The sequence below is a fragment of the Anguilla anguilla genome, chromosome 1 (assembly GCF_013347855.1).
Source record: "Anguilla anguilla isolate fAngAng1 chromosome 1, fAngAng1.pri, whole genome shotgun sequence".
NCBI lineage: Eukaryota > Metazoa > Chordata > Actinopteri > Anguilliformes > Anguillidae > Anguilla > Anguilla anguilla.
Window position 1 is genome coordinate 80,990,050 of NC_049201.1, and position 144,179 is coordinate 81,134,228.

The 144,179-nt window shown below is 40.0% G+C and overlaps 2 protein-coding genes and 5 long non-coding RNA genes across 13 annotated transcripts in view; all 7 read left to right on the forward strand.

Annotated features, from left to right (window-relative positions):
* The first annotated feature begins 13,515 nt into the window (after positions 1-13,515).
* On the forward strand, positions 13,516-107,282 carry LOC118227101. Of its 6 annotated transcripts, none has more exons than XM_035417247.1 (9): positions 26,203-26,600; positions 27,652-28,092; positions 29,616-29,667; positions 97,825-98,019; positions 105,107-105,139; positions 105,489-105,539; positions 106,065-106,124; positions 106,560-106,668; positions 107,137-107,282. In XM_035417247.1, the coding sequence occupies exons 2-9, from the start codon at positions 28,015-28,017 to the stop codon at positions 107,249-107,251; spliced, it is 693 nt and encodes a 230-aa protein (XP_035273138.1). In that variant the 5' UTR covers positions 26,203-26,600; positions 27,652-28,014; the 3' UTR covers positions 107,252-107,282. The 6 variants fall into 6 exon arrangements, with proteins under 6 accessions (XP_035273157.1, XP_035273152.1, XP_035273165.1 ...); XM_035417237.1 differs by lacking the exons at positions 26,203-26,600; positions 27,652-28,092; positions 29,616-29,667; positions 97,825-98,019 and adding exons at positions 94,220-94,762; positions 95,346-95,786; positions 103,712-103,766; positions 104,227-104,421; XM_035417257.1 differs by lacking the exons at positions 26,203-26,600; positions 27,652-28,092; positions 29,616-29,667; positions 97,825-98,019; positions 106,065-106,124 and adding exons at positions 94,217-94,762; positions 95,346-95,786; positions 103,712-103,766; positions 104,227-104,421.
* Positions 31,260-32,436, forward strand: LOC118227315. Its single transcript, XR_004765239.1, has 2 exons — positions 31,260-31,918; positions 32,379-32,436. It is a non-coding gene; the product is annotated as an uncharacterized LOC118227315 (long non-coding RNA).
* On the forward strand, positions 33,305-81,468 carry LOC118227319. The gene is made up of 4 exons (XR_004765243.1): positions 33,305-34,570; positions 80,718-80,815; positions 80,920-80,982; positions 81,280-81,468. It is a non-coding gene; the product is annotated as an uncharacterized LOC118227319 (long non-coding RNA).
* LOC118227324 lies at positions 66,330-67,235 on the forward strand. Its single transcript, XR_004765248.1, has 4 exons — positions 66,330-66,370; positions 66,624-66,662; positions 66,916-66,954; positions 67,208-67,235. It is a non-coding gene; the product is annotated as an uncharacterized LOC118227324 (long non-coding RNA).
* LOC118227323 lies at positions 67,502-70,661 on the forward strand. The gene is made up of 5 exons (XR_004765247.1): positions 67,502-67,538; positions 67,792-67,830; positions 68,084-68,122; positions 68,304-68,438; positions 70,486-70,661. It is a non-coding gene; the product is annotated as an uncharacterized LOC118227323 (long non-coding RNA).
* A 24,086-nt stretch (positions 107,283-131,368) lies between the features above and the next one.
* LOC118227070 overlaps positions 131,369-144,179 on the forward strand; it is a 30,510-nt gene continuing 17,699 nt past the window's right edge. Inside the window, exons 1-3 of the mRNA XM_035417188.1 lie at positions 131,369-131,572; positions 133,795-133,846; positions 134,308-134,502. Of these exons, the coding sequence (XP_035273079.1) occupies positions 131,495-131,572; positions 133,795-133,846; positions 134,308-134,502 (325 nt within the window). The 5' untranslated portion in view covers positions 131,369-131,494. The remainder of the gene's footprint in view (positions 131,573-133,794; positions 133,847-134,307; positions 134,503-144,179) is intronic.
* LOC118227308 overlaps positions 143,171-144,179 on the forward strand; it is a 1,429-nt gene continuing 420 nt past the window's right edge. The window contains exons 1-3 of one of the 2 annotated variants that reach the window (XR_004765238.1): positions 143,171-143,702; positions 143,889-143,945; positions 144,033-144,070. This is a non-coding gene — a long non-coding RNA (uncharacterized LOC118227308). The other variant, XR_004765233.1, reaches the window with a different exon arrangement.

Sequence of the window (144,179 nt, forward strand, 5' to 3'; positions counted from 1 at the left end):
TCATACTCATATGAAAGCAAGCCATTGTATTTCCATGCACTTTAGCTACCTTGCCTTTTTAACTTGCTTCTCTTTTGCAGGTCAAATTCATGGGTGGCAATCATATCAAGAAGACAGCACATCATTCTGTCACGGGTTGTCGAGGGAATGGACCCAAATGCAGAGTAAAGAAAACCCCAAGAACTCCAAAACGGAGGGCACCATGAACAATCAGGCAACAGAGAGGGAAGGGGAAAAGAGACAACCAAGAACCAATAAGTGAACAATTGAAACCAATACTACAATTACACAGGGTACAAGCAGGACACAAAACAGAAGTGCCGCCATCTGGACAGACAAAACACAGAACCATGACACATTCATTCAAACAAATTTAATAAAAGCTACATTCTTTTATGTGTCCTGGGATGAATCACGTTTCTACTTGTTTTCGTTGAATATTAAGAAATGTTCAGGTTAAACAATATGGGGCACCAAAAGCAACATGGAATACAATTTTTTCTTTTTTTACCAACATTTTACCAAAATATCCCTTTATCTTCACATTTAAGGAATAAAAACACAGTTTGTGTGTTTTAAAAACTCCTTTGTTGTTTTAGGAGTATGTTTATGACCATATGGTTTTGCTGTAGATTAAGCAGGACGGAGTATAGCACAGTGGGTAAGGAACTGGGCTCGTAACCGAAAGGTTGCAGGTTCGATTCCTGGGTAAGGACACTGCCGTTGTACCCTTGAGCAAGGTACTCAAATTGCTTCAGTATATATCCAGCTGTATGAATGGATACAATGTAAAAATGCTATGTAAAAGTTGTGTAAGTCGCTCTGGATAAGAGCGTCTGCTAAATGCCTGTAATGTAATGTAATGTAAGCACCGTCCAATATGTTTGGAGACATTTGGACAAACATGAGCAGATAAGATGCTTCTGTACATTTCAAAATGTATTCTGCTGTGCAGCCAGCCATGACATCATCAATGAAGACAAGTGAGCCAGTACCTCTGGTGCCAATACATGCCCAAACCATAATGCCCTCATCACAATGTGTCACAGATGGTGGGGGGCTATGGATCTTGGGCGGTTCATTTTAGCCTCCAAACTTTGCTCTTGCCATCACCCTGATAGAAGTGTAACCTGGCCATCCTATTTTTGCAGCTAACGAGTGCCTTGCATCTTAAAGTGTAGCCGCTGTAGTTCTTGTTTGTGAAGTCTTTTGTGGACAGTAGTCCCTGATATATTCATGCCTGCTTTCAAAAGACTGTTCTGTGGGACAGGTGTTTGAGAGTTGAGAATGCTTCAGCCAAATGTAGTGCTCCCCAGTGCGCACTTTTTATCTTAATGATGTTCCAAACAGTTAATTTTGGCAAGGTCTGACGTATGTTTCTGACACTATGTTTTTCTTTCACATTTCCCAGCCTTATAATGGCTCCCTAGACTTTCATTGGCACAATTATGGTCCTCATGTTCACAAAGGCCAATAACAAAGGCAATAAAAAGCCAAGAATCAAGACTAGATAGAAAAAGCTTTCTTATACCTGCGCACAGTAAGCAATTGAATAGAAAACTTGACAAATCAGAAACACCTGTGAAGCCATTTGGCCGAAACATTATTGTGCCCTGAAATGGGGGTACTATGTATAAAAATGTATGGTCACATGACGGTCAGGCACAATGCCTTATGGTTCATATTAGAGCAACAAACAATTCTATATCTTCTACTTCTACATCCAGTTTAGTTGGAGAGCTGCGCAAAAGATTTAAACATTAGTTTTAACTAACATCAGATTAGATTTAAAGAAAAATTCCAAAACTTCAAAGCAATATTTTTTACATTATCGATATCTCTCACTAAATAAAAATTGGACATATTATAGAAAGTTGTGGAGGGTTCATCTGCCAGCGTAAGTTATATCCGCCATTGTAATAATAAACATTAAAGAAAATCCCACCGTTTGCTGGTAGGTGTCAGTTTGTTTCTCTCCAGTGTCAGGGTTGGTGTAGCACAGGTAGAGATAGTGTGCCTTCATGCTTGTGTTTCTGTGCAACACACTTTTAATCCCGTTGGTACCATCGCCTCCCAGGGTGATGTTAGTCTCTGTGCCTTCTGTCACATTCTGATGCTTCTCATTGGTCCAGAACACGGACGGCTTGGGAAGCCAGCCTGATGACTCGAAGGACAGAAATGTGGCCTCCGCTGAGATGAACCCCTGTTTTGAGGGCCTTGCTGGAGAGGATTTAAGAACAGAGCAAAAACACGAACCTGGTCTAAGTGTTGTTTAATAGTAGAGCAAGATGATTTAGCATTACGTTAGCATCACGATTCTCCAGAGTGATGTACAATTGTGCATTAACTAGGAAGCACTGCAACTTACAGGCCACAGATAGGCTGACTGAGCCTTCAGCATGAGGACTGTGACCTTCACTTCACACCTCACAGACACGGAGTCCTGCGTCTTGCAGGGTGAGATTCTGCAGCCTCAGAGTAGTGCCCCCCAGTGTAAGATTGTAATATAGGTCGGTGCGGTTGCTGTAGTCAGGGTCCTCTTTCTGTTTCTGTATCTGGCTGTTTTCAAAGGCGTAAATAATTCTGCGATGGCCACTTTCATTTCTCCACCAGTTCAGACAGATGCTCTCTGGTGCCACCATGTGCTCAAAAAAGAAGTTACAGGGAAAGACTGTTTCTTGCTGGTAAGGGCCAGTCACTTGTGGTTTGGGAGTAACAACACGAGGCTCTGCATTAAGAAAGTTAAAAATTAAATTAAAATAAGTTGTCACAAATCCTACCCAAGCAAGAAGATAGTTTTCTTGGTTTGGGCCATGTCCCTTAGTTCCAGTGAAGGCAAGCTTAATGCTATAGCATACAGTAACATTCTAGATGTGCTTTCTGTTTCAACAGGACAATGCCCCCGGTCACAAAGCAAGGTCCATGTGGAAATGGTTTTGTCGAGAACGGTGTGGAAAAACTTGACTGGCCTACACACAGCCCATCCAACACCTTGGGGATCAATTGGAAAGCCAGCTGCGAAGCCAGGCCTAACCGTGCAATCAGTGCCCATCCTCACTAATGCTCTTCTGGGTGAATGGAAGCAAATCCCTGCAGCAATGCTCCAACATTCAGTATAAAGCCTTCCCAGAAGAGGTTGTTATAGCAGCAAGGGGTGGACCAACTCCATTTTAATCCCCATAATTTTGAATGAGATGTTGTATGTCCTGGTGATCACATACGTTTGGTCATGTAGTGTATATACACAGGAGTAAATAATATTAGTTGCATCTGTCAGGGTTAGCAGGGTTGATGAACCGCCTTTATGGCTGCCTCCTGGCATGCTGACAGAAGCTAGGAAGCTAGTTTTAACTATCAAGTAACATTAGCAAATGAGCATGTCATTATTTTGATCCAGCAATTAAACATTTGCTTAACTTTTGATTCATTACTCAGCTGGTGATTGCAACATTAGCCACTTAGTACCAGTCCCAATTCTAGACTGCTCTGATTTGGGGGGCAACTTTTTTTTTTCTTTCAGTGCAAAGTGTGTGCCATACAGTTTATTGTTTTCATCCTTTATGTGTGTGTTATAGTGTGTTATAGTCTATACAATGTAGTCTGTGAGTATTGGGACAGTGACAAAACTTGTATTGTTTTTACTGTACTTCAGCACGCTGGATTTGAAATGGAGCAATTAAAGTGCAGACTGTCAGCTTTAATCAGGCTGTGTAGAAATTACAGCCTTTTTGATATGTAACCCCCCCTCCCCATTTTAAGGGACCATAAATAATTGGACTGTGAGGGGGGCAGCATGGTTGTGGTGCCGGCCGGCAATCACAGCTGTGGGCAGTTACGTGATTAGTGCTAACCTTTACATGTGCTGCCTGCAGTGAGCCTGGGGGACCTGACATGCACACAGGAAGTACAGAAGCCACAACAACAGCAATAGCAACAGCAACGACGGCAACGAACGGCAACAGTGACAGTGTTGTGGCTTGCTGACACGCAATGAACGTGTGCGTCGTACCCGTCCGTGCCTGTGTGGTTCTGTGGCCTTGTTACATGGACAAATTTAAATAATCTTCAATATCAATCAATCAATCAATCGATTTTATTTGTATAGCACTTTTAACAAAGGAGCTTTGTCACAAAGCAGCTTTACAGAGAACCGGCCCCCAAACAGTAAGCCTAGGGCAACAGTGGCAAGGAAAAACTTCCTGACTGATAGCAGGAAGAAACCTTGAGCAGAACCGGACTCAGAGGGGGAACCCATCTGCCGTGGGCTGGCACCGGTTTGTTATGGAAATGGCTTACATGAAAACAATAGAATATAATCTTTTTAAAAAAAACATTGTCGTATTAAGTGCTTGGTTTGCATACTTCAGGTTCCTGAAGTATGCAAACCACAGACCACAGATGCTCTGCAAGGTCTGTACTGCAGCGTCTTCAGTTCCTGTTTGTTTCAGGGCTTTCTGTCTTCATTCGTGTTTAAGCTAGTGAAAATCAGTTGGATTTATGTCAGCTAATTGACTTGGCCAGCTAAGAACATTCAGCTTTGTCCGGGAAGTAAATGGGTGGACGCCGTTAAATTTCAAAATGGCTCAGCAGGTTCTGAATTTCCATTCAGTTCAAAAGGTGTGCATCCTGCACAATGTTGCCTTGAGTAGCTAAACAAGTTGGAAACTTTATTTGATCCAAGCTGGCTAGCTAGCCAACTAGAAACATTAACATTATTTTATCGATTGTTTTATTGTTATTGAGATCAGAAATTCAGAGATGAGGTCAGAAGAATAGAGGTGGTGTGATGACGTGTGGTGAGAAGACATTAAAACTTGCTACTTCAGAAAGACCAAGTGCACCACTTGGTAAGTATTTCAATAAATTTCAGCTTTTCAAAGAAAAAAAAATCTTTTGTGCATATGGATGGCTGTCTCAACAGCTGGTTTGACTTTACAGCACATTGTGTGTCTTGGGGTAGTTGGAACTATAGTAGAAAAGGGAATACCCCGCATCCCTCCCCACATTTGCCAATTCTATTTGAAATTAGGCTTTTTCCAGATTGAGTTTTATAAATCGTGACCAATGCATTTCAATCTGTTTTCTATACACTTCCAGCTTAATAGCAGACAGAGTACATTTTAAATATGATTTGCATGTCTTTTTATTTATATTAAAAAAAGGGAACCCTTACATTTTACAATTAATAATTGTGAACTGTTTATATGCATTTTAACGGGTAAACACGTTATTTTGTACCTCCAGTACACTATATTAAATCCCGGTCATAACTTATACTCACGGCGAGTAGTTTCTGCAGCATTTGGGCAAAGGAGGGTGTTACACTGCTCATGGTGGTTTTATGCCTTGGTGGTAGTGTAGTTCACAGCGCTTTATTGCAGAGGGGGAATAGGTTTTAATGTTCTATGTAATTGTGATGTATTGGTAGTGGGGTAAGCATATTTTTTGTTGAAAGTGTGTTTGTGTATTTTCATGTTTTATAGGCGGGATAGCAAATTACACTTTTTATGATTTCTGTTTTGTTAATTGATTTTAATGATAAGAATGGTACGGACTGAGGATGGTTAACTTAATTCAGGCCTCCATTTGGATTAGTTCAAGTTGGGAAAGCTTGTGATTGAGTGAAGAGCTTATGCAATCATACCAAAGGAAACATTTGGGAAGTGATTACATGGTTTCTTTATTTTGCTTATTTAGTTTTGTAATTATTTTGTTTATTGTTTTTTTCTGCTCTTCAATAAAATAATTTTCACTGTTCACCCTATTTCTGTTGTCAGCCTCCTGCTTGACTGCTTGCCATCCTCATACAGACACTTTGATTCATGATGACTGGCTGTTGTAGATTAACTTGATTTTATTTTCCTTCATACAGAATGCCCACTATATTCAGGGAAGGTACTGGGACACAGGAGATTGATCTGGAAAAGAGGATCTGAAAGCAGCCACAGTTCTTATCAGGGGAGACTACAGCACCCAGGATCAGGAAGAATGGAGAGAACCAGAGGAGGAGAGAGCCAGCTGCTTCAGATCTGGAGCCATTTTCATAAAACATTTTGGGAAATATTTACAAGAGGACAGACCCGCCTGCTTCAAATCTGGAGCCGTCTTTGCACATACATTATGTACTTAAAAAAACATGGATCTGGACTACACAAGGAGAGATAATAACACCCAACCAAAAAATATGAAAAAAACTTAAAAAAAAACCATTTGTTATTTAAAAAGGACATACATACAACACTAATGCTACAGGAAATCTAATGGAGAGAAGGAAATATGAACTGTGGTCTAATTAAATCTACAGAAATTTTCCAATTAAACAGTAAAAGTATAATTATTATGCCAGTCCTCACACATATATAAAAATGAGTTTTTTAAAAGATACAGAGAAACTCTCATTTTACTCAGTATTATGTACCCAATGTTACAGTATATACGGCTCTTGTACTTTTCAAGAAGTAGGAAGTAAATCGGCTGGATTCACAGTTTCCGTAACAATGTAGAATGATGAAACACTTGCTGAGAGGAAGCGGACACGTACTCACAAGTGTAGGTGAGTTGTAGTTATTAAAAAGTTATATGTGTAGTTATTGTTTCTTTTTCACTTTAATAAGTGAGCTAGCAACAGCATCCACATCCTCTGTTGCAGTATTTTTTAAACTATGCATCAGTACCTGAAGTGGGTGGCAGAAGGGTTTGTGATGCATCTCGGTATGAGTCAGGAGGCTATGCTAGCATGTGTGTTTGATGGGTCCCTCAAACTACCATGTATCCCTAATGTGGGTCCCAATATTAATGACTTATTTCTCATTTGGGTCCCAATATTAAAAAGGGTCCAATATAAAATATTGGATCCAATATAAAAAGCTTAAGTTGGTATTTCATGTTCTGTATGTGGAAAGAATCGGAGGCCAACTCCATGAAGCAAATATGCTAATTGCTTTGTCTACTTTGAGTAGGCCTCTATTGTTTGTTTATGCCATTATTAATAAGATTCTTTCCATGGCAATTCATGTTTTAATGTAATTCCTTTTTCACTTCCATATGTGAGTGAACAACATTATCAACATCCTCGATTGCAGTGTATTTTAAACTACGCATCAGAACTAAGAACAGCTTTTTTGAGGATGGTGCCGGAATGAGTCAGCAGTCTGCTAGGCTATTGTAGCGTATGTGTTTGATGGGTCTCTAAAACTACTACACATTTCTAATCTCGGTTCCTAGATTGTAAGTTAATGTGATTCTTTATGATCATCGCTAAATATTTTATTAGAAACTCCAAATAAAGAACCCAAACTTTTTTTGTGTGTCCACTTTCAAGTATTTTGATTACACCAGGCTATGTATACATTGTGTGTGATAAGACAGCTTTTACATGTAATATAAATAAGAGCAAACATATTTTAAAAACTTAAACTTAATTGTAAGATGAACAAAACAAAATTAATGCCACAACATATGACTGTGCTGAGAGACAGCTTTGTGCTTTCACAAGACTAATTAAGTGTAAATTGCTTCTTGCAGAACAGGAATATGCTGGTTTGGTGCTGGTTGCCATTTTTTTTTCATCTCATCGGTAATGTTTGATTTTTATCTTTAAGCACAATTCAGAGTGACTGGAATTATATGGATACCACGTATGCACATTTGTCTGTTTCAGTCAGAAGAAATATTCACTTAAATATTCAATTAATTATAGGATTCAGACTAATAGAGAGTTGATGTTTGACTACACAAGATCAGGTGGCCCAGCAGTATGTCTCCCCTAAAGTAAAAATGAATCTTACGCCTATGCTATTGATTCTGTTATTTCCATTTAGACCATAACATCTGATATAATTGTGTTATACAGTCACCTCTAAAATGGCGGGCACCCTTGATAATAAAAAGGAACAAGAAAGGCTGTGTAAAATAATACAGGTTGCATGTGAACTGCATTTTATGCACAAAAACATGGGAGACAAAATTTTTCATTGAAATAAAATGGCTGAGAAAACATCTTTGTAACAATAATGTGTGTGTATGTGTTTGTGTGTACATTTTTTTGCTCTATTTCAGGAGCAACACTTGAGATCTGTAAAAAGCAATCGCTGTGTGATGCTCCTGAATGTTTCGAAATGAGGGGGTCACCAGAACCAGGTTGCACCTCCACCAGTCAAACACATCTCTGCAGAATTGACAGAAGCTGCATTGAGTATAATTGTGATACAGATTTAAGCTGCAAATGTAATGGACGTCCATTTAAACTGGCAGGTGAGATATCAATCTGATACCAGCCATGCTTTTCCATTCTGTTGGGCTTAGATGCTGTATCATTTCTGTTCTTTTTACTGGAACTCGTCTGTTAATGGATGCTGGTAATGAAAACATTTCTTAGTGGCAAATGTGCCTTTATTGTTCTTTCATTTTGGTTGGGATTCTATTAAAATGTGTCCTTAACTTTGTGGAACAATTTAAAGAAAGTTTATTTTTATTTATTTATTTGTTTGGCTAGTTCAGCAATCAAAAGAAACTTCCCAATAAGAGTTTATGAAGAAAAGGTATACATTCTTGCATTTAATTGGCAGTCATTGGCCATTAAGAACAACTGCTGATTGAATTCCAGCCTTTGTTTTTTTTTTCTCTTACAATGGTCAAAATTAGCTTCATATACAGCCCATATTCCCCATTGAAATGGCACATATTCCCAATATACCCAATATAATATCCTGTTTTTTGTCTTTTTTCCCAGACTTAACCAAATGCCCTGTAAAAGATGAAGAGAGTAAGTGAAGATATTATACGATCACCAAAATGATACACAGATCCACTGCACACATCCACACAATAGCATAAAATAATATGCAACACTTTTCCTATTATACTAATTCAAGGCAAAATATTTCAACAATTCATTTCTGTTTTATGTATAAAATAAATTACCAGAGTCATTTTCCTAATGCTGCATTTAAAACAAAAAACATTCTACAACTGGCACATTCCTTCACAACATATGAACAAAAGTTTAATTCATAACGTGGAACTGAAATGATGAAACACCTAGACCCACCAGGTCTATTTTGCCCTACAGTTGAAATGCCAAAGAACTTAACTGATTATAACTGTTGCAGGCATTTCCATGGAAAATGAGGTCCACGCTGAGGAAACCAAGGGCTATGAAGGTAATACATTCACATCTATACTTTACAAAGGGTGAACAATATTAAAAAGATGTGTGATTTGTTCTCACAACCTTTGTTCTGTATCAAAACTGCGGTGGGTATGCCAGTACGGAGGACTGGTACAAGAACCAGACAGTGCTTGTTAATTTTTCATAAACAGTGCTTAAATAAACAACAATCTTGACATTTTTCTGTAAACAGACAAATTTAATAGATTTACTTTTTTATCGCAGACTACGGGGGGTAGGGGGCAGTGGGAATTGTGCAGAAATCTGGTGCCAGAGTGATGCACTGGTTGCCTGCTTTGGAATATCAGGTGATGAACATTTAGTCAAGGGGAAGAGTCATGTGCAACAGAGCAAAGCAGTTGCTCTTATGCAGAGCAGCATACAGTAACCAAAAGTGCAGATCTTTTTGCTGGGAAAGGTCAACAGTATGTATGCCCACAATGTCTCTGCCACTGTATTCAACTGAAGTCCCCTGTGATTGAGTGCATAAATGTTTTTTTTTGTTTTTTGTCCAAAGTGTGTTTTGTGGTATCTGACTGAAATGCCCTTGGTTCAGATTCCAGCATGACCCCACTGCAGATTGCTTTTGCTGTTGTTGGAGCTGTTCTTGCTGCCCTTCTTGTTTTTGGTGCCATTACATACTACATCTTGAAGGCCTGTCGGAAGCAGGGGTAAGCAATTCCATTCCTGCAGGGCTGCTATCTATACAGGTTTTCATTATCACCAGTTACACTGGCCAAATGTATTCACTTGTGATTTGGGGGGGGGGGGGGGGGGGGTTGAGGGGCATGGATGTGAATGGTGTTTACATCATCTGATCCAGTCGTTCTCATCCTTTGTCCTGGGGACCCCCTGTGTATGCTGGTTTATGTTCCAACCACAAGTGCAATCCCAGAATTTTATCTTGTTCCTTTTTCTGAATTTATTTTCTTGTTTAGAGGGATTACTGTGTTTATCCTCTTAAACCACATCATATCTCAAATAGCTATGCATGCGATGTACCATGTTCACATTGTGCTTATTGTCCTGTATTGCAATCAGTTACATAAAAAGAAGTAGCGGTTTTCTTCACTGATCAAATTAAAAACTATTGAGTCAATACGCTCCTAATTAGGTCCTTAATTCGTTGATCAGGCACAGGGAGCCACAGCTGGGAGGGACAGACCCACAGAGACAGCCCCAGGCACAGGACCAAAACGAAATGGAGCTGGAAGACAGGAATGATGCCTCAGTAGAGCCCTCCCCTCGGTCCGTGGAGACACAGGGCCAGGATGCCAGTGATGGGGCTGCAGGCCGAGGGGCTGAGGATGGGGATGGGGAGGGGGGTGAGGATGAGGATGGGGGTGAGGATGGGGATGGGGGTGGAGAGGCGGGTGAGAAAGGGGGTGAGGATGGGGATGAGAATGGGGATGGGGATGGGGATGGGGGTACAGAGGGGGATGAGAAGGGGGGTGAGGATGGGGGTGAGAAGGGGGGTGAGGATGAGGATGGGGATTAGGATGGGAGTGGGGATGTCTTATTTTGTGTATAAATGTTAGAAAGTGGGGTTTGTTGTTTAATTTTTTGTTTAATAAATCACTCAAAACCAACAACCTTGGAGACCGTGGATGATTGCTGGAATGTGCGTCAAAGCACCTACTCCGGCACCTGTAGCGTATGGAAGAAAATAAAGTTCAAGAAGGTTTTAAGAACTCATCAAATTTAACAGATTTTAATTCTTTAACTGTAAATATATTTGACTTTCAACTGTGAAATTTTTTTTAATTTTTATTTATTCGCATTGAATTTTATAGTTTTGAATTCACATCTCAAAAAGTTAACCTCCCAACATTCCAATCTAAAAAAAACTAATGTTCCATTTTTCCAATGCCACAAATTCTGTTTGAAAGAGACCAATTCATAAAAATTAAATTCATAAAAACACGTACGGAACATCGGGGTACCTCAGGAAAAGAGGTAGAACGTGCTGTTTTAGTCCCACAGCAACAAAGTGAACAAAAAAATCCTGAGATTACTATCACTGTAATATGAATGAGAGACGACCCTTGAGCTGAACCTGTAGAAACAAATAAATAAAACAGATCAACAACATTCATTTTCCAACCATCAGCATCACTGAACCAGCACTCCTGTATAACTGCACATGCAGTATATCAACAAAGCTGATTCTTACAGACATTCTCACCTGAGCTCTTTGCTGCTATGTGGTAGATGTCAGTTTGTTTCTCTCCAGTGCCGGGGTTGGTGTAGCACAGGTGGAGACTGCGTGACTTCCAGCCCGATGCTGGCTCAAGGACAGTGCCGATGCTGCACAGTTCATCCTCTCCCTCGGTGATGTTAGCCTGACTGCGCTCAGTCACAGTCAAATCATTCTCATTGGTCCAGAAGGCGGACGGCTGGGGGAACCATCCAGAGGAGTTGAAGTGCAGACGTTTTCCTTCCAGGGACATACTGCCTAATTTAGAAGGCTTTGCTGGTGAGGATTAAGAACCAGAGAAAAATACAAGTCACATCCAAGCTGTATAAAGCAACAATGTCAGATTACTGGAAATACAGTCCATTAATTTCTTGCATTAGTTCATTTAGTATTTGTCAATTAATAAATTCGTTTTTCATATCTGGGCAGCTGCACCACTGCTCTTGAACAGTGTTTGAGGTAATCACACTGCGCAATATACTGTCCTAAACGGGGTATTATACATAGTTTTAGTTGACAACTAAAATGATGAAACACCAGTGAATGGATCATGACCGTAAACAGGACCATGTCTGTTGGTAGTGAAACAGCTGACCAGGATCATATGGAAAAGAATAAACATATTAACCCAGCAATGAATTGGACCGGTTGGTGTTGTTTGAAATAAGAGTAAACATATAGGCTGGGTGTGTCGTGTTTTTTCTGGTAAACTTTCATTTGCATTTCGATGCTTGGTGGTGCAGTCAGACAATTTGACTACAGACTACAGCACCCAGGATCAGGAAGAATGGAGAGAACCAGAGGAGAGAGGAGAGAGCCACCTGCTTTAGACCTGGAGCCATTTTTATTTAATATTTTGGGATGTATTTACAAGAAAAGAGATCCACCTGCTTCAGATATGGAGCCATTTTCATTCAATATTTTGGGATGCATTTACAAGAAAAGAGATCCACCTGCTTTAGATCTGGAGCCATTTTCATCAAACCTTTTGGGAGAATCTTACCGGAGGAGCGACCTGCCTGCTTTAAATCCAGGGTTGTTTTCATCAAAGATTGAAGGTTTCTTTATCCGTATCCAGAAATAAATGTATTTTTCCGGCAGGAGATGCAGCTTTCCTCAGGTACAATGAACAAAAGAGCAACACAAATACAGCAATACAACACAAAAGACATCACAAGACAAGGTAAGAAAATAGGTGTAAGTAATTTAAAAGCTAATAAAAACACATTATTGGGAGAAACTTACTAGAGGAGTAAGCCACCTGCTTCAAGCCTTTTTCACATAAAAGGTTGCAGATATGTGCTTAAAAAACATGGATCTGGGACTACACAAGAATATTCCAACAAGACCAAACCAACAAAATATAAAAATAAAAAAACATTTATTAAAAAAAAAGACATACAGACAACACTAATGCTACAGGAAATCTAATGGAGAGAAGGAAAGATGAATTTTGATCAAATGAAATCAAAATGTCCCACTTAAACAGTAAAAGTATAATTATTATGCCACTCCTCGCATATATATGAAATGTGTTTCCAGATGAAACAGAGAAATTCATATTTTTTGCACTTTTGCCATGTTGGAACTGAATGGGCTGGATTCACAGATTATGTATCACACGGAAGGATAACGCATGTGCACACATGGGTTGTCCTGTGCGGAAGTGCGGTCCTGTGCGGGAGGGTTGTGCGGAAGAAGGTCCGGGCATAAGGACACGTGAACGTGAGCGGCGCTAGTTCCACTTATTATGAAGCTATTTGTGTAGTTATTGTTTCTTTTTTCACTTCCATATTTGAGTGAACAACAGCATCGTCATCCTCTATTGCAGTGTTTTTTTAAACTGTGCATCAGGACCCAAAATGGGTGGCTGGAGTGTTTGAGGCCGGTCTCCTAACAAGTCGGCAGTCAGCTAGGCTACGTTAGCCTGTGTGTCTGATGGGTCCCTTAAACTACTACATATTTCTAATTCTGATCCCAATATTAGAGAAGTATTTATAATTTGGGTCCCAGTATTAGAGATGTATTTTTAATTTGGATCCCAATATTTAAAAGGTTGAGTTGGTATTTCATGTTCCGTACGTGGAAAGAATCAGAGATCTGACCGGGAGGCTAATATGCTAATTGCTTTGTCTCCTACGTTTAGGCCGCAACTTTTTGTTTATACAGTTATTGATAAGATTCTGTCCATGGCACTTCATTTTTTAATGTAATTCCTTTTTCACTTCCATGTTTGAGTGAACAACAGCATCGTCATCCTCTGTTGCAATGTTTTTTATGCATCGAAACTCAAATTAGCTGGCATTTTGGTTCCTAGATTGTACGTGCATGTAATTCTTTATGATCATAGCTAAATGTTTTATTAGCAACTCCAAATAAAGAACCAAACTTTTTTTTGTGTCCAGATTCAAGTATTTTGATTACACCAGGCTATGTATTCATTGTGTGTGATAAGATAGCTTGAGCTTTTACATGTAATATAAAAACACACATTTACAGAACTTATACTTAATTGTAAGATGAACAAAAGAAAATTAATGCCACAACATATGACTGTGCTGAAAGACAGCTTTGTACTTTCACAAGATTAATTAAGCGCAAATTTTCTCTTGCAGAAGAGGAAGATGCTTATTTCTTTCCTTCTCTTGCTGATTTTTTCTCAACACATCGGTAAGGTTTGATTTTTTCTTTAAGTGCAATTCAGAGTGACTAGAATTATACTGAAACCATATATTTGATATTTGTCCACTTCAGTCAAATTAAATATTTACTTCAATACTGAGTCCATTCTCTGACTCAGAGTAAAAGAGGCTTGATGTTTGACTACATGAGACAGGTAGTCCAGCGGTGTGTCTCCCCAAAAGTTAAAAAATGAATCTTATGCCTATGGAATTGATTCTGTTATTTCCATTTACACCATAACATCTGATTTAATTGTGTCATACAGTCACCTCCAAAACTGCAGGCACGCATGATAAAAGGGAGCAAAAAGGCTGTATAAAATAACACAGGCTGTACTCAACATGTTATGCTCAAAAACACAGGAAAGAACATATTTAATTCAAATAAAATTGTTGAGAAAACATTTTTTGGAACAATAATTTATTAATAAATAATGTGTGTGTGTGTGTGTGTGTGTGAACGTGTGTGAACTCTATTTCAGGTGCAGAAGCTGTGCACTGTATAAAGGAATTGCCTTGCAATGTGACTAAGTGCTTTAAAATTAGGGACTCAGAAAACATCTGCAGCTCCATCCAGCAATCAGGACACTGTAGTATCAGTGGAACCCGCATCAAGCTGAAATGTGAGGCACAATTACAATGCTTCTGCAATGAAGAACGTCTCTTTGAACTGGATGGTAAGATAGCCTACAAGTCTGATGCTGGCTGTTCGTAAGAATGGGCTGAGAAGACATTTGATTTGATTTCATTTCATTTCTATACTTGTTACTGAAACTCCTGTGTTAAGGACTGCTGGTAATGAAAACATTTCTTATTGGCAAATGTGTCTTTATTGTTTTATTTATTTTTTATTTTTGGTTGGGATTCAGTTAACTTCAATAAAATTCAATTAATTGTCCTTAACATTTTTTTTTTTAACAATCAAAAGAAACTTGCCATTTCTGAGTTTATGAAGAAAAGGTATAAATTATTTTTAATTGGCAGTTATTGGTCATTAAGAACAACTGTTCATTAAATCCCAGCCTTTGTTTGTTTTTTCTCTCACAATGACCAAAATTATCTGCATATACAGCCCAGATTCCCCTTAGAAATGGCACATATTCCCAATATTCTCAGTATAATGTCCTGTCTTTTTTCTCTTTCTCCCAGGGTTTCCTGAAATCCCTGTAAAAGATCAAAGTAGTAAGTGAAAGCAATTTACATTCACTAAAATGATACACACATCCTCGCAATAGCATAAGAATAATACATGTAACACATTTCCTATTCTGCAAATTTATGGCAAAATGTTTCAACACTTCATTTCTGTTTTGTGTATAAAACAAAATGCCACAGAGTCATTTTCATAATGTTGCATTTAAAATAAAATCCATTCTACAATTGGCACATTCCAACAGCAACATGAGAAAAAAAGTTCAATTCATGATGTGGCACTGAAAAAGAAGACACCTAGAACCACCAGGTCTATGTTGACCTACAGCTGAAATGCCAAAGAACTTAACTGATCATATTTTAACTGTTGCAGGCATTTCAATGGAAAATGAGGTCCATCCTGAGGAAACCAAGCTCTATGAAGGTAGTAATACATTCACATCTATACTTTACAAAGGGTGAACAATATTTAATAAAGATGTGTTATTTGTCCTCACAACCTTTGTGCTGTATCAAAACTGCGGTGGGTATGCCAGTACGGAGGACTGGTACAAGAACCAGACAGTGCTTGTTAATTTTTCATAAACAGTGCTATATATAACTGTAAACAGATGAATTTAATAGATTTGCTTTTTTATCGCAGACTACGGGGGGTAGGGGGCAGTGAGAATTGTGCAGAAATCTGGTGCCAGAGTGATGCACTGGTTGCCTGCTTTAGAATATCAGGTGATGAACATTTAGTCAAGTGGAAGAGTCATGTGCAACAGAGCAAAGCAGTTGCTCTTATGCAGAGCAGCATACAATAACCAAAAGTGCAGATCTTTTTGCTGGGAACGGTCAACAGTATGTATGCCCACAATGTCTCTGCCGCTGTACTCAACTGAAGTGAGACAGCAGCAGCTTCAATGTTTCACAGGTGACCTATCCACACCTGAAGTGCCAGAGAGGAACAACACCAACAGGACCGAGTCATCTGGTAAACCTTTGGATTTTTTGTGATTTTTTTGCATCAAGTCACCTGTTTGGTTTCTACCAGACAATAAATGCAAAAAAATTCCCTTGTTTTATTTCTGTGTTCAATTTTGGGATAAGTATTAATGACACATTATCTTTGTCTGTTAAAGATGAAATTTAAGTATAGCACAATCGGATGACCAGGCTTACAGTGTAAAAAAAACAATAAAATAAGCAACTGCAGCTCCCAATGCGGGAAAGATAGAGACCATCAGAGCTACTACCTACCCTGGTCTCAGTGAGGAGGTAGATTTTCCCCTTTTTTGTAAATGGTAGTTTTTTTTGTTAAAAAGCGCTATTAATTTGTCCCCTGTGATTGAGTGCATAAATGTTTTTTTTTGTTTTTTGTCCAAAGTGTGTTTTGTGGTATCTGACTAAAATGCCCTTGGTTCAGATTCCAGCGTTACCTCAGGGTGGTTTGTTCCTGTTGTTGTTGTTGCTGCTGTTGTTGGAACTGTTCTTGCTGCTCTTGGTGTTGGTGCCATTGCATACTGCGTCTGGAACGCCTGTCAAAAGCAAGGGTAAGCAATTCCATTCCTGCAGGACTGGTATCTATACAGGTTTTCACTATCACCAGTTACACTGGCCAAATGTATTAACTTCTGATTTGGGGGGGTTGGGGGGGGGGGGGGGGGGCGGGATGTGTGAATGCGAATGGTGTTTTCAATCTTTACCCTGTATATGCTTGTTTATGTTCCAACCTCAAATGCAATTACAGAATTTTATCCTGTTAATTTATCATTCTTAATTAGAGGCTTTTTATGTTTAGATGCGTTACTGTATTTATTCTCTTAAACCCAGGGGTGGACAGTAATGAAGTACATTTACTTGAGTACTGTACTTAAGTACATTTTTCGAGTATCTGTACTTTACTTGAGTATTTATTTTTTGGAAACTAATAACTTTTACTCCACTACATTTGAAAGATAAATATTGTACTCCACCACATTTCTATGAAGATTGTCGTTACTCGTTACTTTTAAGCATAGCTTTGAAGTCAGAAATTGAATCTTTTTCTTTTTTTTTTCTAAAATGCGATTGGCCACACGCTGTGTTCCTCACAGGAGACAAACCAATCACAGTAGCTGACATCTACTATGCTGTCGGTCAAGTTCAAAGTGCTTGCTTGTTGCACCAGTGATTGAACAGTTTAATTTGAACTTGGCAGCAGTAATGATGGCGACGGCAGAAGATAAAGACGATTCTTCGCCACCTTGGCCATATCTCAAGTCCATGTTTGAGATTTGTGAAATTCAAAAAGATTCATATTGTTTTAAATGTTTGCTCTGCTTACCGCATTCAAACACTCGCTGTCCAACCTGAAAAAGCACGTCGAGCAGGGGTTAAATTGGGGGTGTACGCGTCCACCCACCTTTGGTAAATAAATAAGTAATATTGACTGGCAGTTTTACAAATAACTATGACAATCCAGTCCATCTTTCGTATGCTCCAGTCTATGTACTCCCTCTAGCCAGTTACTCGCTCATCCAATCAAAAATCCGAAGAATAAAAACTCAGGAAGAACAGTCGTTTATATAGACAGGCACAGAAAGAAAATATCGTTGATTGTCTTGGTTGTTTGGAAGCGGATGCGGTAGGTAATTTCATTAACATGTAATTTCATCTATGCAACATTTTAAAGAGAGATTAATAAACAGCCCCCATGAACGCTGGATATTATTAACGGCAACTTTGATTGCTTGAGCAAAATCAACAGATTGCTGGTCAGCAGCTAAGATAGGATTGAATATTTCCCACATACCGTTTTATTCAGCGGCAACTGGTGAGCTGAATATTGGAGGGGCGCAAAACTTTCCTTTAAACTAATCATTGATCGCAACCTGTTTTCATTAGTAATTTTTCCTTTATTATCAAGCATGCCAATGAATGGACTAATCATGGCAAGTAGCCTAACATAGCGTCTTCATACCATGTTAGGGGGATTAAATCATAAATTCAATTTATCCGTTAAAAATCCGTTGTAATCACCAAGTAGTCTACACTTAACAAGCAAGATACACCAGCCATCTACCGTGTTAGCTTTCAGAATAATCAGCAAAAACAAAACCTGCACTTCAATTTTGTTTACAATCTACGCATTGCAGATATTTGCCATGAATTCGAGTGCGGAGAAAGAAGTTCATGTATCCACAAATAATGTTGATTAAAAATGTGCACAATTTCATACTGCAAATGAAAATAAATGTAGGCTATAAGGCCTAGGCTACTCGTTAAAAATGCCTATTTGGGGAGAGCTGGCTATATATGATAGTATTGCTATTGAGTAGCCTATTTTGTGGATTAATTGCATTGATACTCAAGGGGATGATTCTGCCTCTGCTTAGTGATTAAAACTGATTTTTCTAAATCGCATTTATCATTTAATCTCCCTAACACAATGCGAAGAAGCTGTGTGTCCCTTTCCAATTGCTTAGTCAGATCGTTTGCATGCTTGTTAATCACTGAAAATTAATTAAAACAGTTTGAGATCACTGATTAGTTTATAGGAAAGTTTTGCGCATCACCAATTTCCAGCTCATCAGTTGCCGCTGGTTATATTTCATTTCAATTCGACAGTTTAAGAAAGATGGATAAAGGAGGAAGAAAGGGAGGACAAAAGAGGAGGATGACCAATTTTATTTTCATGGGTAAAAAAATTCTCAGCATTAACGACACTCAATATACTTGAAATATTTTATGTAAAAGCTTCCATCAATAGTATAGGCCTACATTCTTTTTCAAACATTGTTTTCCTTAATTACAATTATGTGCACAATACATTAAAGATGGAACTATTTTGAGCTGAGACATTCATTGGTTGGTACCTTTTTTCACCCACCTCCCACAGGATCTCAGGGTCCACCCACCTCTCAAATCCCATTTTAACCCCTGATATCTGTAGGATATTCTAATTCTTCCAAAGTACTTTCTGACTCTTCTTCCAGAATCCATTGGAGGTAAAACCATGAATATTGGATATAGGAATATAGTAATATAGGAATTTGGCAGATGCTCATATCCAGAATGACTTGCGTATAATATATTTGGTGTAAATACGAACGGGCTGGTCTTCAGACTCATGACTCACTCGGTGCAAAGCACTGCTCAAGTGATTCTCATAAAGGACTCAAAACTCAAAAATATATTTAACATCAATTACGGTGTCATCACTGAAGTGCGATGCTTCCAAGTTCAAGTAAGTGCAGCTCAGAGAAAAGAAATAGAAGGAAATCATTCTTTGTCGGTTGATTTGCAAAACCTGGCATGGATATTAAAGCATTACCAGCTACAGAAAGACAGACACTGTCAAGAACTCTTTTGCTATAGCCTTCACTCCACACATCACAGGTGTATTTTCCTGAATCATGCAGCCCGAGATTTGATATCTTCAGAGATGCGTCCCACTTGTTGATATTACTATACAGTTCAGTCTGGTCGCTGTAGTCTGGATCCTCTTCCTGCTTCCTGATTGTTTTTGAAGAAATAAATGGGAGTGCTCTTGTCATGCCTCCACCAGTGCAGAATTATACTTTCTACTGGTGGCATGCTGTGATCAAAGTTGAAGTTACAGGTCAAAACAGTCTCTCCTTGGTAAGGGCCAGTGGTGATGGGCTTGGTAATAATTATATGAATACCTGTGATAAATGTAAAAGATTAGTAAGCATGACCTCAGACAAAATTAAGAATTTAACCAAGTCTTTAAAAAAAAACGAATAAAAATAAATTTTAAAAAACTAAAAAAAAAAAAAGAAATATGAGATTATTGCTGACTATTTTACCGCCTCTAGCTAAGTTTTCTTTTTTAATGTTTTACCTGTTTGTCTCTTGGCAAAAATATTTCACAAAAGAACATAAAATCTGAATTTGTTGGAGATGGGGGTGAGGGACTGTATTTAATATTGGTTTGGTAGGACGAGATGCTTCTGTTTACCTTAGGGGTGTCAATCAGAGCAAAAGAGGCGGGAACGTGAACTAGGGTTAAGGAAATTTGCTGAGGATTGGTGGAGAGGTGCAGGCAGGGGAACGGTTTGAAATTAGTGATGAATGGGCTGGGCCAGACTGAGACAATATCCTGGTCTGGCATTTAATATCTTGACTGGACCACTTACAATGTAAAAAAAGAAGATAAAAAAGAAAGATAAAACAGGTCTGAGTTTGTTGCAACAAATCTGTAACTATAGCTAATATAGGTAGTTTATCATATAGCCAATATAGGTAGGTAGTCTAGCCAGCCTGAAAGCTTGCTAGCCAACATTAGCGATATAAAACAGACTTGCAGCTAATGGCCAGATAATGAAGTAGCTATCTAACAGGTTAATACTAAAATGTTCTGCTAGTAGTTAACTAGATAACTTTACTAACTAATAGGGTGTACAATCATAAAAACATTGAATCATCATAATCATTGCATATTAGGTATTGAAAACATATCCAAGAAACCCTACCCGAAGGTTATTGCAGTTTTTCTTGCACTAAAAATTCTGAGATTAAGACAGTCAACAGAGAGTTGGGGTCAAAAGTGGTAAATTCAGGCAGGGGAAATGCCTCTAAAAAACACAGTAGTGGCTTGCATATTGCTATACTGAGTACAATATGAATTTCTTTGCAAAAAAAGAGTGCCAAACTGCTTAATCAAATATGTTTACCTATCATACTCATATGAAAGCAAGCCATTGTATTTCCATGCACTGTAGCTACCTTGCCTTTTTAACTTGCTTCTCTTTTGCAGGTCAAATTCATGGGTGGCAACCATATCAAGAAGACAGCACATCATTCTGTCACGGGTTGTCGAGGGAATGGACCCAAATGCAGAGTAAAGAAAACCCCAAGAACTCCAAAACGGAGGGCACCATGAACAATGAGGCCACAGAGAGGGAAGGGGAAAAGAGACAACCAAGAAGCAATAATTGAACAATTGAAACCAATACTACAATTACACAGGGTACAAGCAGGACACAAAACAGAAGTGCCGCCATCTGGACAGACAAAACACAGAACCATGACACATTCATTCAAACAAATTTAATAAAAGCTACATTCTTTTATGTGTCCTGGGATGAATCACGTTTCTACTTGTTTCCGTTGAATATTAAGAAATGTTCAGGTTAAACAATATGGGGCACCAAAAGCAACATGGAATACAATTTTTTCTTTTTTTTACCAACATTTTACCAAAATATCCCTTTATCTTCACATTTAAGGAATAAAAACACAGTTTGTGTGTTTTAAAAACTCCTTTGTTGTTTTAGGAGTATGTTTATGACCATATGGTTTTGCTGTAGATTAAGCAGGACGGAGTGTAGCACAGTGGGTAAGGAACTGGGCTCGCAACCGAAAGGTTGCAGGTTCGATTCCCGGGTAAGGACACTGCCGTTGTACCCTTGAGCAAGGTACTTAACCGAAATTGCTTCAGTATATATCCAGCTGTATGAATGGATACAATGTAAAATGCTATGTAAAAGTTGTGTAAGTCGCTCTGGATAAGAGCTTCTGCTAAATGCCTGTAATGTAATGTAATGTAAGCACCGTCCAATATGTTTGGAGACATTTGGACAAACAAATGCTCTCAACGAAGGCGGACGCTTTTTCCTCTGCTCCCTCCCTGCCCTTATCTGCCCCTGCTTGCTGCTCTCTTGTCTTGTGCTGTGTCTGTCTGAACTATCCGGAGCCTCTCTCTGCATTTCTCTCCGAAACCTAAAAGCATGGATCTGATCAACTGGTCTCTCAACGCAATTGATAGTATTTTCTCGACGAGAAGAACGGGTCAGGGAGAGCCCTCTTGCCCTGACGGAACGTTTGCAGCCGGATACACGATGGACTCCTGGAAAGAGTGGAGGGTCGTGTGCCTGTCGATCCTTTCCGTTGAGGATGTTGAAGACGTTTACTTGATTGGAATTATGATAACAGGCTTTCTGCTGTTTGGAGCTGGCAGCATCCTGATTTATCGCAAAATGCCAAAGGCGGTGGCAGCACTACTTGGGAAGCTGCCCGCCATTGAGGGAACGGGCAGGGCTGTCAACACTCAGACTCAAGCGATTTGCGAGCTCAATCGCAAACTGGATGCGATTGGATCGCAAATTCGCATGACGGATACCAACTTGGAGAAGTTGTCGGTTCGGCTCACTGAAATGGGCCACTAATTCGGATGATTGGAACAACGCTGAGAGAACCACAGGACTAAAGGTAGACGAAAAATGCAGAAGTCTGCCTGAACCCAAAACAATCCTTATCCTCATTGGCTCCCCCACATCGGCCTTGGAAGGCTGATATCTCTCCACTCTCCTGGATTGTTATGCAGACAGATGCTCGGCCCTGCCCCCACCTCCCTGCTCCTATGGAACTTTGTCTCTGGATCAGGACTCTTCGAGGTCGTCTCCACGGCAACGGCCGTGTCCTCGTCATCAGTATCAGACGGCAGAGACAATGTTGAGACTGTGGTGGAGATGAAGTCCATGGACTTACACACACACGCACATGAAGATAACACACACACCACCTCCTACTCAACGCCTTCTTGGCTCCCACCCCCCCTCCCTCCCCCGTTTGTAATGTTTTTATGATGTTGCTATGTGCTGAGGTTTTTCTTCGTTTCAATGAAACGAGTGCCCTCTCGTTTCATCGAAAGGACTGTTTTTTTCCTCCTCCTTCCTCCTGTTCTCTCATTTCTCATCTAATAAGTTGGCGCCGCAGATGGCTGCCTCGGTGTGTTGACCAAAGCAAATTCCTTGTATGTGTAAATGTACTTGGCAATAAAATACGATTCTGATTCTGATTCTGATTCAGATAAGATGCTTCTGTACATTTCAAAATGTATTCTGCTGTGCAGCCAGCCATGACATCATCAATGAAGACAAGTGAGCCAGTACCTCTGGCGCCATTTTAGCCTCCAAACTTTGTCTTGCCATCACCCTGATAGAAGTGTAACCTGGCCATCCTATTTTTGCAGCTAACGAGTGGCTTGCATCTTAAAGTGTAGCCGCTGTAGTTCTTGTTTGCGAAGTCTTTTGTGGACAGTAGTCACTGATATATTCATGCCTGCTTTCAAAAGACTGCTCCTGATCTGTGGGACAGGTGTTTGAGGGTTGAGAATGCTTCAGCCAAATGTAGAACTCGCCAGTGCGCACTTTTTATCTTAATGATGTTCCAAACAGTTAATTTTGGTAAGGTCTGACGTATGTTTCTGACACTATGTTTTTCTCTCACATTTCCCAGCCTTATAATGGCTCCCTAGACTTTCATTGGCACAATTCTAGTCCTCATGTTCACAAAGGCCAATAACAGAGTCCAAAGGCATTAAAAGGCCAAGAATCAAGACTAGATAGAAAAAGCTTTCTTATACCAGCGCACAGTAAGCAATTGAATAGAAAACTTGACAAATCAGAAACACCTGTGAAGCCATTTGGCCGAAACATTATTGTGCCCTGAAATTGGGGTACTATGTATAAAAATTGATGGTCACATGACGGTCAGGCGCAATGACTTATGGTTCATATTAGAGCAACGAACAATTCTATTTCTACATCCAGTTTAGTTGGAGAGCTGCGCAAAAGATTTAAACATTAGTTTTAACTAACATCAGATTAGATTTCAAGAAAAATTCCAAAACTTCAAAGCAATATTTTTTACATTATTGATAACTCTCACTAAATAAAAATTGGACATATTATAGAAAGTTGTGGAGGGTTCATCTGCCAGCGTAAGTTATATCCGCCATTGTAATAATAAACATTAAAGAAAATCCCACCGTTTGCTGGTAGGTGTCAGTTTGTTTCTCTCCAGTGTCAGGGTTGGTGTAGCACAGGTAGGGATAGTGTGCCTTCATGCTTGTGTTTCTGTGCAACACTCTTTTAATCCCGTAGGTACCATCGCCTCCCAGGGTGATGTTAGTCTCTGTGCCTTCTGTCACATTCTGATGCTTCTCATTGGTCCAGAACACGGACGGCTTGGGAAGCCAGCCTGATGACTCGAAGGACAGAAATGTGGCCTCCGCTGAGATGAACCCCTGTTTTGAGGGCCTTGCTGGAGAGGATTTAAGAACAGAGCAAAAACACTAGCCTGGTCTAAGTGTTGTTTAATAGTAGAGCAAGATGATTTAGCATTACGTTAGCATCACGATTCTCCAGAGTGTACAATTGTGCATTAGCCGCCAGTCATTAAGCATTTAGATTTTAAATTAGTTCATTTTTATCCATTTTACTGACTAGGAAGCACTGCAACTTACAGGCCACAGATAGGCTGACTGAGCCTTCAGCATGAGGACTGTGACCTTCACTTCACACCTCACAGACATAGAGTCCTGCGTCTTGCAGGGTGAGATTCTGCAGCCTCAGCGTAGCGCCCCCCAGTGTAAGATTGTAATATAGGTTGGGGCGGTTGATGTAGTCAGGGTCCTCTTTCTGTTTCTGTCTCTGGCTGTTTTCTAATTCTGCGATGGCCACTTTCATTTCTTCACCAGTTCAGACAGATGGTCTCTGGTGCCACCATGTGTTCAAAAAAGAAGTTACAGGGAAAGACTGTCTCTTGCTGGTAAGGGCCAGTCACTTGTGGTTTGGGAGTAACAATATGAGGCTCTGCATTAAGAAAGATAAAAATAAAATAAAATAAGTTGTCACAAATCCTACCCAAGCAAGAAGCTAGTTTTCTTGGTTTGGGCCATGTCCCTTCCAGTTCCAGTGAAGGCAAGCTTAATGCTATAGCATACAGTAACATTCTAGATGAATCTGTGCTTCCTATTTCAGCAGGACAATGCCCCCGGTCACAAAGCAAGGTCCATGTGGAAATGGTTTTGTCGAGAACGGTGTGGAAAAACTTGACTGGCCTGCACACAGCCCATCTAACACCTTGGGGATCAATTGGAAAGCCAGCTGCGAAGCCAGGCCTAACCGCGCAATCAGTGCCCATCCTCAATAATGCTCTTCTGGGTGAATGGAAGCAAATCCCTGCAGCAATGCTCCAACATTCAGTATAAAGCCTTCCCAGAAGAGGTTGTTATAGCAGCAAGGGGTGGACCAACTCCATTTTAATCCTCCAATTTAATGGGGGGTAACTTTTTTTTTTCTTTCAGTGCAAAGTGTGTGCCATACAGTTTACTGTTTTCATCCTTTATGTGTGTGTTATAGTGTGTTATAGTCTATACAATGTAGTCTGTGAGTATTTTGACAGTGACAAAACTTTTGTTGTTTTTACTGTACTTCAGCACGCTGGATTTGAAATGGAGCAATTAAAGTGCAGACTGTCAGCTTTAATCAGGCTGTGTAGAAATTACAGCCTTTTTGATATGTAACCCCCCCCATTTTAAGGGACCATAAATAATTGGACTGTGAGGGGGGCAGTGTGGTTGTGGTGCCGGCCGGCAGTCACAGCTGTGGGCAGTTACGTGATTAGTGCTAACCTTTACATGTGCTGCCTGCAGTGAGACTGGGGGACCTGACATGCACACAGGAAGTACAGGAGCCACAACAACAGCAACAGCAACAGCAACGACGGCAACGAACGGCAACAGTGACAGTGTTGTGGCTTGCTGACACGCAATGAACGTGTGCGTCGTACCCGTCCGTGCCTGTGTGGTTCTGTGGCCTTGTTACATGGACAAATTTAAATAATCTTCAATATCAATCAATCAATCAATCGATTTTATTTGTATAGCACTTTTAACAAAGGAGCTTTGTCACAAAGCAGCTTTACAGAGAACCGGCCCCCAAACAGTAAGCCTAGGGCAACAGTGGCAAGGAAAAACTTCCTGACTGATAGCAGGAAGAAACCTTGAGCAGAACCGGACTCAGAGGGGGAACCCATCTGCCGTGGGCTGGCACCGGTTTGTTATGGAAATGGCTTACATGAAAACAATAGAATATAATCTTTTTAAAAAAAACATTGTCGTATTAAGTGCTTGGTTTGCATACTTCAGGTTCCTGAAGTATGCAAACCACAGACCACAGATGCTCTGCAAGGTCTGTACTGCAGCGTCTTCAGTTCCTGTTTGTTTCAGGGCTTTCTGTCTTCATTCGTGTTTAAGCTAGTGAAAATCAGTTGGATTTATGTCAGCTAATTGACTTGGCCAGCTAAGAACATTCAGCTTTGTCCGGGAAGTAAATGGGTGGACGCCGTTAAATTTCAAAATGGCTCAGCAGGTTCTGAATTTCCATTCAGTTCAAAAGGTGTGCATCCTGCACAATGTTGCCTTGAGTAGCTAAACAAGTTGGAAACTTTATTTGATCCAAGCTGGCTAGCTAGCCAACTAGAAACATTAACATTATTTTATCGATTGTTTTATTGTTATTGAGATCAGAAATTCAGAGATGAGGTCAGAAGAATAGAGGTGGTGTGATGACGTGTGGTGAGAAGACATTAAAACTTGCTACTTCAGAAAGACCAAGTGCACCACTTGGTAAGTATTTCAATAAATTTCAGCTTTTCAAAGAAAAAAAAATCTTTTGTGCATATGGATGGCTGTCTCAACAGCTGGTTTGACTTTACAGCACATTGTGTGTCTTGGGGTAGTTGGAACTATAGTAGAAAAGGGAATACCCCGCATCCCTCCCCACATTTGCCAATTCTATTTGAAATTAGGCTTTTTCCAGATTGAGTTTTATAAATCGTGACCAATGCATTTCAATCTGTTTTCTATACACTTCCAGCTTAATAGCAGACAGAGTACATTTTAAATATGATTTGCATGTCTTTTTATTTATATTAAAAAAAGGGAACCCTTACATTTTACAATTAATAATTGAGAACTGTTTATATGCATTTTAACGGGTAAACACGTTATTTTGTACCTCCAGTACACTATATTAAATCCCGGTCATAACTTATACTCACGGCGAGTAGTTTCTGCAGCATTTGGGCAAAGGAGGGTGTTACACTGCTCATGGTGGTTTTATGCCTTGGTGGTAGTGTAGTTCACAGCGCTTTATTGCAGAGGGGGAATAGGTTTTAATGTTCTATGTAATTGTGATGTATTGGTAGAGGGGTAAGCATATTTTTTGTTGAAAGTGTGTTCGTGTATTTTCATGTTTTATAGGCGGGATAGCAAATTACACTTTTTATGATATGATTGATATGATATGATATGATTAATTGATGATGTTAATTGATTTTAATGATAAGAATGGTACAGACTGAGGAGGGTTAACTTAATTCAGGCCTCCATTTGGATTAGTTCAAGTTGGGAAAGCTTGTGATTGAGTGAAGAGCTTATGCAATCATACCAAAGGAAACATTTGGGAAGTGATTGCATGGTTTCTTTATTTTGCTTATTTAGTTTTGTAATTATTTTGTTTATTGTTTTTTTCTGCTCTTCAATAAAATAATTTTCACTGTTCACCCTATTTCTGTTGTCAGCCTCCTGATTGACTGCTTGCCATCCTCATACAGACACTTTGATTCATGATGACTGGCTGTTGTAGATTAACTTGATTTTATTTTCCTTCATACAGAATGCCCACTATATTCAGGGAAGGTATTGGGACACAGGAGATTGATCTGGAAAAGAGGATCTGAAAGCAGCCACAGTTCTTATCAGGGGAGACTACAGCACCCAGGATCAGGAAGAATGGAGAGAACCAGAGGAGGAGAGAGCCAGCTGCTTCAGATCTGGAGCCATTTTCATAAAACATTTTGGGCAATATTTAAAAGAGGACAGACCTGCCTGCTTCAAACCTGGAGCCGTTTTCATCAAACCTTTTGGGAGACATGTACAAGAGGAGAAACCCGCCTGCTTTAAATCCAGGGTTGTTTTTATCAAAGGTTCAAGGTTTCTTTATTCATATCCATGGATAAATGTATTTTTCAGGCAGGAGATGCAGCATTCCACAGGTACAGAGGACATCAGAGCAACACAATACAGCAATACAACACAAACGACATCACAGGACAAGGTAAGAAAATAGGTGTAAATCGTTTAAAAAATAATACAAACACATTATTGGGAGAAACTTACCAGAGGAGAAAGCCACCTGCTTTAAGCCTAGTGTAATTTTCACATGAAACTTTGCACATACATTATGTACTTAAAAAAACATGGATCTGGACTACACAAGAGAGATAATAACACCCAACCAAAAAATATGAAAAAAACTTTAAAAAAACCATTTGTTATTTAAAAAGGACATACATACAACACTAATGCTCCAGGAAATCTAATGAAGAGAAGGAAATATGAACTGTGGTCTAATTAAATCTACAGAAATTTTCCAATTAAACAGTAAAAGTATAATTATTATGCCAGTCCTCACACATATATAAAAATGAGTTTTTTAAAAGATACAGAGAAACTCTCATTTTACTCAGTATTATGTACCCAATGTTACAGTATATACGGCTCTTGTACTTTTCAAGAAGTAGGAAGTAAATCGGCTGGATTCACAGTTTCCGTAACAATGTAGAATGATGAAACACTTGCTGAGAGGAAGCGGACACGTACTCACAAGTGTAGGTGAGTTGTAGTTATTAAAAAGTTATATGTGTAGTTATTGTTTCTTTTTTCACTTTAATAAGTGAGCTAGCAACAGCATCCACATCCTCTGTTGCAGTATTTTTTAAACTATGCATCAGTACCTGAAGTGGGTGGCAGAAGGGTTTGTGATGCATCTCGGTATGAGTCAGGAGGCTATGCTAGCATGTGTGTTTGATGGGTCCCTCAAACTACCATGTATCCCTAATGTGGGTCCCAATATTAATGACTTATTTCTCATTTGGGTCCCAATATTAAAAAGGGTCCAATATAAAATATTGGATCCAATATAAAAAGCTTAAGTTGGTATTTCATGTTCTGTATGTGGAAAGAATCGGAGGCCAACTCCATGAAGCAAATATGCTAATTGCTTTGTCTACTTTGAGTAGGCCTCTATTGTTTGTTTATGCCATTATTAATAAGATTCTTTCCATGGCAATTCATGTTTTAATGTAATTCCTTTTTCACTTCCATATGTGAGTGAACAACATTATCAACATCCTCGATTGCAGTGTATTTTAAACTACGCATCAGAACTAAGAATAGCTTTTTTGAGGATGGTGCCGGAATGAGTCAGCAGTCTGCTAGGCTATTGTAGTGTTTGATGGGTCTCTAAAACTACTACACATTTCTAATCTCGGTTCCTAGATTGTAAGTTAATGTGATTCTTTATGATCATCGCTAAATATTTTATTAGAAACTCCAAATAAAGAACCCAAACTTTTTTTGTGTGTCCACTTTCAAGTATTTTGATTACACCAGGCTATGTATACATTGTGTGTGATAAGACAGCTTTTACATGTAATATAAATAAGAGCAAACATATTTTAAAAACTTAAACTTAATTGTAAGATGAACAAAACAAAATTAATGCCACAACATATGACTGTGCTGAGAGACAGCTTTGTGCTTTCACAAGACTAATTAAGTGTAAATTGCTTCTTGCAGAACAGGAATATGCTGGTTTGGTGCTGGTTGCCATTTTTTTTTCATCTCATCGGTAATGTTTGATTTTTATCTTTAAGCACAATTCAGAGTGATTAGAATTATATGGATACCACGTATGCACATTTGTCTGTTTCAGTCAGAAGAAATATTCACTTAAATATTCAATTAATTATAGGATTCAGACTAATAGAGAGTTGATGTTTGACTACACAAGATCAGGTGGCCCAGCAGTATGTCTCCCCCAAAGTAAAAATGAATCTTACGCCTATGCTATTGATTCTGTTATTTCCATTTAGACCATAACATCTGATATAATTGTGTTATACAGTCACCTCTAAAATGGCGGGCACCCTTGATAATAAAAAGGAACAAGAAAGGCTGTGTAAAATAATACAGGTTGCATGTGAACTGCATTTTATGCACAAAAACATGGGAGACAAAATCTTTCATTGAAATAAAATGGCTGAGAAAACATCTTTGTAACAATAATGTGTGTGTATGTGTTTGTGTGTACATTTTTTTGCTCTATTTCAGGAGCAACACCTGAGATCTGTAAAAAGCAATCGCTGTGTGATGCTCCTGAATGTTTCGAAATGAGGGGGTCACCAGAACCAGGTTGCACCTCCACCAGTCAAACACATCTCTGCAGAATTGACAGAAGCTGCATTGAGTATAATTGTGATGCCGATTTAAGCTGCAAATGTAACGGACGTCCATTTGAACTGGCAGGTGAGATATCAATCTGATACCAGCCATGCTTTTCCATTCTGTTGGGCTTAGATGCTGTATCATTTCTGTTCTTTTTACTGGAACTCGTCTGTTAATGGATGCTGGTAATGGAAACATTTCTTAGTGGCAAATGTGCCTTTATTGTTCTTTCATTTTGGTTGGGATTCTATTAAAATGTGTCCTTAACTTTGTGGAACAATTTAAAGAAAGTTTATTTTTATTTATGTATTTGTTTGGCTAGTTCAGCAATCAAAAGAAACTTCCCAATAAGAGTTTATGAAGAAAAGGTATACATTCTTGCATTTAATTGGCAGTCATTGGCCATTAAGAACAACTGCTGATTGAATTCCAGCCTTTGTTTTTTTTTTCTCTTACAATGGTCAAAATTAGCTTCATATACAGCCCATATTCCCCATTGAAATGGCACATATTCCCAATATACCCAATATAATATCCTGTTTTTTGTCTTTTTTCCCAGACTTAACCAAATGCCCTGTAAAAGATGAAGAGAGTAAGTGAAGATATTATACGATCACCAAAATGATACACAGATCCACTGCACACATCCACACAATAGCATAAAATAATATGCAACACTTTTCCTATTATACTAATTCAAGGCAAAATATTTCAACAATTCATTTCTGTTTTATGTATAAAATAAATTACCAGAGTCATTTTCCTAATGCTGCATTTAAAACAAAAAACATTCTACAACTGGCACATTCCTTCACAACATATGAACAAAAGTTTAATTCATAACGTGGAACTGAAATGATGAAACACCTAGACCCACCAGGTCTATTTTGCCCTACAGTTGAAATGCCAAAGAACTTAACTGATTATAACTGTTGCAGGCATTTCCATGGAAAATGAGGTCCATGCTGAGGAAACCAAGGGCTATGAAGGTAATACATTCACATCTATACTTTACAAAGGGTGAACAATATTAAAAAGATGTGTGATTTGTTCTCACAACCTTTGTTCTGTATCAAAACTGCGGTGGGTATGCCAGTACGGAGGACTGGTACAAGAACCAGACAGTGCTTGTTAATTTTTCATAAACAGTGCTTAAATAAACAACAATCTTGACATTTTTCTGTAAACAGACAAATTTAATAGATTTGCTTTTTTATTGCAGACTACAGGGGGTAGGGGGCAGTGGGAATTGTGCAGAAATCTGGTGCCAGAGTGATGCACTGGTTGCCTGCTTTGATATATCAGGTGATGAACATTTAGTCAAGGGGAAGAGTCATGTGCAACAGAGCAAAGCAGTTGCTCTTATGCAGAGCAGCATACAGTAACCAAAAGTGCAGATCTTTTTGCTGGGAAAGGTCAACAGTATGTATGCCCACAATGTCTCTGCCACTGTACTCAACTGAAGTCCCCTGTGATTGAGTGCATAAATGTTTTTTTTGTTTTTTGTCCAAAGTGTGTTTTGTGGTATCTGACTGAAATGCCCTTGGTTCAGATTCCAGCATAACCCCACTGCAGATTGCGTTTGCTGTTCTTGCTGCCCTTCTTGTTTTTGGTGCCATTACATACTACATTTTGAAGGCCTGTCGAAAGCAGGGGTAAGCAATTCCATTCCTGCAGGGCTGGTATCTATACAGGTTTTCATTATCACCAGTTACACTGGCCAAATGTATTCACTTGTGATTTGGGGGGGGGGGGGGGGGTTGAGGGGCATGGATGTGAATGGTGTTTACATCATCTGATCCAGTGGTTCTCATCCTTTGTCCTGGGGACCCCCTGTGTATGCTGGTTTATGTTCCAACCACAAGTGCAATCCCAGAATTTTATCTTGTTCCTTTTTCTGAATTTATTTTCGTGTTTAGAGGGATTACTGTGTTTATCCTCTTAAACCACATCATATCTCAAATAGCTATGCATGCGATGTACCATGTTCACATTGTGCTTATTGTCCTGTATTGCAATCAGTTACATAAAAAGAAGTAGCGGTTTTCTTCACTGATCAAATTAAAAACTATTGAGTCAATAGGCTCCTAATTAGGTCCTTAATTCGTTGATCAGGCACAGGGAGCCACAGCTGGGAGGGACAGACCCACAGAGACAGCCCCAGGCACAGGACCAAAACGAAATGGAGCTGGAAGACAGGAATGATGCCTCAGTAGAGCCCTCCCCTCGGTCCGTGGAGACACAGGGCCAGGATGCCAGTGATGGGGCTGCAGGCCGAGGGGCTGAGGATGGGGATGGGGAGGGGGGTGAGGATGAGGATGGGGGTGAGGATGGGGATGGGGGTGGAGAGGCGGGTGAGAAAGGGGGTGAGGATGGGGATGAGAATGGGGATGGGGATGGGGATGGGGGTACAGAGGGGGATGAGAAGGGGGGTGAGGATGGGGGTGAGAAGGGGGGTGAGGATGAGGATGGGGATTAGGATGGGAGTGGGGATGTCTTATTTGTGTATAAATGTTAGAAAGTGGGGTTTGTTGTTTAATTTTTTGTTTAATAAATCACTCAAAACCAACAACCTTGGAGACCGTGGATGATTGCTGGAATGTGCGTCAAAGCACCTACTCCGGCACCTGTAGCGTATGGAAGAAAATAAAGTTCAAGAAGGTTTTAAGAACTCATCAAATTTAACAGATTTTAATTCTTTAACTGTAAATATATTTGACTTTCAACTGTGAAATTTTTTTTAATTTTTATTTATTCGCATTGAATTTTATAGTTTTGAATTCACAACTCAAAAAGTTAACCTCCCAACATTCCAATCTAAAAAAAACTAATGTTCCATTTTTCCAATGCCACAAATTCTGTTTGAAAGAGACCAATTCATAAAAATTAAATTCATAAAAATTCAGTTTTAAAACACGTACGGAATATCTGGGTACCTCAGGAAAAGGGGTAGAACGTGCTGTTTTAGTCCCACAGCAACAAAGTGAAGAAAAAAATCCTGAGATTACTATCACTGTAATATGAATGAGAGACGACCCTTGAGCTGAACCTGTAGAAACAAATAAATAAAACAGATCAACAACATTCATTTTCCAACCATCAGCATCACTGAACCAGCACTCCTGTATAACTGCACATGCAGTATATCAACAAAGCTGATTCTTACAGACATTCTCACCTGAGCTCTTTGCTGCTATGTGGTAGATGTCAGTTTGTTTCTCTCCAGTGTCGGGGTTGGTGTAGCACAGGTGGAGACTGCCTGACTTCCAGCCCGATGCTGGCTCAAGGACAGTGCTGATGCTGTACAGTTCATCCTCTCCCTGGGTGATGTTAGCCTGACTGCGCTCAGTCACAGTCAAATCATTCTCATTGGTCCAGAAGGCGGATGGCTGGGGGACCATCCAGAGGAGTTGAAGTGCAGACATTTCCCTTTCAGGGAAATACTGCCTAATATGGAAGGCTTTGCTGGTGAGGATTAAGAACCAGATATACAAGTCACATCCAAGCTGTATAAAGCAACAATGTCAGATGACTGACAATACAGTCCATTCATTTCTTGTATTAGTTCATTTAGTATTTGTCAATGAATACATTTGTTTTTCATATCTGGGCAGCTGCACCACTGCTCTTGAACAGTGTTTGAGATAATTATACTGCACAATATACTGTCCTAAACGGGGTACTATACATAATTTTAGTTAGCAACTGATATGATGAAACACCAGTGAATGGATCATGACCGTAAACAGGACCGTGTCTGTTGGTAGTGAAACAGCTGACCAGGATCATATGGAAAAGAATAAACATATTAACCCAGCAATGAATTGCCTGGACCGGTTGGTGTTGTTTGAAATGAGAGTAAACATATAGGCTGGGTGTGTCGTGTTTTTTCTGGTTAAACTTTCATTTGCATTTTGATGCTTGGTGGTGCAGTCAGACAATTTGACTACAGACTACAGCACCCAGGATCAGGAAGAATGGAGAGAACCAGAGGAGTGAGGAGAGAGCCAGCTGCTTCAGATCTGGAGCCATTTTCATTCAATATTTTGGGATGTATTTACAAGAAAATAGATCCACATGCTTCAGATCTGTAGCCATTTTCATCAAACCTTTTGGGAGAATCTTACCGGAGGAGAGACCTGCCTGCTTTAAATCCAGGGTTGTTTTCATCAAAGATTCAAGGTTTCTTTATCTGTATCCAGAAATAAATTTATTTTTCCGGTGGGAGATGCAGCTTTCCACAGGTACAATGGACAACAGAGCAACACAAATACAGCAATACAACACAAAAGACATCACAAGACAAGGTAAGAAAATAGGTGTAAGTAATTTAAAAGCTAATAAAAACACATTATTGGGAGAAACTTACTAGAGGAGAAAGCCACCTGCTTCAAGCCTTTTTCACATAAAACGTTGCAGATATGTGCTTAAAAAATATGGATCTGGGACTACACAAGAATATTCCAACAAGACCAAACCAACAAAATATAAAAATAAAAAAACATTTATTTAAAAAAAAGACATACAGACAACACTAATGCTACAGGAAATCTAATGGAGAGAAGGAAAAATGAATTTTGATCAAAGGAAATCAAAATGTCCCACTTAAACAGTAAAAGTATAATTATTATGCCAGTCCTCAAATATAGCCTATATGAAAAGTGTTTTCCAGATGAAACAGAGAAATTCATATTTTTTGCACTTTTGCCATGTTGGAACTGAATTGGCTGGATTCACAGATTATGTATCACGCAGAAGGATAACGCATGTGCACGCAGAGGTTTGTGCGGAAGAAGGTCCGGGCATAAGGTCACGTGAAGGTGAGCGGCGCTAGTTCCACTTATTATAAAGCTATTTGTTTAGTTATTTCTTTTTTCACTTTCATATTTGAGTGAACAACAGCATCGTCATCCTCTATTGCAGTGTTTTTTAAACTACGCATCGGGACCCAAGTGAGTGGTGAGTCCCGTAACGAGTCGGCTGTCAGCTAGGCTATGTTAGCCTGTGTGTCTGATGGGTCCCTTAAACTACTACATATTTCTAATTCTGGTTCCAATATTAGAGAAGTATTCATAATTTGGACCCCAGTATTAGAGAAGTATTTTTAATTCGGATCCCGATGTTTAAAAGCTTAAGTTCGTATTTCATGTTCCGTGTGTGGAAAGATTCGGAGGCCTGACCAGGAGGCTAATATGCTAATTGCTTTGTCTCTTACGGTTAGGCCGCTACTGTTTGTTTATACAGTTATTGATAAGATTCTGTCCATGGCACTTCATTTTTTAATGTAATTCCTTTTTCACTTCCATATTTGAGTGAACAACAGCATCGTCATCCTCTGTTGCCATGTTTTTTACACATCGGAACTCAAATTAGCTGGCATTGGAGGATGGTGCTGGAAGGAGTCAACAGTCTGCTAGGCTATTGTAGCATATAGCCGCGTTTCCACCTCAGGAACTTTATCCTGGAACTAGGAACCTTTTGAGGAACTCAGTGCGTTTCCAAAATACCGGAACCTTAGGGGTGGGGCGCAAGCGGTGAAAATTTCTGATTGGTCGACTACTTGCAGTGTTATTTGTTTTATTTCAACCGCCATGTTTAAAAATCTGCAGCCGCAAACCAATTAATTTTCATAATAACTTGCATGTTATGCGGCACAGTAGCCTAGTTTTGGTTATAGCCTGCCAACGTCTTTGAATTGTAACGTGTGCTCTTCTGTTCTTTTCTTGCTTTAGTATTCGTTTTATAAAATTCTAAGCATTCGTGCTGGGACAGCATATTAAGTACCAAAACATTCAAACGGATTAATTCGGTTGGTGAATATTTTCTTCCGGACTTTCTTTGTTAGCCCGTTGTAATTGACTCAAAACGTTTGATACAGTTATGTGAGGTATGTGGTAGTTCTGCGTAATTCACATTGGTGATACAGTAAAAGCAAACTGGAAATCACCTTCCGCACTTTTTGTCAGGGTAAAATAACAGGTTAATTCTAGTAATCGTCCCTTTAGCTTTTTCAGACTGCAATAATTTTACTCTGACATTCTTCAATTCCACAAAAGACCAGGAAGACTATGGACTAATTTATGGTGCATGGCTCGCATCTGGAGGGCTCACTTTGCTGCTCGGCTAGCAGTAACTTCGAAGGAAAGCAAACGGTGGCTGTACCACTGCTAATTTAAATTTTCACGCAAGTACGAGTTTTCGTTCTATTCTTGTCATTTTGCGATTAGCCTATATGGAATTGACGATGAGAAAGTAATCAAACAGCAAATTGTTTACAACGTGTGCATGTTTTCTGCTGTTGTTGCCAGTTATATTGGAAATGTGAATGCATTCTGTCGCCTCGTTAAAACATAATGAATGTGTTTGAGAGAATATATAAAACAGTTAAAATCTGACTATTGGCCTGTTATATCCTATTTGTTGCATAACAACGGTCCAAGTTCAACTACCAACGACAGTTTTGCTTGACAACAGTAAAATATGCCCAAACGGCTGCAGAAGAATATTTCAATTCCAGGTGATTAAATCGATAAAAATCAATAAATACAAAAGTAACCGTATATAGTCATTGTTGGTAACCCGTTGTATATAAGTGGAATAAACCCTTCCGGGCTGTCCCGGTTATTAGAAAATAATGTAGGCTACTTCGGTGGTAGTATGGGGTTACAGAAGAAATCATAGGACAGATGGACCGACGACAACGTCACTTTTTCATACGTCAGTGGGCTAATTTGCCTAATTTTCGCGGGACTTTAGACCGCGGTGGAAACGCAGACAACAATGGGCTGAAGGAACCTTTTAGTTCTTGGAAAAGTAGTTTTGGTGGAAACGCGGCTCAAGTGTTTGATGGGTCCCTAAGACTACTACGTATTTCTAATTTTGGTTCCTAGATTGTATGTTCATGTAATTCTTTATGATCATAGCTAAATATTTTATTAGCAACTCCAAATAAAGAACCCAAACTTTTTTTGTGTCCAGTTTCAAGTACTTTGATTACACCAGGCTATGTATACATTGTGTGCAATAAGATAGCTTGAGCTTTTACATGTAATATAAAAACAAGCAGAGACATTTACAGAACGTATACTTAATTGTATGATGAACAAAAGAAAATTAATGCCACAACATACGACTGTGCTGAAAGACAGCTTTGTACTTTCACAAGATTAAGCGCAAATTTTCTCTTGCAGAAGAGGAAGATGCTGATTTATTGCCTTCTCTTGCTGATTTCTTCTCAGCACATCAGTAAGGTTTGATTTTTTCTTTAAGTAATATTCAGTGGCTGGAGTTATAATTGAAACCATATAAGAACATTTTCTCATTTCAGTCAGATGAAATGTTTTCAATTTTTAATCCGTTCTCTGATTCAAAGTAAAAGAGGCTTGATGTTTCACTACATGAGACCAGGTGGTCCAACGGTGTGTCTCCCCAAAAGTTAAAAAATGAATCTTACGCCTATGGAATTGATTCTGTTATTTCCATTTACACTATAACATCTGCTATAATTGTGTTATACAGTCACCTATAAAATGGCACCCTTGATAAAAGGGAGTGAATAAGCTGTACAAAATAAAACAGGCCGTGAGAAACCTTTATGCTCAGTAACATGAGAAAGAAAATCTTTCATTCAAATACAATGAGAACTTTTTTTTTCAATAATTTGTGTGTGTCTGTCTGCCTGTGCTTGTGTGTGTGTGTATGTGTGTGTGTGTCTGTCTGTCTGCCTGTGCTTGTGTGTGTGTGTGTCTGTCTGTCTGCCTGTGCTTGTGTGTGTGTGTGTGTGTCTGTCTGTCTGTTTGTCTGTGTCCTCTATTTTAGGTGCAGAAGCTGAGTACTGCACTAAGAAATTGCCATGCAATGCCACTACATGCTTTGAAATTAGGGGAAGAACAGACCCAGTTTGCTACTCCACCCAGCAAACAGAAACCTGCAGTATTAACGGAAACCACGTTAAGCTGAAGTCTGATGTACAACTACGATGTTCATGCATGAAAAATGTTTCATGCGAACTGGATTGTAAAGGTTAATACCAGCCATATTTCTCCATTCTTTTTTTTTTTTTTGGCGAGTTCAGCAATCACTAAAACATGCAAATTTGAGTTTATGAAGACGTAATTCTTGCATTTAATTCATTGGCAGCTAAGAACAAATGGTGGTTGCATCCCAGCCTTTGTTATTTCTCTAACAATGACTAAAATGAGCTTGAAATATAGTCCAGATTCCCCTTTTGAAATGGCACATATTACCCATTTTAACAAATTGCTATAACCCGGTATATTACATCTTTCCTTGTTTTATATAAGGGTAATGTTCTTTGTACACTCTCCCTGTTTAAATAAACTAAATAAATAAAATAAAAATGAATTTTAAATATTCCAAATATTATATCCTGGTTTATTCTTTTCCCCAGGTATTCCTGTATGCTTTCCAAAAGATCAAAACAGTAACAACACCAACATGGCAGAGTCATCTGGTAAACTTTTGGATTTTTTGTGATTTTTTTGCATCAAGTTACCTGTTTGGTTTCTACCAGACAATAAATGCAAAAAAATTCCCTTGTTTTATTTCTGTGTTCAATTTTGGGATAAGTATTAATGACACATTATCTTTGTCTGTTAAAGATGAAATTTAAGTATAGCACAATCGCATGACCAGGCTTACAGTGTAAAAAAAACAATAAAATAAGCAACTGCAGCTCCCAATGCAGGAAAGATAGAGACCATCAGAGCTACTACCTTCCCTGGTCTCAGTGAGGAGGTAGATTTTCCCCTTTTTTGTAAATGGTAGTTTTTTTGTTAATCAGCGCTATTAATTTGTCCCCTGTGATTGAGTGCATAAATGTTTTTTTTGTTTTTTGTCCAAAGTGTGTTTTGTGGTATCTGACTGAAATGCCCTTGGTTCAGATTCCAGCATGACCCCACTACAGATTGCTTTTGCTGTTGTTGGAGCTGTTCTTGCTGCCCTTCTTGTTTTTGGTGCCATTCCATACTACATCTTGAAGTTCATTCGAAAGCAGGGGTAAGCAATTCCATTCCTGCAGGGCTGGCCAGATTTTCACTATCACCAGTTACACTGGCCAAATATATTCACTTGTGATTTGGGGGGGGGAGGTCGAGGGGCATGGATGTGAATGGTGTTTACATCATCTGATCCAGTGGTTCTCAACCTTTGTCCTGAGGACCCCCTGTGGTTGCTGGTTTATGTTTCAACCACAAGTGCAATCCAATAATTTTATCCTGTTCCTTTTTCTGAATTTATTTTCGTGTTTAGAGGGATTACTGTGTTTGTCCTCTTAAACCACATCATATCTCAAGTAGCTATGCATGCCATGTACCATGTTCACATTGTGCTTATTGTGCTGTATTGCAATCAGTTACATAAAAAGAAGTAGCGGTTTTCTTCACTGATCAAATTAAAAACTATTGAGTCAATAGGCTCCTAATTAGGTCCTTAATTCGTTGATCAGGCACAGGGAGCCACAGCTGGGAGGGACAGACCCACAGAGACAGCCCCTGGCACAGGACCAAAACGAGATGGAGCTGGAAGACAGGAATGATGCCTCAGTAGAGCCCTCCCCTCGGTCCGTGGAGACACAGGGCCAGGATGCCAGTGATGGGGCTGCAGGCCGAGGGGCTGAGGATGCGGATGGGGAGGGGGGTGAGGATGAGGATGGGGATGAGGAGGGGGAGGGGGGTGAGGATGAGGATGGGGATGAGGAGGGGGATGGGGGTGGAGAGGCGGGTGAGAAAGGGGGTGAGGATGGGGATGGGGATGAGGAGGGGGATGGGGGTGGAGAGGCGGGTGAGAAAGGGGGTGAGGATGGGGATGGGGATGAGGAGGGGGATGGGGGTGGAGAGGCAGGTGAGAAAGGGGGTGAGGATGGGGATGAGAATGGGGATGGGGATGGGGGTGGGGAGGGGGATGAGAAGGGGGGTGAGGATGGGGATGAGAAGGGGGGTGAAGATGAGGATGGGGATTAGGATGGGAGTGGGGATGGGGAGGGGGGTGAGAATGGGGATGGGGGTGAGGATGTGGGTGATGATGGGGAGGAGTATGGGGGTGGGGGGGTGAGGATGGGGGTGGGGAGGGGTGTGAGGATGGGGATAAAGATGAGGATGGGGAGGGGGATGGGGGTGGGGAGGGGGAGGGGCATGGGGGTGAGGATGGGGGTAATGATGAGCATTGGGGTGAGGATGAGGATGGGGAGGGAGAGGGGTAGTGGCAGTGTAGGAGCCATTTTGCAGGATTTTTTTCTGGTTTGTAATTAGTCTAGTCAGATTTATGATTTATAAGTTTGTTAGGGCTTTTATTTTGATATTCCTGTTCTATTTTGTGTATAAATGTTAGAAAGTGGGGTTTGATCTGGAAAAGAGGGTCTGGGATTCAGACCTGGGACCTTCATGAGGAAGGGTTACTGTGCTACCTGCTGCCCTGCATCAGTAACGTTTGATTATGCGGGAGGACAACACATACTTTGACAAGTACGTGAATATTACGATTCCCGCTGAGTCCGGGATATATAAAAATAATATTTTCATTATTATTTTGATTTAATTATTTTTAATTATGTTTCACTCTGTTTCTCTTTCATGTGTGATTTGGTAATGGCATCAGTGAGTACAGCAACGTAGAAAAAGAGAGTAGGGCAGAGCAATGGTTGGTTTGTATGTAGTTATAGGCATAATATATTGGTATAGACATGTGTACTGGAAGCTAAAGAAAATATAAAATGTCCTGAGGAGTTTTAGCGACAACAGCAGCAAAAAAATGGTGTGTAATGCTCAGCTTTGCCATGCGAAGAACCATCGGCACGTGTTTGAGCTTTTCTCGCCATCATCTGAATTAAGGGACTTGAACACAAAAAAAACTTCATAGAAGGGGCACATTGTTGATAAAATTATGTTCTCAAATAAGAGTTTTTATTCTTTTACATCTTAAAATAAATTATACAATTTAAAATTTAAAAGAGTAAAAACTCTTATTTGAGAACATAATTTTATCAACAATGTGCCCCTTCTATGAAGTTTTTTTTGTGTTCAAGTCCCTTAATTCAGATGGTGGCGAGAGAAGCTCAAACACGTGGCGATGGTTCTTAGCATGGCAAAGCATAGCATTACACAGCATTTATTTTGCTCCTGTTGTCGCTAAAACTCCTCAGGACATTTTATATTTTCTTTAGCTTCCAGTACACCAAAACTACCTGGCTGATGACTGCTATGTCCCCATCTGGTGGTCATGGTTGGGACTACATAAATGGCCACCATCTAAAAAACTACAATCCCCTGGAGTCTGTGTGCAGGTCTGCACACCTGAGCATAGACATGCATATTTAACTAGACTGGCTGGCACGCCTTAAGCTTGTGATGTCCCGGAAGTAAGCCCGTACTGCACTTGTTGAGGGCAGAACATTGGAGCTCCCAATAAATTAATGGGGAATATTAGACTTTTGAAGTCAAAATAAAACAATTCAAAATTCTCGATGGTATTCATACGGTACGTTTCATATGGAAAGCGGATTGAAAAATATGCATTATGTAATAAAATATACACATTTTAATAAATATTATCCGAAGACTTCTGGACCAAAACAGCCATTGTTCCACAAACTGCAACAAATAATGAAATTCATGATCACAAAAATGGACCGATGAGGTTTATTTTGGTTGTTAAATCATCTTGGATGCATTTTTTTTTATGAAGAAACTTTTTGAGTTAACCTTTTTCCAATCCTTTGACTAAATTAAAACTATACTTCTTTGAAACCCTGGTTTTGTGTACTTCTTCACAGCATTTACACTACCCATGCCTGACACCCTGACAGCCAACCTCTCACGCACGCACACACATACTGTACACACATTCATACATACCGACACACACATACAGATGCACACAAATACAAATACAAACATATACACACACAAACTCATATTTTACATACACAAAATATTACATCAGAGATTATTTGCACTATTTAGGAATGGTTGAGACACTGTATTTGTAACAGTTTTTTGTGCCATTTTGTGCCGTAAAATGTGAAATGTGATAATACTCTGCACCAATAATAATCTGTCACCGGCACACAAACATCTCTCTCTAGCGATTATTGGTTCTCCACACTGGACTTTATCTATGAGAAGCAAACAGGCACCCTTGCGAGGAGCCATACTGTCATGTACGCTGTTCCTGTCAAATGGCTGAAGCGAAGTGTGAGCTTGGCTAGTATTTGGATGAGGGGCCTCCAGGGAAAACTAGAGGCTCATTTCCATTCCATTTCCATATTCTATGTGTCCTTGCCTGACCCGGAACTCGATCATGGCCCGCCATGTTTAAGGACATTAGAGTCCCTTAAGTGCTCGTTGAAGGAGCCAGCAGCAGGAGCTAAGAAGCTCCCAAAGGATGCTTGAGCAAGGGAACATGGGTGCATCCTTTGCGGAAGTTTCGGAAATGGGTGACGTATAAATGATTGACCTTTGGATCCACCTCCCCCTGTCTGCCACATCTGTAATTGAGGTGGCTTCAAACTGACACTTGTCTGAACAAGGACGATCCATTTGCCTATTACATGATTTCTCGATTCCTCTGTCCTTACACCCTTCCCTAAGTTGCTGCTGGAAGTGGTGTTGGTGGGCTAGTAGGGAGTCATCCTCTTTAAACCCCAGTGCAGTGATGGGGACACTGTGCTGTAGGAGACATCGTCTTTCGGATAAGACGTTAAACCAAGCTCCGGACTCACTGCGGTCATTAATGATCCCAAGACACTTATACCAAAGAATAGGGGATTCCCTGGTGTCCTGGCCACATTCTCAACCTGGCTTCTCCACCTGCCGCCTAATCAACCACAGTTTAGTTGGAAAAAAATATATAAAAATTGTTCTCCCTCTCTGTTCCCTTATCACTGTAAAAAAAAGTGCTTTGAATTTCAGGAAACAAGTTGTTACGGTTGCTACTCAAGCACCCACAAACATAACGAAGCCGACACCAAGGTTTCCCAAAAATAACCAAACTTTATTTTATCACACATACAAAACAACAAAATAGCTGCAAAACATAAGATAAAATCAAGACCCGGCCATGGTCGAGAGGAGAGGAGAAAAAGCCCCCTCCCTGAGAAGCTGATTACTCACAACATCAGGATACCTCGATGGAGAAGACAAACTTTTATTCCCCTCGCAAAGCACCCCCAGAAAGCTCCCGGATGAGCCCCCACTTGTCACAAACCGGGCCGCACGGCCGTGACAAAACAGGGAGACGCACACGACCAAGCCAATTAACAAACAATTTATTTAAAGAAAAAGTGTTGCTGATTACACTCTGCCACGCCCATCTCCAGGGCCCAGGTGTTGCCAGTGTTGCTGATTACACTCTGCCACGTCCATCTCCAGGGCCCAGAGCCTGATTTATTTCCTCCACCGGTAAAGACTTACGCTCTCTGGTGCCACCATGTATTCAAAAAGGAAGTGACAGGGCAAAACTGTGTGGGCCAGTGATATCACTTTTGGGAATAACTATGTGAATATCCGTGTTGAAATATTAAAAAGTGTAAGATAGCACTTTAGACACTATTAAAATGAGACTTTAAAAAAGCAACAAAAAAATAAGAAATATGAGTTTATTTATCTTTCTGGGCAATGTAGTATATGAAAAACACATTTTCAACAAACAAAAATGCCAGGTTACTCACATATACAAAGCACTGTCTGTAAGTCATTACTTAAAATGAAGGCCTGCCATTAAATGTATTGATATCAAAATTGTGCCAAGTTACATGAAACAATATTGGCTATCTTAGCTCAGACAAATTAAACAAGCTGTATTCCAAAGCAATGCTACCCAATGTTTCCTAAATTATTAAGTTATGAAACATTATGCGCTTCTGTCCTTCCCAGGGGTCACCTGGCATGTGACACACAATTCCTCGTATTTCTTTGTTTGAATTGATCTTTTTTTTTTGTCATCAAAAAAAACGAAAAAAAAAAAAAACGCTCTCATGCCATAGTCTGTGGGATAAAGAACTATTGTCTGTTGGTAGTGAAACAGCTGACCAGGATAATATGGAAAATAATAAACATATTTACCCAGCAATGGACTGGACCGGTTGGTGTTGTTTTTCTGGTAATACTGGACTCTTTAGCATTTTATTTTATTTTTTTATTTTAACCTTTATTTACCCAGGGTAGGTTCGCTGAGCACAGATCCTCTTTTGCAGGAACGCCCTGCTTCACACTCATACACATTCACACCTGGGATCTGCCCAGTACAACCACAATCCTCTATTGTTGGCCACTGAGCAGCTCCACTAAATTATTCCACATTTTTGACAACTATTTTGAGTGACTTGAAAGAATTGAGGAAATATTGGGCAGCATTGCTTTGGAATACATCGTATTTAATTTTGTTCAGGCAAGATAGCCTATATTGAAGCCTCCACCTAGAAGCCTCCCAGTCTGCTGCCTTCCTACCACTACTTCACTCCTTTGACCTCTCCCTACAACACTCTCCTCCAACCCACAAGGCAGGCAACCTCCTAGACCTGATCTTCCTGAGGACCTGCTCCAGCTCCAATCTTACGGTTACCCCCCTGCATACGTCTGACCATCATTTCATCTCCTTCTCCCTCCCCCTCTCTCCACACCCTCCCTCTCCCCCTCCCATCCCCACTGTCACTGTCCGCCGTAACCTCCGCTCCCTATCACCCTCTTCTCTTGCTCACAGAGTGACTGCCTCCCTCCCCACTCTTCAATCATTTTCCAAGCTCCCCACTAACTCTGCATCCTCCACCCTGACGTCATCTCTCTCCTCAGCACTCGACTCCCTATGCCCCTTCGTCCCTAGGCCAGCACGTTCATCCCCTCCCAGTCCATGGATGTCTGACATCCTGCGCACCTCCAGGGCCACCCTCCGCGCTGCTGAGAGGAAGTGGGCCAAATCCAGGGACCCATCTGACCTCTCAGCCTATCAGTCTCTCCTGAAAGAGTTCTCCTCTTCTGTCACTGCCGCTAAGGCAAAATTCTACCAAACCAAAATTCATAACTCCATCTCTAACCCTCGTCAACTTTTCTCTATTTTCTCTTCTCTCCTCAGCGTGCCACCTCCTCCATCCCAGTCTTCCTTCACTGCAGATGACTTTGCAGCATTCTTTGACGAAAAGATTGCAGACATCCGCACCTCCTTTGCCCCCTCTGCGTCCTCCGCCCCCTCTGCGTCCTCCGCCCCCTCTGCGTCCTCCGCCCCCTCTGCGTCCTCCGCCCCCTGTTTCTCCACATTTTCTCTCCTCTCAGACACTGAAGTCTCCCAGCTTCTGCTCACCCACCGCCCTACCACCTGCGCCCTCGACCCTATCCCCTCATCTCTCCTTCAAGCAATCACACCAGACATCCTCCCTTTTGTCGCCTCCCTCGTGAACTCATCCCTATCTTCTGGATGTTTCCCCTCATCCTTCAAGAAGGCCCACATCACCCCGCTGCTGAAGAAACCCACACTAGATCCTTCAGTCATTCAGAACTACCGCCCGGTATCTCTCCTCCCTTTCCTATCCAAAACACTCGAACGTGCTGCATCTAACCAGCTCTCTGCTTATTTCTCTGATAACAACCTGCTTGATCCCCACCAGTCTGGCTTCAGGCCTGGCCACTCGACTGAGACTGCACTCCTCTCGGTCAGTGAGTCACTTCATGCCGCACGAGCAGCCTCCCTCTCCTCTGTCCTGATTCTCCTAGACCTCTCCGCTGCATTTGACACTGTGGACCACTCTACCCTCCTGTCCTCCCTGGCAGCAACAGGGATCCGCGGCACAGTCCTTGACTGGATTGAGTCCTACCTCTCTGACCGCTCCTTCCAGGTTGCCTGGGCGGGTAAGGTATCACCACCCCGTCCCCTCACCACCGGAGTTCCCCAGGGCTCAGTCCTTGGTCCCCTTCTCTTCTCCATGTACACCAGATCCCTTGGCCCTGTAATATCTGCCCATGGCTTGTCCTATCATTCCTATGCCGACGACACGCAACTCTTTCTCTCCTTCTCCCCATCGGACACACAGGTCCCCGCCCGCATCTCCGCTTGCCTGAGGGACATACAGAGCTGGATGGACAATCACCACCTGAAGCTCAACCCAGGAAAGACGGAGCTAATCTTTATTCCTGCTCTATCCTCTCCCCTCCTCGACTTTTCCATTTCCTTAGGGGACACTGTAGTGACATCATCACCCTGCGCCAAGAATCTCGGAGTGATGATGGATAACAGGCTGTCCCTCTCCAACAACATTGCAGCAGTAACCCGGGCATGCAGATTTTTCCTATACAATATCCGCAGAATCCGCCCCTTTCTCACCACCTACTCAACCCAGCTCCTGGTCCAAGCAATGGTTCTATCCCGCCTGGACTACTGCAACTCTCTTCTGGCTGGACTACCGGCATCTGCCACCAGACCCCTGCAGCTCATTCAGAATGCTGCGGCTCGTCTGGTCTTCAACCTCCCCAGACACTCCCACGTAACTCCCCTGCTCACTACCCTCCACTGGCTGCCTGTTATAGCTCGCATCAAATTCAAAACATTGGTTCTAGCATACCAGGCAGTCAAGGGATCAGCCCCAGCATACCTTCACAAGATATTCAAACCCTACATGCCAGCCAGATCCCTCCGTTCTGCTACCTCAGGACGCCTAGCACCTCCCCCTCTTCGCACCTGCACTTCCAGAACACGTCTCCTCTCTGTTCTGGCCCCACGATGGTGGAATGACCTCCCTGTGGAGGTCAGAACAGCTGAGACTGTGACCCATTTCAAACGACGACTGAAGACCCACCTCTTCAGGCTGCACCTCTCCCCATCCCTTCCCCCCTGTAAATGACTAAACTTAGGGTTGTAACTAGGCAGCTGTTTAATAGGTGACTTAGTTGATGCGCCAGTCTTAACGACTACTTGTAATTTTTATGTATTTTTATTTTTCCATAGATTGCGTTGTTGCCGTTCTCGTTGTTAGTGTTAATCAGTTTAACCACCAGGGTCCAGGTTGAACTATGCGGTTGTTCCCTGTACTTGGACCGGTACTTCTCTCTAGGGGTTTCGTCATACTTGTTCCTGGTTATGGTTATACACTTTGTTGTACGTCGCTCTGGATAAGAGCGTCTGCCAAATGCCTGTAATGTAATGTAATGTAATATTGTAGTACCGTAACTTGGTGTCATTTTGATATCAAAACTTTTCATGGCAGGTCTGGATTTTGGATGAATGAATTAATGAATGAGTAATAGACGGTGTATGTCTTGTATGTGTGAGTAACCTGGCATTTTTGTACGTTGAAAATGTGTTTTTTTAGGAGATAGTATTTTCCAAGAAATTACAAAATATCCTTGACCACATTTCGTTAGGTGCAGCGTATTTGTCTGCTAACAGAGTGAATGCGTAAGTGAATGCGATGCTAAGAATATTTTCTGTTACGCTGACCTATAAAACACTATTCCAAAAGCAGAATTAGACATATGTCGTTAGAAAGCGTATACTCTCACCTACTGAATAAATTAATTGTCTATCAAGCCAGACTGTACTAAAAAGGGCGAAGAGGCCATAAACAACAGGTGTGGTATTACGCACAGCTATTTTGGAAGATACCCAGGCGTCACAAATGCGACTGTATTTCCCAAACGGATTGTCCAAGACAATATATGACCACACTGTCTCAAAAGGGACATCTCTACACGTAAAACCAACAGTAAGGATGTATATTTATTCAATATTTAGTCCCAGATGTTGACTGTAGAATGACATGGTATCATTTTAAAAAACTTTTTCTTGTTTATTTCGTTATTCAGTGAGCAGCGTTTTCACTGCTGTATAGGCATATCTTAGGGCTATTGTTGGGTTTATCTTGTTGCTATGACGGAATATGATTTTTTAGTGGTGAAAGAATATTTGTATGAATGCCAAGATAGACAGTATTGTCCATTATGTCAAGGGTGGGGGGTGCTTTGTAGATGAGACTTCTGGGAGGGGGTCTGTGTTAAATGAACGACCAGAGCAACAATGGTGGGGCTGCAAAACTCTGTTTTCGGCATAGTTGTTGTGTATCGTCTACTAATGAAACTAAAACAACGCGTTTCTGTTTTTATCTCACACTTTGGTTGCAGTAGCACCGAATGTTTGAGTTTAATCACTAGTAGCTGTGCGCTAAGAGGTTAAAAAAAAAAAAAAAAAAAATGCTAATGAGTCCAGTATTACCAGAAAAAACACACCCAGCTGATTGATCCGCCTTGTCTACTCTCAGCATTTCAAACAACACCAACCGGTCCAGTCAGCTCATTGCTGGGTAAATATGTTTATTCTTTTCCATATTATCCTGGTCAGCTGTTTCACTACCAACAGACAATAGTTCTTTATCCCACAGACTATGGCATGAGAGCGTTTTTTTTTTTTCGTTTTTTTTGATGACAAAAAAAAAAAGATCAATTCAAACAAAGAAATACGAGGAATTGTGTGTCACATGCCAGGTGACCCCTGGGAAGGACAGAAGCGCATAATGTTTCATAACTTCATAACTAATTTAGGAACCATTGGGTAGCATTGCTTTGGAATACAGCTTGTTTAATTTGTCTGAGCTAAGATAGCCAATATTGTTTCATGTAACTTGGCACAATTTTGATATCAATACATTTAATGGCAGGCCTAGATTTGTAGTAATGAATGAATTATTTGAATTATTATAATGACTTACAGACAGTGCTTTGTATATGTGAGTAACCTGGCATTTTTGTTTGTTGGAAATGTGTTTTTCATATACTACATTGCCCAGAAAGATAAATAAACTCATATTTCTTATTTTTTCGTTGCTTTTTTAAAGTCTCATTTTAATAGTGTCTAAAGTGCTATCTTATACTTTTTAATATTTCAACACGGATATTCACATAGTTATTCCCAAAAGTGACATCACTGGCCACACAGTTTTGCCCTGTCACTTCCTTTTTGAAAATATGGTGGCACCAGAGAGTGTAAGTCTTTACGGGTGGAGGAAAGAAATCAGGCGGAGCACTGTCATTTATGCCTTTGAAAATCATAGAGCATACACAGGAACTGGAGAGGGTAGGAGTGGCCAGTCAGTGAAGCCTAGGAAGTATCGAGAAACATACTGTGCATGTTGACAGCTGCTGAGGGCAAAAGAGCTTCCTTCCCATTGAATTCAATGCAGAAATCATGTGATTTAACAACCAAAAAAAAAAAAACTCATTGGTCCAGACGTCTTAGGAAAATAATTTTTTTGAATGTGCATATTTTATTACATAATGCATATTTTTCAATCTGCTTTTAATATGAAACGTAACAGTCCTCAATCGGGTATCAAAATATTAACAGGGAAGATTATTTTGCCTTCAAAAGTCTGATGTTCCCCATTCAGTTTAATGGGGAGCTCAATGTTTTTCACTCAACAACGAGGACATGCAAAGTGCAAGCTTACTTCCGGGGCTGCACGGCTTAGGTTGTCTGAGGGCGTGCTGTCTTGTCTAGTTAAATATGCATGTCCGTGTTGAAAACAATCAGAGGCAGAAGCAGGATGATGATCCAGACTACAGCGACCGCATTGAACTTTATTACAGTATTACACTGGAGGACACATTTCTGAAGATATCGAATCTCAGGCTACATGATTCAGGACTTTAAAATTGAAACTTTGGGAAGTTCAATTTTTGAGATGTGACCTCAAAATTATAAAACTAAAGGCAAATAAATTAAATGAAATATTTAGTTCACAGTTGAAAAAGTCAAATATATTGATTGATAAATTGACTGATATATATATACTGATAAATCCGTTACATTTGATGTGTTCTTTTGTAACGTTATTTTCTTCCATACACTACAGGTGTGGGAGTAGGTGTTTTGATTTTTATTTATATACAGCTGTGTCAAATTGCCCCCTCCTACTCCCCATCCCCATCCCCATCCTACACCACTTCCCACTCCCCATCTCCATTCATGTCTTCCAGCTCCATTTCGTTTTGGTACTCTGCCAGGGGCTGTCTCCGTGGGTTTCTCTCTTCCTGCTCTGCGTCCCTGTGCCTGAACAACGAATTAAGGACCTAATTAGGGGCCTATTGATTCAACAGTTTTTAATTTGATCAGTGAATAAAATCGCTACTTTTTAAATGTAATTTATTGCAATACAGCACAATAAGCACAATGTGAAAATGGGACATGGCATGCATAGCTATTTGAGATATAATGTGGTTTAAGCAGTGGTGGACAAAGTACACAACCCCATTACTTGAGTCAAAGTATAGATACCCCTGGTCAAATATTACTGCACTACAAGTTAAAGTTGTTCAGACAAATTTTTACTTGAGTTAAAGTACTGATGTACTTGAATCTAAAAATACTTAAGTATTCAAAAGTACATTTTATTTTTAATGCCAACGCACTGTTGTATTGTTTCTACGATGCATTTATAGAAGCTCATTTACAGATGCATTTTTACTGTTATTAGATAGCAACACATGATAGATAGCATTGCCTGAAATGTGAAACAGTTGGATGACCCTTCGCTCAAATTTCATAAAATTTCATTTGACCAAAGCTCAGACAACTTCATAATTAGCAAACGGGCTACCGTTAGCTAACGTTTACATACCTCGATATCAGGGGTTAAATTGGGATTTGAGAGGTGGGTGGAACCTGAGATCCGGTGGGAGGTGGGTGAAAAAAGGTACAACCAATGAATGTCTCAGCTTCAAATAGTTCCATCTTTAATGTATTGTGCACATAATTGTAATTAAGGAAAACAATGTTTGAAAAAGAATGTAGGCCTATACTATTGATGCAAGCTTTTACATAAAATATTTCAAGTTTATTGAGTGTCATTAATGCTGAGAATTGTAAGAGAAAAAACAAAGGCTGGGATTCAATCAGCAATTGTTCTTAATTGCCAATGACTGCCAATTAAATGCAAGAATGTATACCTTTTCTTCATAGACTCAGATTGGGAAGTTTCTTTTGATTGCTGAATTGGCCAAAAAATAAATAAATAAAAATAAACTTGCTTTTAAATTGTTCCACAAAGTTAAGGACAAATGTTAATAGAATCCGAACCAAAATGAAAGAACAATAAAGACCAGTAAGAAATGTTTTCATTACTAGCAGACGACAATCTCAGGCTACATGATTCAGGAAAACACGTTTGTGGTGTGTGGTGTGAAGGCTATAGTCATCGACTTCATGCCAGTGTCAATCTTTCTGTGGCTGGTAAGGCTTTAATATCCATGCCAGGTTTTGCAAACCACCTGACAAATAATCCTTTCCTTCTTTGTTTTTTTCTTTGAGCTGCACTTACTTGAACTTGGAAGCATAGCACTTCAGCGATGACACCGTAATTGATGTTAAATATATGATTCTTGAGTCCTTCATGAGAATCACTTGAGCAGTGCTTTGCATCCAGTGAGACATGAGTCTGAAGACCAGCCCGTTCATATTTACACCAAATACATTATACGCTAGTCATTCTGGATATTGAGCATCTGCCAAATTCCTACATATAAAACATATCCCAACAATATTCATGGTTTCACCTCCAATGGATTCTGGTAGAAGAATCAGAAAGTACTTTGGAAGAATTAGAATATCCAACAGTTACTTTTTTTTATGCAAATTTGGTGGTCATCTACTGGTGTCAGCCTATGTTTTGAAATGTATTTTTTTTTTTTTAAAAGACCAAAAAAAAAAAAAAAACTTCAATAACTTTTATAAATCTCCCTGAAACATGAATGTATAAATTTATCTGTTGTTTACGGTCATGATCCATTCACTGGTGTTTCATCATTTCAGTTGTCAACTAAAATTATGTATAGTACCCCGCTTAGGACAGTATGTTGCACAATATGATTATCTCAAACACTGTTCAAGAGCAGTGGTGCAGCTGCCCAGATATTTATTAATCGACAAATACTAAATGAACTAATGCAAGAAATGAATGGACTGTATTGTCAGTCATCTGACATTGTTGCTTTACAATTGTTGCTTGGATGTGACTTGTATTTTTCTCTGGTTCTTAATCCTCACCAGCAAAGCCTTCCATATTAGGCAGTATTTCCCTGGAAGGAAAATGTCTGCACTTCAACTCCTCTGGATGGTTCCCCCAGCCGTCCGCCGTCTGGACCAATGAGAATGATTCGAATGTGATTGAGCGCAGTCAGACTAACATCACCCAGGGAGAGGATGAACTGTACAGCAGCAGTACTGTCCTTGAGCCAGCATCGGGCTGGAAGTCACGCAGTCTCCACCTGTGCTACACCAACCACGACACTGGAGAGAAACAAACCCAGCTGATGAATCCCCTTTTATACTCCATTTCAAACAACACCAACCGGTCCAGGCAATTCATTGCTGGGTAAATATGTTTATTCTTTTCCATATTATCCTGGTCAGCTGTTTCACTACCAACAGACAATAGTTCTTTATCCTACAGACTATGGCATGAGAGGGTAAACAACAACATAAACAAGAAACCCCACTTTCTAACATTTATACACAAAATAAGACATGGATTTCAAAATAAAAGCCCTAACAAATTTATAAATAATAAATCTGACTAATTACAAACCAGAAAAAAAAATCCTGCTAAATGGCTCCTACACTGCCAATACCCCTCGGCCTCCCCATCCTCATCCTCACCCCCATCCTCACCCCCATCCCCCTGCCCCTCCCCCTCATAAACCATAAAATAAGTAGAATAACCAGGAGAAAATAACTCCTTACACACTGCTATAAAAGGTTTTTGCAGTAGTGCTTTGAATTTATCTCACTGGTGTGTTATGGGTAATCTACATTGTCTGTGTTTTCGATGGCTTGTGTGTGCCATTTGAAGGCAAAGTTTAATTTTGATGGAAGAGTATACGTTTTTGAAAATATAATTTGAGTTTGGCATGGATGTTTGAGGTTTGCGCTGATTGATGTGTAGTTTTGGGATTGTGTTAATAGTTCTGAGAAAAAGGGGAATTGTTTCATTAAATGTGTCTTAGCAATAAAAAAAACTGTAATTTGATCAGTGAAGAAAACTGCTGATTTTTATGTAACTGATTGCAATACAGCACAATAAGCACCATGTGAACATGGTACATGTCATGCATAGCTATTTGAGATATAATGTGACTTAAGAGGATAAATACAGTAATCCCCATGAACACGAAAATAAATTAAGAAAATGGAACAGGATAAAATTCTGGGATTGCGCTTGTGGTTGGAACATACACCAGCATACACAGGGGGTCCCCAGGACAAAGGTTGAGAACCACTGGATCAGATGATGTAAACACCATTCACATCCATGCCCCTCGACCCCCCCCAAATCACAAGTGAATATATTTGGCCAGTGTAACTGGTGATAGTGAAAACCTGTATAGATACCAGCCCTGCAGGAATGTAATTGCTTACCCCTGCCTTCGACAGGCATTCCAGACGCGGTATGTAATGGCACCAAAAACAGCAACAGCAGCAGCAGCAATCTGCAGCGGGGTCATGCTGGAAGCTGAACCAAGGGCATTTCAGTCAGATACCACAAAAAACAAAAAGAAAACATTTATGCACTCAATCACAGGGGACAAATTAATAGCGCTGATTAACAAAAAACTACCATTTACAAAAAAGGGGAAAAATTCCCTGAGACCAGGGAAGGTAGTAGCTCTGATGGTCTCTATCCTTTAAGTTCCCCGCATTGGGAGCTGCAGTTGCTTTAGTCTATGTAATGAAATATTGCTTTATTTTATTGTTTTTTTTTTTTTTACACTGTAAGCCTGGTCATGTGATTGTGCTATACTTAAATTTCATCTTTAAAAGACAAAGATTTTGACACAGTTTTTATACAGCACAAAGGTTGTGAGAACAAATCACACATCTTTTTTATATTTTTCACCCTTTGTAAAGTATAGATGTGAATGTATTACCTTCATAGTGCTTGGTTTCCTCAGGCTGGACCTCATTTTCCATGGAAATGCCTACAACAGTTAGAATATGATCAGTTAAGTTCTTTGGCATTTCAACTGTAGGGAAAAATAGACCTGGTGGGTCTAGGTGTTTCATCTTTTCAGTTCCACGTTATGAATTAAACTTTTGTTCATATGTTGCTGAAGGAATGTGCCATTTGTACAATGGTTTTTGTTTTAAATGCAACATTATGAATATGAATCTGTGGTATTTTGTTTTATACACAAAACAGAAATGAAGTGTTGAAACATTTTCCCTTAAATTTTTAGAACAGGAAATGTGTTGCAGGTATTATTCTTATGCTATTGCGTGGATGTGTGTATCATTTTAGTGAATTTAGTAGTATTGCTTTCACTTACTACTTTGAACTTTTACAGGGATTTCAGGAAACTGAGAAAGGACATTATACTGAGAATATTGGGAATATGTGCCATTTCTAAGGGGAATCTGGGCTGTATATGCAAATAATTTTGGTCATTGTGAGAGAAAAAACAAACAAAGGCTGGGATTTAATGAACAGTTGTTCTTAATGACCAATAACTGCCAATTAAAAATAATTTATACCTTTTCTTCATAAACTCAGAAATGGCAAGTTTCTTTTGATTGTTAAAAAAAAAAAAATGTTAAGGACAATTAATTGAATTTTATTGAAGTTAATTGAATCCCAACCAAAAATAAAAAATAAAAAAACAATAAAGACACATTTGCCAATAAGAAATGTTTTCATTACCAGCAGTCCTTAACACAGGAGTTTCAGTAACAAGTATAGAAATGAAATGAAATCAAATCAAATGTCTTCTCAGCCCATTTTTACGAACAGCAAGCATCAGACTTGTAGACGTATCTTACCATCCAGTTCAAACGGACCTTCTTCATTGCAGAGGCATTGTAATTGTGCCTCACATTTCAGCTTGATGCGGGTTCCACTGATACTGCAGTGTTCTGTTTGCTGGATGGAGCTGCAGACGTTTTCTGAGTCCCTCATTTTAAAGCACTTAGTGACATTGCACTGCAATTCCTTTATACAGTACACAGCTTCTGCACCTGAAATAGAGTTGACACACACACACACACACGCACATTATTTTTTAATAAATTATTGTTCCAAAAAATGTTTTCTCAACAGTTTTATTTGAATTAAATATGATCTTTCCTGTGTTTATGAGCATAACATGTTGAGTACAACCTGTGTTATTTTATACAGCCTTTTTGCTCCCTTTTATCATGGGTGCCTGCAGTTTTGGAGGTGACTGTATGACACAATTAAATCAGATGTTATAGTGTAAATGGAAATAACAGAATCAATTCCATAGGTGTAAGATTCATTTTTTAACTTTTGGGGAGACACACCGCTGGACCACCTGGTCTCATGTAATCAAACATCAAGCCTCTTTTACTCTGAATCAGAGAACTGACTCAGTATTGAAGTGAATATTTAATTTGACTGAAGTGGACAAATATCAAATATATGGTTTCAGTATAATTCTAGTCACTCTGAATCGCACTTAAGGAAAAAATCAAACCTTACCGATGTGATGAGAAGAAATCAGCAAGAGAAGGTAAAAAATCAGCGTCTTCATCTTCTGCAAGAGAAAATTTGCACTTAATTAATCTTGTGAAAGTACAAAGCTGTCTTTCAGCACAGTCATATGTTGTGGCATTAATTTTATTTTGTTCATCTTACAATTAAGTATTAGTTCTGTAAATGTGTGTTTTTATATTACATGTAAAAGCTCAAGCTATCTGATCGCACACAATGAATACATAGCCTGGCATAATCAAAATTAGAAATACGTAGTAGTTTAAGGGTCCCATCAGACACACAGGCTAACATAGCCTAGCTGACTGCCGACTCGTTAGGAGACCGACCTCAAACACTCCAGCCACCCATTTTGGGTCCTGATGCACAGTTTAAAAAAACACTACAATAGAGGATGACGATGCTGTTGTTCACTCAAATATGGAAGTGAAAAAGGAATTACATTTAAAAAAATGAAGTGAAAAGTTTGGTTCTTTATTTGGAGTTGCTAATAAAACATTTAGCTATGATCATAAAGAATTACATGAACGTACAATCTAGGAACCAAAATTAGAAATATGTAGTAGTTTTAGGGACCCATCAAACACATCTGCTACAATAATCTATCAGACTGTCGGCTCCTTCCGACACCATCCTCAAATGCCAGCTAATTTGAGTTCCGATGCGTAAAAAACACTGCAACAGAGGATGACGATGCTGTTGTTCACTCAAATATGGAAGCGAAAAAGGAATTACATTAAAAAATGAATTGCCATGGGCAGAATCTTATCAATAACTGTATAAACAAAAAGTTGCGGCCTAACCGTAGGAGACAAAGCAATTAGCATATTAGCCTCCCGGTCAGATCTCTGATTCTTTCCACATATGGAACATGAAATACCAACTTAAGCTTTTAAATATCGGGATCCAAATTAAATATACTTCTCTAATACTGGGACCCAAATTATAAATACTTCTAATATTAGAACCAGAATTAGAAGTAGTAGTTTAAGGGACCCATCAGACACACAGCCTAGCATAGCCTAGCTGACTGCCGACTCATTAGGAGACTGACCTCAAACACTCCAGCCACCCATTCTGGGTTCCTAGGCGTATTTAAAAAAAATCACTGCAATAGAGGATGACGATGCTGTTGTTCACTCAAATATGAAAGTGAAAAAAGAAATAACTACACAAATAGCTTTATAATAAGTGCTACTAGCGCCACTCAGCTTGAGTGTCCTTATGCACGGACCTTCTTCTGCACAAACCTCTGTGAGTGCCTGCGTTATCCTTCCGTGTGATACATAATCTATGAATCCATCCCTTTCACTTCCAACATGGCAAAAGTGCAAAAAATATGAATTTCTCTGTTTCATCTGGAAAACACTTTTCATATATATTTGAGGATTGGCATAATAATTATACTTTTACTGTTTAAGTGGGACATTTTGATTTCATTTGATCAAAATTCATCTTTCCTTCTCTCCATTAGATTTCCCGTAGCATTAGTGTTGTCTGTATGTCTTATTTTTTAATAAATGTTTTTTTATTTTTATATTTTGTTGGTTTGGTCTTGTCGGAATATTCTCGTGTAGTCTCTGATCCACGATCCAGGCAGGTCTCTCCTCCGGTAAGATTATTACAAAAGGTTTGATGAAAATGGCCCCAGATCTGAAGCAGGTGGATCTCTTTTCTTGTAAATACATCCCAAAATATTGAATGAAAATGGCTCCATATATGAAGCAGGTGGATCTTTTTTCTTGTAAATACGTCTCAAAATATTAAATGAAAATGGCTCCAGATCTAAAGCAGGTGGCTCTCTCCTCTCTCCCCTGGTTCTCTCCATTCTTCCTGATCCTGGGTGCTGCAGTCTCCCCTGATAAGAACTGGGGTTGCTTTCAGATCATCTTTTCCAGATCAATCTCCTGTGTCACAGTACCTTCACTGAAAATAGTGGGCATTCTGAAATGAAGGAAAATAAAATCAAGTTAATCTACAACAGGCAGTCATCATGAGTCAAAGTGTCTGACTGCACCACCAAGCATCAAAATAGTTATGTGGAATAATTTAGTGGAGCTGCTCAGTGGCCAACAATAGAGGATTGTGGTTGTACTGGGCAGATCCCAGGTGTGAATGTGTCTGAGTGTGAAGCAGGGCGTTCCTGCAAAAGAGCATCTGTGCTCAGTGAACGTACCCTGGGTAAATAAAGGTTAACCCCTTAGCGCACAAGCCAAATCTTGCCAAGCCCATTTAGGGGGTACCCTATTTAAAGCTTTATAATGCCAGATGTGAACACCACAGAGACTTGAAAAATGGCTTAAATGAAGCAAGACATTTGTATAATTTACAATACTAACAGAGATTAGTTTATATTGCATACTTTTAGAAGAAATAAAGTGCCACAAATCCAATTGTTTCGACAAAAAATCAAAAATAAATTTGCACTTTTTAAGTTTGCAATGAAATACTAAGAGATTGCATATATACAGGTTAAACTATACATGTGCTAGATCAAAAACTTCTTGACCACAAGTTCATAAAATCTAAGGGTGGATATGTAGAACTACTATAGATGTATGAAGCAAAAACTAAGCAGTGTACCCAGCATCTCCAAATCTATCCAAAATGTCTAAATTATGCATTGTTGTAAATCACAACATATTCATGCATTTCACTACAAATCAATTGTTTTGACTCAAGAAAATCACTGTTGCTTAATTTTCAAATGGGAATTACAAGCTTTCAGCCAGTACAGTGGTCTAAAATAGCTAGGTGTCCAGAAACATATCCAAAATCTCTCCAAAATTGAATAAAATGCTTTTTGTCCATTATAAAGCATATAAATGTTGTAGTCTGTATTAGTATCTATTTGCTGTTAGTGTTTATTTTATGTTTCTGTAAGTTTATTATTTTTCACATCCTCCGTCCCAGTATTTTCATTCTCCCGGTCACTTGTCTCCCCAGCGCCGTCTCTGTGTCTGTGTTCCCTGAGCTGCTTCACTCCCCTGTATTTGCGTGATTTCACTATTCGGGTGGTTCCGGGTTTTCGTGGTTTCCCCCCTTCTTTCCAGTCTCGTTTTACTTACTTCCTGCTTATATCTAGTTTTACTAATTTCTACTAATCCTTACTAATTTATAGATTGTAAAGTACTAACCTCATTAATATACTAACATGTTAATATTACTAATGGATTAACAAACACTAGTTTTGGGTTTTTGATAGATTAAATCACTATACTAATACATTACAGTTTTTGTTTATTGCTAAGACACATTTAATGAAACAATTTCCCTTTTTCTCAGAACTATTAACACAATCCCAAAACTACACATCAATCAGCACAAACCTCAAACATCCATGCCAAACTCAAATTATCTTCTCAAAAACATATACTCTTCCATCAAAATTAAACTTTGCCTTCAAATGGCACACACAAGCCATCGAAAACACAGACAATGTAGATTACCCATAACACACCAGTGAGATAAATTCAAAGCACTACTGCAAAAACCTTTTATAGCAGTGTGTAAGGAGTTATTTTCTCCTGGTTATTCTACTTATTTTATGGTTTTCAGATTTTGATCTTTGCAATTTTACACTACTAACAAATGCGGGAGCGTGCAAATTTCCAAATATTTTATCTGTAGTACTGAAAAGTGATGCTGAGTGAAAAGTACTGTACAGTAACCACAACACAGTTGAAGGAACAAAAAAATGTAGTATTTTCAAAGGAGAGTAGAATTCATAAAAGGAACTCAGTATATGCAGCACTATAAACAAAAACAGCAATAAAATCTAAAGAACATATAGTCTGTAAATACACTTCAACATTACATAGACAGCATACCCTCTCACAGTAGTACAGCAGATACAATATGTAACATTACAGTACATTATAGTACCTGTTTTCTTGTCTGAAAGTATGGACAATGGATGCCACTGTGAAACGATTCAAGTTTGGCTGAACTCTCTGTCCAGCTTCCCTCATCATCATACCATGCATCAGCACATGGTCAATCAAGGTGGCACGTATTTCGTCTGGGACAAATTGCCTCCCGCCTCTTCGTCTCCTTTGTCTTCCTGATCTTTGGACAGCTTGTCCATTTTGAGGATCCATTGTTCAAAAGCACACAGACGCAAACTGTGGCCCTATTTATTGATCCAGAGATTGTGACCGGTGTGTAAACAATTTTGCTGCCAAGTGTTTCCACCTAGAGAAAGGTGTGTTACCTGAGTTTAGGTTGTGATGACTTGAGTTAACTGTTTTGACTACCAGTGTTTGTTGCATGTGCACAGTGTGTAACCAGTGATTCATGAGAGCATTTGTTTGTAGAGATTTGCAGAAAAAGTTTAACAATTTGCAGCATGTGTTAAAACAAGTGAAAAGTGTTTATAGTTTTGAGAGATGTGTTGGTCCTCTGAGAACTGAAGTAATAATTTGGGAGTTTTTGCTAAAAGAACCAATTTTAGTGTGTTAGCAATCGAGAAAAACTGTAACCATTCTCCCCTTTTCCATGCTGCGCTGTAGCTCCGCCCCTTTTCTTTCTAGTAAATTCTAGTCTGCCCTAACGCTGAGTTCTGCAATTGCCTGCACCTGTCTCTTGCTCTAACTGCACCTCTCTCTCTCTGCATGTGTTTTACCTGCTAAACCCAGGCTGTCTGTTATCATTGTTGTCTATGTGATTCCAGTCCGCATTTTGTCAGTCCCCTGTCATTTAATTAGTTATCCTAATGTTCTTCACCTGGATGTTGTTTGTTAGTCCGCCCTCACGTAACCCCTCCTTGATTGTTACCTTCCCCAGTGTATAAATGTCTTTTCCACCAGCTCCCTGTCAGAACGTTGATCGTATTCACTGTGCTGATGTTTTGTAAGCCTTTGTTTATCGAGATTCCTGAGACGCCCTTTCCGTACGACTTCGAGTTTGCCTGCCCCTTTTGTTTGATTGCTTTCTGGTTTGACCTTCGCTTTGTTTTGACTTCTCTTTTGCCTGTTCCTTTGTACCTTCGCCTATCTGATCTCCTGGTTTTTTATTTTTTGCCCGTTTATCACTATTCTTTTGGAAACTCGATTTTGTACCGTCCAATCTCTGATTACCTGGCTTTGAACTTTGGACTGAATAAAGACAACATTTTTTGGATTTCCCTGGTCTGCGTTTGGGTCCTTGCACAGAACATTACAGATTGATCTGGAAAAGAGGATCTGAAAGCAGCCCCAGTTCTTATAAGGGCAGACTGCAGCACCCGGGATCAGGAAGAATGGAGAGAACCAGAGGAGAGAGGAGAGAGCCAGCTGTTTCAGATCTGGAGCCATTTTCATTTAATATTTTGGGATGTATTTACAAGAAAAGAGATCCACATGCTTCAGATCTGGAGCCATTTTCATCAAACCTTTTGGGAGAATCTTACCGGAGGAGAGACCTGCCTGCTTTAAATCCAGGGTTGTTTTCATCAAAGATTGAAGGTTTCTTTATCCGTATCCAGAAATAAATGTATTTTTCCGGCGGGAGATGCAGCTTTCCACAGATACAATGGACAACAGAGCAACACAATACAGCAATACAACAAAAGACATCACAAGACAAGGTAAGAAAATAGGTGTAAGTAATTTAAAAGGTAATAAAAACACATTATTGGGAGAAACTTACTAGAGGAGAGCCACCTGCTTCAAATATGGAGCTATTTCCGTCAAACATTTTGGGAGACATGTACCAGAGGACAGACCCGCCTGCATTAAATCAGAGGTTATTTTCATCAAAAGTTCAAGGTTTCTTTATTCATATCCAAGGATAAATTTATTTTTCAGAAAGAAGATGCAGCATTCCACAGGTACAATGGACATCAGAACAACACAATACAGCAATACAATACAGAAGACATCACAAGAAAAGGTAAGAAAATGTGAAAGTCAATTAAAAAGTCATGAAAACACATTATTGGGAGAAACCTGCCAGGGGTGAAAACCTGTTTCAAGCCTGGAGCCATTTGCCATTACCTAAAACTTTGCAAATATGTACTTAAAAAACATGTATCTGACCTACACAAAGAGAACATTCCAACCAGAGCTTATCAATCAAATTAAAAAAAAATATATATATATTCGTGATTAAAAAAGGACATACAGACAACACTAATGCTATAGGAAATCTAATGGAGTTAACTGCCCAAGGAGTGAAGGAAAGATGAATTGTGATCAAATTAAATTACTGGAATTTCCCAATTAAACAGCAAAAGTATAATTATTATGCCAGTCCTCGCACATATATAAAAATGGTTTTTAAAAAAATAGATACAGAGAAACTCATATTTTACTCAGGATTATGTACCTAATGTTACCGTATATACAGCTATTGTACTTCCGCATGTTGGAAGCGAAGAGTACGTAATATCCTTCTTCCGTTACGACGCATGGACATGTGTGGAAGTTTTTGCGGCCGAGGAGCGCGTGCAGAACGAAAAGTGAAGGTGAACAGAGCTAGTTGTCTAGTTGTAGTTATTATAAAGTTTTATTTTTTTAACTTTCATGTAAGTGAACAATAGCATGGACATACTATATTGCAGTGTTTTTTAAATCTATTCATAGGGACCCAAAATGGGTGGCAGTAGTGTTTGAAGTGGATCTCGACACGAGTCGGCAGTAAGCTAGGCTAGCTAGCATGTGTGTATGATAGCTCCTTAAATCTACTACGTATTTATAATTTTGGTCACAGTGTTAGAGAAGTATTTCTAATTTAGTTCCCAATATTAGAAGTATTTCTAATTTGGACCACAATATTAAAAAGCTTCAGTTGGTGTTTCCCTGACCGGGAAGCTAATATGCTATGTTAATTGCTTTGTCTTTTCTTGTTAGGCCACGACTGTTTGGTTATACATTTTTTTATAAGTTTCTTTCCGTGGCTGATTATTTTTAATATAATTTCCTGTGCTTGTGTGTGTGTGTGTGTGAAACTTTCCTCTATTTTAGGTACAGAAGCTATGTATGCCTTTGAAACTATGGGATCAACAGACCCAGCTTGTAACTCCACCGAGCGAATAGAATTCTCCAAGGAAAAAGGTTCATGCAAATTGGATTGTCAGGCACAAGGTTAGTACCAGCCACACTTTTCATTCTGTTTGGTTTTGAGGCCATTCCATTTCATTCATTAGTTTTTATCTATTTATTTATTTTTTTGGATGAGTTCAGCAATCACAAAAACTTTCAAATTCGAGTTTATGTAGAAAAGGCGTAATTCTTGGATTTAATTAGTTGGCAGCTAAGAACAAATGGTGATTGAATTTCAGCCTGTTTGTTATTTGTCTAACAATGACTAAAATTAGCTTGACATATAGTCCAGATTCCCCTTAGAAATGGCGCATATTCTCAATATTCCAAATATAATATCCTGGTTTTTTCTTTTTCCCAAGTATTCCTGGATGCTCTGCAAAAAATCAAAGCAGTAAATGCTTTTTCAATTTGTAAAGTTAATATAAAAAGAATTGAAGGCAAGATGCTTCACCAGTTCATAATATTTTCAGAAAATTGCATTTAAAAATAAATTCTGCAACAGGCACATTCCATCACCAATATACAAACAAAACAAAAGTTTAATTCATGACATGGCATTGAAAAAGATTAAACACTTGCAAACACCAGGTCCATGTTAACCTACAGTTGAAATAATGGTCTTAAATGATCTTTATTCTAAATGTTGCACACATTTCCATGGAATGTTAACTCCATCCGGAGGAAACAAAGTACTATGAAGGTAATATATTTATATTTACAGCTGAAGCCAAAAGTTTGCATACACCGAAGCTAAAGACATTCAAACTCAGTTTATCACAACTCCGCACATTTCATGTTACCTTACTTTTCTTTTGGCAAGTCAATTAGGGCGTCTACCTTGTTCACATCAGAGGTAATTTTTATATAATTAATTAGGGACATATTTATTTACATTACATTACATTCATTTGACAGACGCTTTTATCCAAAGCGACGTACAAAAAAAAGTGCATTTCATGGTCGTAGACAACTGCTAAACACGGGTTCAGTAAGGTACAATACTTATTTTGTACAGCTATTTCTAGCCGAGAACAGTGAACACTATTCTGGCCTAACATCTGCAAAGCCAACTAGGCAGAAGAATAAGCTACAGTATTAGGACAAATACAAATTACCAAGAGGTGTTGGGATGGGGCAACATGTAACAAGTGACAGGAAAAGGGTTTTTTTTTTTTTAATTTTTTTTTTTATAAAAAGAGTGAAATATACAACGTGGTGGTGGTTAGTCTAGGTATAGTCTGAAGAGATGAGTCTTCAGGCCACGGCGGAAGATGGGTAGTGAGGGGGAGGTTCGGAGAGGGACGGGGAGTTCGTTCCACCACTGGGGAGCTAGGGTGGAGAAGCTCTGTGATCCCTTTGGGCGGGTGGGAGGGGTTACAAGGGGTTACGAATTCAGCTTTAATTCGCTGTATCAGAATTCCAGTGGGTCAAAAGTTTACATACACTTTATTAGTATTTGGTGGCATTGCCTTTTCATTTCTAAACTTGAATCAAACACTTGGGGTAGCCTTCCACAAGCTCCTCACAATACTTTGTTGGAATTTTTGCCTATTCCTCCTGACAGAACTGATGTATCTCAATCAGGTTTGTAGGTCTCCTTGCTCAGACAGGCTTTTTCAGTTCAGCCCACAAATTTACTATGGGATTCAGGTCAGGGCTTTGTGATGGTCACTCCAATACTTTCACTTTGTTGCCTTTAAGCCATTTTCTTACAACTTTGGAGGTATGCTTAGGATCATTGTTCCACTGGAAGACCCAGTTGCGACCAAGCTCGAACTTTCTAGCTGATGTCTTGAGGTGTTGCTTCGGTATTACTAGATAATCCTCCTTCCTCACGATGCCATCTATTTTCTGAAGTGCACCGTGCACCAGTCCCTTTTCCAGCAAAACACCCCCACAACATGATGCTGCCATCCCCATGCTTCACAGCTGGTATCACGGCTGGGTGTGGCTATGGGCAGGGTTGGGCTCAGCCCACCAAAATGTGCGTCTTGCCCACCCAATCAAAAGTTTAAAAAAAAATAAAAATTAGTTTTTTGTTCCCAATGGAGAAATAGCACAGAGAATACCAGTACCATTTTTAACTTTTGATTGGGTGGGCAGCCTACAGCCCGCCTCCAAAGTCGCCCACTGCCCACCCTCTTGTTTCGATGGGTTGAAACAGCTAGTTTATCTGATACAGTGTATTGACGGTTGAATTAATTAGCGGTATTAATGTGCCGCTTTGTCATTTGAATGCATAACACGCGCCAGCACCCCCCCCCCCCTCACCGGTCGACCACACTGGGTGACACCAACCTTAGTGATGCCACTGCTCCCAAGTTTCCCACCTATTACATTATTTCTACCGGCCCACCCTAATATAGCAGGCTAAAATCGGCCCTGGTTGGGATGGTGTTATTCGGATTAAAAGCCTCACCCGTTTTCCTCCATACATAGCGCCGATCATTATGGCCAAACAGTTACATTTTTGTTTAATCTGACCAGAGAACACTCTTCCAAAAGGCTCGGTCTTCCACCTGGTGATCACCGGCAACCTTAATTCTGGCTTTTTAAATGATTTTATGAATTGTTTGGCCATAATGATCAGCGCTATGTATGGAGGAAATAGGGTGAGGCTTTTAATCTGAAGAACACCATTCCAACTGTGAAGCATGGGGGTGGCAGCAACTCTGGAGCCATTTTCATCAAACATCTTTGGAGATACCTTCCAAAGAAGAGTTCCACCTGCTTTAAGCCTGGGGTCATTTTCTTCAAAGGACACAAGGAAACATTTGTATTTCAGAAATGCAGTGTTCCAGAGCTAAAACGGTCATCAGAACATCACAAAACAGCAATACAAAAGACATCACAATTAAAAGTCAGAAAATAGATAAAAGTCATAAGAACATTTTGGGAGATACTTACTAGAGGAGGGAACCCACCTGCTTAAAATCTGGAGCCATAGGGCTGTCTGGGTTCAATCCCCGGCAGCGGTACCTCCGGCTTGGTCAGATGCTCCTACAAACACAATTGGCATTTGGGAAGCCGGTGAGGGTATGAATCCTGATCGTTGTATTAGCGACTCCTACTGGTTGGTCAGGGTGCCTGTTCAGCAGGGAGGGGATCTGGGGGAGAAACTCCTCTCTGTCAGGTGAAAAGTGGCTGGCGTCTCCACATGTATCGGAGGAGGCATGTGGTAAGTCTACACCCTCCCCAGACCGACCAAGGAGCGCATCAACCAGGACCATGATACATACAGGGAACTGGTATAACAACTAAATTGGGGAGAAAACGGCAAAAAAAAAAAAAAAATCTGGAGCCATTTTCATAACACATGTTGAAAGATATGTGCTTACACACAAGGACAGAGACATGTAAAAAGTATAAAATAGTCATAACAACATGGACACAGGACAACTCCAATGTTACAGGAACAGTAGAAGAAACACGTTTCTAACGTGATGACATGCATATGTTGTCTTCCCGCCTAATTCTTAATGTAATACACATATTACTATTTTATGTTTTAACTGATTATATTCTGTCTGCTGTAAATGTTTCCACAGAGCAAGGAGCTTCACAAGAAGAACCAATGGATTATGAAGGTAAAATATTACAATTAATCGAAGGGTGAATACATTTAAAAATAAATCAATTAAAGGGTGAATATAGAGTGTAACTGATTGAGTGTTTCTTCCCATGAATGTCTGTTTATTAATGTGAATGTTAAATACTGTAGGTAGATTAATAAATAGAGAAAATACTTTATTAATCTTATGGGAAAATTTCTCAAGTAGCATATATTACTATGTTATGTCTTAGCTGATTATATTCTGTCTGCTGTAAATGTTTCCACAGAGCAAGAAGCTTCGCAAGAAGAGCCAATGGATTATGAAGGTAAAATATTAAAATCAATCAAAGGGTGAATACATTTAAAAATAAATCAATTAAAGGGTGAATATAGAGTGTAACTGATTGAGTGTTTCTTCCCATGAATGTCTGTTTATTAATGTGAATGTTAAATACTGTAGGTAGATTAATAAATAGAGAAAATACTTTATTAATCTTATGGGAAAATTTCTCAAGTAGCATATATTACTATGTTATGTCTTAGCTGATTATATTCTGTCTGCTGTAAATGTTTCCACAGAGCAAGAAGCTTCGCAAGAAGAGCCAATGGATTATGAAGGTAAAATATTAAAATCAATCAAAGGGTGAATACATTTAAAAATAAATCAATCAAAGGGTGAATATAGAGTGTAACCGACTGAACCTTTCTTGCCATGAATGTCTGTTTATTAATGTGAATGTTAAATACTGTAGGTAGATTAATAAATAGAGAAAATACTTTCTTAATCTTATGGGAAAATTTCTCAAGTAGCATATATTACTATGTTATGTCTTAGCTGATTATATTCTGTCTGCTGTAAATGTTTCCACAGAGCAAGAAGCTTCGCAAGAAGAGCCAATAGATTATGAAGGTAAAATATTAAAATCAATCAAAGGGTGAATACATTTAAAAATAAATCAATCAAAGTGTGAATATAGAGTGTAACTGATTGAGTGTTTCTTCCCATGAATGTCTGTTTATTAATGTGAATGTTAAATACTGTAGGTAGATTAATAAATAGAGAAAATACTTTATTAATCTTATGGGAAAATTTCTCAAGTAGCATATATTACTATGTTATGTCTTAGCTGATTATATTCTGTCTGCTGTAAATGTTTCCACAGAGCAAGAAGCTTCGCAAGAAGAGCCAATGGATTATGAAGGTAAAATATTAAAATCAATCAAAGGGTGAATACATTTAAAAATAAATCAATTAAAGGGTGAATATAGAGTGTAACTGATTGAGTGTTTCTTCCCATGAATGTCTGTTTATTAATGTGAATGTTAAATACTATAGGTAGATTAATAAATAGAGAAAATACTTTATTAATCTTATGGGAAAATTTCTCAAGTAGCATATATTACTATGTTATGTCTTAGCTGATTATATTCTGTCTGCTGTAAATGTTTCCACAGAGCAAGAAGCTTCGCAAGAAGAGCCAATGGATTATGAAGGTAAAATATTAAAATCAATCAAAGGGTGAATACATTTAAAAATAAATCAATCAAAGGGTGAATATAGAGTGTAACCGACTGAACCTTTCTTGCCATGAATGTCTGTTTATTAATGTGAATGTTAAATACTGTAGGTAGATTAATAAATAGAGAAAATACTTTCTTAATCTTATGGGAAAATTTCTCAAGTAGCATATATTACTATGTTATGTCTTAGCTGATTATATTCTGTCTGCTGTAAATGTTTCCACAGAGCAAGAAGCTTCGCAAGAAGAGCCAATAGATTATGAAGGTAAAATATTAAAATCAATCAAAGGGTGAATACATTTAAAAATAAATCAATCAAAGTGTGTAACTGATTGATCGTTTCTTGCCATGAATGTCTGTTTATTAATGTGAATGTTATATGCTACCGGAGAAAATTTCCCATAAGATTAATAAAGTATTTTCTCTATTTATTAATCTATCTACAGTATCCGTCCATCCACCCATCTATTACCTATCCCCGCCCATCCGGGTCAGGGTCACGGTGGGTGCTGGAGCCAATCCCAGCATGCATTAGGCCAGAGGCAGGAATACACCATGGACAGGTCTGCAAACTATTGCAGGTATGTACAGTATTTTTATAGGTCTTAACTGATGATATATTCTAACTGCTGTTGTTACGTTCCACGTCGTGTGTGTATTTCCCTCTAATGTTGCGGGAGGGCCATTCATGATCCCATTCACTGTCCCCGCTGTCAATCATCATTATTCTGGCCCCGCCTTCACCAATCACATCCCTCCTCTGGAACATAAAAGCTGTATGGCTGCTGCTGCTCGTAGTCTCTCTGTCGTAGTCTCTCTGTCTGTTTGTTCTCGCTGTGTGGTTGTATACGCCCGTGTAGAGATTTAGAGACCTGTGTGTGTGAAAATTTTTCCCCTGCTTGTGTGTATGTGTGTGTGTTGTTCAGGCCCTGGGGCAGGTAAGACAGAGGCCTCTATACACCGGGGCTACATGCAGGAGGAAACTTGTCAACTTGTCAAGGGTAACTTGTTAGTTAGTCAGTTTATCTTTTGTTCTAGCGCTGTTTGGTTTTGTCCATGTCCATGTCCCTTGGCCTTGTGACCTAGTTGTGTCTTTGTTTTGTTTAAACTTATACAAATGTAAATAGCACTTCACTTGCTTTCTTATAATATAACAGCTTTAATATCACCTGCAACTTTGTCTGACCTGATTATTTCCACTAAACTTGCTCAACGCCTTTTGTGATCCGGTCACTTTATTTCACTAAATATGTTACGTACTCCCTTCTACCCCTAGACACCTTGAGAGACGTAACAGCTGTTGATATTTCCATAGAGCTAGAACCACCCTCTATGAAAGAGAAACTGATAGGAGCCCAACCCTTCTCGCTAGCAGGCACCCTGAAAAAGGGCCTCCCTAAAAGTCAGTTTTACAGACTCAGACGTATTTGCCATTCCACTGATGATTTTATTCACAAGGCCTCAGCTATGAAACAACGCTTCCTAGATCGTGGTTACTCTAGCGAAAACGTTAACGAAGCCTACAATTTGACACTTTCAAAACCGCTACTCGAGATTTTACAAAAAACCCAGAAAAAGAGTAAAGACTTCTCTGTCGCGTGTATCACTACTTTTTCTCCCAAATCTTTTACGATCAAAAACATAATTATGAAGCATTGGCATCTTCTTACAACAGATCCTGCCCTTGTCTCTCAATTCAAGGATCCCCCCCTTTTTCGTTCACAAAACGGCGCCCAATTTGCACAATAAGCTCGTCCATGCCAGTCTTAGTACCGGCCCCACGCAGTCACGCCTAGTACCCCTTAGGGATGGGAACTACCCATGTGGAAACTGTGCCCAGTGTCACAACACTTCGAAGACCTATGATTTCAGTCATCCCCAGTCTGGGAAACGTTTTCGGATTAAAGGTGTCATTACATGCAACACCAAAAATATGATCTATACCATGAGATGCCCGTGTGATCTAATTTATGTAGGAAAAACATCAAGATGTCTAAAACAAAGAATCAGTGAGCACAAAAGTACTATCAGACGAAAAGACTATTTAAAGCTATTTTTGAGGGTTACAATTGTGAATGATTTTCATTTTATTATTATGTTTTATTTTTGGAGGGCAGCTTAAATTGATAAGAATGTAGGATAGGCATGTATAAGCATTATGCTTCTGCCTGTGCCTTTTCAGTCACTACCTAATACATAGATTGTTGACTTGTTTATACTGTCTAGACTGTCCCACAATAAGAGTTCATGGAGCATGCAAGGAATATATTCAAATCAATCAACAGGAGAAGTATACATTTCTAAATAAATTATACTACATTACATTACAATACATTTATTTGGCAGACGCTTTTATCCAAAGCGATGTACAAAAAGTGCATTTCATGGTCATAGACAACTGCTAAACACAGGTTCAGTAAGGTACAATACTTATTTTGTACGGCTAAATATTTGGCTATTTGGCTACTATTTTTACTTATTTGGCTAAAATTTGTGTGGCCCACAAACAGACAGTATATTGATGGGACAAACATATGTTTGGTTATGTTTGCAAGATTCAATAGTTATTTAATAGTCCTAAATATTTGTAATTTTTATCTGTATTCATTTGTTCAATGTATTATACAGGGGGACCCAGAGCTGAGAAGGACAGACCCACAAAGACAGCCCCTGGCACAGGAGCAAAACGAAATGGAGCTGGAAGACAGGAATGACGCTCAGTAGAGCCCTCCCCTCGGTCCGTGGAGACACAGGGCCAGGATGCCAGGGATGGGGCTGCAGGCCGAGGGGCTGAGGATGCGGATGGGGAGGGGGGTGAGGATGAGGATGGGGATGAGGAGGGGGAGGGGGGTGAGGATGAGGATGGGGATGAGGAGGGGGATAGGGGTGGAGAGGCGGGTGAGAAAGGGGGTGAGGATGGGGGTGGGGAGGGGGGTGAGGATGAGGATGGGGATGAGGAGGGGGATGGGGGTGGAGAGGCTGGTGAGAAAGGGGGTGAAGATGGGGATGTGGATGAGGAGGGGGATGGGGGTGGGGAGGGGGATGGGAAGGGGGGTGAGGATGAGGATGGGGATTAGGATGGGAGTCAGGATGGGGAGGGGGGTGAGAATGGGGATGGGGGTGAGGATGTGGGTGATGATGGGGAGGGGTATGGGGGTGTGGGGGTGAGGATGGGGGTGGGGAGGGGTGTGAGGATGGGGGTAAAGATGAGGATGGGGATGGGGGATGGGGGTGGAGAGAGGGAGGGGCATGGGGATGGGGGTAAAGATGAGCATCGGGGTGAGGACGAGGATGGGGAGGGACAGGGGTAGTGGCAGTGTAGTGGCAGAGCCATTTTGCAGGATTTTTTTCTGGTTTGTAATTAGTTTAGTCAGATTTATGATTTATAAGTTTGTTAGAGCTTTTATTTTTCACAGAGAAAGCCCCTGGCACAGGACCAAAACGAAATGGAGCTGGAAGACAGGAATGATGCCTCAGTAGAGCGCTCCTCTCGGTCCGTGGAGACACAGGGGCAGGATGCCAGTGATGGGGCTGTAGGCCGAGGGGCTGAGGATGCGGATGGGGAGGGGGGTGAGGATGAGGATGGGGATGAGGAGGGGGAGGGGGGTGAGGATGAGGATGGGGATGAGGAGGGGGATAGGGGTGGAGAGGCGGGTGAGAAAGGGGGTGAAGATGGGGATGGGGATGAGGAGGGGGATGGGGGTGGAGAGGCGGGTGAGGATGGGGATGGGGATGAGGAGGGGGATGGGGGTGGAGAGGCCGGTGAGAAAGGGGGTGAAGATGGGGATGGGGATGAGGAGGGGGATAGGGGTGGAGAGGCGGGTGAGAAAGGGGGTGAAGATGGGGATGGGGATGAGGAGGGGGATGGGGGTGGGGAGGGGCATGAGAAGGGGGGTGAGGATGAGGATGGGGATTAGGATGGGAGTCGGGATGGGGAGGGGGGTGAGAATGGGGATGGGGGTGAGGATGTGGGTGATGATGGGGAGGGGTATGGGGGTGGGGGGGTAAGGATGGGGGTGGGGAGGGGGTGTGAGGATGGGGGTAAAGATGAGGATGGGGATGGGGGTGGAGAGAGGGAGGGGCATGGGGATGGGGGTAAAGATGAGCATCGGGGTGAGGACAAGGATGGGGAGGGACAGGGGTAGTGGCAGTGTAGTGGCAGAGCCATTTTGCAGGATTTTTTTCTGGTTTGTAATTAGTTTAGTCAGATTTATGATTTATAAGTTTGTTAGAGCTTTTATTTTGATATTCCTGTCCTATTTTGTGTATAAATGGTATAAAGTGGGGTTTGTTGTTGTTTTTTGTTTAATAAATCACTCAAAACCAACAACCTTGGAGACAGAGGATGATTTCTGGAATGTGCGTCAAAGCACCTACTCCGGCACCTGTAGCGTATGGAAGAAAATAAAGTTCAAAAAGGTTTCAATAACTCATCAAATTTCACAGGTTTCAATTATTTAACTGTGAAATCAATATTTTTGACTTTCAACTGTGAACGAAATATTTTTATTTATTTATTCACATTGAATTTTATAGTTTTGAATTCACATCTCAAAGTTAACCTCCCAACATTCCGATCTAAAAAAAAACGAATGTTCCATTTTTCCAATGCCACAAATTCTGTTTTTAAGAGACCAATTCATAAAAATTCAGTTCATAAAAACTCAGCTTGTAGAAATTCAGTTTTAAAACACGTACGGAACATCTAGGTACCTCGGGAAAAGGGGTAGAACGTGCTGTTTTAGTCCCACAGCAACAAAGTGAACAAAAAAATCCTGAGATTACTATTGCTGTAATGTGAATGAGAGACGACCCTTGAGCTGAACCTGTAGAAACAATAAATGAAACAGATCAACAACATTCATTTACCAACCCTAAATCAGCACCACTGAACCAACACTCCTGTATAACTGCACATGCAGTATATGAGCGAAGCTGCAGCAGGTCTTTAGTCCTGATTCTTACAGACATTCTCACCTGAGCTCTTTGCTGCTTTGTGGTAGACGTCAGTTTGTTTCTCTCCAGTGTCGGGGTTGGTGTAGCACAGGTGGAGATTGCCTGACTTCCAGCCCGATGCTGGCTCAAGGACAGTGCTGATGATGTACAGTTCATCCTCTCCCTGGGTGATGTTAGCCTGACTGCGCTCAGTCACAGTCGAATCATTCTCATTGGTCCAAAAGGCGGATGGCTGGGGGAACCATCCAGAGGAGTTGAAGTGCAGACATTTTCCTTTCAGGGAAATACTGCCTAATATGGAAGGCTTTGCTGGTGAGGATTAAGAACCAGATATACAAGTCACATCCAAGCTGTATAAAGCAACAATGTCAGATGACTGACAATACAGTCCATTCATTTCTTGCATTAGTTCATTTAGTATTTGTCGATTAATAAATTCGTTTTTCATATCTGGGCTGCTGCACCACTGCTCTTGAACAGTGTTTGAGATAATCATACTGTGCAATATACTGTCCTAAATGGGGTACTATACATCATTTTAGTTGACAACTGAAATGATGAAACACCAGTGAATGGATCATGACCGTAAACAACAGATAAATTTATACATTCATGATTTAGGGAGATTTATAAAAGTTATTGTATTATTTAAAAAAAATAATACATTTCAAAACATAGGCCGACACCAGTAGATGACCACCAAATTTGCATTTAAAAAAAAAGTAACTGTTGGATATTCTAATTCTTCCAAAGTACTTTCTGATTCTTCTCCCAGAATCCATTGGAGGTGAAACCATGAATATTGTTGGGATATGTTTCATATTTACAAGTAGGAATTTGGCAAATGCTCATATCCAGAAGCGTATAATGTATTTGGTGTAAATACGAACGGGCTGGTCTTCAGACTCATGACTTACTGGGTGCAAAGCACTGCTCAAGTGATTCTCATAAAGGACTCAAGACTCATATGTTTAACATCAATTACGGTGTCATTACTGAAGTGCTTCCAAGTTCAAGTAAGTACAGCTCAGAGAAAAAAACTTAGAAGGAAACGATTATTTGTCAGGTGGATTGCAAAACCTGGCATGGATATTAAAGCCTTACCAGTCACAGAAAGATTGACACTGGCATGAAGTCAATGACTATAGCCTTCACACCACACACCACAAACGTGTTTTCCTGAATCATGTAGCCTGAGATTCGATATCTTCAGAAATGTGTCCTCCAGTGTAATACTGTAATAAAGTTCAATGCAGTCACTGTAGTCCGGATCCTCATCCTGCTTCTGCCTCTGATTGTTTTCAACACGGACATGCATATTTAACTAGACAAGAAAGCACGCCCTCAGCCAACCTATGCCGTACAGCCCTGGAAGTAAGCTTGCATTGTGCATGTCCTTGTTGTTGAGTGCAAAACATTGAGCTCCCCATTAAAGTGAATGATGAATGATGAATCAGACTTTTGAAGGCTAAATAATCTTCCCTGATGGTATTTTGATACCCGATTGAGGACTGCTACGTTTCATATTAAAAGCAGATTGAAAAATATGCATTATGTAATAAAATATGCACATTCAAAAAAATTATTTTCCTAAGAAAATAGCCAATAGACCAATGAGTTTTTTTTTTTTTTTTGGTTGTTAAATAACATGATTTCTGCATTGAATTTAATGGGCAGCAAGCTCTTTTGCAGTCAACAGCTGTGAACATGCGCAGTATGTTTCCCAATACTTCCTAGGCTTCACTGACTGGCCACTCCTACCCTCTCCAGTTCCGGTGTACGCTCTATTAATTTCAAAGGCATAAATGACAGTGCTCCACCTGATTTCTTTCCTCCACCGGTAAAGACGTACGCTCTCTGGTGCCACCATGTATACAAAATGGAAGTGACAGGGCAAAACTGTGTGGGCCAGTGATGTCACTTTTGGGAATAACTATGTGAATATCCGTGTTGAAATATTAAAAAGTATAAGATAGCACTTTAGACACTATTAAAATGAGACTTTAAAAAAGCAATGAAAAAATAAGAAATATGAGTTTATTTATCTTTCTGGGCAAATGTAGTATATGAAAAACACGTTTTCAACAAACAAAAATGCCAGGTTACTCACATATACAAAGCACTGTCTGTAAGTCATTACTTCAAATCTAGGCCTACCATTAAATGTATTGATATCAAAATTCAAAAGTTACATTAAACAATATTGGCTATCTTAGCTCAGACAAATTAAACAAGCTGTATTCCAAAGCAATGCTACCCAATGTTTCCTAAATTATTAAGTTATGAAACATTATGCGCTTCTGTCCTTCCCAGGGGTCACCTGGCATGTGACACACAATTCCTCGTATTTCTTTGTTTGAATTGATCTTTTTTTTTTCATCAAAAAAAAGAAAGAAAAAACGCCCTCATGCCATAGTCTGTGGGATAAAGAACGATTGTCTGTTGGTAGTGAAACAGCTGACCAGGATAATATGGAAGTGACTTGAAAGAATTGAGGAAATGTTGGGTAGCATTGCTTTGGAATACATCGTATTTAATTTCGGTCAGGCAAGATAGCCTATATTGTTTGTAGTACCGTAACTTGGCGTCATTTTGATATCAAAACTTGTAATGGCAGGTCTGGATTTTGGCAGTCTGAATGAATGAGTTATAGACGGTGTATGTCTTGTATGTGTGAGTAACTTGGCATTTTTGTACGTTGAAAACGTGTTTTTATGAGATATCATTGCAAAGTGTTTTATTATGAGAGTGAGAAATGCAAAGTGACCCTGTAAGAAACGGCTGTGGATTATGGCTATCCTTGTGTGAAACTGTACAGTGGTGAGCGTGTACCGTTTAGCAGTTTCGGTTTGCTATATATGTAAAACAGTGGCTGTGAGAAAGGTTGCGGTGGTGTATAAGTGTAAACGCATCAGAAATGCAGGTGAAATATGGTCAGTGTATGTACCAACAACCGGCCAAAACCAGACTTAGTTTTTGAAGCTCGTTTCCTGGTCTTGTTGTTCCTGGCTGCTCACTAGCGCCACTACGGTTGGCTCCAGTATAGGTGTTTTCATATCCGGTTTCCATGTAAGTCTACGGTACAAATGCGGTCAAAATACAAAGTCAATAATTTTTTCTCATGAGAACAAATAGTCACAATATGTGTATTTTATTCGTCTTATGACTGTCCTTGGGTCGATTTCATGATTTATTGTGTCATTTGGGCACTATTATAATATTTGTTATGGACTAATGAGGTACAGTTTGCGTCACTTCCTGATTACTGCGGAGGACTAAGCTACAGAAGGGGCTACAGTCTATGGTCACTGGGGTGGGAGGTGGCGCGGCTCCGACCACGGTCCACCTGTACGAAGTCAGAAAATGCAGGCATCCCATTTCGTAGTGATTTCATTATGGCGTGTGCTATTTACAGCTGCACTAGACGACCAATAAATAATCCTCCTTTGAAGTTTTTCGGTAGCCGAGTCATTTTTACTATTTTCATTAGCCTACTTAACTAAACAATTAGTTGGCAGAAAGCATAATCGGCTTGGTAGTCCAGTAGCCTATGCTAAAACAGTTTGCAACTACCAACTAACCCGAACTGGCAAATATTCAATCTGTCAAACGTGTTTGACGGTTTGTTGTTGCGTCACCCAGCAAGTGAACACCACAAATGGCGATGGAGTAGTAGCAGTTACTGGCTCATTAACTGACTGTGGCGAAAACCTACGACGATAACTTGCTCGGTTAACAGCAGGTCTACCGGACAGTTATATGAAAATTAGCCTATAAATCACCAGTAGCCTACACATCTCTGATTGATTGACCATCAGTGTAGTCGATGTTCTTCCCCTGTGGTTCATATTGCTAATGCGTGAGCTAACCACGGATAGCCTACCTAGCTCACTGGCAAGCTGATATGCTAGCTAAGCATATTCGTTTTGCTGAGAAACATAAATTGAAGATAACTGAACATAATTGTATTATTAATGTCATACATATAACGTGATTACATGACGCAGTACAGTCACGGATGGAAATTAAACTCCGTAAACATTTGATAATAGCCTATATTTTAAAACATAACGGCAGACAGTCAGCTAGCCTCAAGTTCGTTCAGGTTGATGGGCTTTTCCGCACCGGACTGTCAATCACATTTTAAAAATCACAGAACCGCTTAACTCTATGGTTTTGGCTCCAAATCGACAACATGGCCGCGCCCGCCATTGAGCTTCAAAACGTGTTTTAGAGACCCACGGAGAGTCAATGGGTGACGTCACAGTAGCTTTGTCCATATTTTTTACAGTCTCTGGTATGTACTCACGGATTTGACGGCCATCCAACGAGCCATGATTGAAAAAAGAATCAGCAAGCCCGTAGAATTAGAGCTCCCTAGGTCGCAACTTGTGTACCCTTCTGTCCTGCTTCGTCATCTGTTATTTCGTGGAGATGCACTTTTAGTGTTTGTAAGGTTTATAAGGCATTTTGATAGGCTTATCTGCAGGTGGGAATCCTCTTCGCTGTTTTGCTAAGAACCGGAAAACTTGATAATGGAGAATAGGAGCAGATGCATATGTCCCAGCAGGCTTTGCATACGATAAAATAACAACAGTGTGAAATTAGGATGAAATGATGAAATAGCATAGTTGAAACAATATGTTTTTAGCAGAATAGGCATGTAGGTGAAGGTTGACATGATCACAGACTATAGTGCGAAGTAAATACATTCGGGGCGACATAGCTCAGGAGGTAAGACCGATTGTCTGGCAGTCGGAGGGTTGTCGGTTCAAACCCCGCCCTGGGCATGTCGAAGTGTCCTTGAGCAAGGCACCTAATCCCCAACTGCTCTGGCGAATGAGAGGCATCAATTGTAAAGTGCTTTGGATAAAAGCGCTATATAAATGCAGTCCATTTACCATTACCATTTAAATGAAGTGGCCATGAGCGAGCTTAGTTTCCTTATCGAATGGTATATATAACAGTCGCTATAAAACATTAGCCGTTAAAGTGGAGGGTTAAGTAACATGTGAAGTCTATTGCGCTTTTCTTATGTTCAGTACTAGTAGTTATAATTATGAGTGAGTCATGATTTTAAATGTAATGTTTTAATGGGGAGTTGCAGAACGTACATACGTCGTAATTGTTTGTATGTGGCTAGATAGAGAACAGGGCGAGGTAACATGAATGTAGAAACTAGGCCACAGGTGGATTAGCTGTTTATACTGGAAAATGTTTCAGAGTTAAAAGGTACGGGTATTTTGCGTTTGTATGCAAGTTTTTGATTGGGTCGTGTAGGTGAAGATTTGGCTGGTGTCAGTAAAATGTCCAATGGGGAGACATGTTGTTAGTGGGATAGGCGGCAGGAAAAATAAGAATGAGAAGAAGAAGAAGAAGAAGAAGAAGAAGTAGAAAGAGAAGAAGAAGAAGAAGGAGGAGAAAACACAAAATCCCCTTAGTTTGGGGCTTTATTGTGTGGACATGTGAAGTTGTTTATGAAATCTGTCTGTTGAAATGGGGTCAGAATGTACAGAATTTAATGTTTTTAAGGGCTGAGTGTCTGTGGCTGTTGTGGTTATTTCTGTGGGGAACCCTGAAAAGTGCCAAACTCTCGGTGCTGTATAGGTATGGGGCATGCCCCCGCCAAGGCGTAACTTGGCGGGATGGCATACCTGCCATCCCTATTATTATTGAGGACTTCTGAACATAGGTAAGCCATATGTTTGCTGATAGACCTAGCTGACATCGTTTTCTGGAGCAAAATAGAAGCGAATATGGTAAATGGTAAATGGACTGCATTTATATATGGGGCGATATAGCTCAGGAGGTAAGACCGATTGTCTGGCAGTCGGAGGGTTGCCGGTTCAAACCCTGCCCTGGGCATGTCGAAGTGTCCTTGAGCAAGACACCTAACCCCTAACCTCTAACTGCTCTGGCGAATGAGAGGCATCAATTGTAAAGCGCTTTGGATAAAAGCGCTATATAAATGCAGTCCATTTACCATTTACCATATAGCGCTTTTATCCAAAGCGCTTTACAATTGATGCCTCTCATTCGCCAGAGCAGTTAGGGATTAGGGGTTAGGTGTCTTGCTCAAGGACACTTCGACATGCCCAGGGCGGGGTTTGAACCGGCAACCCTCCGACTGCCAGACAATCGGTCTTACCTCCTGAGCTATGTCGCCCCGCATAGAACAGGATCATTGACACTGTCTGTCTCCATCTACTGAACATGAGATTTCATCATTGCTATGTAAGTATTACTGCTCAAAATATTTCGGTTATATACGTTATTTTTGAAATTGAGTATCTTTAAATAGGTTAGTGGTGTTATATAACGTGAGTATTTCACACTGTAATGTAAGCGTTAGATGGAAGTGTAATAGGCCTAGTTTTTGTGAAGCATGCAACAGTGATGACGTGAGAGTTGGAACATTGCCAAAACGTGGTTGACGGTTGAAAATTGTTTTCATGTTGTCCCATCCCCATACAAGAAAACATACGAGAGTACAGAGTATAGAAATACACACAAGTTAATTATTACACATTTAGGTACTGTACCGCATTGTGTGACAATATTTTTGCATTATTTTTTAAATCTGATAGCAATGTTTAATCTTAAGCCTTCATAATGGGCTCATTTATATGCTTTATAATGGACAAAAAGCATTTTATTCAATTTTGGAGAGATTTTGGATATGTTTCTGGACACCTAGCTATTTTAGACCACTGTACTGTCTGAAAGCTTGTAATTCCCATTTGAAAATTATGCAACAGTGATTTTCTTGAGTCAAAACAATTGATTTGTAATGAAATACGTGAATATGTTGTGATTTACAACAATGCATAATTTAGACATTTTGGATAGATTTGGAGACGCTGGGTACACTGCTTAGTTTTTGCTTCATACATCTATAGTAGTTCTACATATCCACCCTTAGATTTTATGAACTTGTGGTCAAGAAGCTTTTGATCTAGCACATGTATAGTTTAACCTCTATATATGCAATCTCTCAGTATTTCATTGCAAATTTAAAAAGTGCTAATTTATTTTAGATTTTTTGTCAAAACAATTGGATTGTGGCACTTTATTTCTTCCAAAAGTATGCATATAAACTAATCTGCATTAGTATTGTAAATTGTACAAATGTCTTGCTTCATTTAAGCCATTTTTCAAGTCTCTGTGGTGTTCACATCTGGAGTTATAAGGCTTTAAATAGGGTACCCCCTAAATGGGCAAGGATTGGCAAGATTTGGCTTGTGCCTTAAGAGGCTAAATGCATTTCCTTCCCACAGCATGAACATTTCCTGGAATTGAATAATCAGGTCCCTGTTGGGTGTGTCCTGTTTTTCATACTGTTTTTCATCCTGTTTCTGTTCTGACAGGAAGAGGAGAGGTCTAACATGAAAAATATCTCCAAAAGACTCTTGTTGGACTCTTTCTAAAACCCTCGTGAAACGGGTTTTGAATGCCAGCTAGCTTTAAGATTAGATATTAAAATTCTTGGTTTTAGGTCAGAATGGTCTCACGGCACGCTTGTTATCCTGGCTAGCTAGCTAGCTAACTATTGAATTGTATTCAAAACAGCGGGTGGTTGGCAACCGTAAATAAAGCTAGCAACAGTAACTAGAAATGTCATTCAATGTTGCCATCAATTGTGAAATTGGACATTGAAAAGGGGAGGGGATGTAACAACAATTCAAAAGAGAAAGAATAATGTTGCTGTTTAAACTGCTTTAGAATGCTGGATTTTTTAGCGTATTGATTTTAGAACGGTTTAAAGGCCGAGGTGTCCCTTTACTGAGAAATAATGCCCACCCTTGGACCCATCAGAATCGAGTATTCAGCCAAGCCGTTGTACAAGATACAAATAAGTGCTCTGTTAAATGCACCTGTGTGAGACGCTTTGTTGTCTATTGTAGTCTCTAAACCAGTAGACCAGTAGACCAGTTTGCTGCTGGCGGTGAAGAAGAGGCAGTACCAAGTGCCAGCCATGAGCCCATAACTCCAGAGTGGGCAGGTAGGATTGCTCACTGTTAAAAACGATCAGAACACTTTTGTTTTGTAGGGAGGGGGGACTTGTGCTGAAAATTATAACAATTAAATTTTTAAAATTTGATTTAGTGTCAGAGGCAGTGCCAGGACCCAGTAATGTGCCCAGAAAGATCCCTGCTGTGGAAGGCACATGTAGAGCTGTTGTACCACAGTGTGTGAACAATCTAACATGACCAGATATATTAGTTCCAATATCACCACTATTTATACCCACATATTACTAGTGGTGACCTATTATGCTTTTATCATTAATAGTAGAATAGTAAACATACAAAGATCACAACTGAAAGGGAATAGGATGAAAAGAATATGAAATAAGACTGCATGTTTTGGCATGGAAAAAAAGTCTACATTTTTTCAGTCAAAACATGTTTCCATGTTAAATTAGCTGAAGCCTTACCGATTGCTTTTTATTGTGATTTAATGCAGGTAGAGATGAGCCTCATAGGCCTACTGAAGGAAGTGTAAAAGAGAGAGCAGAACCTGCTCAGGGACTGATCACTGAGGCAACAACAGCTCAGCAGCAGCCCCCTGAGCCACAAGCTAAGAAAAAACACATGAAGATGAGGCTGTTGATTGTTTTGATTACTTTGCTCACCCTCAGTCACAGGACATAGATATGTTCGATTCCCGGGTAAGGACACTGCCGTTGTACCCTTGAGCAAGGTACTTTACCTTCATTGCTTCAGTATATATCCAGCTGTATAAATGGATACAATGTAAAATGCTATGTAAAAAGTTGTGTAAGTCACTCTGGATAAGAGCGTCTGCTAAATGCCTCTAATGTAATGTAATGTAATCTGGAAAAGAGGATCTGAAAGCAGCTACAGTTCTTATCAGGGCAGACTGCAGCACCCAGGATCAGGAAGAATGGAGAGAACCAGAGGAGAGAGGAGAGAGCCAGCTGCTTCAGATCTGGAGCCATTTTCATCAAACCTTTTGGGAGAATCTTACTGGAGGAGAGACCTGCCTGCTTTAAATCCAGGGTTGTTTTCATCAAAGATTGAAGGTTTCTTTATCCGTATCCAGAAATAAATTTTTCCGGCGGGAGATGCAGCTTTCCACAGGTACAATGGACAACAGAGCAACACAATACAGCAATACAACAAAAGACATCACAAGACAAGGTAAGAAAATAGGTGTAAGTAATTTAAAAGCTAATAAAAACACATTATTGGGAGAAACCTACTAGAGGAGAGCCACCTGCTTCAAGCCTTTTTTATATAAAACGTTGCAGATATGTGCTTAAAAATATGGATCTGGGACTACACAAGAATATTCCAACAAGATAAAAATAAAAAACATTTAAAAAAAAAAAGACTGGCAACACTAAAGCTACAGGAAATCTGATGGAGAGAAGGAAAAATGAAATCAAAATGTCCATTTTACTTAAACAGAAGTATAATTATGCCAATCCTGAAATATATGAAAAGTGTGTTCCAGATGAAATAGAAATTCATATTTTTTGCACTTTTGCCAAGTTGGAAGCGAATGGGCTGGATTAACATATTACGTAAATGGTAAATGGACTGCATTTATATAGCGCTTTTATCCAAAGCGCTTTACAATTGATGCCTCTCATTCGCCAGAGCAGTTAGGGGTTAGGCGTCTTGCTCAACGACACTTCGACACGCCCAGGGCGGGCTTTGAACCGGCAACCCTCCGACTGCCAGATAATCGGTCTTACCACCTGAGCTATGTCGCCCCACGTATCACACAGGTTACGTATCACGCAGGTTACGTATCACGCAGGTTACGTATCACGCAGAGGGATAACGCATGCGCTCACAGAGGTTTGTGCAGAAGAAGTCAGTGCATAAGGACACTCAAGCTGAGCGGCGCTAGTAGCACTTATTATAAAGCTATTTGTGTAGTTATTGTTTCTTTTTTCACTTCCATATTTGAGTGAACAACAGCATCGTCATCCTCTATCGCAGTGTTTTTTTTAAACTGTGCATCGGGACCCAAGTGAGTGGTGAGTCCCGTAACGAGTCGGCAGTCAGCTAGGCTATGTTAGCCTGTGTGTCTGATGGGTCCCTACTACATATTTCTAATTCTGGTCCCAATATTACATTACATTACATTACATTCATTTAGCAGACGCTTTTATCCAAAGCGACGTACAAAAAGTGCATTTTCATGATCGTAGACAACTGCTGAACACGGGTTCAGTAAGGTACAATTACTTATTTTGTAAAGCTATTTCTAGCCGAGAACAAAGAACACTATCCTGGTCTAACATCTGCAAAGCCAAACTAGGCAGAAGAATAAGCTAGAGTATTAGGACAAATACAATTTACCAAGAAGTGCAGGGATGGGGCAACATGTAACAAGTGACAGGAAAAAGGGTTTTTTTTTTTTAATTTTTTTTTAAAATATATATACACAGCGTGGTGGTGGTTATTCTAGGTATAGTCTGAAGAGATGAGTCTTCAGGCCACGGCGAAAGATGGATAGTGAGGGGGAGGTTCGGAGAGGGACGGGGAGTTCGTTCCACCACTGGGGAGCTAGGGTGGAGAAGCTCTGTGATCCCTTTGGGCGGGTGGGAGGGGTTGCAAGACGCCCTGCTGCCGCAGAGCGGAGTGGTCGAGCAGGCACATAGAATTGAGTCATGTCCTGCAAGTAGATGGGGGCTGTCCTGTTGGCGGCAGTGTAGGCAAGGGTCAGGGCTTTGAATCGGATCCTGGCAGCGACCGGTAGCCAGTGAAGTGATCGCAGCAGAGGAGTGAAGTGGGAGAATTTGGGGAGGTTGTAGATGAGTCGGGCAGCGGCATTCTGAATCATCTGTAGTGGCTGTATGGCACAAGCTGGCAGGTTTGCAAGGAGAGAGTTGCAGTAATCAAGGCGAGAGGTCACCGTAGCCTGGACGAGCAGCTGGGTGGAGTGCGTCGTCAGGTATGGTCGAATCCTCCTGATGTTGTATAGGAGGAATCTGCAGGACCGTGATGTTGCCTTGATGTGCTCCTTGAGGTCCAGCTGGTCATCCAGGACCACCCCCAGGCTCTTTGCAGAGTGAGAGGCAGTCACTGTGGTGCCATCAACCGTGATTGAGAGTTCACGAAGCAAGGAGGTCTTGTACGGGAAGAAGTATTTATAATTTGGATCCCAGTATTAGAGAAGTATTTTTAATTTGGATCCCGATATTTAAAAGCTTAAGTTGGTATTTCATGTTACGTACGTGGAAAGAATCAGAGATCTGACCGGGAGGCTGATATGCTAATTGCTTTGTCTCCTATGGTTAGGTCGCAACTTTTTGTTTATACAGTTATTGATAAGATTCTGTCCATGGCACTTCATGATTACACCAGACTATGTATTCATTGTGTGCGATAAGATAGCTTGAGCTTTTACATGTAATATAAAAACACACATTTACAGAACTTATACTTAATTGTAAGATGAACAAAAGAAAATTAATGCCACAACACATGACTGTGCTGAAAGACAGCTTTGTACTTTCACAAGATTAATTAAGCGTAAATTTTCTCTTGCAGAAGAGGAAGATGCTGAATTTTTGCCTTCTTTTGCTGATTTGTTCTCAACACATGGGTAAGGTTTGATTTTTTTGCATTCAGAGTGACTAGAATTATATTGAAACCATGTATAAACAAATATTTACTTCAACATTGAATCCTTTCTCAGATTCAATGTAAATGAGGCTTGATGTTTGACTAGACGAGACCAGGTGGTCCAGCAGTATGTCTCCTCCAAAGTAAAAATGAATCTTAATCCTATGCTGTTGATTCAGTTATTTCCATTTACACCATAACATGATATAATTGTGTTATACAGTCATCACTAAAATGAGCAAGAAAGGTTGTATAAAATAATACAGGCTACATGTGAGCTACATTTAATGCTCAAAAACATGAGAAAGAAAATATTTCATTCAAATAAGATGGCTGAGAGAACATTTTTGTAACAATAATTTGTGTGTGTGTGTGTACACATTTTTCCTCTATTTCAGAAGCAACACCTGAGATCTGTAAAAAGCAATTGCCGTGCTCTGCTCCTGAATGTTTTGAAATAATGGGATCACCAGAACCAGCTTGCACCTCCACCAGTTGCACAGATCTCTGCAGATTTAATGGAAGTTGCATTGAGTATAAATGCGACGCAGCTTTAACCTGCCGATGCGAAGGAAGTCCAGTTAAATTGGCAGGTAAGATATCAATCTGATACCAGCCTTACTTCCATTCTGTTGGGCTTAGAGGCTGTATCATTTCTGTTCTTTTTACTGGAACTCCTCTGTTAAGGGATGCTGGTAATGAAAACATTTCTTACTGGTCTTTATTGTTCTTTCATTTTGGTTTGGATTCTATTAACATTTGTCCTTAACTTTGTGGAACAATTTAAAAGCAAGTTTATTTTTATTTATTTATTTTTTGGCCAATTCAGCAATCAAAAGAAACTTCCCAATCTGAGTCTATGAAGAAAAGGTATACATTCTTGCATTTAATTGGCAGTCATTGGCCATTAAGAACAATTATTGATTGAATCCCAGCCTTTGTTTTTTCTCTTACAATGACCAAAATTAGCTTTATATACAGCCCATATTCCCCATTGAAATAGCACATATTCCCAATTTACCCAAAATAATATCCTGTTTTTTGTCGTTTTTCCCAGACTTAACCGAATGCCCTGTAAAAGATGAAGAGAGTAAGTGAAGATATTCAATCATCAAAATGATACACACATCACACATGATACACACAGATCCCTTATTTCATTTCTGTGCTCAATTTTTGGTCAATCACACATTACCTTTGCTTTTTAAAGGTGAAGTTTAAGTATAGAACAATCACATGACCAGGAAAACAGTGTTAAAAAAATAAAATAAAGCAATATTTAATTACATAGACTAATGCAACTGCAACTCCCGATGTGAGACACTTAAAGGATAGAGACCATCAGAGCTACTACCTTCCCTGGTCTCAGTGAGGAGGTAGATTTCCCCTTTTTTGTAAATGGTAGTCTTTTGTTAATCAGCACTATTAATTTGTCCCCTGTGATTGAGTGAATAAATGTTTTTTTTTTTTCTTTTCTTTTTTTTGTCCAAAGTGTGTTTTGTGGTATCTAACTGAACTGTCCTTGGTTCAGGTTCCTCAGGGTGGATTGTTCCCGTTGTTGTTGCTGCTGCTGTTGTTGGAACTGTTCTTGCTGCTCTTGGTGTTGGTGCCATTGCATACTGTGTCTGGAAGGCCTGTCGAAAGCAAGGGTAAGCAATTCCATTCCTGCAGGGCTGGTATCTATACAGGTTTTCATTATCATCAGTTACACTAGCCAAATATATTGACTTCTGATTTGGGGGTGTTGGGAGGGGGGGGGGGGTGTGAATGCGAATTGTGTTTTCAATCTTTACCCTGTATATGCTTAATTAGAGGCTTTTCATGTTTAGATGTGTTACTGTATTTATCCTCTTAAACCCAAGGGTAAACCGAAGTACATTTACTGAAGTACTGTACTTAAGTACATTTTTTGACTATTTGTACTTTACTTGAGTATTTATTTTTTTTAGAAACTTATGACTTTTACTCCACTACATTTGAAAGATAAATATTGTACTTTTGACTCCACTACATTTCTATGAAGGTTGTTGTTACTCGTTACTTTTAAGCATAGCTTTGAAGTCAGAAGTTGATTCTTTTTCTTCTTTTTTCTAAAATGCGATTGGCCACACGCTGTGTTCCTCAAAAAAAAAAAAAAACAATAACAGTAGCTGACATCTACTACGCTGTCAGTCAAGTTCAAAGTGCTTGCTTGTTGCACCAGTGATTGAACAGTTCAATTTGAACTTGGCAGCGGTAATGATGGCGACGGCAGAAGATAAAGACAATTCTTCGCCACCTTGGCCATATCTCAAGTCCATGTTTGAGATTTGTGAAATTCAAAAAGATTCATATTGTTTTAAATGTTTGCTCTGCTTACCACACACAGACCACATCGCTGCATTCAAACACTCGCTGTCCAACCTGAAAAAGCACGTCGAGCAGGGGTTAAATTGGGGGTGTACACGTCCACCCACCTTTGGTAAATAAATAAATAATATTGACTGGCAGTTTTACAAATAACTATGACAATCCAGTCCATCTTTCGTATGCTCCAGTCTATGTGCTCCCTCTAGCCAGTTACTCGCTCAACCAATCAAAAATCCGAAGAAAAAAAAACTCAGGCTGAACAGTTGTTTATATAGACAGGCACAGAAAGAAAATATCGTTGATTGTCTTGATTGTTTGGAAGCGGACGCGGTAGGTAATTTCATTAACGTGTAATTTCATCTATGCAACATTTTAAAGAGATGAATAAACAGCCCCCATGAACGCCGGCTATTATTAACGGCAACTTTGATTGCTTGAGCAAAATCAGCAGATTGCTGGTCAGCAGCTAAGCTAGGATTGAATATTTCCCACATACCGTTTTATTCAGTGGTAACTGGTGAGCTGAAAATTGGAGGGGCGCAAAACTTTCCTTTAAACTAATCATTGATCGTAACCTGTTTTCATTAGTAATTTTTCCTTTATTATCAAGCGTGCCAATGAATGGACTAATCATGGCAAGTAGCCTAACATAGCGTCTTCATAGCGTGTTAGGGGGATTAAATCATAAATTCAATTTATCTGTTAAAAATCAATTTTAATCACCAAGTAGTCTACACTTAACAAGCAAGACACACCAGTCATCTACCGTGTTAGCTTTCAGAATAACCAGCAAAAACAAAACCTGCACTTCAATTTTGTTTACAATCTACGAATTGCAGATATTTGCCATGAATTCGAGTGCGGAGAAAGAAGTGTATGTATCCACAAATAATGTTGATTAAAAATGTGCACAATTTCGTACTGCAAATGAAAATAAATGTAGGCTATAAGGCCTAGGCAGAAAATACTTGTTAAAAATGCCTATTTGGAGAGAGCTGGCTATATATGATAGTATTGGTATTGAGTAGCCTATTTTGTGGATTAATTGCATTGATACTCAAGGAGATGATTCTGCCTCTGCTTAGTGATTAAAACTGATTTTAATCACTAAATCGCATTTATCATTTAATCTCCCTAACACAATGTGAAGAAGCTGTGTGAACCCTTTTCAATTGCTTAGTCAGATCGTTTGCATGCTTGTTAATCACTGAAAATTAATTAAAACAGTTTGAGATCAATGATTAGTTTAAAGGAAAGTTTTGTGCATCACCAATTTCCAGCTCATCAGTTGCCCCTGGTTATATTTAGTTTCAATTCGACAGTTTAAGAAAGATGGATAAAGGAGGAAGAAAGGGAGGACAAAAGAGGAGGATGACCGATTTGATTTTCATGGGTAAAAAAATTCTCAGCATTAACGACACTCAATATACTTGAAATATTTTATGTAAAAGCTTCCATCGATAGTATAGGCCTACATTCTTTTTCAAACATTGTTTTCCTTAATTACAATTATGTGCACAACACATTAAAGATACAACTATTTTGAGCTGAGACATTCATTGGTTGGTACCTTTTTTCACCCACCTCCCACCGAATCTCAGGGTCCACCCACCTCTCAAATCCCATTCTAACCCCTGATGTCGAGGTATGTAAACGTTAGCTAACGGTAGCCCGTTTGCTAATTATGAAGTTGTCTGATCTTTGGTCAGATGACATTTTATGGAATTTGAGCGAAGGGTCATCCAACTGTTTCACATTTCAGGCAATGCTATCTATCATGTGTTGCTATCTAATAACAGTAAAAATGCATCTGTAAATGAGCTTCTGTGAATGCATCGTAGAAACAATACAACAGTGCGTTGGCATTGTGCTTATTGTGCTGTATTGCAATCAATTACATTGAAAACGTAGCAATTTTATTCACTGATAAAATAAAAAACTGTTGAATCAATAGGCCCCTAATTAGGTCCTTAATTTGTTGTTCAGGCCCAGCGACGCAGAGCAGGAAGAGAGAGACCCACGGAGACAGCCCCTGGCAGAGGACCAAAACGAAATGGAGCTGGAAGACATGATGTAAAAGATTTGTAAGCATGACCTCAGACAAAATTAAGAATTTAACCGAGTCTTTAAAAAAACGAATAAAAATAAATTTAAAAAAACTAAAAAAAAAAAAAGAAATATGAGATTATTGCTGACTATTTTATCACTTCTAGCTAAGTTTTCTTTTTTAAATGTTTCACCTGTTTGTCACTTGGCAAAAATATTTCACAAAAGGACATAAAATCTGAATTTGTTGTAGATGGGGGTGAGGGACTGTATTTAATATTGGCTTGGTAGGACGAGATGCTTCTGTTTACCTCAGGGGTGTCAATCAGAGCAAAAGAGGCGGGAACGTGAACTAGGGTTAAGGCAATTTACTGAGGATTGGTTGAGAGGTGCAGGCAGGGGAATGGTTTGAAATTAGTGATGAATGGACTGGGCCAGACTGAGACAATATTCTGGTCTGGCATTTAATATCTTGACTGGACCACTTGCAATGTAAAAAAAGAAGAAAAAAAAATAGGTAAAACAGGTCTGAGTTTGTTGCAACAAATCTATAGCTATAGCTAATATAGGTAGTTTATCATATAGCCAATATAGGTAGGTAGTCTAGCCAGCCTGAAAGCTTGCTAGCCAACATTAGCGATATAAAACAGACTTGCAGCTAATGGCCAGATAATGAAGTAGCTATCTAACAGGTTAATACTAAAATGTTCTGCTAGTAGTTAACTAGATAACTTTACTAACTAATAGGGTGTACAATCATAAAAACATTGAATCATCATAATCATTGCATATTAGGTATTGAAAACATATCCAAGAAACCCTACCCGAAGGTTATTGCAGTTTTTCTTGCACTAAAAATTCTGAGATTAAGACAGTCAACAGAGAGTTGGGGTCAAAAGTGGTAAATTCAGGCAGGGGGAATGCCTCTAAAAAACACAGTAGTGGCTTGCATATTGCTATACTGAGTACAATATGAATTTCTTTGCAAAAAAAGAGTGCCAAACTGCTTAATCAAATATGTTTACCTATCATACTCATATGAAAGCAAGCCATTGTATTTCCATGCACTTTAGCTACCTTGCCTTTTTAACTTGCTTCTCTTTTGCAGGTCAAATTCATGGGTGGCAATCATATCAAGAAGACAGCACATCATTCTGTCACGGGTTGTCGAGGGAATGGACCCAAATGCAGAGTAAAGAAAACCCCAAGAACTCCAAAACGGAGGGCACCATGAACAATCAGGCCACAGAGAGGGAAGGGGAAAAGAGACAACCAAGAACCAATAATTGAACAATTGAAACCAATAATACAATTACACAGGGTACAAGCAGGACACAAAACAGAAGTGCCGCCATCTGGCGGCCCAACAAGGAAAGACAGACAAAACACAGAACCATGACACATTCATTCAAACAAATTTAAAAGCTACATTCTTTTATGTGTCCTGGGATGAATCACGTTTCTACTTGTTTCCGTTGAATATTAAGAAATGTTCAGGTTAAACAATATGGGGCACCAAAAGCAACATGGAATACAATTTTTTCTTTTTTTACCAACATTTTACCAACATATCCCTTTATCTTCACATTTAAGGAATAAAAACACAGTTTGTGTGTTTTAAAAACTCCTTTGTTGTTTTAGGAGTATGTTTATGACCATATGGTTTTGCTGCAGATTAAGCAGGACGGAGTGTAGCACAGTGGGTAAGGAACTGGGCTCGTATCTGAAAGGTTGCAGGTTCGATTCCCGGGTAAGGACACTGCCGTTGTACCCTTGAGCAAGGTACTTAACCGAAATTGCTTCAGTATATATCCAGCTGTATGAATGGATACAATGTAAAATGCTATGTAAAAGTTGTGTAAGTCGCTCTGGATAAGAGCTTCTGCTAAATGCCTGTAATGTAATGTAATGTAAGCACCGTCCAATATGTTTGGAGACATTTGGACAAACATGAGCAGATAAGATGCTTCTGTACATTTCAAAATGTATTCTGCTGTGCAGCCAGCCATGACATCATCAATGAAGACAAGTGAGCCAGTACCTCTGGTGCCAATACATGCCCAAACCATAATGCCCTCATCACAATGTGTCACAGATGGTGGGGGGCTATGGATCTTGGACGGTTCATTTTAGCCTCCAAACTTTGCTCTTGCCATCACCCTGATAGAAGTGTAACCTGGCCATCCTATTTTTGCAGCTAACGAGTGCCTTGCATCTTAAAGTGTAGCCGTTGTAGTTCTTGTTTGCGAAGTCTTTTGTGGACAGTAGTCACTGATATATTCATGCCTGCTTTCAAAAGACTGCTCCTGATCTGTGGGACAGGTGTTTGAGAGTTGAGAATGCTTCAGCCAAATGTAGAACTCGCCAGTGCGCACTTTTTATCTTAATGATGTTCCAAACAGTTAATTTTGGTAAGGTCTGACGTATGTTTCTGACACTATGTCTTTCTCTCACATTTCCCAGCCTTATAATGGCTCCCTAGACTTTCATTGGCACAATTCTGGTCCTCATGTTCACAAAGGCCAATAACAAAGGCAATAAAAAGCCAAGAATCAAGACTAGATAGAAAAAGCTTTCTTATACCAGTGCACAGTAAGCAATTGAATAGAAAACTTGACAAATCAGAAACACCTGTGAAGCCATTTGGCCGAAACATTATTGTGCCCTGAAATGGGGGTACTATGTATAAAAATTGATGGTCACATGACGGTCAGGCGCAATGACTTATGGTTCATATTAGAGCAACGAACAAGTCTATTTCTACATCCAGTTTAGTTGGAGAGCTGCGCAAAAGATTTAAACATTAGTTTTAACTAACATCAGATTAGATTTCAAGAAAAATTCCAAAACTTCAAAGCAATATTTTTTACATTATCGATATCTCTCACTAAATAAAAATTGGACATATTATAGAAAGTTGTGGAGGTTTCATCTGCCAGCGTAAGTTATATCCGCCATTGTAATAATAAACATTAAAGAAAATCCCACCGTTTGCTGGTAGGTGTCAGTTTGTTTCTCTCCAGTGTCAGGGTTGGTGTAGCACAGGTAGAGATAGTGTGCCTTCATGCTTGTGTTTCTGTGCAACACACTTTTAATCCCGTAGGTACCATCGCCTCCCACGGTGATGTTAGTCTCCGTGCCTTCTGTCACATTCCGATGCTCCTCATTGGTCCAGAACACGGACGGCTTGGGAAACCAGCCTGATGACTCGAAGGACAGAAATGTGGCCTCCGCTGAGATGAACCCCTGTTTTGAGGGCCTTGCTGGAGAGGATTTAAGAACAGAGCAAAAACACTAGCCTGGTCTAAGTGTTGTTTAATAGTAGAGCAAGATGATTTAGCATTACGTTAGCATCACGATTCTCCGGAGTGATGTACAATCGTGCATTAGCCGCCAGTCATTAAGCATTTAGATTTTAAATTAGTTCATTTTTATCCATTTTACTGACTAGGAAGCACTGCAACTTACCGGCCACAGATAGGCTGACTGAGCCTTCAGCATGAGGACTGTGACCTTCACTCCACACCTCACAGACACGGAGTCCTGCGTCTTGCAGGGTGAGATTCTGCAGCCTCAGAGTAGTGCCCCCCAGTGTAAGATTGTAATATAGGTCGGTGCGGTTGCTGTAGTCAGGGTCCTCTTTCTGTTTCTGTCTCTGGCTGTTTTCAAAGGCGTAAATAATTCTGCGATGACCACTTTCATTTCTCCACCAGTTCAGACAGATGCTCTCTGGTGCCACCATGTGCTCAAAAAAGAAGTTACAGGGAAAGACTGTCTCTTGCTGGTAAGGGCCAGTCACTTGTGGTTTGGGAGTAACAACACGAGGCTCTGCATTAAGAAAGTTAAAAATTAAATTAAAATAAGTTGTCACAAATCCTACCCAAGCAAGAAGATAGTTTTCTTGGTTTGGGCCATGTCCCTTAGTTCCAGTGAAGGCAAGCTTAATGCTATAGCATACGGTAACATTCTAGATGTGCTTTCTGTTTCAACAGGACAATGCCCCCGGTCACAAAGCAAGGTCCATGTGGAAATGGTTTTGTCGAGAACGGTGTGGAAAAACTTTACTGGCCTACACACAGCCCATCCAACACCTTGGGGATCAATTGGAAAGCCAGCTGCGAAGCCAGGCCTAACCGTGCAATCAGTGCCCATCCTCACTAATGCTCTTCTGGGTGAATGGAAGCAAATCCCTGCAGCAATGCTCCAACATTCAGTATAAAGCCTTCCCAGAAGAGGTTGTTATAGCAGCAAGGGGTGGACCAACTCCATTTTAATCCCCATAATTTTGAATGAGATGTTGGATGTCCTGGTGTTCACATACATTTGGTCATGTAGTGTATATACACAGGAGTAAATAATATTAGTTGCATCTGTCAGGGTTAGCAGGGTTGATGAACCGCCTTTATGGCTGCCTCCTGGCATGCTGACAGAAGCTAGGAAGCTAGTTTTAACTATCAAGTAACATTAGCAAATGAGCATGTCATTATTTTGATCCAGCAATTAAACATTTGCTTAACTTTTGATTCATTACTCAGCTGGTGATTGCAACATTAGCCACTTAGTACCAGTCCCAATTCTAGACTGCTCTGATTTGGGGGGCAACTTTTTTTTTTCTTTCAGTGCAAAGTGTGTGCCATACAGTTTACTGTTTTCATCCTTTATGTGTGTGTTATAGTGTGTTATAGTCTATACAATGTAGTCTGTGAGTATTGGGACAGTGACAAAACTTGTATTGTTTTTACTGTACTTCAGCACGCTGGATTTGAAATGGAGCAATTAAAGTGCAGACTGTCAGCTTTAATCAGGCTGTGTAGAAATTACAGCCTTTTTGATATGTAACCCCCCCCATTTTAAGGGACCATAAATAATTGGACTGTGAGGGGGGCAGTGTGGTTGTGGTGCCGGCCGGCAGTCACAGCTGTGGGCAGTTACGTGATTAGTGCTAACCTTTACATGTGCTGCCTGCAGTGAGCCTGGGGGACCTGACATGCACACAGGAAGTACAGGAGCCACAACAACAGCAACAGCAACAGCAACGACGGCAACGAACGGCAACAGTGACAGTGTTGTGGCTTGCTGACACGCAATGAACGTGTGCGTCGTGCCCGTCCGTGCCTGTGTGGTTCTGTGGCCTTGTTACATGGACAAATTTAAATAATCTTCAATATCAATCAATCAATCAATCAATCAATTTTATTTGTATAGCGCTTTTAACAAAGGAGCTTTGTCACAAAGCAGCTTTACAGAGAACCGGCCCCCAAACAGTAAGCCTAGGGCAACAGTGGCAAGGAAAAACTTCCTGACTGATAGCAGGAAGAAACCTTGAGCAGAACCGGACTCAGAGGGGGAACCCATCTGCCGTGGGCTGGCACCGGTTTGTTATGGAAATGGCTTACATGAAAACAATAGAATATAATCTTTTTTAAAAAAACATTGTCGTATTAAGTGCTTGGTTTGCATACTTCAGGTTCCTGAAGTATGCAAACCACAGACCACAGATGCTCTGCAAGGTCTGTACTGCAGCGTCTTCAGTTCCTGTTTGTTTCAGGGGCTTTCTGTCTTCATTCGTGTTTAAGCTAGTGAAAATCAGTTGGATTTATGTCAGCTAATTGACTTGGCCAGCTAAGAACATTCAGCTTTGTCCGGGAAGTAAATGGGTGGACGCCGTTAAATTTCAAAATGGCTCAGCAGGTTCTGAATTTCCATTCAGTTCAAAAGGTGTGCATCCTGCACAATGTTGCCTTGAGTAGCTAAACAAGTTGGAAACTTTATTTGATCCAAGCTGGCTAGCTAGCCAACTAGAAACATTAACATTATTTTATCGATTATTTTATTGTTATTGAGATCAGAAATTCAGAGATGAGGTCAGAAGAATAGAGGTGGTGTGATGAAGTGTGGTGAGAAGACATTAAAACTTGTTACTTCAGAAAGACCAAGTGCACCACTTGGTAAGTATTTCAGTAAATTTCAGCTTTTCAAAGAAAAGGAGGGTGTTACACTGCTCATGGTGGTTTTATGCCTTGTGGGTAGTGTAGTTCACAGCGCTTTATTGCAGAGGGGGAACAGGTTTTAATGTTCTATGTAATTGTGATGTATTGGTAGAGGGGTAAGCATATTTTTTGTTGAAAGTGTGTTTGTGTATTTTCATGTTTTATAGGCGGGATAGCAAATTACACTTTTTATGATTTCTGTTTTGTTCATTGATTTTAATGATAACAATGGTACGGACTGAGGATGGTTAACTTAATTCAGGCCTCCATTTGTATTAGTTCAAGTTGGGAAAGCTTGTGATTGAGTGAAGACCCTATGCAATCATACCAAAGGAAACATTTGGGAAGTGATTGCCTGGTTTCTTTATTTTGATTATTTAGTTTTGTCATTATTTTGTTTATTGTTTTTTTTCTGCTCTTCAATAAAATAATTTTCACTGTTCACCCTATTTCTGTTGTCAGCCTCCTGCTTGACTGCTTGCCATCCCCATACAGACACTTTGATTCATGATGACTGGCTGTTGTTGTGTCCTTCATACAGAATGCCCACTATATTCAGGGAAGGTACTGGGACACAGGAGATTGATCTGGAAAAGACGATCTGAAAGCAGCCTCTGTTCTTATCAGGGGAGACTGCAGCACCCAGGATCAGGAAGAATGGAGAGAACCAGAGAATGAGAGAGCCAGCTACTTCAGATCTGGAGCCATTTTCATAAAACATTTTGGGCAATATTTACAAGAGGACAGACCTGCCTGCTTCAAATCTGGAGCCGTTTTCATCAAACCTTTTGGGAGACATGTACAAGAGGAGAAACCCACCTGCTTTAAATCCAGGGTTCTTTTCATCAAAGGTTCAAGGTTTCTTCATTCATATCCATGGATAAATGTATTTTTCAGGCAGGAGATGCAGCATTCCACAGGTACAGAGGACATCAGAGCAACACAATACAGCAATACAACACAAAAGACATCACAAGACAAGGTAAGAAAATAGGTGTAAATCGTTTAAAAAATAATACAAACACATTATTGGGAGAAACTTACCAGAGGAGAAAGCCACCTGCTTCAAGCCTATTGTAATTTTCACATGAAACTTTGCACATACATTATGTACTTAAAATAAAAAACATGGATCTGGACTACACAAGGAGAGATAATAACACCCAACCAAAATATATGAAAAAAAAAACATTTGTTATTTAAAAAGGACATACATACAATACTAATGCTACAGGAAATCTAATGAAGAGAAGGAAAGATTAACTGTGGTCTAAATCTACAGAAATTTTCCAATTAAACAGTAAAAGTATAATTATTATGCCAGTCCTCACACATAGCCTATATAAAAATGAGTTTTTTAAAAGATACAGAGAAACTCTCATTTTACTCAGTATTATGTACCTAATATATACAGCTATTGTACTTTTCGAAAAGTTGGAAGTAAATCGGCTGGATTCACAGTTTCCGTAACGATGTAGAATGGTGAAACACTTGCTGAGAGGAAGCGGACACGTACTCACAAGTGTAGGTGAGTTGTAGTTATTACAAAGTTGTATGTGTTGTTATTGTTTCTTTTTTCACTTTCATAAGTGAGCTGGCAACAGCATCCACATCCTCTGTTGCAGGATTTTTTAAACTATGCATCAGGACCTGAAGTGGGTGGCAGAAGGGTTTGTGATGCATCTCGGTATGAGTCAGGAGACGATGCTAGCATGTGTGTTTGATGGGTCCCTCAAACTACCATGTATCCTTAATGTGGGTCCCAATATTAATGACATATTTCTAATTTGGGTCCCAATATTAAAGAGGGATTTTAATTTGGATCCAATATAAAAAGCTTAAGTTGGTATTTCATGTTCTGTATGTGGAAAGAATCGGAGGCCAACTCCATGAAGCAAATATGCTAATTGCTTTGTCTACTTTGAGTAGGCCTCTATTGTTTGTTTATGCCATTATTAATAAGATTCTTTCCATGGCAATTCATTTTTTTATGTAATTCCCTTTTCACTTCCATATGTGAGTGAACAACATTATCAACATCCTCTATTTCAGTGTATTTTAAACTACGCATCAGAACTAAGAATAGCTGGCTTTTGAGGATGGTGCCGGAATGAGTCAGCAGTCTGCTAAGCTATTGTAGCGTATGTGTTTGATGGGTCCCTAAAACTACTACATATTTCTAATCTTGGTTCCTAGATTGTAAGTTCATGTGATTCTTTACGGTCATCACTAAATATTTTTATTAGAAACTCTAAATAAAGAACCCAAACTTTTTTTGTGTGTCCACTTATAAGTATTTTGATTACACCAGGCTATGTATACATTGTGTGTGATAAGACAGCTTTTACATGTAATATAAATAAGAACAAACATATTTTAAAAACTTAAATTTAATTGTAAAATGAACAAACAAAATGAATGCCACAACATATGACTGTGCTGAGAGACAGCTTTGTGCCTTCACAAGACTAATTAAGTGTAAATTGTTTCTTGCAGAACAGGAAAATGCTGGTTTGGTGCTGGTTTCTCATTTTTTTTCATCTCATCGGTAATGTTTGATTTTTATCTTTAAGCACAATTCAGAGTGACTAGAATTATATGGATACCACATATGCACATTTGTCTGTTTCAGTCAGAAGAAATATTCACTTAAATATTCAATTAATTATAGGATTCAGACTAATAGAGAGTTGATGTTTGACTACACAAGATCAGGTGGCCCAGCAGTATGTCTCCCCCAAAGTAAAAATGAATCTTACGCCTATGCTATTGATTCTATTATTTCCATTTACACCATAACATCTGATATAATTGTATTATACAGTCACCTCTAAAATGGCGGGCACCCTTGATAAAAAAAAAGGAACAAGAAAGGCTGTGTAAAATAATACAGGTTGCATGTGAGCTGCATTTTATGCACAAAATCTTTCATTGAAATAAAATGGCTGAGAAAACATCTTTGTAACAATAATGTGTGTGTGTGTGTGTGTGTGTGTGTGTACATATTTGCTCTATTTCAGGAGCAACACCTGAGATCTGTAAAAAGCAATCGCCTTGCGATGCTCCTGAATGTTTTGAAATAATGGCGTCACCAGAACCAGCTTGCACCTCCACCAATTACACAGATCTCTGCAGAATTGACAGAAGCTGCATTGAGTATAATTGTGATGCAGATTTAAGCTGCAAATGTAACGGTCGTCCATTTGAACTGGCAGGTGAGATATCAATCTGATGCCAGCCATGCTTTCCCATTCTGTTGGGCTTAGAGGCTGTATCATTTCTGTACTTTTTACTGGAACTACTCTGTTAAGCGATGCTGGTAATGAAAACATTTCTTACTGGTCTTTATTGTTCTTTCGTTTTGGTTCGGATTCTATTAACATTTGTCCTTGACTTTGTGGAACAATTTAAAGCAAGTTTATTATTTTTTTTATTTATTGTTTGGCTAGTCATTTACTTGGCAGTCATTGGCCATTAAGAACAACTTCTGATTGAATTCCAGCCTTTGTTTTTTTTTTTTTTTCTCTTACAATGGCCAAAATTAGTTTCATATACAGCCCATATTCCCCATTGAAATGGCACATATTCCCAATATACCCAATATAATATCGCGTTTTTTTCTCTTTTTTCCCAGACTTACCCAAATGCCCTGTAAAAAATGAAGAGAGTAAGTGAAGATATTATACGATCACCAAAATGATACACAGATCCACTGCACACATCCACACAATAGCATAAAATAATATGCAACACTTTTCCTATTATACTAATTCAAGGCAAAATATTTCAACAATTCATTTCTGTTTTATGTATAAAATAAATTATTTTCCTCATGCTGCATTTGAAACAAAAAACATTCTACAACTGGCACATTCCTTCACAACATATGAACAAAAGTTTAATTCATAACGTGGAACTGAAATGATGAAACACCTAGACCCACCAGGTCTATTTTGCCCTACAGTTGAAATGCCAAAGAACTTAATTGATTATAACTGTTGCAGGCATTTCCATGGAAAATGAGGTCCACGCTGAGGAAACCAAGGGCTATGAAGGTAATACATTCACATCTATACTTTACAAAGGGTGAACAATATTAAAAAGATGTGTGATTTGTTCTCACAACCTTTGTTCTGTATCAAAACTGCGGTGGGTATGCCAGTACGGAGGACTGGTACAAGAACCAGACAGTGCTTGTTAATTTTTCATAAACAGTGCTTAAATAAACAACAATCTTGACATTTTTCTGTAAACAGACAAATTTAATAGATTTACTTTTTTATTGCAGACTACGGGGGGTAGGGGGCAGTGGGAATTGTGCAGAAATCTGGTGCCAGAGTGATGCACTGGTTGCCTGCTTTGGAATATCAGGTGATGAACATTTAGTCAAGGGGAAGAGTCATGTGCAACGGAGCAAAGCAGTTGCTCTTATGCAGAGCAGCATACAGCAACCAAAAGTGCAGATCTTTTTGCTGGGAAAGGTCAACAGTATGTATGCCCACAATGTCTCTGCCACTGTATTCAACTGAAGTCCCCTGTGATTGAGTGCATAAATGTTTTTTTTGTTTTTTGTCCAAAGTGTGTTTTGTGGTATCTGACTGAAATGCCCTTGGTTCAGATTCCAGCATGACCCCACTGCAGATTGCTTTTGCTGTTGTTGGAGCTGTTCTTGCTGCCCTTCTTGTTTTTGGTGCCATTACATACTACATCTTGAAGGCCTGTCGGAAGCAGGGGTAAGCAATTCCATTCCTGCAGGGCTGCTATCTATACAGGTTTTCATTATCACCAGTTACACTGGCCAAATGTATTCACTTGTGATTTGGGGGGGGGGGGGGGGTTGAGGGGCATGGATGTGAATGGTGTTTACATCATCTGATCCAGTGGTTCTCATCCTTTGTCCTGGGGACCCCATGTGTATGCTGGTTTATGTTCCAACCACAAGTGCAATCCCAGAATTTTATCTTGTTCCTTTTTCTGAATTTATTTTCGTGTTTAGAGGGATTACTGTGTTTATCCTCTTAAACCACATCATATCTCAAATAGCTATGCATGCGATGTACCATGTTCACATTGTGCTTATTGTCCTGTATTGCAATCAGTTACATAAAAAGAAGTAGCGGTTTTCTTCACTGATCAAATTAAAAACTATTGAGTCAATAGGCTCCTAATTAGGTCCTTAATTCGTTGATCAGGCACAGGGAGCCACAGCTGGGAGGGACAGACCCACAGAGACAGCCCCAGGCACAGGACCAAAACGAAATGGAGCTGGAAGACAGGAATGATGCCTCAGTAGAGCCCTCCCCTCGGTCCGTGGAGACACAGGGCCAGGATGCCAGTGATGGGGCTGCAGGCCGAGGGGCTGAGGATGGGGATGGGGAGGGGGGTGAGGATGAGGATGGGGGTGAGGATGGGGATGGGGGTGGAGAGGCGGGTGAGAAAGGGGGTGAGGATGGGGATGAGAATGGGGATGGGGATGGGGATGGGGGTACAGAGGGGGATGAGAAGGGGGGTGAGGATGGGGGTGAGAAGGGGGGTGAGGATGAGGATGGGGATTAGGATGGGAGTGGGGATGTCTTATTTTGTGTATAAATGTTAGAAAGTGGGGTTTGTTGTTTAATTTTTTGTTTAATAAATCACTCAAAACCAACAACCTTGGAGACCGTGGATGATTGCTGGAATGTGCGTCAAAGCACCTACTCCGGCACCTGTAGCGTATGGAAGAAAATAAAGTTCAAGAAGGTTTTAAGAACTCATCAAATTTAACAGATTTTAATTCTTTAACTGTAAATATTTGACTTTCAACTGTGAAAATTTTTTTAATTTTTATTTATTCGCATTGAATTTTATAGTTTTGAATTCACATCTCAAAAAGTTAACCTCCCAACATTCCAATCTAAAAAAAACTAATGTTCCATTTTTCCAATTCTGTTTGAAAGAGACCAATTCATAAAAATTAAATTCATAAAAATTCAGTTTTAAAACACGTACGGAACATCTGGGTACCTCAGGAAAAGAGGTAGAACGTGCTGTTTTAGTCCCACAGCAACAAAGTGAACAAAAAAATCCTGAGATTACTATCACTGTAATATGAATGAGAGACGACCCTTGAGCTGAACCTGTAGAAACAAATAAATAAAACAGATCAACAACATTCATTTTCCAACCATCAGCATCACTGAACCAGCACTCCTGTATAACTGCACATGCAGTATATCAACAAAGCTGATTCTTACAGACATTCTCACCTGAGCTCTTTGCTGCTATGTGGTAGATGTCAGTTTGTTTCTCTCCAGTGCCGGGGTTGGTGTAGCACAGGTGGAGACTGCGTGACTTCCAGCCCGATGCTGGCTCAAGGAGAGTGCCGATGCTGCACAGTTCATCCTCTCCCTCGGTGATGTTAGCCTGACTGCGCTCAGTCACAGTCAAATCATTCTCATTGGTCCAGAAGGCGGACGGCTGGGGGAACCATCCAGAGGACTTGAAGTGCAGACGTTTTCCTTCCAGGGACATACTGCCTAATTTAGAAGGCTTTGCTGGTGAGGATTAAGAACCAGAGAAAAATACAAGTCACATCCAAGCTGTATAAAGCAACAATGTCAGATTACTGGAAATACAGTCCATTAATTTCTTGCATTAGTTCATTTAGTATTTGTCAATTAATAAATTCGTTTTTCATATCTGGGCAGCTGCACCACTGCTCTTGAACAGTGTTTGAGGTAATCACACTGCGCAATATACTGTCCTAAACGGGGTATTATACATAGTTTTAGTTGACAACTAAAATGATGAAACACCAGTGAATGGATCATGACCGTAAACAGGACCATGTCTGTTGGTAGTGAAACAGCTGACCAGGATCATATGGAAAAGAATAAACATATTAACCCAGCAATGAATTGGACCGGTTGGTGTTGTTTGAAATAAGAGTAAACATATAGGCTGGGTGTGTCGTGTTTTTTCTGGTAAACTTTCATTTGCATTTCGATGCTTGGTGGTGCAGTCAGACAATTTGACTACAGACTACAGCACCCAGGATCAGGAAGAATGGAGAGAACCAGAGGAGAGAGGAGAGAGCCACCTGCTTTAGACCTGGAGCCATTTTTATTTAATATTTTGGGATGTATTTACAAGAAAAGAGATCCACCTGCTTCAGATATGGAGCCATTTTCATTCAATATTTTGGGATGCATTTACAAGAAAAGAGATCCACCTGCTTTAGATCTGGGGCCATTTTCATCAAACCTTTTGGGAGAATCTTACCGGAGGAGAGACCTGCCTGCTTTAAATCCAGGGTTGTTTTCATCAAAGATTGAAGGTTTCTTTATCCGTATCCAGAAATAAATGTATTTTTCCGGCGGGAGATGCAGCTTTCCACAGGTACAATGAACAAAAGAGCAACACAAATACAGCAATACAACACAAAAGACATCACAAGACAAGGTAAGAAAATAGGTGTAAGTAATTTAAAAGCTAATAAAAACACATTATTGGGAGAAACTTACTAGAGGAGAAAGCCACCTGTTTCAAGCCTTTTTCACATAAAACGTTGCAGATATGTGCTTAAAAGACATGGATCTGGGACTACACAAGAATATTCCGACAAGACCAAACCAACAAAATATAAAAATAAAAAAACATTTATTAAAAAAAAAGACATACAGACAACACTAATTCTACAGGAAATCTAATGGAGAAAAGGAAAAATGAATTTTGATCAAATGAAATCAAAATGTCCCACTTAAACAGTAAAAGTATCATTATTATGCCAGTCCTCAAATATATATGAAATGTGTTTCCAGATGAAACAGAGAAATTCATATTTTTTGCACTTTTGCCATGTTGGAACTGAATGGGCTGGATTCACAGATTATGTATCACACGGAAGGATAACGCATCTGCACACAGAGGTCTGTGCGGAAGAAGGTCCGGGCATAAGGACACGTGAACGTGAGCGGCGCTAGTTCCACTTATTATAAAGCTATTTGTTTAGTTATTTCTTTTTTCACTTTCATATTTGAGTGAACAACAGCATCGTCATCCTCTATTGCAGTGTTTTTTTAAACTACGCATCGGGACCCAAGTGAGTGGTGAGTCCCGTAACGAGTCGGCAGTCAGCTAGGCTATGTTAGCCTGTGTGTCTGATGGGTCCCTTAAACTACTACATATTTCTAATTCTGGTCCCAATATTAGAGAAGTATTTATAATTTGGGTCCCAGTATTAGAGAAGTATTTTTTATTTGGATCCCAATATTTAAAAGCTTAAGTTGGTATTTCATGTTCCGTACGTGGAAAGAATCAGAGATCTGACCGGGAGGCTAATATGCTAATTGCTTTGTCTCCTACGGTTAGGCCGCAACTTTTTGTTTATACAGTTATTGATAAGATTCTGTCCATGGCACTTTATTTTTTAATGTAATTCCTTTTTCACTTCCATATTTGAGTGAACAACAGCATCATCATCCTCTGTTGCAGTGTTTTTTACGCATCGGAACTGAAATTAGCTGGCATTGGAGGATGGTGCCAGAAGGAGCCAACAGTCTGATAGGCTATTGTAGCATATGTGTTTGATGGGTCCCTAAAACTACTACGTATTTCTAATTTTGGTTCCTAGATTGTACGTTCATGTAATTCTTTATGATCATAGCTAAATGTTTTATTAGCAACTCCAAATAAAGAACCAAACTTTTTTGTGTCCAGTTTCAAGTATTTTGATTACACCAGGCTATGTATTCATTGTGTGCGATAAGATAGCTTGAGCTTTTACATGTAATATAAAAACACACATTTACAGAACTTATACTTAATTGTAAGATGAACAAAAGAAAATTAATGCCACAACATATGACTGTGCTGAAAGACAGCTTTGTACTTTCACAAGATTAATAAAGCGTAAATTTTCTCTTGCAGAAGAGGAAGATGCTGATTTTTTGCCTTCTCTTGCTGATTTTTTCTCAACACATGGGTAAGGTTTGATTTTTTCGCATTCAGAGTGACTAGAATTATATTGAAACCATGTATAAACATTTGTCTACTTCAGTCAAATTAAATATTTACTTCAACATTGAATCCTTTCTCAGATTCAATGTAAATGAGGCTTGATGTTTGACTAGACGAGACCAGGTGGTCCAGCAGTATGTCTCCCCCAAAGTAAAAATGAATCTTAATCCTATGCTGTTGATTCAGTTATTTCCATTTACACCATAACATCTGATATAATTGTGTTATACAGTCATCACTAAAATGAACAAGAAAGGTTGTATAAAATAATACAGGCTACATGTGAGCTACATATAATGCTCAAAAACATGAGAAAGAAAATCTTTCATTCAAATAAGATGGCTGAGAGAACTTTTTTGTAACAATAATTTGTGTGTGTGTGTGTGTGTGTGTGTGTGTGTACACATATTTTTCCTCTATTTCAGGAGCAACACCTGAGATCTGTAAAAAGGAATGGCCGTGCGCTGATCCTGTATGTTTTGAAATAATGAGGTCATCAGAACCAGCTTGCACCTCCACCAATCAAACACATCTCTGCAGAATTGACAGCAGCTGCATTGAGTATAATTGTGATGCAGATTTAAGCTGCAAATGTAACGGATGTCCAATTGATCTGGCAGGTGAGATATCAATCTGATACCAGCCATGCTTTTCCATTCTGCTGGGCTTAAAGGCTATATCATTTCTGTTCTTTTTACTGGAACTCCTCTGTTAAGGGATGCTGGTAATCAGACGTTTGTAACCCGGCTTCAAAGAGTAAAAAGACTGACCATGTATTTGCTCCACCAACATGCACTAAACCAGCTGATTACAATAATTAGTTATCCTATCATGCTGAAGAGTTATGCTAATTAGAATCGGCTGGTTTAGTGCATGGTGCTGGAGAAAATACATGGTCAGTCTTTTTACTCTTTGAAGCCGGGTTACCCACCTCTGCTGGTAATGAAAACATTTCTTACTGGTCTTTATTGTTCTTTCATTTTGGTTTGGATTCCATTAACATTTGTCCTTAACTTTGTGGAACAATTTAAAAGCACGCTTATTTTTATTTATTTATTGTTTGGCCAATTCAGCAATCAAAAGAAACTTCCCAATATGAGTTTATGAAGAAAAGGTATAAATTCTTGCATTTAATTGGCAGTCATTGGCCATTAAGAACATCTGCTGATTGAACCCCAGCCTTTGTTTTTTTTTTTCTCTTACAATGGCCAATATTAGCTTCATATACAGCCCATATTCCCCATTGAAATGGCGCATATTCCCAATTTACCCAATATAATATCCTGTTTTTGTTTTTTTTCCCAGACTTAACCAAATGCCCTGTAAAAGATGAAGAGAGTAAGTGAAGATATTATACGATCACCAAAATGATACACAGATCCACTGCACGCATCCACACAATAGCATAAAATAATATGCAACACTTTTCCTATTATGATAATTCAAGGCAAAATGTTTCAACACTTCATTTCTGTTTTATGTATAAAATAAATTACCACAGAGTCATTTTCCTAATGCTGCTTTTAAAACAAAAAACATTCTACAACTGGCACATTCCTTCAGCAACATACGAACAAAAGTTTAATTCATAACGTGGAACTGAAAAGATGAAACACCTAGACCCACCAGGTCTATTTTGCCCTACAGTTGAAATGCCGAAGAACTTAACTGATTATAACTGTTGCAGGCATTTCCATGGAAAATGAGGTCCATCCTGAGGAAACCAAGCCCTATGAAGGTAATACATTCACATCTATACTTTACAAAAGGTGAACAATATTCAAAAAAATGAGTGATTTGTTCTCACAATCTTTGTTCTGTATCAAAACTGCGGTGGGTATGCCAGTACGGAGGACTGGTACAAGAAGTGCTTGGTAATTTTTCATAAACAGTGCTTAAATAAACAACAATCTTGACATTTTTCTCCTGTTATAACTGTAAACAGATGAATTTAATAGATTTGCTTTTTTATCGCAGACTACGGGGGGTAGGGGGCAGTGGGAATTGTGCAGAAATCTGGTGCCAGAGTGATGCACTGGTTGCCTGGTTTAGAATATCAGGTGATGAACATTTAGTCAAGGGGAAGAGTCATGTGCAACAGAGCAAAGCAGTTGCTCTTATGCAGAGCAGCATACAGTAACCAAAAGTGCAGATCTTTTTCTTGGGAAAGGTCAACTGTATGTATGCACACAATGTCTTTGCCACTGTACTCAACTGAAGTGAGACACTATCAATGGACTGCAGCAGATTCAATGTTTCACAGGTGACCTATCCACACCTGAAGTGCCAGAGAGGAACAACACCAACAGGACCGAGTCATCTGGTAAACCTTTGGGTTTTTTGTGATTTTTTTGCATCAAGTCACCTGTTTGGTTTCTACCAGACAATAAATGCAAAAAAATTCCCTTGTTTCATTTCTGTGTTCAATTTTGGGATAAGTATTAATGACACATTATCTTTGTCTGTTAAAGATGAAATTTAAGTATAGCACAATCACATGACCAGGCTTACAGTGTAAAAAAACAATAAAATAAGCAACTGCAGCTCCCAATGCGGGAAAAATAGAGACCATCAGAGCTACTACCTTCCCTGGTCTCAGTGAGGAGGTAGATTTTCCCCTTTTTTGTAAATGGTAGCTTTTTTGTTAAACAGCGCTATTAATTTGTCCCCTGTGATTGAGTGAATAAATGTTTTTTTTTTTTTTTTTTTTTGTCCAAAGTGTGTTTTGTGGTATCTGACTGAAATGCCCTTGGTTCAGGTTCCAGCATGACCCCACTGCAGATTGCTGCTGCTGTTGTTGTTCCTGCTGTTGGTGTTGGTGCGGGTGCCATTGCATACTGCGTCTGGATGGCCCGTCGAATGCAGGGGTAAGCAATTCCATTTCTGCAGGGCTTGTATCTATACAGGTTTTCACTATCACCAGTTACACTAGCCAAATATATTGACTTGTGTTTTGGCGGGGTTGGGGGGGTTGGGGGGGGAGCGGATGTGTGGATGCGAATGGTGTTTACATCATCTAACCCCATGGTTCTCAATCTTTATCCTGTATATGCTTGTTTATGTTCCAACCTCAAATGCAATTACAGAATTTTATCCTGTTCATTTATAATTCTTAATTAGGGGCTTTTCAGGTTTAGATGGATTACTGTATTTATCCTGTTAAACCACATCATATCTCAAATAGCTATGCATGCCGTGTCCCATGTTCACATTGTGCTTATTGTGCTGTATTGCGAGCAGTTACATGAAAAGAAGTAGCGGTTTTCTTCACTGATCAAATTAAAAACTCTGTTGAATCAATAGGCTCCTAATTAGGTCCTTAATTCGTTGTTCAGGCACAGGGACGCAGAGCAGGAAGAGAGAGACCCACAGGGAGAGCCCCTGGCACAGGACCAAAATATAATGGAGCTGCAAGACATGAATGGAGATGGGGAGGGGGAAGTGGTATAAGATTTTTGTTTAATAAATCATGTAAAATTGACAGCCTTGGACTCCGTGGATGATTTCTGTAATGTACATCAAAACACCTACTCCCACACCTGTAGTGTATGGAAGAAAATAACGTTACAAAAGAACACATCAAATGTAACAGATTTATCAGTATATATATATATATATATATATATCAGTCAATTTATCAATCAATGTTTGACTTTTTCAACAATGAACTAAATATTTCATTTAATTTATTTGCCTTTAGTTTTATAATTTTGAGTTCACAAAAAGTTCTCTCCATTCTTCATCTCAAAAATTTAACTTCCCAAAATTCCAATTTAAAAAAACTAGAAATTCATGTTCCATTTCATGTTTCATGTTCCATGAATAAAAATAAAAAAAAACTATTTAATTAAATTTTTTTTTAAAGTTGAATTTGTGGGCAGGCAGTACAGCCCTAATAGTATTTCAGGCAAAGTGTTGCACAGTTTAAGCCTGCAGTGAGATCTTTTGAGAAACTTTTGAGAAATTGATCCACAGGCTTTGTGGATCAATAGGATCTGCATTACCTGCTGGAACCCTGCATGTTTTCAGTCTTGGATCTGGTGGTAGAGCCAGTTTTCAGTCTTTGCGTAAGTTTACCTGCACTGCCAGGGAGGTGCGGTTTTCAGCCTTGCTCAGGAACACTTTGACACGCCCAGGGCGGGGATTGAACCGGCAACCCTCCGACTGCCTGACAACCGCTCTTACCTCCTGAGCTATGTCGCCCCAATTATTATTATATAATAATTTAATATAATATAATCAATATGCACACTTCATACTTACATACATATTTGCATACATACATACAGGCTTCCGTGTATGAGGTGTTAAGACAATCGGGTGATCTAAGGACTCATGACTGAGCATAGTGTACCAGCCACAGAAAGTTGGACTCTGCCTTGATATTTGTGACTATGGCCTTCACTCCACACATCACAGAGATTTTGTCCATGTCATCCTGAACCATGCAGCCTGAGTTTCTGCATGCGTCCCCCTGTGCAATGTTGTAATTCAGGTCTGTGAAGTTTCTGTAGTCAGGATCCTCCTTCTGTTTTTGTCATTTCAAAAGGCGTATTTAATGCTCCGAAGGCCACTTTCATTTCTCCACCAGTTCAGACAGATGCTCTCTGGTGCCACCATGTGTTCAAAAAAAGAAGTGATGGAGATAGCCTGTTGCTGGTAAGGACCGGTGACTTTTGGCTTGGGAATAACAATAGGAAGCTCTGTGTCAAAAAAAAGGTCAAAAAGTGTGTTCTCATAAATACTAATCTTGCAAGTGGCTAGTCAATGATGCTTATTATTTTTACCCACACACAAAATAATTACCAACGTTAGGAGCAGCATAAGCTATTTCAAATTATGCGAATTATCACTGATCAACTGTGTTCTAATTTATATTTCTGTTCTGAGCTTCTGCTCACATGAAACCAAATGACAGGATTTAAAAGTGTCCATAATCGCCAAGTTGTAGCCATTGCTACATTTTCCAAAATGCAAATTTACTATTTCAAAACAACCAACAAGATGAATTACATGTCATACTACATATAATGATTCAGTATTTTTTTAAGCATAATATTATTATGCTCATTTAAAATTCTTATTGAAACAAATCAAGAAAAAATATCTCCTTATCCCAAACATTATGGAGCTCACTGTACATTAGTGAATATTGTAGGAACTGTAGGAAAGTAGAGACGGACAATTTCTACCTTTGACTACACAAACATTTGTGTGTTATGTATTTTAGCACACACAGCTAGCGAGGCGAAAATGGTGTTGCTCAAACAAATATAAACGTAGCTTCCGTTACCCAGAAAGCACTTTCTTAAAGGGACCGTGTCTACGTAACACAGACGGGCACACCATATAACTGTACAGTTCATCCTCTCCCTGGGTGATGTTAGTCTGACTGCGCTCAGTCACAGTCGAATCATTCTCATTGGTCCAGAAGGCGGACGGCTGGGGGAACCATCCAAAGGATCTGAAGTGCAGAAAAGTTCCTTCCAGGGAAATACTGCCTAATTTAGAAGGCTTTGCTGGTGAGGATTAAGAACCAGAGAAAAATACAAGTCACATCCAAGATGACTGGCAATACAGTCCATTAATTTCTTGCATTAGTTCATTTAGTATTTGTCAATTAATAAATTCGTTTTTCATATATGGGCCGCTGCACCACTGCTCTTGAACAGTGTTTGAGGTAATCATACTGCGCAATATACTGTCCTAAACGGGGTATTATACATAGTTTTAGTTGACAACTGATATGATGAAACACCAGTGAATGGATCATGACTGTAAACAAACAGATAAATGTATACATTCATGTTTTAGGGAGATTTTTCAAAATGATTATATATATATTTTTTGGTCATTTTTTAAAAATAATACATTTCAAAACATAAGCTGAAACCTGTAGATGACCACCAAATTCGCATTAAAAAAAAAAAAAAAAAGTAATTGTAGGATATTCTAATTCTTCCAAAGTACTTTCTGGCTCTTCTTCCAGAACCCATTGGAGGTGAAACCATGAATATTGTTGGGATATGTTTTATATTTACTAGTAGGAATTTGGCAGATCCTCATATCCAGACTGACTAGCGTATAATGTATTTGGTGTAAATACGAACGGGCTGGTCTTCAGACTCATGACTCACTGGGTGCAAAGCACTGCTCAAGTGATTCTCATAAAGGACTCAAGACTCATATATTTAACATCAATTACGGTGTCATCGCTGAAGTGCTATGCTTCCAAGTTCAAGTAAGTGCAGCTCAGAGAAAAAAACAAAGAAGGAAATGATTATTTGTCAGGTGGTTTGCAAAACCTGGCATGGATATTAAAGCCTTACCAGCCACAGAAAGATTGACACTGGCATGAATTTGATGACTATAGCCTTCACACCACACACCACAAACGTGTTTTCCTGAATCATGTAGCCTGAGATTCGATATCTTCAGAAATGTGTCCTCCTGTGTAATATTGTAATAAAGTTCAATGCGGTCGCTGTAGTCCGGATCCTCATCCTGCTTCTGCCTCTGATTGTTTTCAACACGGACATGCATATTTAACTAGACAAGAAAGCACGCCCTCAGCCAACCTAAGCCGTGCAGCCCCGGAAGTAAGCTTGCACTGTGCATGTCCTCGTTGTTGAGTGCAAAACATTGAGCTCCCCATTAAACTGAATGGTGAATATCAGACTTTTGAAGGCTAAATAATATTCCCTGACGGTATTTTGATACCCGATTGAGGACTGTTACGTTTCATATTAAAAGCAGATTGAAAAATATGCATTATGTAATAAAATATGCTCATTCAAAAAATATTTTCCTAAGACATCTGGACCAATGAGGTTTTTTTTTTTGGTTGTTAAATCACATGATTTCTGCATTGAATTCAATGGGAAGGAAGCTCTTTTGCCCTCAGCAGCTGTGATCATGCAGTATGTTTCCCGATACTTCCTAGGCTTCACTGACTGGCCACTCCTACCCTCTCCAGTTCCTGTGTACGCTCTATGATTCTCAAAGGCATAAATGACAGTGCTCCGCCTGATTTCTTTCCTCCACCCATAAAGACTTACACTCTCTGGTGCCACCATGTATTAAAAAAGGAAGTGACAGGGCAAAACTGTGTCTGCCAGTGATATCACTTTTGGGAATAACTCTGTGAATATCCATGTTGAAATATTAAAAAGTATAAGATAGCACTTTAGACACTATTAAAATGAGACTTTAAAAAAGCAACGAAAAAATAAGAAATATGAGTTTAATGAACTCATGAATGAACAATGAACAATGAAGTGACTGGACCGGTTGGTGATGTTTGAAATGCTGAGAGTAAACAAGGCGGATCAATCAGCTGGCTGTGTTGTGTTTTATCTGGTAATACTGGACTCATTAGCATTTTATTTTATTTTTTTATTTTAACCTTTATTTACCCAGGGTACGTTCACTGAGCACGGATGCTCTTATGCAGGAACGCCCTGCTTCACTCTCATACACATTCACGCCTGGGATCTGCCCAGTACAACCATAATCCTCAATTGTTGGCCACTGAGCAGCTCCACTAAATTATTCCATGTAACTATTTTGATGCTTGGTGGTGCAGTCAGACACTTTGACTCATGATGACTGGCTGTTGTAGATTAACTTGATTTTATTTTCCTTCATACAGAATGCTCACTATCTTCAGTGAAGGTACTGAGACACAGGAGATTGATCTGGAAAAGAGGATCTGAAAGAAACCCCTGTTCTTATCAGGGCAGACTACAGCACCCAGGATCAGGAAGAATGGAGAGAACCAGAGGAGAGAGGAGAGAGCCAGCTGCTTCAGATCTGGAGCCATTTTCATTAAATATTTTGGGATGCATTTACAAGAAAAGAGATCCACCTGCTTTAGATCTGGGGCCATTTTCATCAAACCTTTTGGGAGGAGAGACCTGCCTGCTTTAAATCCAGGGTTGTTTTCATCAAAGTTTCGGGAGATGCAGATTTCCACAGGTACAATGGACAACAGAGCAACACAATACAGCAATACAACACAAAAGACATCACAAGACAAGGTAAGAAAATAGGTGTAAGTGATTTAAAAGGTAATAAAAACACATTATTGGGAGAAACTTACTAGAGGAGAAAGCCACCTGCTTCAAGCCTTTTTCATATAAAATTATGTTAAAAAACATAAATCTGGGACTACACAAGAATATTCCAACAAGACCAAACCAACAAAATATAAAAATAAAAAAACATTTATTAAAAAAAAAAGACATACAGACAACACTAATGCTACAGGAAATCTAATGGAGAGAAGGAAAAATGAATTTTGATCAAATGAAATCAAAATGTCCCACTTAAACAGTAAAAGTATAATTATTATGCCAGTCCTCAAATATATATGAAAAGTGTTTTCCAGATGAAACAGAGAAATTCATATTTTTTGCACTTTTGCCATGTTGGAACTGAATGGGCTGGATTCACAGATTATGTATCACGCGGAAGGATAATGCATGTGCACACAGAGGTTTGTGCGGAAGAAGGTCCGGGCATAAGGACACGTGAAGGTGAGCGGCGCTAGTTCCACTTATTATAAAGCTATTTGTGTGATGGGTCCCTTAAACTACTACATATTTCTAATTCTGGTCCCAATATTAGAGAAGTATTTATAATTTGGGTCCCAGTATTAGAGAAGTATTTATAATTTGGGTCCCAGGATTAGAGAAGTATTTTTAATTTGGATCCCGATATTTAAAAGCTTAAGTTCGTATTTCAGAATCGGAGGCCTGACCGGGAAGCTAATGCTAATTGCTTTGTCTCCTACGGTTAGGCCGCAACTTTTTGTTTATACAGTTATTGATAAGATTCTGTCCATGGCACTTCATTTTTAAATGTAATTCCTTTTTCACTTCCATATTTGAGTGAACAACAGTATCGTCATCCTCTGTTGCCATGTTTTTTACACATCGGAACTCAAATTAGCTGGCATTTGAGGATGGTGCCGGAAGGAGCCAACAGTCTGCTAGGCTATTGTAGCATATAGCCGCGTTTCCACCGCAGGAACTTTACCCCGGAACTAGGAACCTTTTGAGGAACTCAGTGCGTTTCCACCGCAGGAACTAGGGTCTAAATTTAGTTCCGGGGGCTTTATTTTACCCCCTGCTCGGGGGGTAGTACTTTCCAAAAGTACCGGAACCTTTGGGGTTGAAAATTTCTGATTGGTCGACTACTTGCAGTGTTATTTGTTTTATTTCAACCGCCATATTTAAAAATCTGCAGCCGCAAACCGATTTATTTTCATAATAACTTGTATGTTATGCGGCACAGTAGCCTAGTTTTGGTTATAGCCTGCCAACGTCTTGGAATTATAACGTGTGCTCTTCTGTTCTTTTCTTGCTTTAGTATTCGTTTTATAAAATGCTAAGCATTCGTGCTGGGACAGCATATTACGTACCAAAACATTCAAACGGATTAATTCGGTTGCTGAATATTTTCTTCCGGATTTTCTTTGTTAGCCCGTTGTAATTGACTCAAAACATTTGATACAGTTATGTGAGGTATGCGGTAGTTATGCGTAATTCACATTGGTGATACAGTAAAAGCAAACTGGAAATCACCTTCCGCACTTTTTGTCAGGGTAAAATAACAGGTTAATTCTAGTAATCGTCCCTTTAGCTTTTTCAGACTGCCGTAATTTTACTCTGCCATTCTTCAATTCCACAAAAGACCAGGAAGACTATGGACTAATTTATGGTGCATGGCTCGCATCTGGAGGGCACACTTCGCTGCTCGGCTAGCAGTAACTTCGAAGGAAAGCAAACGGTGGCTGTACCACTGCTAATTTAAATTTTCACGCAAGTCCGAGTTTTCGTTCTATTCTTGTCATTTTGCGATTAGCCTATATGGAATTGACGATGAGAAAGTAATCAAACAGCAAATTGTTTACAACGTGTGCATGTTTTCTGCTGTTGTTGCCAGTTATATTGGAAATGTGAATGCATTCTGTCACCTCGGATGTCAAGACATGAAAGTGAATGTTCGCATAAAAACATAATGAATGTGTTTGAGAGGATATATAAAACAGTTAAAATCTGACTATTGGCCTGTTATATCCTATTTGTTGCATAACAACGGTCCAAGTTCAACTACCAACGACAGCTTTGCTTGACAACAGTAAAATATGCCCAAACGGCTGCAGAAGAATATTTCAATTCCAGGTGATTAAATCGATAAAAATCAATAAATACAAAAGTAACCATATATAGTCATTGTTGGTAACCCGTTGTATATAAGTGGAATAAACCCCTCCGGGCTGTCCTGGTTATTAGAAAATAATGTAGGCTACTTCGGTGGTAGTATGGGGTTACAGAAGAAATCATAGGACAGATGGACCGACGACAACGTCGCTTTTTCATACGTCAGTGGGCTAATTTGCCTAATCTTCGCGGGACTTTAGACCGCGGTGGAAACGCAGACAACAATGGGCTGAAGGAACCTTTTAGTTCCTGGGACTAAAAGTTCTGGGTACTTTTGGTGGAAACGTGGCTCAAGTGTTTGATGGGTCCCTAAAACTAATACGTATTTCTAATTTTGGTTCCTAGATTGTATGTTCATGTAATTCTTTATGATCATAGCTAAATATTTTATTAGCAACTCCAAATAAAGAACCCCAACGTTTTTTGTGTCCAGTTTCAAGTACTTTGATTACACCAGGCTATGTATACATTGTGTGCGGTAAGATAGCTTGAGCTTTTACATGTAATATAAAAACAAGCAGAGACATTTACAGAACTTATACTTAATTGTATGATGAACAAAAGAAAATTAATGCCACAACATACGACTGTGCTGAAAGACAGCTTTGTACTTTCACAAGATTAATTAAGCGCAAATTTTCTCTTGCAGAAGAGGAAGATGCTTATTTCTTGCCTTCTCTTGCTGATTTTTTCTCAACACATCGGTAAGGTTTGATTTTTTCTTTAAGTAATATTCAGTGGCTGGAGTTATATTGAAACCATATAAAGAACATTTTCTCATTTCAGTCAGATGAAATGTTTTCTTCAATTTTTAATCCATTCTCTGATTCAGAGTAAAAGAGGCTTGATGTGTGACTACAAGAGACCAGGTGGTCCAATGGTGTGTCTCCCCAAAAGTTAAAAAATGAATCTTACGCCTATGGAATTGATTCTGTTATTTCCATTTACACTATAACATCTGATATAGTTGTGTTATACAGTCACCTCTAAAATGGCACCCTTGATAAACGGGAGTGAATAAGCTGTACGAAATAAAACAGGCCGTGAGAAACCTTTATGCTCAGTAACATGAGAAAGAAAATCTTTCATTCAAATACAATGAGAACTTTTTTTTTCAATAATTTGTGTGTGTCTGTCTGCCTGTGCTTGTGTGTGTGTGTGTGTGTCTGTCTGCCTGTGCTTTCTGTGTGTGTGTGTGTGTGTCTGTCTGTCTGTTTGTCTGTGTCCTCTATTTTAAGTGCAGAAGCTGAGTACTGCACTAAGAAATTGACATGCAATGCCACTACATGCTTTGAAATTAGGGGAAGAACAGACCCAGTTTGCTACTCCACCCAGCAAACAGAAACCTGCAGTATTAACGGAAACCACGTTAAGCTGAAGTCTGATGTACAACTACGATGTTCATGCATGAAAAATGTTTCATGCGAACTGGATTGTAAAGGTTAATACCAGCCATATTTCTCCATTCTGTTCGGTCTAATTTGAGTTCATGAAGGCATAATTCTTGCATTTAATTCATTGGCAGCTAAGAACAAATGGTGGTTGCATCCCAGCCTTTGTTATTTCTCTAACAATGACTAAAATTAGCTTGAAATATAGTCCAGATTCCCCTTTTGAAATGGCACATATTACCAATATTCCAAATATGATGTCCTGGTTTTTTCTTTTTCCCAGGTATTCCTGAATGCTCTGAAATAGATCAAAACGGTAAGTGCAGACATTTTTCATTTTGTAAAGTCAGCATAAAACGAATTGGAGATGACCAGTGCATAATATTCTCATGAAGTTGCATTTAACAATTAACAATAGGCACATTCCGTCACCATTATACAAACAAAACAAAAGTTCATTACAATTCATAACATGGCATTGAAAAAGACTAAACACCTGCAAACACCAGGTCCATGTGGATCTACAGTTGGAATAAATGTCTTAACTGATCATATTACAAATGTTGTACACATTGTCATGGAATGGGAGCTCCATCCAGATGAAACAAAGCACAGTGAAGGTAATATATTTATATATATGCTCATGAAACACGTGAGCATGTGCTGTAAAAAAAAACAATAAAATAAAATAAAGCAATATTTAATTACATAGACTAAAGCAATTGCAGCTCCCGATGCGGGACACTTAACCTTCCTCCTGTGTTCCGGTCAAATCTGACCAATTTACAACTTTCCTAAATCATAAATATTGTGATTTTCATCTGATTGCCTCAAGACCTTATGTTTTCCTCCACACTAGGCATTTGAACATACAAAATTGCTGATTTCATTGAATTTTGAGTGGTTTAGTCAACTTTGTTACACCTGTGGTGTTCCGGGTCTAAAATGACCGCCATAGGAAATTAATGGGTAAAACTATATTATGTTCATCCAGCAGATGGAAAACATCCCCATACACACACCCACTCACCCACACATCCACAACCACATTAATCTGGAGAAACAATGCTTGTAGTATCTACTGCATATCTGGCAGCAGCATGGTGGTTTGAGGCTCATTTGATGCCTTGGACCCTTGATGACTTAAAGCCATTTAGCCAACAAATGTGTTCCATACTGTATCAGCATAATTTACAGCTGGATCTAGTCCCACCCCCCGATTCCCATAGAGATCCATTCAAATGCAGAGAGTTTTTGTATTGGTTGTAGAACAACCTGAAAATAAAATATCCAGACTCTGATGATGTTGATAGGTCACAGACATTAGGAAGTCATGGCATGCAAATGATATGCAACCAAATACAAAACATGACTATTTTATTTGACATTATATTAATTTGTCTACCGTATAAGTTAATTTCCCTGTTTCTAGCTTTTCCCCAAACAGTTCACCGCAGCAAAAGTAAATGAGCAAATGGTGGCACAGGAGGTCTCAGGAGTGCATTTTTTTAAATTCTTGCTAATTTTCTGACCAATGATTTGTTGTTAAGACCATTAAAAGCTTAATTTTTTGTCATTTTGGGCTTGGCCCATTTTTTTTTGCCCAGGACTGTACATTTTCAGTGTCTGTTTTTTCTATATTCACTACAGTTACTCATGTTAACCACTAGTTGAATACATTGTTTCACAGCTTAAAAAGGTGTTAAACAAAATTTGGTGATGATTTATAGTTTTTGTGTTAATATAAGAGCAGTTAAAACAGACCGGCCAAATTTGGCCGCGAACACTAAAATAAGGGGGGGAGCAACGAACACTGGAGGAAGGTTAACTCGTAAGATAAAAGTATGATGCTGGCTGTACGTAAGAATGGGCTGAGAAGCCATTTAATTTCCCCTTAGAAATGGTACATATTCCCAATATTCTCAGTATAATGTCCTGTTTTTTTCTCTTTCTCCCAGAGTTTCCTGAAATCCCTGTAAAAGATCAAAGTAGTAAGTGGAAGCAATTCACTAAAATGATACACACATCCACGCAATAGCATAAGAATAATACATGCAACACATTTCCTATTCTAAAAATTTAAGGCAAAATGTTTCAACACTTCATTTCTGTTTTGTGTATAAAACAAAATACCACAAATTCATTTTCATTATGTTGAATTTAAAACAAAAACCATTCTACAACTGGAACATTCCTTTAGCAACGTATGAACAGAAGTTCAATTCATAACGTGGAACTGAAAAGATGAAACACCTAGACCCACCAGGTCTATGTTGACCTACAGCTGAAATGCCAAAGAACTTAACTGATCATATTCTAACTGTTGCAGGCATTTCCATGGAAAATGAGGTCCAGCCTGAGGAAACCAAGCCCTATGAAGGTAATACATTCACATCTATACTTTACAAAGGGTGAAAAATATAAAAAAAGATGTGATTTGTTCTCACAACCTTCGTGCTGTATCAAAACTGCGTCAAAATCTTTGTCTTTTAAAGATTAAATTTAAGTATAGCACAATCACATGACCAGGTTTACAGTGTAAAAATAACAATAAAATAAAATAAAGCAATATTTAATTACATAGACTAAAGCAACTGCAGCTCCCAATGCGGGAAACTTAAAGGATAGAGACCATCAGAGCTACTACCTTCCCTGGTCTCAGTGAGGAGGTAGATTTTCCCCTTTTTTGTAAATGGTAGTTTTTTTGTTAATCAGCGCTATTAATTTGTCCCCTGTGATTGAGTGCATAAATGTTTTTTTTTGTTTTCTGTCCAAAGTGTGTTTTGTGGTATCTGACTGAAATGCCCTTGGTTCAGATTCCAGCATGACCCCACTACAGATTGCTTTTGCTGTTGTTGGAGCTGTTCTTGCTGCCCTTCTTGTTTTTGGTGCCATTCCATACTACATCTTGAAGTTCATTCGAAAGCAGGGGTAAGCAATTACATTCCTGCAGGGCTGGGCAGGTTTTCACTATCACCAGTTAGACTGGCCAAATGTATTCACTTGTGATTTGGTGGGGGGGGGGAGGTCGAGGGGCATGGATGTGAATGGTGTTTACATCATCTGATCCAGTGGTTCTCAACCTTTGTCCTGACGACCCCCTGTGGTTGCTGGTTTATGTTCCAACCACAAGTGCAATCCAAGAATGTTATCCTGTTCCTTTTTCTGAATTTATTTTCATGTTTAGAGGGATTACTGTGTTTGTCCTCTTAAACCACGTCATATCTCAAGTAGCTATGCATGCCATGTACCATGTTCACATTGTGCTTATTGTGCTGTATTGCAATCAGTTACATAAAAAGAAGTAGCGGTTTTCTTCACTGATCAAATTAAAAACTATTGAGTCAATAGGCTCCTAATTGGGTCTTTAATTCGTTGATCAGGCACAGGGAGCCACAGCTGGGAGGGACAGACCCACAGAGACAGCCCCTGGCACAGGACCAAAACAAAATGGAGCTGGAAGACAGGAATGATGCCTCAGTAGAGCGCTCCTCTCGGTCCGTGGAGACACAGGGCCAGGATGCCAGTGATGGGGCTGCAGGCCAAGGGGCTGATGATGGGGATGGGGAGGGGGGTGAGGATGAGGATGAGGATGAGGAGGGGGATAGGGGTGGGGAGGCGGGTGAGAAAGGGGGTGAGGATGGGTATGAGAATGGGGATGGGGATGGGGATGGGGAGGGGGATGAGAAGGGGGGTGAGGATGGGGGTGAGAAGGGGGGTGAGGATGAGGATGGGGATTAAGATGGGAGTGGGGATGTCTTATTTTGTGTATAAATGTTAGAAAGTGGGGTTTGTTGTTTAATTTTTTGTTTAATAAATCACTCAAAACCAACAACCTTAGAGACCGTGGATGATTGCTGGAATGTGCGTCAAAGCACCTACTCCCGCACCTGTAGCGCATGGAAGAAAATAAAGTTCAAGAAGGTTTTAAGAACTCATCAAATTTAACAGATTTTAATTCTTTAACTGTAAATATATTTGACTTTCAACTGTGAAAATTTTTTTTTTTTTATTTATTCGCATTGAATTTTATAGTTTTGAATTCACATCTCAAAAAGTTAACCTCCCAACATTCCGATCTAAAAAAAAGCCAATGTTCCTTTTTCCAATGCCACAAATTCTGTTTTTAAGAGTCCAGTTCATAAAGACTCAGCTTGTAGAAATTCAGTTTTAAAACACATACGGAACATCTGGGTACCTCGGGAAAAGGGGTAGAACGTTTTAGTCCCACAGCAACAAGGTGAGCAAAAATACTGAGATTACTATCGCTGTAATGTGAATGAGCGACAGGCCTTGAACCTGTGGAAACAAATTAATAAAACAGATCAACAACATTCATTTTCCAACCCTAAATCAGCATCACTGAACCGACACTCCTGTATAACTGCACATGCAGTATATGAGCGAAGCTGCAGCAGGTCTTTAGTCCTGATTCTTACAGACATTCTCACCTGAGCTCTTTGCTGCTTTGTGGTAGACGTCAGTTTGTTTCTCTCCAGTGTCGGGGTTGGTGTAGCATAGGTGGAGATTGCGTGACTTCCAGCCCGATGCTGGCTCAAGGACAGTGCTGATGCTGTACAGTTCATCCTCTCCCTGGGTGATGTTAGTCTGACTGCGCTCAGTCACAGTCAGATCATTCTCATTGGTCCAGAAGGCAGACGGCTGGGGGAACCATCCAGAGGAGTTGAAGTGCAGACGTTTTCCTTTCAGGGAAATACTGCCTAATATGGAAGGCTTTGCTGGTGAGGATTAAGAACCAGATATACAAGTCACATCCAAGCTGTATAAAGCAACAATGTCAGATGTCTGACAATACAGTCCATTAATTTTTTGCATTAGTTCATTTAGTATTTGTCGATTAATAAATTTGTTTTTCATATCTGGGCAGCTGCACCACTGCTCTTGAACAGTGTTTGAGGTAATCATACTGTGCAATATACTGTCCTAAGCGGGGTACTATACATAATTTTAGTTGACAACTGAAATGATGAAACACCAGTGAATGGATCATGACCGTAAACAACAGATACATTTATACATTCATGTTTCAGAGAGATTTATAAAAGTTATTGAAGTTTTTTTTTTTGGTCTTTTTAAAAAAAAATAATACATTTCAAAACATAGGCTGACACCAGTAGATGACCACCAAATTTGCATTTAAAAAAAAAAAAGTAACTGTTGGATATTCTAATTCTTCCAAAGTATTTTCTGATTTTTCTACCAGAATCCATTGGAGGTGAAACCATGAATATTGTTGGGATATGTTTTATATTTACGAGTAGGAATTTGGCAGATGCTCATATCCAGAATGACTAGCGTATAATGTATTTGGTGTAAATACGAACGGGCTGGTCTTCAGACTCATGACTCACTGGGTGCAAAGCACTGCTCAAGTGATTCTCATAAAGGACTCAAGACTCATATATTTAACATCAATTACGGTTTCATCGCTGAAGTGCTATGCTTCCAAGTTCAAGTAAGTGCAGCTCAGAGAAAAAAACAAAGAAGGAAACGATTATTTGTCCGGTGGTTTGCAAAACCTGGCATGGATATTAAAGCCTTACCAGCCACAGAAAGATTGACAGTGGCATGAATTCGATGACTATAGCCTTCACACAACACACCACAAACGTGTTTTCCTGAATCATGTAGCCTGAGATTCGATATCTTCAGAAATGTGTCCTCCAGTGTAATATTGTAATAAAGTTCAATGCGGTCGCTGTAGACCGGATCCTCATCCTGCTTCTGCCTCTGATTGTTTTCAACACGGACATGCATATTTAACTAGACAAGAAAGCATGCCCTCAGCCAACCTAAGCCGTGTAGCCCCGGAAGTAAGCTTGCACTGTGCATGTCCTCGTTGTTGAGTGCAAAATATTGAGCTCCCCATTAAACTGAATGGTGAATATCAGACTTTTGAAGGCTAAATAATCTTCCCTGATGATATTTTGATACCCAATTGAGGACTGTTACGTTTCATATTAAAAGCAGATTGAAAAATATGCATTATGTATGTTACGCCCCTCCGCGTCAGGTGGGGGCGCTGGCCGTTTGGAGAACTGTGTTTTTTTGTTTCATATAATTGGAAGCACCTGTGGTGGTGCCAGAGACTGTAAAAAATATGGACAAAGCTACTGTGACGTCACCCATTGCCTCTCCGTGGGTCTGTAAAACACGTTTTGAAGCTCAATGGCGGGCGCGGCCATGTTCTCGATTTGGAGCCAAAACCATAGAGTTAAGCGGTCTTGTGATTTTTAAAATGTGATTGACAGTCCGGTGCGGAAAAGCCCATCAACCTGAACGAACGATTGCAGAACGAACTTGAGGCTAGCTGACTGTCTGCCGTTATATTTTAAAATATATGATCAAATGTTTACGGAGTTTAATTTCCATCCGTGACTGTACTGTGTCATGTAATCACGTTATATGTATGACATTAATAATACAATTGTGTTCAGTTATCTTCAATTTATGTTTCTCGGCAAAACGAATATGCTTAGCTAGCATATCAGCTTGCCAGTGAGCTAGGTAAGCTATCCGTGGTTAGCTCACGCATTAGCAATATGAACTACAGGGGAAGAACATCGACTGCACTGATAGTCAATCAATCAGAGATGTGTAGACTACTGGTGATTTGACTAGGCTAATTTTCATATAACTGTCTGGTAGACCTGTTGTTAACCAAGCAAGTTATCGTCGTAGGTTTTCGCCACAGTCAGTTAATGAGCCATTAACTGCTACTACTCCATCGCCGTTTGTGGTGTTTACTTGCTGGGTGACGCTAGCTGACCGATCGTTCGCAAGTCACTTTTTACCGAATAAAAATTAACACTGTCAGCGGTGATTAACAAATCTACCAAGTATTTTAATAACTGATCTACAGGCGTGTAAATATGACAACGCACTTTGAAGAGCAAGTTTTCCACCTGTTGCATAAAGACAAAAATAATGTACATTTAATTTCTAATAATTATTATTTTCTTGCTAGCTTCTAGCTTTGTCACATTCGTGCAGCATAGCCCAGGTAGACATTTACGGAATGTACACGACTGACAAGCCGTCAAACACGTTTGACAGATGGAATATTTGCCGGTTAGGGTTAGCTAGCTAGTCAAATGACTTGGTAGCCGAAGTTGCGAACTGTTTTAGCATAGGCTACTGGACTACCACATATAGCAAATAAGCGTTAGCTGATTGCGCTTTCTGCCAACTAATTATTTGGTGAAGTGGGCTAAGGGAAATAGTAAAAATGACTCGGCTACCGCAAAACTTCAGAGGAGGATTATTTTATGGTCGTCTAGTGCAGCTGTAAATAGCACACGCTGTAATGAAACCACTACAAAATGGGATGCCTGCATTTTCTGACTTCGCACAGGTGGACCGTGGTCGGAGCCGCAATGTCAAGGCCAAGAGACGTCACCTCCCACCCCAGTGACCACAGATTGTAGCCCCTACTGTAGCTCAGTCCTAGCAGTAATCCGGAAGTGACGCAAGCTGTACCTCATTGGTCCAGAACAAATATTGGCACTGTGCCCAAATGACGCAATAAATCATGAAATCGACCCATGGACAGTCATAAGACGAATAAAATACACCTATTATGACTATTTGTTCTTGTGAGAAAAAATGATTGACTTTTGTATTTTGATCGCATTTGCATTGACTTACATGGAAACCGGATATGAAAACACCTATACTGGAGCCATCCGTAGTGGCGCTAGTGAGCAACCAGGAACTACAACACCAGGAAATGAGCTTCAAAAACGAAGTCTGGTTTTGGCCGCTTGGGTGGTGCCCATAAAAGGAAGCCTGGAGTCGGCTTCTCGGGAGGGGGCTTGATTTTCTCCTCGCCGTGGACCAAGGCCGTGTCGGGATTTTTCATCTTATGTTGTATAGTTATTTTGTCCTTACGTATGGTGTCTAATAATAAAAAGTATTGATTATTATTGGGAAACCTTGGTGTCGGCATCGCTTATGTTTGCGGGTGTGGAGAGCAACCGTAACATAATTGGGGGCTCGTCCGGGATCTGCTGATCCGGTAGGTATTCTCTAGCTTATCTCGCTGGGGCACAGTTTTGTTAGTTTTGGAAGTTTTTCGTGTTTGTGGAGTGCGACGGTAGGGTTGACTGCGTGTTGGTGATCTGCTGAGTTTCCCTCAGGTAGGTGTAGCCGTCGGGCATGTCCTTTGGGCTTGTCACTTTATTTTGTCTTTTTTATTTTTGGTGTTAATTCTGGGTGGGGGTACGCTCCGGTTCGCTGTGGGGGACTATTCAATTGGTCTTCCATTAGCGTTCAAGGGTTTTGCGTTTAAAAGCCGCCTCGAGCCCGGTGAGTACACTGAAGACTAGGTTAGTTTTTTAGTTAGGTTTCTGTTGCTATAGGTAGTTAGGAACTGGGGGGGAAGCACTGGCAGCCCACACCAGTCAAAGTACTGCCCCAATGACCTCAGTTGGTGTAATTAGTGCTTGTTAGTATCCCTTGAGGTTTTGCTCAGGCGTTAGGACGAGAGAGCTTGGGGCTGGTTTCGGTAAAGTAATCACAGTTCGTGTTTTGTAAACGCATTTTTGTATATTGATATCCTTTATTGTACCGCCTTGTGGAGTATCTATAGCTACTATCGTGCCGTTTTCGGTCTCCGAACATTGACTCTGTCCTTGTCCGTTTAGTGTTAACGATGGCTTCAGTCATAGAGGATTTTATTGCGGAACCCTCCGTGAAACTGCTCGAGCTGTATACAAAAGATCAGCTGTTAAAAATCGCAGAACATTATTTAATAGAAATTCCCAGCAAGCGGTATAAAGAGAACGTTAAAATTATCTTGAAAGCCACCTTGATTGATCGTGACATTCTAAAAGATAAATCTGAGGAACAACCCCTTTCTCCTAGCCTCCATTCAGGTGACTCAAATGAGACAACCCTGCGAATTAGAGAAGCAGAGTTGGCAAATGCTTTAGAATTAAAAAAACACGAGATTGAATTAAAAAGGTTGGAGATGCAGGCCCAGGAAAGGGAAAGAGCCGCTAAGGATGCGGCTGCACGCGACAAAGCTCTTTATGAACTCGAGTTAAGGAAACTGGAGCTGCAGGCTAAAGAGAAGGAACTTATGGCCACGATTGAGTTAAAGAAATTAGAATCTGGCAATGTGGTTTCTCCCCCTCCCTCTCCGTCTACTAGCTTTGATATTAGCCGACATCTGCGTTTAATGCCACCTTTTAATGAAAAAGATGTAGACCAATTCTTTACGCTGTTTGAACGTGTAGCCATGACTCTGAAATAGCCTGACGCCGAAAGAACCCTCATGTTGCAGTGTGTGTTCACTGGAAAAGCGCAGGAGGTATATTCCTCCCTCACGCCAGATCAGAGCCTCGACTATCCGACAGTAAAGGCTGCCATTCTTAGAGCGTATGAGTTGGTGCCAGAGGCGTATCGCCAAAAGTTTAGAAACCTAAAGAAAGGAGATAATCAAACGTATGTTGAGTTTGCTCGAGAATCTATGTCTTTATTTGATCGCTGGTGTGTTTCCACTAAAGTTAACACATTTGATGATTTGCGTAATCTTATGGTGTTGGAGGATTTTAAAAACTCTGTGCCTGAACGCATTGCTACTTATATTAATGAACACAAAGTGAGTACACCTGCGGCAGCTGCCGTACTAGCCGATGAGTTTGTTTTGACCCACCGAGCGGTGTTTGGGGATCACCGATATCGCAGTGTTGCACCGCCCGGAAATGGCAGCTATGTTTACGATCCCTCGGCAACCAGGATAAGCGACGGTAATCCTGTTGGCAGGCGTTACGATACCCGACATTGTAATTTTTGTAACATGCGTGGACATGTGGTGGCGAACTGTTCGCTTTTAAAGGCTCAGTCCCATGTAAAACCCGCAGCTTTGGTTGCTCCGTTGCGATCGCGGAGGCTGGCTGTGGCGTCTCCTTGGAGAAGCTTAACGTCTCAGGAACATGGGGATATTTGTGATTACGCCCCGTTCCTTACGAATGGTTCCGTATCTTTACCAGGTACGGCAGAGATGAGATCGGTTAAGATACTTTGAGACACTGGCGCAGCACAGTCTTTTCTCCTTGATGGTATTTTACCACTTTCAGCTGAGACTTCTACTGGGAGCAGTGTATTGGTTCGGGGTTTTGGAATGGGCTTTGTGGAGGTGCCTTTGCACCGCATTAATATTACTTCGGACCTAGTGTCTGGAACCGTGGTGGTAGGAGTGTGTCCCTCATTGCCTGTAGAGGGAGTCACCTTCCTGATGGGAAATGAGTTGGCAGGGGGTGCAGTATGGAAAGGGGTGGAAAGGCCCCTCGAGGTCGTTACTGTGCCGTGCCCGTCCAGGGAGCCAGATCTGTGTACCCAGAGGTTCCCTGGGGTGTTCCCCGCCTGTGCTGTCACCCGAGCCATGAGTCGCCGTGATAATTCGCCCTCTGTTTCCCGGGTGCCTAAGCCTGAACCCCCCTGCTGTTTAGATCTGAGTGAAACTTTTATAGCTAATCCTGAGAAGTGTATCCCACTCCAGTTTTTCCCGACAGCCAAAGCCAAAGAGGACGTTGTCTCTGAGGAGATGCCCTTGAGTGGGGGGTGTGACTTGTCAGTGTCCCGAGAGGAATTGGTGGCAGCTCAGACAGCTGATTGTGCCCTGTCTGACCTTTTTGAGCAGGTTATCCCTGATAGTGAGCTGGATTCGGTGTCCCAGGGTTACTTCACTAAAGAAGGTGTGTTAATGAAAAAATGGAGGCCCAGTAGCATGTCTGATGAGCGTGTGGCAGTCTATCAGGTAGTTATTCCCTCGCCTTACAGGCAGCAGATTTTGAGTGTCTCCCATGATGGTATAGCTGGACATTTAGGAGTAAATAAAACATACGATCGTGTTCTTCGCCAGTTTTTCTGGCCGGGATTGAAAACGGATGTAGTGCAGTATTGTAAAACTTGTCATGTTTGCCAGCTCACTGGTAAACCTAATAAAATCATTCCACCTGCGCCGTTGTTTCCGATCCCCGTAATTGGTGAACCGTTCGAACATCTTATTGTTGATTGTGTTGGCCCGCTTCCTCGGTCCAAAGCTGGAAACACGTATTTGCTCACTATGATGTGCCAAGCTACACGCTATCCAGAGGCTGTGCCGTTGCGTACGATTACGGCTAAAGTCGTTTTGAAAGCTCTGACCAAGTTTATAACAGTTTTTGGCATTCCCAAAGTGGTTCAGACAGACCAGGGAACCAATTTTATGTCCCGTGTTTTCGCCCAAGTTCTTCGGCAGCTCAGAATAAAGCACAACTTATCTAGTGCCTATCACGCGGAAAGCCAGGGCGCCCTCAAACGCTTCCATCAAACATTGAAGTCTATGCTACGTGCGTACTGCCATGAGCTGGAGAAGGATTGGGAGGAGGGACTCCCCTGGTTGCTTATGGCTGCCCGTGAGGTGTCCCAGGAAAGCACAGGTTTTAGTCCTACTGAATTGGTGTTTGGACACCAAGTTAGAGGCCCCCTTGGGCTGATTAGAGATCAGTGGCTTCCAGAAAGGCCTCCGGCTAACCTTTTGAGCTACGTGAATGATTTTCGCCTTCGGTTGTATAGGGCGTGTGCATTGGCTAAGAAAAACCTAGAAAGCTCACAGAAGAGAATGAAGGGTTGGTTCGATCAGAAGGCTAAAGTCCGCCACTTTGATCCTGGAGATAAAGTCTTGGCATTGCTGCCCATTCTTGGTTCGGCCTTACAGGCTAGGTTTAGTGGACCTTACGTTGTGGAGCAGAGGGTTTCAGACCTAAACTATTTGATTAACACTCCGGACAGGAAAAAGCGTGTTCAACTGTGCCATATTAACATGCTGAAGCCGTATTATGCTCGCCCTTCCGAGCCGTTGTCAGCCGGGCCGAATGCTGAGGCTTCCTTATCTGTCCCTGTTAAGCCTGTAGCCTTGTCCTCGGTGCTGAACCCCTCTGATCCTCCTGCATTTTCCAGCTCCACGGCTGACCTCCCTTCTCAGCCTCCGTGGGTGGTAGACGCAGGGGAAGATGAAGTAGTGCCAGCTGAGGAGGTATTTAGGGGTAGGTTAAATAATTCCCAGTTCCTTAGGAACCTTGAAACACAGTTTTCGCATTTGACCAGTTCCAAACAGTCTGACCTTGTCTGTTTGATTAAGTCTCATCTATCTCTCTTTCCGGATATTCCTTCTCGAACTACGCTTGTGGAGCATGATATTGATGTGGGTGAAGCAAGGCCTATTAAGCAGCATTTTTACTGTGTATCTCCAGGAAAAAATGAACATCTACTTAAAGAATTGAAGTATATGCTTGAAAATAACATTGCGCAGCCCAGTTTTTCTAGCTGGTCTAGCCCATGCTTGCTAATTGGGAAGCCGGATGGCTCGTATAGGTTTTGTACAGATTATCGGAAAGTTAATGCTGTAACAAAAGCGGACTGCTACCCTCCCCCGAGAATGGAGGACTGCATAGACCAGGTTGGTTCGGCACAATTTGTCAGTAAATTTGACCTCCTCAAGGGTTACTGGCAAGTCCCGTTGACGCAGAGAGCGAAGGAGATTTCTGCGTTTGTAACCCCACAGGGTTTATACTCTTATTCCGTCATGGCTTTTGGTATGCGTAACGCCCCCGCAACTTTTCAGCGGTTAATGAACTGCGTGCTGTCTGGTCTCGAGGGGTGCGCTGCGTATCTAGATGACGTCATTGTGTTCAGTGACACTTGGCCTCAACATCTGGCGCGGATCAGAGCCTTGTTTGCTCGTCTAGTAGATGCAAACCTTACTGTTAACCTGGCTAAATGTGAGTTTGGACAAGCCACGGTCACATACCTGGGCAAGGTGGTTGGCCGTGGTGAGGTCCGGCCCGTGCGCGCCAAAGTCGAGGCTATTGACCGTTTTCCTGCTCCAACTAGTAAGAAGGAAGTGATGAGATTTTTGGGAATGACTGGTTACTATCGTGGGTTTTGCCCAAATTTCTCTGCTGTAGTCGCCCCCTTGACTGACCTCCTCGGGGGTAAGGTCCCGTTTCATTGGTCCCTCGCTTGTCAGATCGCTTTTGAAAATGTCAAAGCCCTTTTATGTAATGCTCCCATTTTGTCAGCCCCTTGTTTTGACAAGCCGTTTAAGCTCGCCATTGATGCTAGCGACGTAGGTGCTGGTGCAGTCTTGTTACAGGAGGATGAGCTGACCATTGATCACCCGGTTTGTTTCTTTTCCCGTAAATTCAATAAACACCAACGCCACTACTCCACCATTGAGAAGGAGACTTTAGCTCTTGTCTGGGCAGTGCAACATTTCGAGGTCTATGTCGGCTCCGTTAATCACCCTGTGCTGGTGTTTACGGACCATAACCCGTTAGTTTATTTGCATCAGATGCAAAACAAAAACCAGCGCCTCATGCGCTGGAGCCTGTTTTTGCAGGGGCATCACCTGGAGATTTGGCATGTTCGTGGAAAGGATAACGTGATAGCAGATGCGTTGTCCCGCGGAGGTGCCGAGTCTAGGGATGCGTCTTGATGCGTTGATCACGTGGCTTGTTGACAGGCCGCCGTCAGTGGCGGCGTTTCTCTCTCTGTCTCCCCTCGTTTTCTTTCTATCCTCAAGTTGCAGTGACATGGCAGAAGAGGTTCAATGCTGGGAGTCAATGTGGGAAGTCTCAGCTGTCAATGCTTGGAGTTGGTATTTATGATTCGTTTGTTTGAATTTCTGTTTTGGGGACTGGTGTCCCCAGCTGGTGGGGGGGGTGTTACGCCCCTCCGCGTCAGGTGGGGGCGCTGGCCGTTTGGAGGCCTGTGTTTTTTTGTTTCAGATAATTGGAAGCACCTGTGGTGGTGCCCATAAAAGGAAGCCTGGAGTCGGCTTCTCGGGAGGGGGCTTGATTTTCTCCTCGCCGTGGACCAAGGCCGTGTCGGGATTTTTCATCTTTACATTACATTACATTACATTACAGGCATTTAGCAGACGCTCTTATCCAGAGCGACGTACAACAAGTGCATAGGTTTCATGATGTAGAGGCGCAAAAGAAACACTAGAGTGAAGTAAGGATCGTAGTGCCAGAAGTGACCACATCGATCAGGACTCCAACCCTGTAGAGTAAGCTTGTTCAGCAAGCAAGAATCCTACCAAGTACAAACTAGCACTGGAATCACACCTAATCATACAAAAACAATCCTGCCAGATACACTAACATAATCAAATTATCCTAGCTAGGTACAGTGAGCTGAACTATAGGCTAGGGAGGGGTGGGGAGAGGTGCAGCCTGAAGAGATGAGTCTTCAGTCTGCGTTTGAAAGTGGTGAGATTCTCTGCTGTTCTGACCATCACGGGGAGGTCATTCCACCAGCGAGGGGCCAGGACAGACAGCAGACGGGAGCGGGAAGTGCAGACGCGAAGAAGGGGAGGTGCCAAGCGTCCAGAGGTGGCAGAACGGAGAGGTCTGGCTGGTGTGTAGGGTCTGATGATCCTCTGAATGTACCCTGGTGCTGACCCCTTAGCTGCCTGGTATGCAAGCACCAAGGACTTAAATTTGATTGATTAAATCTTATGTTGTATAGTTATTTTGTCCTTACGTATGGTGTCTAATAATAAAAAGTATTGGTTATTATTGGGAAACCTTGGTGTCGGCATCGCTTATGTTTGCGGGTGTGGAGAGCAACCGTAACAATGTAATAAAATATGCACATTCAAAAAATTATTTTCCTAAGACGTCTGGACCAATGAGGTTTTTTTTTTTGCTTGTTAAATCACATGATTCTGCATTGAATTCAATGGGCAGCAAGCTCTTTTGCCCTCAGCAGCTGTGAACATGTGCAGTATGTTTCCTGATACTTCCTAGGCTTCACTGACTGGCCACTCCTACCCTCTCCAGTTCCTGTGTACGCTCTATGATTTTCAAAGGCATAAATGACAGTGCTCCGCCTGATTTCTTTCCTCCACCGGTAAAGACTTACACTCTCTGGTGCCACCATGTATTCAAAATGGAAGTTCAAAATGGAAGTGACAGGGCAAAACTGTTTGGGCAAGTGATGTCACTTTTGGGAATAACTATGTGAATATCCGTGTTGAAATATTAAAAAGTATAAGATAGCACTTTAGACACTATTAAAATGAGACTTTAAAAAAGCAACGAAAAAATAAGAAAACACTCCGGAGGACGGAGGACCGAGCCAGTGGGTAAGGAACTGGGTTTGTAACCGAAAGGTCGCAGGTTTGATTCCCGGGTAGGACACTGCCGTTGTACCCTTGAGCAAGGTACTTAACCTGCATTGCTTCAGTATATATCCAGCTGTATAAATGGATACAATGTAAAATGCTATGTAAAAGTTGTGTAAGTCGCTCTGGATAAAAGCGTCTGCTAAATGCCTGTAATGTATTGTAATGTAAATATGAGTTTAATGAACTCATGAATAAACAATGAACTGAATGGACCGGTTGGCGTTGTTTGAAATGCTGAGAGTAGACAAGGCGGATCAATCAGCTGAGTGTGTTGTGTTTTATCTGGTAATACTGGACTCATTAGCATTTTATTTTATTTTTTTATTTTAACCTTTATTTACCCAGGGTACGTTCACTGAGCACGGATGCTCTTATGCAGGAACGTCCTGCTTCACACTCATACACATTCACGCCTGGGATCTGCCCAGTACAACCATAATCCTCAATTGTTGGCCACTGAGCAGCTCCACTAAATTATTCCATGTAACTATTTTGATGCTTGGTGGTGCAGTCAGACACTTTGACTCATGATGACTGGCTGTTGTAGATTAACTTGATTTTATTTTCCTTCATACAGAATGCTCACTATCTTCAGGGAAGGTACTGGGACAAAGGAGATTGATCTGGAAAAGAGGATCTGAAAGCAGCCCCAGTTCTTATCAGGGCAGACTACAGCACCCGGGATCAGGAAGAATGGAGAGAACCAGAGGAGAGAGGAGAGAGCCAGCTGCTTCAGATACTGATTTTCATCAAACCTTTTGGGAGAATCTTACCGGAGGAGAGACCTGCCTGCTTTAAATCCAGGGTTGTTTTCATCAAAGATTGAAGGTTTCTTTATCCGTATCCAGAAATAAATGTATTTTTCCGGCAGGAGATGCAGCTTTCCACAGGTGCAATGGACAACAGAGCAACACAATACAGCAATACAACACAAAAGACATCACAAGACAAGGTAAGAAAATAGGTGTAAGTAATTTAACAGGTAATAAAAACACATTATTGGGAGAAACTTACTAGAGGAGAAAGCCACCTGCTTCAAGCCTTTTTCATATAAAATGTTGCAGATATGTGCTTAAAAAACATGGATCTGGGACTACACAAGAATATTCTATATGAGGGCGATATAGCTCAGGAGGTAAGACCGATTGTCTGGCAGTCGGAGGGTTGCTGGTTCAAACCCCGCCCTGGGCATGTCGAAGTGTCCTTGAGCAAGACACCTAACCCCTAACCTATAACTGCTCTGGTGAATGAGAGGCATCAATTGTAAAACGCTTTGGATAAAAGCGCTATATAAATGCAGTCCATTTACCATTCCGACAAGACCAAACCAACAAAATATAAAAATAAAAAGACATACAGACAACACTAATGCTACAGGAAATCTAATTGAGAGAAGGAAAAATGAATTTTGATCAAATCAATCAAATTTTATTTGTATAGCGTATTTTACAACAGTTGTCACAATACGCTTTACAGACAACCCTAGCCTAAACCCCCACAGGAGCAAGCCTAAGGCAACAGTGGCAAGGAAAAACTCCCTGTGGCAGATGGGGAGAAACCTTGGAAGGAACCAGGCTCAAGCGAGAAACCCATCCTCCTCTGCTCGGCTCAGGGTGCCGACTGGTGACCAGCATGTCAGCCAGTTTATGCACAAGATATGATATGTGATGTGGCTCAGATGATGGGTGGGGCCGGGTGGCGGTGATGGGGAACAGCAGGTGGCAGCAGATGTGGGCAGGGTGGAGGCAATGACGAAGGAGGGGCTGGACCGCAGAGGTGGAGGAGACCAGACGACTCTCGAAGCACTCTCGAGGGTTGGGGCAAGAGCCCCGCTGGCAGCGTGGGGGAGAGGGTGGAAACGACAATTAGGGGATTTGCAATATAGCAGACAGTGAGTAAGGTGGCAGTGGTATGTATTGGGGGGACCCCGCCAGGAGTAGAATATGGCTGCATATCGACTAGGACAGGGATGGAGAGCAAATTAAATCTAAATGTTCCACTTAAACAGTAAAAGTATAATTATTATGCCAGTCCTCAAATATATATGAAAAGTGTTTTCCAGATGAAACAGAGAAATTCATATTTTTTGCACTTTTGCCATGTTGGAAGCGAATGGGCTGGATTAACATATTACTTATCACGCAGATTACGTATCACACAGAAGGATAATGCATGCGCTCATGCACAGAGGTTTTTATGGAAGAAGGTCCTTGCATAAGGACACATGAAGGTGAGCGGCGATAGTTGTACTTATTATAAAGCTATTTGTGTCATAATTATTTCTTTTTTCAATTTCATATGTGAGTGAACAACAGCATCCACATCATGTATTGCAGTTTTTTTTTTTTTTTTTTTTAACTACGTATCGGGACCCAGAATGGCTGGCAGGAGTGTTTGAGGTGTGTCCCAGAATGAGTCAGCATTTTGCTAGGCTGTGCTAGCATGTGTGTATGATGGGTCCCTAAAACTACCACCTCTTTATAATTTGGGGCCCAATATTAAAGAAGTATTCATAATTTGGGTCCCAATAAAACGCTTAAGTTGGAATTTCTTGTTTTGTATGTGGAAAGAATCAGAGGCCAACTCCATGAAGCAAATATGCTAATTGCTTTGTCTACTTTGGTTAGGCCTCTATTGTTTGTTTATGCCATTATTAGTAAGATTCTTTCCATGGCAATTCATTTTTTAATTTAATGTAGTGAACAACATTATCAACACCCTCTATTTCAGTGTATTTTAAACTACACATCAGAACTAAGAATAGCTGGCTTTTGAGGATGGTGCCGGAATGAGTCGGCAGTCTGCTAGGCTGTTGTAGCGTAGGTGTTTGATGGGTCCCTAAAACTACTACATATTTTTAGCCTTAGTTCCTAGATTGTAAGTTCATGTGATTTTTTATGATCATAGCTAAATATTTTATTAGAAACTCCAAATAAAGAACCCAAACTTTTTTTGTGTGTCCACTTTCAAGTATTTTGATTACACCAGGCTATGTATACATTGTGTGTGATAAGACAGCTTTTACATGTAATATAAATAAGAGCAAACATATTTTAAAAACTTGAATTTAATTGTAAGATGAACAAAACAAAATTAATGCCACAACATATGACTGTGCTGAGAGACAGCTTTGTGCTTTCACAAGACTAATTAAGTGTAAATTGTTTCTTGCAGAACAGGAATATGCTGGTTTGGTGCTGGTTGCCTTTTTTTTTTCATCTCATCGGTAATGTTTGATTTTTATCTTTAAGCACAATTCAGAGTGACTAGAATTATATGGATACCACGTATGCACATTTGTCTGTTTCAGTCAGAAGAAATATTCACTTAAATATTCAATTAATTATAGGATTCAGACTAATAGAGAGTTGATGTTTGACTACACAAGATCAGGTGGCCCAGCAGTATGTCTCCCCCAAAGTAAAAATGAATCTTACGCCTATGCTATTGATTCTATAATTTCCATTTAGACCATAACATCTGATATAATTGTGTTATACAGTCACCTCTAAAATGGCAGGCATCCTTGATAATAAAAAGGAACAAGAAAGGCTGCAGGTTGCATGTGAACTGCATTTTATGCACAAAAACATGGGAGACAAAATCTTTCATTGAAATAAAATGGCTGAGAAAACATCTTTGTAACAATAATGTGTTTGTGTGTTCATTTTTTTTGCTCTATTTCAGGAGCAACACCTGAGATCTGTAAAAAGCAATCGCTGTGTGATGGTCCTGAATGTTTCGAAATGAGGGGGTCACCAGAATCAGCTTGCACCTCCACCAATCAAACACATCTCTGCAGAATTGACAGAAGCTGCATTGAGTATAATTGTGATGCAGATTTAAGCTGCAAATGTAATGGACGTCCATTTGAACTGGCAGGTGAGATATCAATCTGATACCAGCCATGCTTTTCCATTCTGTTGGGCTTAGAGGCTGTATCATTTCTGTTCTTTTTACTGGAACTCGTCTGTTAATGGATGCTGGTAATGAAAACATTTCTTAGTGGCAAATGTGCCTTTATTGTTCTTTCATTTTGGTTGGGATTCTATTAAAATGTGTCCTTAACTTTGTGGAACAATTTAAAGAAAGTTTATTTTTATTTATTTATTTGTTTGGCTAGTTCAGCAATCAAAAGAAACTTCCCAATAAGAGTTTACGAAGAAAAGATATACATTCTTGCATTTAATTGGCAGTCATTGGCCATTAAGAACAACTGTTGATTGAATCCCAGCCTTTGTTTTTTTTTTCTCCAAAATTAGCTTCATATACAGCCCATATTCCCCATTGAAATAGCACATATTCCCAATATACCCAATATAATATCCTGTTTTTTGTCTTTTTTCCCAGACTTAACCAAATGCCCTGTAAAAGATGAAGAGAGTAAGTGAAGATATTATACGATCACCAAAATGATACACAGATCCACTGCACACATCCACACAATAGCATAAAATAATATGCAACACTTTTCCTATTATACTAATTCACGGCAAAATGTTTCAACAATTCATTTCTGTTTTATGTATAAAATAAATTACCAGAGTCATTTTCCTAATGCTGCATTTAAAACAAAAAAACATTCTACAACTGGCACATTCCTTCACAACATATGAACAAAAGTTTAATTCATAACGTGGAACTGAAAAGATGAAACACCTAGAACCACCAGGTCTATTTTGCCCTACAGTTGAAATGCCAAAGAACTTAACTGATTATAACTGTTGCAGGCATTTCCATGGAAAATGAGGTCCACCCTGAGGAAACCAAGCGCTATGAAGGTAATACATTCACATCTATACTTTACAAAGGGTGAACAATATTTTAAAAAGATGTGTGATTTGTTCTCACAACCTTTGTGCTGTATCAAAACTGCGGTGGGTATGCGGAGGACTGGTACAAGAACCATACAGTGCTTGTTAATTTTTCATAAACAGTGCTTAAATAAACAACAATCTTGACATTTTTCTGTAAACAGACAAATTTAATAGATTTGCTTTTTTATTGCAGACTACGGGGGGTAGGGGGCAGTGGGAATTGTGCAGAAATCTGGTGCCAGAGTGATGCACTGGTTGCCTGCTTTGGAATATCAGGTGATGAACATTTAGTCAAGGGGAAGAGTCATGTGCAACAGAGCAAAGCAGTTGCTCTTGTGCAGAGCAGCATACAGTAACCAAAAGTGCAGATCTTTTTGCTGGGAAAGGTCAACAGTTTGAAAATGCCAAACTCTAAGTACCAACTGGTCTCACTCACGCCACACCTGCTCAAACTCAATTGGCTAAACTTTTCAATTATCTGTCAGAGCATAAAAGAGACCTCCGGTGACCTGTTTGTTTTGGAAAACAATGGAGCAACACGCAGCACAGAGAGGTAGAGGTAGAGGAGGAGGTGTACGTGTATGAGGTGGATGAGGTGGACGAAGAAGAGGGAGACGAGCTAATATTTCAAATGAAATACGTGCAACTTTGGTTGATCACATATTTGTTTGAATTTATGGGCATTCAGTCCAGCCATAGTAGTATATCAGATAAAGTTTTCCACAGTTTGGGGTGTGCAATGAAACTCAACCGGCCTTGAGGATTTAGAAGATTTACGTAGTCTGCTGGACCCCTGCATGTTTTTAATATTGGATCAAGGACAGTAGAGTTAGTTTTGAGACTAAAACGTTCACCTGCACTGCCAGGGAGGTACGATTCTCACCCTTCATCGCAACGTTGCTGAAGCTCTGCAGAGCTGGTGGGGGATTGCTGATGACAGCAGGTTTCAGAGTCAGGACCTGGACCCTCACTTCTGAACTGTGCTTTGTGTCACTGTGCAGCTGAAAGGGAGGTTACACCTACCGGGACACTGGTCATTTTTACTCCCACAGCAACAAAGTCAGCAAAAATACTGAGATTACTATCGCTGTAATGTCAATGAGCGACAGGCCTTAAACCTGTAGAAACAAATTAATGAAACAGATCAACAACATTCATTTTCCAACCCTAAATCAGCATCACTGAACCAGCACTCCTGTATAACTGCACATGCAATATATGAGCGAAGCTGCAGCAGGTCTTTAGTCCTGATTCTTACAGACATTCTCACCTGAGCTCTTTGCTGCTATGTGGTAGACGTCAGTTTGTTTCTCTCCAGTGTCGGGGTTGGTATAGCACAGGTGGAGATTGCGTGACTTCCAGCCCGATGCTGGCTCAAGGACAGTGCTGATGCTGTACAGTTCATCCTCTCCCTGGGTGATGTTAGTCTGACTGCGCTCAGTCACAGTCGAATCATTCTCATTGGTCCAGAAAGCGGACGGCTGGGGGAACCATCCAGAGGAGTTGAAAACAGTTATGTGTAAACTGCTACTGTAAAGCAACCACATCAGATTACTGGAAATAAAGTCAGTTAGTTTCTGGCATTCAGTATTAGTAAATGGACAAATGAACAGATCTGGGCATGTACGCTTTTGCACCGTGTTTGGGTTACGAGGTGATCTGAGGAGATCTGTGGAGAAACCTCAGAATAATCAGTGAACAGTGATTGAATAATATTACAAACGGGGGCAAAGGGGCCTTACACAAGAATAAAAATAATTACGCGGACAGTGGCACTTCAAAAGGACTGGAGCGAGACATAAAAAGAGCAGGAGACTTTGAGGGACTAAGTCATGCATACACAAGGCATGCAACTCCAGAATGAGACTCCAAACAAGGGAAGTGGGACAACTTAAACACAAAAGACAAACAAGACACAGGTGGGGAAAAATTACAAAAACAAAGGTTCAATAATGAGTTCAAGAAAAGAAACATTGCAGTCTTATGCTGCTCCCTGGGGGAAAACAGGAACCATGACCGTTTGATGGAATAAAAATAATACTCTATATGCACGCTGCACACTTACTTACATATTTGCATACTTACATACAGGCTTTCGTGTATGTGGTGTTAAGACAATCGGATGGTCTATGACTGAGCATAGCGTACCAGCCACAGAAAGCTAGACCCGGCCTTCACTCCACACCAGTTCAGGCAGATGCTCTCTGGTGCCGCCATGTCTTCAAACAAAGAAGTGATGGAGATAACCTGTCTCTTGCTGGTAAGGACCAGTGACTTTTGGCTTGGGGATAACAGTTATGAAGCTCTGCATTAAATAAGAAGGTCAAAAAGTATGATCTCATAAATACTAATCTTACAAGTGGCTAGACAATGATGCAATGATGATTTATTATGGTTCTCCGTCACTTGAACTAATGCCAAGTGACTGTTTTGCCAGTTTCCCGCTGACAGCCCAACTTCCACGCACTGTTATGGAACGCTTGTAGTGGCGAGCGAGATGGTTACCATGGCACTTGCTCCGGCTATTCTCCAGGGTTAATGCTCTGTGTAAAGATGGCTTAAGACATAAAAAAAGACAAGATGGAGAACAGAAAGATAAAAGGGGGAGCTGAAAAAGCCAGAATAAAAAAAAAAAAGCTTTACAAGAATACGCAGCCAAATGTGCCAAACTTAGCAACTTGTTCATGATTAAAACAAGCTCGCAGCTTGAGAGTGAAGGTAGGCTACAGAACAAGCACCAGAAATTGATGGTGACGATGAGACGGGTATCTTAGGCTACAGTGCCAAGACGCCAGATGGACAAAACAAAATATAACGTATAACGTTGCCTACAAACCACAATTCAAGTTTAGTGTCAAAACATTGTGTGGCGTTATGGCATAACGTATAGCCTACGTAAGGAATAAACCACGACGGGCTGTCCCGTTATTGGTCAAAATATGGTACGACGGGGGTGGTGATGCGGCCAAGGCGAAGCCGAGGGTCGCTTAACCAGCCCCGAAGTAGGCTACATTATTTTCCAATAACGGGACAGCCCGGAAGGGTCTATTCCACTTATACAGCGGGTTACCAACAATGATTATATATGGTTACTTTTATATTTATTGATTTTCATCGATTTAATCAGCTGAAAGTGAAATATTCTTCCGCAGGCATTTGGGCATATCATTTTACCGTTGTCAAGCAAAACTCTGGTTGGTAGTTCTATTTGCACCGTTGTTAAGCAAAAACCTGTGGTCGTTAATTCTATGAAAGCAATGATTCTATCAAGAAAAAATAGTTCCTTCTTGTTTTATACCATACAATTAGCATAAATTTTGGTCATTTTTGTCATTACATTAATTAATAAAACTGCATGAAACCATGAGTCAATCAAATTAATCTCCCTAGCACTGTCTTGCTTTTTCAATGGTGTGGTCGTGCAGTGTAGACATAACGTCTTCCTAAAACCCCTGTGAAACAGGTTTTGAATGCCAGCTAGCTTTAAGATAGTTCCGCCGTCACTTGTCACCTAGCCAATATTAAAATTCTTGGTTTTAGGTCAGAATGGTCTCAGGGCATGTTTGTTATCCCGGCTAGCTAGTTAGCTAACTACTGAATTGTATTCAAAACAGCGGTTAGGCTACTATGAACGCAATCGTTCACAAACATATGGATGAAAATTCCTCCTGTAGCCAGGAGTTAAATGCGGAACGCCTATTCTACTGTCCAAATAAGGGACAATTCCGATTTGCGGGGTGGTTGGAAACCGTAAATAAAGCTAGCAACAGTAACTAGAAATGTGATTCATCGATTGTGAAATTGGACATTGAAAAGGGGAGGGGATGTAACAATTCAAAAGCGAAAGAATACTGTTGCTGTTTAAATGTTGTTTTTGAATGCTGGATTTTGTAACGCATTGATTTTCGAACTGTTAAAAGGCCAAGGTGTCCCTTTACTGAGAAATAATGCCCACCCTTGGACCAATCAGAATCGAGTATTCAGCCAAGCCGTTGTACAAGATACAAATAAGTGCTTTGTTAAATGCACCTGTGTGAGACGCTTTGTTGTCTATTGTAGTCTCTAAACCAGTAGACCAGTAGACCAGTTTGCTGCTGGCGGTGAAGAAGAGGGAGTACCAAGTGCCAGCCATGAGCCCATAACTCCAGAGTGGGCAGGTAGGATTGCTCAAGTCCCCTCTCCCTACAAAACAAAAGTGTTCTGATCGTTTTTAACGATTTTCATTCCAATCAATTAATGCTGCCTTAATTGAGTCCAATTACTCATTCAGCCATATGCGTTTAACTGCATTGAAGCACAGAATATAAGAAAATTTTTATTTAGACAATGCGGGTCACCATAGACGTCGGGTCACCATTGTGCACAAACCTGCATCCCTAATTCAGCAAATAATTTAACTAATTATATAATCAAGATCTGAGGCTGGAATGAAAACCTGCATACACACGGCCCTCCATGGCACGAGTTTGACACCACTGACCTAGTGTATGGGAGGCATAATCTACAAGTTTTTAAACTGCGGGCGAGAATCTGGAGTACCCAGAGGAAGGCCACATGGACCCGAGGAGAACATGCAGGCTCCACACGGAGAGGCTCCGGCTGGGATTCGGACCTGGGACCTTCATGGTGAAGGGTTACTGTGCTATTTATTTATTCATTTATTTATTTATTTATCCAGAAATAAATGTATTTTTCCGGTGAGAGATGCAGCTTTCCACAGGTACAATGGACAACAGAGCAACACAATACAGCAATACAACACAAAAGACTTCACAAGACAAGGTAAGAAAATAGGTGTAAGTAATTTAAAAGGTAATAAAAACACATTATTGGGAGAAACTTACTAGAGGAGAAAGCCACCTGCTTCAAGCCTTTTTCATATAAAATGTTGCAGATATGTGCTTAAAAAATATGGATCTGGGACTACACAAGAATATTCCAACAAGACCAAACCAACAAAATATAAAAATAAAAAAACATTTATTTTTAAAAAAGATATACAGACAACACTAATGCTACAGGAAATCTAATGGAGAGAAGGAAAAATGAATTTTGATCAAATTAAATCAAAATGTACCACTTAAACAGTAAAAGTATAATTATTATGCCAGTCCTCAAATATATATGAAAAGTGTGTTCCAGATGAAACAGAGAAATTCATATTTTTTGCACTTTTGCCATGTTGGAAGCGAATGGGCTGGATTAACATATTACGTATCACGCAGATTACGTATCACACAGAAGGATAACGCATGCGCTCATGCACAGAGGGTTGTGCGGAAGGTCCGTAAGGACACGTAAAGGTGAGCGGCGCTAGTTGCACTTATTATAAAGCTATTGTGTAGTTATTTCTTTTTTCACTTCCATATTTGAGTGAACAACAGCATCGTCATCCTCTATTGTAGTGTTTTTTTAAACTGTGCATCGGGACCCAAGTGAGTGGTGAGTCTCCTAACGAGTCGGCAGTCAGCTAGGCTATGTTAGCCTGTGTGTCTGATGGGTCCCTTAAACTACTACTTCTAATTCTGGTTCTAATATTAGAAGTATTTATAATTTGGGTCCCAGTATTAGAGAAGTATTTTTAATTTGGATCCCGATATTTAAAAGCTTAAGTTGGTGTTTCATGTTCCGTACGTGGAAAGAATCGGAGGTCTGACCGGGAAGCTAATGCTAATTGCTTTGTCTTCTACGGTTAGGCCGCAGCTTTTTGTTTATACAGTTATTGATAAGATTCTGTCCATGACACTTCATTTTTTAATGTAATTCCTTTTTCACTTCCATATTTGAACAACAGCATCGTCATCCTCTATTGCAGTATTTTTTAAACTACGCATCAGACCCAAAATGGCCGGCAGGAGTGTTTGAGGGTGGTGCCGGAAGGAGTCGACGGTCTGCTAGGTCATTGTAGCATATATGTTTGATGGGTCCCTAAAACTACTACGTATTTCTAATTTTGGTTCCTAGATTGTACGTTCATGTAATTCTTTATGATCATAGCTAAATGTTTTATTAGCAACTCCAAATAAAAAACCAAACTTTTTTTGTGTCCAGTTTCAAGTATGTTGATTACACCAGGCTATGTATTCATTGTGTGCAATAAGATAGCTTGAGCTTTTACATGTAATATAAAAACACACATTTACAGAACTTATACTTAATTGTAAGATGAACAAAAGAAAATTAATGCCACAACATATGACTGTGCTGAAAGACAGCTTTGCACTTTCACACGATTAAATAAGCGCAAATTTTCTCTTGCAGATGAGGAAGATGCTGATTTTTTGCCTTCTCTTGCTAATTTCTTCTCAACACATCGGTAAGGTTTGATTTTTTCTTTAAGTAATATTCAGTGGCTGGAGTTATATTGAAACCATGTAAGAACATTTTCTCATTTCAGTCAGATGAAATGTTTTCAATTTTTAATCCATTCTCTGATTCAGAGTAAAAGAGGCTTGATGTTTGACTACATGAGACCAGGTGGTCCAGCGGTGTGTCTCCCCAAAAGTTAAAAAATGAATCTTATGCCTATGGAATTGATTCTGTTATTTCCATTTACACCATAACATCTGACATAATTGTGTCATACAGTCACCTCCAAAACTGCAGGCACCCATGATAAAAGGGAGCAAAAAGGCTGTATAAAATAACACAGGTTGTACTCAACGTGTTATGCTCAAAAACACAGGAAAGAACATATTTAATTCAAATAAAATTGTTGAGAAATAATGTGTGTGTGTGGGAACTCTATTTCAGGTGCAGAAGCTGTGTACTGTATAAAGGAATTGCCCTGCAATGTCACTGAGTGCTTTAAAATTAGGGACTCAAAAAACACCGTTTGCAGCTCCATCCAGCAAACAGAACACTGTAGTATCAGTGGAACCCGCATCAAACTGGAATGTGAGGCACAATTAACATGCTTCTGCAATGAAGAAGGTTCGTTTGGACTGGATGGTAAGAGCCTACAAGTCTGATGCTTGCTGTTCGTAAGAATGGGCTGAGAAGCCATTTCATTTCATTTCTATACTTGTTACTGGAACTCCTGTGTTAAGGACTGCTGGTAATCAAAACATTTCTTATTGGCAAATGTGTCTTTATTGTTTTTTTATTTTTTATTTTTGGTTGGGATTCAATTAACTTCAATAAAATTCAATTAATTGTCCTCAACGGTTTTTTTTTAACAATCAAAAGAAACTTGCCATTTCTGAGTTTATGAAGAAAAGGTATGAATTATTTTTAATTGGCAGTTATTGGTCATTAAGAACAACCGTTCATTAAATCCCAGCCTTTGTTTGTTTTTTCTCTCACAATGACCAAAATTATCTGCACATACAGCCCAGATTCCCCTTAGAAATGGCACATATTCCCAATATTCTCAGTATAATGTCCTGTCTTTTTTCTCTTTCTCCCAGAGTTTCCTGAAATCCCTGTAAAAGATCAAAGTAGTAAGTGAAAGCAATTTTCATTCACTAAAATGATACACAAATCCACGCAATAGCATAAGAATAATACATGCAACACATTTCCTATTCTACAAATTTATGGCAAAATGTTTCAACACTTCATTTATGTTTTGTATATAAAACACCACCAGGTCTACGTTGACCTACAGCTGAAATGCCAAAGAACTAAACTGATCATATTCAAACTGTTGCAGGCATTTCCATGGAAAATGAGGTCCATCCTGAGGAAACCAAGCGCTATGAAGGTAATGTATTCATATCTATACTTTACAAAGGATGAACAATATAAAACATGTGATTTATTCTCACAACCTTTGTGCTGTATCAAAACTGCGGTGGGTATGCCAGTATTAGAGGTCTTTATATGTATGGCTTAACTTTTCATTTACTCTGTATATTCACTACTCAATGTCCTCTAGTGAATGGTAGATATACACACTTCTCACATGCAATGCCCCCTCCCCCAACCCAAACACACACACACACACTGACTCCAGGAAGGAGTTCAGGGCCTCATTGTTCACTTGGGATTCAGGAATCCTCTGATTGGCCAAAGGTCTCCCAGCATCAGCTGCTCCAGTCGCTTAGGCTGTGTCCCACATGACTCACTTGTTCCCCTATGTAGTGGAAAATACGTAGTACACTAGATAGGGAGTGAGCGGCAGGACAGCACTATATAGGGAGTCATTTTGGACGCAGCCTTAGTGTTCCAGCGCAGTATCTCAGTGAGTGGACTGCATGGTGGAAAGGAACATTCAGAGGATGTGCATGCTGGTTTTTGCTTCTGACAGAGGAGCTTGCAGGGGTGAGGCAGGCCACTAAATTTAAATTCATCACACCAAATTTGGGTGAAAAATACAGAAAGAAAAATGTGATTTTCCCTTTACAGTAACAGATTGCAATAAATCATAAGTATGTGTTTAGGTGACAGCCCTCTGTCTCCTGTTTAAAAATATGTGGACGTGTCATTGTTTGGTTCAATATTTCACAGAACAACCAACAACACCAGTGCCAAAGGGGAACAACAGCCCCAGGATCAAATCATTTGGTGAACATTTGGATTTTTAATGCATTTGTTGCCTTGCAGCAAGAAGTGTCTCTGTACACATCTCATGACTAACTATTGTGTTTTCAGGTCTGCTGGTGCTCCTGGTGCTGCCTTTTGTTACACAGGTAAGTAAACTGAAAACTCAATTCTGTGTTGCAGCAGAACCAAATTGGCAAGTGTCAATGACCAGAGCTTTTTTAATTCTTTTTTTTTTAACATTTATACAAAACATTG

Excerpts from the sequence above, each read along its gene's own strand:
- LOC118227101 (XM_035417237.1), top strand. The coding sequence starts at position 95,709 with ATGCAGCATTCCACAGGTACAGAGGACATCAGAGCAACACAATACAGC. Across the intron at positions 103,767-104,226 it reads GATTTTTTCTCAACACATGG|GAGCAACACCTGAGATCTGT; the intron begins GTAAGGTTTGAT and ends CCTCTATTTCAG. Across the intron at positions 106,669-107,136 it reads ATGGCCCGTCGAATGCAGGG|GCACAGGGACGCAGAGCAGG; the intron begins GTAAGCAATTCC and ends TTCGTTGTTCAG.